Source organism: Giraffa tippelskirchi, chromosome 10 (assembly GCF_054371585.1).
Source record: "Giraffa tippelskirchi isolate mGirTip1 chromosome 10, T2T-mGirTip1v1.2.pri, whole genome shotgun sequence".
Lineage (NCBI taxonomy): Eukaryota > Metazoa > Chordata > Mammalia > Artiodactyla > Giraffidae > Giraffa > Giraffa tippelskirchi.
The window spans coordinates 146,856,704-147,000,882 of record NC_137284.1 but is presented as its reverse complement, the minus strand read 5'-3'; the positions used below and the strand labels follow the sequence as shown (position 1 = coordinate 147,000,882).

Here is a 144,179-nt window from a genome sequence, read left to right as displayed (position 1 = left end):
TTCTATTACCAGGAAAAGCATGAATAGGTGCTAGGCAGTAAAATATGTAGCCATCCACTAGAATGTTATTCTTCCCCCATAGTTAAAGAGTTTCTGGAAGATAGCAAATCTGGGTTTATTTCCTGTATTCCAGAGACCTGGATAGCATCAACCCTTCAAATAAATATTTCCTGAATTATTTTGAATTTTTAATATGATTTAGTCTCTGAGGACTTTATCCACTATAAAAACTGAGACCCAGTTCCTGAACCAAGATGTAAAATCATAGCCCATCGAGACATTGCTCTTGGTTGATGTTGTTATTTTCTGGCTGCATAGCTTGCAAGATCTTAGTTCCCCAACCAGGGTTGGGACCCAGGGTCATGACAGTGAAAGCCCCGAGTCTTAACCATTGGACTGCCAGGGAATTCCAGAGATACTGCTCTTTGTAAAGCCCTATCTAGGTAGACCAGTTTGCCATCTGTTGTGAGCTCTTTCTGAAAAACTTCCACGAAGGGGAACTGGGAAAAAAGGCTCATGTTTGGGTCCACGTGGCAGGAAAGAAAAACGGTGCATGAAACTGAGGAACAAAGAAATACATCTCCATTTGCCCACTGTGTCCCAGCACACAGACACAAATCACAATATATCTGCAGGGATAGAGTATTGTTACTCTCAAGTGCCCAGGAGCCCTGGTGGAGAAAATAAGATTTTGAGCTTAGGCACATGTCACCCCAGGGTTTAGGCCTGCAGGGTTGTACCTTAAACACCCGCAGAGGGGCCTTGTATCCCAAACACCAGAAGGGCCAGTACCCAGAGGGTGAAGTCAGACAGCCCTTTAGCCAGATGAAGCTGGACTTGGTAACCACACTGTGGAGTTTAATTTGCTGACCTAGATGTAGTTTGCAGCCCACAAAACCTCACACCACAGCAAAGCTTTTCTTGTGCTGAGACAGCTGGCAGAGTACGGTGTTGCAATGACTCAGTTCTCAGTAAAGGGACTGAAGACATTAGGGGCAGAGCTAGAGTCCTAAGACCACAGTCCCAAGAGACCTTCTTGTTGATTCCAGGTTGAGAGAAGAGGAACCTTCTGTTTGTGGGCACTCGTGTTTCATCAGAAGGGACGAGGCTGGGGCTGTGGGGCTGGGCTGTGTGTACCCAGTCCACACATGATGGTCAGACAATTATACTCACACTGATCATTCAGCCTTAACCACACAGGCCAAAAGCATTTTTGGAAAGTGGGTCTTCCAACTCCGTGAATCAAGTCACATTTCTACTTGCCTTCCATTTTGAAATCGGGACTAGTTTACATGAGGAAGCTGACATCAATAAAACTGGAGTTGAAAACTATGGGTTCTGAGGACTTCCCATTAAACAGCAGATTGAACATGTGTATAAACTTCAACCTCCACCCTAAGCCCCACTAAAATATGAGTAAAGAGACTTAAAAAAAAAAAAAAAAAAAGGCACGCATCCATTGGGCTTCCCTGATGGCTCAGTGGGTAAAGAATCTGCCTGCAGTGTAGGAGATGCAGGTTCACTCCCTGGATCAGGAAGATCCCCTGGAGGAGGAAATGGCAACCCACTCCAGTACGCTTGCCTGGGAAATCCAATGGACAGAAGAGTCTGGGAGGCTACAGTCCAAAGGGTCACAAAGAGTTGGACACGACCAAGCACGAGCACAATCTTAAAAACAAAAACCAAATATATCTGTAGCAGAGATAAGAGTAGAAAGAAGGATCAGGAAAAAATTCTACCTGAAGCCTGTTGATGTTCTAGAGAAATACATTTACTTCAGAGATATTTCCCTACTGTGAGACACATATCTAATAAAAGATTGTTAGATATTGTTACATTGATCAGTGATGGAGATTCTCACCATTTTTATGTAATGTGTCTACATGCTGTGTTGGTTGATTTAACTTTACATAATTTATGTCCTCAAAAGAATACATCTTAGAGTATATTGGTAGAAAGGTAGCAAGGGATGTAAGTATATCCATGTGAGTTTATAATATCAACTAGTACTTTTCAATCCTAGCAATAATGTTCATCCTCTACCTTCTCCCTAGATCCTACAATTATTGACATTTCAAGAATTTTTTTTTTTCTTTTCTCTCTCTGTCTCTCTCTTTGGCTATAAAATTTTCTGCTGAGACATCTGAAAGTAAATTTCAGACATCTTGACGGTTTATTCTCATTGTGGGTGGAATTATGTTCCCCTCAAGGAGAAGTCCTAACCCCTGGTACCAGTGAATGTGACCTTATTATAAGCAGGGTCTTTGCAGAGGTAATCAGGTTAAGATGAGAGAATATTGGGTTAGGGTGGGCCCTAAACCCAATAACTGATGTCCTTATAAGGAGAGAGAGATTGAAGTCCCAGAGAAATGCACAGGGAAGGACAAGTGACCACAAAGGCAGAGATGGAGTTAGTGCTGTCATAAGCCAAGGAACACCTCAGATTGCCAGCAAACACCAGATGCTAGGAAGAAGCAAGGAAAAATCATCTCCTGGTGCCTTCAGACACAGCATGGTCCAGCTGATACCTGGTTTGAGACCTCTAGCCTCCAGAACTGAAAGAGGATACATTTCTGTTGTTGTAAACCACCTAGCTTGTGATAGTTTGTTATAGAAGTTTTAGAAAATTAATACAACCTCTAAACACAGGAATTCCCAAAAGCCACGTATTTCATAGGAGTAAGAACATTCTCTTCTTATCAATGCCACTACCACACCTAAGAAAATTAAGACACATTCTATAATTTCCAATTCACAATCAAAAGGATCCAATTGCCCTCAAAATAACTTTTGCAGACTTTCTTTTTTGGTCAGGATCCAACCAAGGTATCTTATATTCATTTGATTGTTATGTCTCTCTAATTTCTTTCATTCTATAGTAATCTACCTTTTTTTTTTTTTTTAAAAAAAAAAGAAAGACATTAATTTTTCAAGTATCCAGGTGATAGAGAAAAAATTACTCTCAAACTATAAAGAAGAATTTTTGCACAATTATTGCAACAAGGGAGAGAGAAGGAGTTCAGCTCTGAATACCGCAAGGTTAGGTAGGTGGGGATATATGGCCAAAAGGCAGGTGAGGCAGTCAGTGTATGGAAATGGAGACAAGATGGGGACTGGGGGATCTTGCTAAACTGGCTTAACAGGATTCTCACTAAAGAGCTTAGACCTGATCATGGGTAGAAGAGGAGGAACTTGATCAGGTATTAAAGGAGATCAGATAGCCGGGTGGAGGGATGATGTAGTAGCACGTCTCTGGTGGCTTGACTGGTGAAGAACCCACCTACAAATACAGGAGACCCAAGAGATGCGGGTTTGATCCTGGGTCAGGAAGATTCCCTGGAGAAGGAAATAGCAACCCGCTCTAGTATTCTTGCCTGGAAAATTCCATGGACAGAGGAGCCCATGGGGTCACAGAGTCGGACACCACGGAGCACGTATGCACCACCATTACCACCTGCAGAGACTGGGTGGGGTAGGCCCAAGGCAGGGTGGAGGCCTTGATGAAAGAGGGTTCAGGGCAACCTCACGAAAGTCTGGTTAAAGAGAGAGCCTTTGTCATAGCTTAATTGTCTTATACTGTGTTCCACACTGTGAATTTGTCTTTCTGATTTCTCTTGGTATAATTTAACTGTTTCTCTATCCCCATATTTTCTGTAAACTGGAGTGTAGGTCATGAGGCTTGATTAGAAGTATGTTCATCACTTCAACAGGAATAATTCATAGGTGGTATTGTGTATTTTGGATTATATCATATCAGAAGGTGCATAATTGTTGCACTATTAGTGCTCAGTTTGATTGCTTAGTTAAGATGGTGACTACCAGATCTTTCCAGTGTAAAGAGAAGTTTTCCATTTGTAAGTAATTTGTAAGTCGTCTGTGGGTGTTACTTTAACCCAATGTAAATATTTTACTCTTTCACCCAGTAGTTCCATTGATGATCTTTGCTTAGATCACTTATTTTATTGCAGGGTGCAAAATAGTGATTTCCAATTCTATCATTCCTTCCAGTTTTATTGACCGATATTTTGCTTCCTTTCTCTTTTGTTTTGATTATCACAGTGATCATGTGGGTTTTGTTTTATTCATTGTGCTACCAATTGTAGTCATTATTTATTTTGATGCTCCAGTTTTCTCAAATTTGGCTAGTAAGGATCCTTTTCAGCTAGCTCCTATGTCTTTTTGAATACTTCTTTGTTTTCTGGCACAATTGGATGCCCTAGGCTCACTTTCCCTGCCTGAGATTTGGGATTGGCTCTTTGTTCAAGGGACAGAAAACATGGTCATCCTCCTCAATTACCTATAAGTAAGATGTCACTTTCCTTACCACTTAAAATAAGCTTAATACTAGCTAATTGTTTATTATTACTGTGTGCCAGGTACTCTTCAAGTGTTTTCCATGCATTATGTCATTTAATTCACATACGAATTCTTTGTGGTAAATACTTTTACGTATCCCCATTTTACAGATGAGGAAATCAGGGTGTGAAGTAAAGCAAATTGCACAGGGCCATTCAGCTAGCAAGTGGAGGAGTTAAAATCAGAACTCAGATCATTCTGACTCCAAAATCAAGCTTGGAACTCCCATGATATATTGCCAATTTTGCTACAAAAAGAGAAACTACTTTAAAAGAGCTGAACTTCATAATATAGATAATAACACAAAACAAAAGCCCCATGCTTTAAAATATAGCTATTACACAAAATGTAAAGAAAGAAATCCTTGAGAAATTTGGTAACGTTTCCATTCATTCCAAAATGCCAATAATCACCATTTAGGATAACCTGGGTGAGAACTGGAATGTGATTGGCAGCTCAACAAGAAGCCTTATCACAGAGTGAACTGGAGCAGGGACTGTGGACCAAGTCATTGTTAAAGCCTTCCAAGCTTCTCCCAGTTGCAACATTTTTCTGTTTCTGGGGTGGTCTGTTTAGTGCTTCAGCTGTCCAGGTTAAAGAGAGGGATAGCTAGAGGCTGGAGGGAGATCTGTTGTGATTATGTAACTGTGTCCTGGTTCTCAATGTCCTAGGTGCCAGGAAAGATAGGGGGGACTTGCCCAGTAAAGGGCTGTGATGCCTGGAAGAAGGGGCCCCTTTTTCTAATCTGTACAAAGGTGCCCTGTCGGCTGTAGAGGCTCTAGCCAAGTAAAGTCCTCCCAGCTTGAAACTGACTGTTTTGGGTTCAAGGGCGAGTGACTCCCTATTATCTCGTAATGAGAGAAAACTTTCTGCTCCCAACAGGAATTTCCAGTTAGAGTTATTAGCTTAGGTATAACCCAAAATTTAAATGTAATTATATTTCTCTTAGAGCTGAGGTTGCTCCTAGCAACCTGCCAGTTGCCTTCCCAGGAGGAAGGGCTCCAGCCTCTTACTCTTTTCCTTCTTTTCCACCTTGACCTCAGCATCCAGTTAAGCCTGTGTTTAGTGAGGAGCCTTAACCCAGACACCAAGTCTCCAGCCTGTCTGTCTCCATGCCCTCCCTCCCTGGGTCTTTGCCCCGGGGCAGGGAGAGGTACCCCAGTACTGAGGGCAGTGGTGTGGGATATTGTAGGGAGTGATAGGTGGGGGGCCCATTAAGATAAAGAAGAAGAATAAACAGAAGCAGATGTGCCTTTTGCCCAGGTCCCCAGCCAACTGATAAGAGCTAGGCTCCAGAGTTGGGCCTGGCCTCCTGGGAGCTGGGAGCTGGGACAGGCCGCTCCATTCTCATCTCTCCATTGGATCCTGTTTCCCTTCCTGGGGGAACGGGCCAGAGGGGCTTTCCCTCCATTGGAATGCAAGCTAGATATATTCACAATCTATTACCAATGCCACTGACTCCTTTAGATTGAAAAGATGCGTCCAGACACCATTCTCCTGTGAACTATGACAGTGGAGACTGTGCACACACACATGTACACACACACCTCACACACACACCTCACACACACACCCACTCTCACACCCATCTAGGCTAAGATTAAGAAGCCTCAAGCTGTCCCCAATCCCCAGAATGATGGTCCCCCAAAGCTATGGGGCCCTCTCCATGGGATGTGCTTCACTACAGGGCTCTGGGCCTGGGGGAGAATGAATGAATGGGGAAACCTTTGGAAACCCTCCTGGCCCTAAAATTCTCTGGCTCTCAGAGCTGTTTAAGGCTGCCCACCCCCAATCCAGAAAGGGTCAAGCCAATTGAAACTCTGCACCTTTAAGGGTGTGGGTTTGCACTGGGGTTGGGGCTGGCCACAGTCTGCACACCCCTTCCCTGGGACACCCTGTTCCACCCAGCCACCAGCATATCGCAGTGTTTTCCTCTGAAAAGAAAAAAATTATCATGGACCCTGAACAGATTTAAAACTTTGAATTTTAATATTACCCCAAAATGTACACATTTCAACCTCAGTATAAACTCCATATGTGCATAAGTTGTCCATAATCATAAAATTCAAGCTGGAAGGAAGGGAGATGCCAGGGTCTCACCCACCCACTCCACCTTTGGGGTGTCTCCTGTAGGGGCTTCAGTTTCTTCAGACAGACCCAGTGTGACCCACTGTGTTTCCAGCTTCTACTGGGTGATCCCTGGGCTCAGGTCTCACTGCCCCCATTCCCGTCCCTCCAGCCTGGGGGAGGTGGCAGCCTCCTGCCGTTGTTCATCCCTGGGTCCCCACACCCTCTTCTCCGTGGACTCCTGGTTTTTCCCTCCTGGCAGGCTGGAGGCGGAGAGGCAGCATGTCACAGAGGTGTGTTAGGTGGGTGTCTCCAAAACCTACGCTAAGAGGGGGACTTGCAGGCTGAGCGTTTCCTGGGGACTGTTCCCAACAGGAGCAGTGAGGGCAGCGGGACTGGGCAGAAGGTGTCGAAGTGCAGCAGAGATGCCATAAAAGCCCCTCCATCCCAGAGTCATCCCAAACTGGGGCTGGGCTTGTGACCCCACCCCACCCCTGCAGGAGTGAGCTGGCCTGGGGACTGTCCCTGTTGGCCAGTGGACATGGCAGCTCCCTTCAGGCGAGGTCTTTCCTGGGAAGGGACCAGCTGGGAGCTGCCCTCAGTCCCGAAGGGGAACCTGGGCAGTGGCCACAGCGTCCACCTCCTGTTCAAAGCCCAGCTCTGCAACTTCTAGTTATGTGACCATGACCAGTTTCCTTATCCTTGTTCAGTCAGCATTTCCTAATCTGTGATGAGGGAAACTAGGAGACCTTGTTCCTGCAGTGGGAGAGCCTCCGCCCGTGTCCCCCCTCCCCCCGACTCCTGGGGGCTCAGTGACCTCGCTCTCCTCCCTGGCTTTTCCAGCTCGGGACAGAATGAGGAAACAACCAAGGTCCTCTGGCAGCCTGGCCTCCTGGTTCCCGCTCCGCCTCTTCCCAGGGTTCGTGTCGAGGGGCAGGGGAGTCAGAGTTCTGGATCCGGTGTTCCTGCCCCCAGTGGTGTGTCAGGCTCTGGTCCCTGGAGCCCCACAGGAAGGGTGGGGTGGGTGAACCGGGGCAGAATCCTGTGCCCCATCCCCAAATTCCACCTGCATTCTCAATAGTAGAAAAGATGGAGAGAAAGACATCGAGGAAACTGGGGGTATGTGGAAGAGTACAGTGGCACCTCAGACTTCTTTAGGGACCCCTGCTGCATATGGGGACTCGATGTGAATTAGGAAAGGTCCCTCCTCTGGGGGGATACAGCCCCATGAGTGCTCAGCATAGTGAACAGTGCCTTTGTGCAAACTAGAAGAATGCCCCTGGTCCTCTCTGTGCACTCAAGGGGCAGTGCACAACCTGCCCAACCTGACGGGGCGACGCTGTAGGAAGGTTTCTGTTGATGCTATGGACTCCTGGCCCGGCCTCTGCCCTGCCAGTTTGCTCGGCCCACACCACACTATATAGCCTTGGGCTCTGCACATTTTGTGTGGTTGATGGCCTTAGGATGGACAGTCAGGTTATACATATTTATGTGCCACAGAGCCTATCTTCCCAACATCGAACATCTCTCTCTGCCTTAGATGTTGCTTTCTGTGATGACATCCATAGATTCATTGAGCCCTGAAACTGCAAGGGACCCAGAGATTACTAATCACTGCTGACTGACAAGGCCAGCAAGCCTGTTCCCTCAGGGACAGACCCCAGACACAGAAGCACGCCAACTCACAGCCTTTGCCCAGCCCCCGTCCCCACCCCACCCCGAGCTGCTTCTATACACTTGTCCTGCCTGTCTCCTCTGCTCTGTTTAGAGCCCACATCCAGTGACTCATGTCCTTGGACATGGACCACAGCACCCTCTCCATAAGACAAGTCGGTTGGGCTGAACAGAAGTCAGAAGCTGGATGAGTTCTGGGGATTTAGGTGGGTTTATTCAATCCAGAACCCAGTGTGGACAATTATGGCTTTTCTTGAAAAAAAAAAAAAAAGGTTACAATGGGTCTGCATTCCTTCTGGGTAGCACCTGACTGGAGCTGAGTGGTGTCATCCCAGCAGATATGCAGGAATGGCCTGAACCCCAGTATAGTGAGGTTTGTGTATTTCAGAGTATTTGTGTATTTGTGTATTCCAGAGTCAGCCAGCCAGAGTTTCAATCTTGGAACATTTATTACCTATGAGACCTTGGAAAAGTTATTTCTCTGTGCCTTCGTTTTCCCGTCTGTCAAACAGTGTTAGTTGCTTAGTCGTGTCTGACTCTTTGTGACCCCATGGACTGTAGCTCTCCAGGCTTCTCTGTCCATGGGATTTTCCAGGCAAGAATACCAGAGTGGGTTGCCATTCCCTTCTCCAGGGGATCTTCCTGACCCAGGGATCGAATCCAGGTCTCCCACATTGCAGGCAGATTCTTTACCATCTGAGCCACCAGGGAAGATGATGATAATGGGATCCATCTTACAGGGTTGTTAGAAGGATGAAGTCATTACCTGCTTATAACAGCACATAGTACATAGTATTTGTTGTACAGGAGGAGAAGGGGGCAACAGAGGATGAGATGGTTGGATGGCGTCAGCATCTCAATGGACATGAGTTTGAATAAACTCCGGGAGACAGTGAAGGTCAGGGAAGCCTGGTGTGCTGCAGTCCATGGGGTCACAAAGAATCTGAGTGACTGAACAATAACAACATAGTATTTGTTAGCTATCATTAATGACAACAGGTGTGTTCCCATTGGGCAGAGTAGACATTAATGTAAGGTTTCCACAAATGTTTTATCACCTCAGTGACCCCTGGATTCTCGGCAATAGATTGTAGCTGAGTAAGGAAATCCAAGCAGGAAAAGTCTTATATGAGATGCCCTCTCTTCAGCAAAGCAGTCCTCTGGACTGCCCAAGGTGTGTGGTAAGCAGCCTGGGCTCTGGGTCTTGCCCAACTCAGAACTCTGGGTCCGCCAAGGACATGCTAGGAAGGACTGTGAACAACCAGGTTTCCTTCTCGTCTGGGACCTCCAAGAGCGTATCTTGGAGACATATCTCAAGGCATCCTCATTCCTCTTCCTAAGACATTACAGTCTGTCAACAACAAAATCTTCCACAGCATACTGGGTATTTTAATTTCAGTCTGACTCTTGCTTGGGGTAATAAGTTCCATGAACTTACCACCCACCAAGTGAAGTCTGATTTTCTATTATTCCGAAACCACATTCCCTCTAGCTTTAAGCAGAGCCCCCTGGTTATAGTTCGGGATTGGGTGAATGAGTTCATGACCACTGACCAAAATGTTCATGATCAAACATATTATTTCTTCTTAGCCTTTATCTTTCCAGATAGAAGAACCCTCAGTGTATCACTCTGTATATTTTCGGCAGCTCCCTTATTCCCTTGGCAACTTTGGTTGGTCCTTTTTCTCGTTGCCTACTGTCTTTCCTGAGGCACAGAAATCACGTAGGATGGAAATCCCTCTTCAGCCACAATTCCCCCACTGCTGCATTCTATTATACTTGGATACACTTCCAAGAACCAAATGAGAATTTTGGTTTGACACATAAAAATTGCAGATATTTGATTGAAGAAAACTGGAAAAAGAGGGGATTGGGAGTGGGTGAAAGAAAGAATAAAAGTAGGCAGAGCACCAGCAGAGGGTTTGGCCATTGAATAACAGGTGAGATCTTTTTTGTGGGAACAATAAAAGGTGAGATCTTAGACGTGCAAGTTGCGTCTTACCCAAGGATGCCCTCCAAGGGCTTAGGTGGGGGCTACAGCCCAGTCCTCACCCACTTACCATGGTCCTGGGTGCTGGGCTGCACCAGCCGGAAGAAACCCCTTGATCTGTGTAAAGACAAAGTAGCCATTAGTAGCCCTGCCCATTCCTGCATTGGTCAGTATGGGAGCAGCTGTGTCCCCTACAGGGAGGGCAGAAAAACCCAGGTCAGAGCTAGGTCCTAGGTCCTGACATGCTCCACCAGAAACTTTTCTTCATAATCTATCCAGGGACCACTTAATGAGCATCTGCTGTGTGCCCAGCACTATTTTTAGGTGTTGAGAAGACAAACATGGTTCCTGCTCACACAGAGTGTATGCTGTAGTCAGGGGAAGCCAATTAACAAAGTAAATTTAGACACCACAAGCATTATAATAGTCTAGTTCAGGGATTGGTAAACTATGACCCTTGGGCAAATCTAGCCTATTTTTGTAAGGTCCATCAGCTGAGAACAATTTTTATATCTTTAAGAGATTATAAAACAAAATAAACCCTTAGGAAATACAAAGCCTAAAGACCTACTCTTCGGCCCTTTACAAAGTTTGCCCAGCCCTAGGTGGTAGGGTGGTCTAAAGCAGCCGCCCCCCAATCATTTTGGCAACAGGGACTGATTTTGTGGATCACAATTTTTCCACAGACTGGGGTGGCATTGTTTCAGGATGATTCAAGCACATTACATTTATACTGCAGTTTATTATTATATCAGTTCCACCTCAGATCATCAGGCATTAGGTCCTGGAGGCTGGAGACAGTTGGCCTAGAGAACACTGCTGGAGACCTCTATAGCACCCATCAGCATCTCCCCAGTAGATGACAGCCTAGAGATCTGGGTGGGAGAGGGCCTTATCTGCCTAAGCCTAATCTGGGTCCTTTCAGCAGTGACTGGTTTAGGGATACGCTGATCAGTACATGGGAGTCTCTTAGATTAATCAATGGGATAGGTAAAGTCTAGGAATTTCCTTTGAGTGTTGGAGGATAAGAAACTTTCTTTCTGCATGAGGTGGGATAGATGTGAGGCCAGGAATTGCTGCAGCCATTTTGCTAGCATGAGGACAGAGCTGACCCACTCAAGAGGAGAGCACCCAAAGAATCATAGAGACACAGATCCAGGGCCCTGACTGGAGCCTGATCAGCTGCTGGACTTTGTGGGTCCACAAGCCACTATATTCTGTTCAATGTTTAAGCCAATCTGACTTTCTTGTTTCTTTTGACCAACAACATTCTAACTGGTATTGATGCACAAGGAAAAAAAGGAGGTGATGTTTGAGCTGAGACATGAATGACTGTAAAGATCTGGAGGGAAATCCGTTTCAAACAGAGGAAGAAGCAAATGCCAATGTGCAGAAGTGGGCATGAGCCAGGCACAAGTGAAAAGCAGGACAGTCAGTGAGTCCTGGGAAGCCCTCATGATATCTGATGAGGCAGAGAAGCAGGCTGGGTCTTGATGACCAGGAAAGGATCTTAGATATTGCTTTAAATGCAACAGGAAGCCGTTGTTTAATTTTTAAATTTGATTTTTATTTACATACAGCAGTAGAATGCACAAAGCTTAGGGCACGATTTGTGCCTAAGCTCACACACATACACATACATCTCCATCACCCTGATCAAGAATGTTTTTAGCCCCCACAGGTCATATATGGAATTTCAAATTTTCCAGTAGCCACATTAAAACAAGTAAAAACAGAAACCCACGTGTAATTAATTATAACGTACTTGATTTACCCCCAACAGATATAATACTGTTTTAATATGTAATCAGTGTTAAAGGTGTTACTGAGCTATCCATTTTCTTCTGGCTAAGTCTTTGAAATCCAGTGTGCATTTTACATGGACAGCACATCTCAGTTTGAACCAGCCATATTTCAAGGGCTCAATAGCCATACATGACTGGTGGCTACTGTATTGAACAGTGCTTGTCTAGAGGGTAAGCATGATAAAGAACTAAAGCAAACAGAGTCCATTGATCAGAATAGAAGTTATGTAAGATGTGAAGCACTGACCTTATCTCTCTTTAGAGTACCTACTTCTGCTTCATTGACCACACTAAAGCCTTTGTGTGGATCACAACAAACTGGAAAATTCTTAAAGAGGTGGGAATACCAGATCACCTGACCTGCCTCCTGAGAAACTCGTGTGCAGGTCAAGAAGCAACAGTTAGAACAGGACATGGAACAATGGACTGGTTCCAAATTGGGAAAGGAGTACATCAAGGCTGTATATTGTCACCCTGCTTATTTACTTATATGCAGAGTACATCATGCGAAATGCCGGGCTGGATAAAGCACAAGCTGGAATCAAGATTGCAGGGAGAAATAACAGTAACATCAGATATGCAGATGACACCACCCTTATGGCAGAAAGTGAAGAAGAACTAAAAAGTCTCTTGATGAAGGTGAAAGAGGAGAGTGAAAAAGCTGGCTTAAAACTCAACATTCAAAAAACTAAGATCATGGCATCCGGTCCCATCACTTCATGGCAAATAGATGGGGAAACAATGGAAACAGTGAGAGACTTTATTTTCTTGAGCTCCAAAACCACTGCAGATGGTGACTACAGCCATGAAATTAAAAGACGCTTGCTCCTTGGAAGAAAAGCTATGACCAACCTAGACAGTATATTAAAAAGCAGAGACATGACTTTGCCAACAAAGGTCTGAAGAGTCAAAGGTATGGTTTTTCCAGTAGTCATATATGGATGTGAGAGTTGGACCATAAAGAAGGCTGAGCGCCGAAGAATTGATGTTTTTGAACTGTGGTGTTGGAGAAGACTCTTGAGAGTCTCTTGGACTGCAAGGAGATCCAACCAGTCGATCCTAAAGGAAATCAACCCTGAGTAATCATTGAAGGACTGATGCTGAAGCTCCAATTCTTTGGCCACCTGATGCAAAGAACTGCTGCTGCTGCTGCTGCTGCTAAGTCGCTGACTCACTGGAAAAGACCCTGATGCTGGGAAAGATTGAAGGCAGGAGGAAAAGGGGACAACAGAGGATGAGATGGATGGCATCACTGACTCAATGGATATGAGTTTGAGCAAACTCTGGGAGATGGTAAAGGACAGGGAAGCCTGGTGTGCTGCAGTCCATGGGGTCACAGTCAGACGCAACTGAGCGACTGAACAACAACTTTTAGTTAAAGTAGGGTACCACCCATTCTCAGTTCCCTAGCCCTACACTCCTGTGAAGTCTTAGATTACTCAACATAGTATTTTCTTTCTTTGAGGAGTTTTAGTTCCCCTTTAGGCTCTCTAATGAATGGAGTTGTCATTCTGCACATCCTTAGGCGGTATCAACATATGAATGACAGGTTCCTTATCTAACCAGTCACCTGCCAGTTTCACCCTTGGGTTATCTCAGACTTTCCTGATGAAAGTCTTTCTACATCTGTGGGTTCCCAACTTGGTTTGTCATCTGAATCACTTCAGAGTATTTAAAAGAAGACAAAACAAATAACACAACTAGGACCTCCTGAATCACAATCCAGAGTTGTGTTCAGTGATGTGCATTAGAAAAAAATGATCAGCAGGGACTTCCCTGGCGGTCCAGTGGTTAAGACTCTTGAGCTTCCACTGCAGGGAATCTCGAGTTCCATCCCTGGTCAGAGAACTAAGATCCCCAGGTGAGTCTTGGAACAATAATATAATAATAATAAAATCTCAGATGACTGTTATGGGCATTCAGCCTCTGGCACTATCGATTTTGCTGACCAGGCCAGAGACTTCGTCTGTAGCAGAGACACAGCAAGTTCCAGAGTGATAAATCCTCTGGGAGCAAAATTCCTTTTAATAATGCCATTGTGGGACTTCCCTGGAGTCCAGTGGTTAAGACTCTGCTCTCCCAATGCAGAGTGCAGGTTCAATCCCTGCTCGGGGAACTAAGATCCCACATGCTTTACAGCCCAAAACAAAAAACAGACCTCAAGGTCACTGTGGCCAGGTAAGGGGTGGGGCGTTTTCATTTCCTCAGTGCTGGAGTGATGACGGTGGCTGTGCGGGAGGCCTCACCGGTCCCCTTGAGTATAGCCTATATTAGGCAGGCAAAGCCTAGCCCAAGGAGCAGGAAGCAGCATCTTCAGTTGTGGTCCAATAGGAGAGAAGAAAGAGAGGGCCTCAGGTCTTCCATTGGCCCGAGGGATGTAGGTGAGGAGGAAATCCACCGTTGCTAACCCATCCTCATTCTTCTCATTCTGCTTTTCCCTATGGTATTGACTTTCCTGGTGGTGAGTCCATGGACACTCCTCTTCACACCCAGGTGTATAACAGCATTGCTAAGCTGCGTTTCAAAGGGCAATTTGAAAGGGCAATGACTAAGGCTTAAAAAAAAAAAATTAACCCAGCCCTTCTGGATTTCATTTTAATTGTTGGGTGTGCCCTGGGCACCAGGATCATAAAGCAGAACTGGTTTCCTTCCTTTGATAAATTTAAAGAGCCCCAGATTTGCAGCCTGGACACCTGAGTTCTAGTCCCAACGCTAACAGCTGTGTCACTTTGGGTATATGATTTAATTGATCTGGAGCCCCACTTCTCTCCCTAGTAAAATATGAATAATAATACCCGTCTCTTAGGTTATAATGATTGCCGAATAAGATCACGCTTGTGAGAGCAAGTTGGAAGCTGTAAAGCACTACACAAACACAAGATGCTAACGTTTATAGGAGGAGAAACAACGCGGGACGTAGAAGAGCCGGAGAAACGCTTCGGCAGCTTCCGCGACGCTCAGGACAGGAAGCGCGTTTCCGTCCCTCGGCCCCCCTCCCTTTGTTCCTTTGCCCCCTCTACCCGCCACGGCGCGTGCCTTACAAACAGCAGGCGCTCTCAGCCGAATGACTGAGTAAATGAACTCGCTCTGGGTATTTCGGTCCTTGAGACACACCGATCCTGGACTTCTGGGAAAGCAGCCTCCGAGAAAAAGCGGTTGTCCGGGTCTCCATCGGTGTTTCCAGTGGCAATGCCTCATCAGGCGGCACGTTTCCATTGGCTGGGGAGCCCCCTGCGCGTGTTTTTCATTGGCTGACTGCGGCTGGGATGAGGAGAGACAGCTCCTCTGAGGTTCACCGCCGAGAACCACTCAGGGCCGCTTGCGCCTTCACCGCCCCCTCCCGCCCCGCCCCGGTCTCCATCGATCCCTGGGAGCGCGCTCCTCCTCCGCGCTCTCAGTCTGTCCCAGGCCGCAATTCTAGTCCTACACCCGCCATCTCCAGCCTCTGCTCAAGTCGCCTCCTTTGGGAAACGTTTCCCAGGAAAACCCAGCCACCACCGGCCCCTCAGAAGACGTCTTTCTGGTCATCTACTCGGAGGCGGAGCATCACTCTCAGCGCCACGCGAGCTGTGCCTTTGTCACTTTCTCAGGCCCGCACCCGGCGGCGTTAAAACGCTTAGGCTTCTTCCCGACGCTTCCCTTTCCCGGGGAAGTGAAGAATGCTGGGGCGTAAATGTCCTGGGCCCCAGTGCACAACCGAATAAAGTGGAACATTCCTTTCATCACTTACAGAAAGTATTTTCACTCGGCAGGAATAGCATCTCCAGCTCCTCAGAGCAAGCTTATTTTAACACCGCCTAGCTAGAGAACACGGGTGAGCTGGGGGCGCTTTCTAGCGGCTTCCCCTTCTCCACCCCCCCCCACGCACTTCCCATCAGCCTGCATTGTTCCCCGAGAGGCGAATCCCGCAGCCCGGCCGGCGCGCCCGGGCAGCCCCAGCGCCCGGGATCAGCGGCTGCGGTTCAGGACGCCCCTGGGCGAGCGGCGCGGAGAGCTTGGCGGGGGCGCGGGCGGGGCCGATGCTGCCAATCACCGCGCGGCGCACGTGCGGCACGTCTGCGCATCCGGCCCCCGCCCGGCGCCGGCTCGGCTGGGGGTGCGGGGGTGGGGGGGCGCCCTCGGGGGGCGTGCGGGGGTCTGGGGAGGCGAGCGCGCGGGGGGCGGGGCTGCGTAGGGGTGTCGGGGATGGGAGCGTGCGGGGCGGAAGGTTTCTCAGGGGTCTGGAAGGTGCTGGCAGGCGTGGCAGTGATGGGGTGTGAAGGCGCTAGGGGCGGGGGTGGTGAAAGGGGAAGCTTCTGAGTTTGGGGGGGCCGGGAGAGTACAGGCACGCCAAATGAGTCTATCGGGGCACCCTGGGGCGCACACGAGGGTCCTCCGCCGCTCGCCCACCCACCCCCCCAACTCCCCGTGCCGCCCCTCGGCCTCCCCCCTCCCCTAGCTGTAATATACAAGGGAGCGCCGGGAAACTCCCGCGTTGTCCTCAGTCTGCCTGTCGCTAGAATCTGGGCCACAGACAGGTGAAGGGTGTGATGACCCGTGCATCTTTCTTGCGGTAGCTTACCCAAGGGCCAGAGGGCAGGGAGGCGGGGCTGCAAATGCTGGACACAGGGCCGGAGAAGGCAGATCGTTTTAGGCGCCTCCTTCACCATCGGACTCATACCCCAGTCCCGGTCTAAAAAGGAGTGTTTTACTTCTGGGTGTGATTTTTAAACACAGAAGCATACAGTATATACAACGGAAGTCCAGGAATCAGAGCTGTCGGTGTGGACTTGACAGCGGCCAGAAAAGAAGACGGGGCACCGCCGTCACGGCCCACTCTGCGATGGGGCTTTCTGTCTGCAGGAAACTTAGGAAGGCGAGGGACCAAGATCCTCAGACAGAGTGGCATCTTCATTCTCTGGTGTCCTCTTTGGGTCCCAGGGAGGTCTGAGTTGGATGCGAGAGGCAGCTGGTTGGATGGAGCTGTACCTCGCTGTGAGGCCCCTGAGGTGTATTGCTGTTTACCGTCCTTGTAAGACTCTAACAGCTTCCGGGAGAGGAGCTCCCTTTGAAGTGGGGGCCGCATTTCGGCTCTTCTGAGTTCGTGTTGTCTCCTTTGATGTGGGGTGACGCCAGGCTTAGCAGAGACTGGCTACCGGGATCAAGAGATCAAACAGCGCTCCAAGTTCACCTCCACCAGGACAGACGTCTTGAGGGCCGGTTGACATACTCTGGAAAGGATCTCACAGTTTTTCCTTTTCCCGTTGTTTTTTAACTAACGCAGTACATATTTTTCAAATGTATCGTTCAGTTCTCTATGTCTGTGAAATTGCAGTGGAAAATCTTGGGCTAAAGTGCTCTACCTACATGGCTTCATTTAATTCTCATAACAAAGCTATTACATGGGTCTTATCCTCTCTTTATAGAGAGAACTTGAAGGCCTAGGGCCAGGCAGCTGTGGGAATGAGCCCTCCTTCCTGAGCACCTCCTCACTAAAAGTTAATTGGGTGAATCAAACGAATCAAACCTCACAAAACGACAGTGCCTGGGCCACAGTCTGCCCATGATGAAAGGTTAGCTGTTCTTTTCATCACTGTTATTATTACAAAGAAGAAGCATAAGGCTTTCCTCTATTGCGTTGGCAAGTTCTAAAGGAATTGTAGGCAGCAGACCTGGGTGAATTCTTTTATTAATTAAACTCTTTTTGAGGGGGGCTGTGTAGCATGTGGGATCTTAGTTCCCTGACCAGAAACTGGACCCACACCCTCGGTACTGGAAGCGCAGAGTCCCAGCCACAGGACCACCAGGGAAGTCCCTTATTTTTTAAACTTTTTGTTTTGTATTAGGGTATAGCCAATCGTGGTAGTTTGCTGTGAACAGCGACAGGACTCAGCCATACATATATAAGTATCCGTTCTTCCCGAAACCCCCATCCCATCCAGGCTGACACATAACATTGAGTTCCTTGTGCTATACAATAGGTCCTTATTGGTTATCCATTTTGAATATAGCAGTGTGTACATGACCTTCCCAAACTCCCTAACTATCCCTTCCCCTTGGCAACCATAAGTTCCTTGTCTGTCTCTTTTTGTTTTGTAAGTTCATTTGTATCATTTCTTTTTAGAGTCCATGTATAAGGAATGTCATACGATATTTCTCTTTCTCTGTCTGACTTACTTCACTCAATATGACACTCTCTAGGTCCTGAATGAATTCTTTTAAAACTTTAGAGGTTGGCTGTTTTCTACTTTGAGGCATCTCCGAATGGCTCTAGCAGTGGAATTCTTGACCAAAATGCTCCAAGACAACCTATGCAGCATGTTTTCCCAGACTTGATCTGTCCTTCCTTCCCCATGGGAGAAAGTTCTCACAAACACATGGTCCAGCGCTCATCGGGGTGCTTCTAGGCCTGAGGGTGTCAAATGATATGGGTAATGTAACTTGAGTTGGTCTTAAAATTTCGTAGAGCAAATCAACATTATTTACTGGATCATTTACTTTTTAAGAAGTGTTTACTCAGCCATATAAAAGGGATGAATGTGACTCAGTTGAACTGAGATGGATAAACCTAGAGCCTGTTATACAGAGTGAAGTACGTCAGAAAGAGAAAAACAAATATCGTGTATTAATGCATATATATGGAATCTAGAAAACACGATACTGATGTACCTATTGGCAGGGCAGGAATAGAAACACAGATGTAGAGAACAGACTTGTGGACACAGTGGAGGACGGTGACAGTAGGACAAATTGAGAGAGCCACATTGACGTATATATACTGCTATGTGTAAAATAGATAGCTAGTGGGAAGCTGCCCCATAACACAGGGAGCCCAACCCAGTGCTCTGTGACACCTACAGTGGTGGGATAGGGAGGGATGGGAGGCAGGCTCAAGAGAGAGGGGAGCTTATATATATACATATAAGCTTCCCTGGTGGAGAAGGAAATGGCAACCCACTCCAGTATTCTTGCCTGGAGAATCCCAGGGACGGAGGAGCCTGGTGGGCTGCCATCTATGGGGTCGCACAGAGTTGGACACGACTGAAGCGACTTAGCAGCAGCAAGCTTCCCTGGTGGCACTAGTGGTAAAAGAACCCACCTGCCAATGCAGGAGACGTAAGAGATACGAGTTCGATTCCTGGGTTGGGAAGATCCCCTGGAGGAGGGAACGGTGACCCACTCCAGTATTCTTGCCTGGAGAATCCCATGGACAGAGGAGCCTGGCAGGCTACAGTCCACGGGCTCACAAAGAGTCAGACATGACTTGGTGACTGAGCATGCACGCCCTGGACTAGTGAGTGGATGGTAAGGACTCCTGCTCATGACTGTCCAGCTCAGACACATGGGGATGGGAGCATTCGTTCTTTTGTGCTGCGGATTGAGTTTACAAGTTCTTGCTGTGGGAAACTAGGGGCCTCCTGGGCTGAGTCCAGGTGAGGGGAAAAGGAGCTGGCTGAATCAGAGGGAAGGGGAGGAAGGTACAGTTGGTGGCTGAGCAGGGGCGGCTGACGGAAATGACATGGTGGGACGACATAGAGATTGCTGTTCCGTTAGCAGGAGGCAAGAGTGCTTTTCCGAAGTGTGTACTCAGGGAGCAGAGAGGAGGGATGGGCCCTCGCCGAACTGAATCAGGAGCAGCAGGTGGCGAGCCTGAAGCCTAAAAGGTCATGTGCCTGCACCGTGGCCAATTTGTGTCAGAGCATAGCAATGACATCTCCCAGTTCCACCACAGTGTCATGGGTTGAGTTGTGTCCCCCCTTCATATATTGAGGTCCTGGCCTCCACCGCCTCAGAATGTGACCTTATTTGGAAATAGGTTCATAGCTGGTGTAATTTGCTCATTTAGAATGAAGTGGAAATTCCCTGGCAGTCCAGTGGTTAGGACTCCGCGCTCTCACGGTTGAGGGCCTGGTTTCGACCCTTGATCGGGGAACTAAGATCCCACAAGCCAGGTGGCGTGGCCAAAAACAAAACCTTATGAAAAGGGGAGATTGGGACACAGATATGCACACAGGGGCTTCCCTGGTGGCTCAGACGGTGAAGAATCTGTCTGCAATGTGGGAGACCTGAGTTTGATCCCTGGGTCAGGAAGAGCCTCTGGAGAAGGAAATGGCTACCCACTCCAGTATTCTTGCCTGGAAAATCCCATGGACTTCCATGGCCATGGGATCGCAAAGAGACACGACTGAGCAATTAACACAGACACACACATATGCACACAGGGAATGAACATGTGCACACATGCCTTGTGAACATGAAGGCAGAGATGGGGGTGATGTGTCTACAAGTCAAGAAAGGCAAAGGGTCACCAGTAAATCATGAGAACTACGAGAGAGGCCCAGAGGAGATTCTCACTCACAGCCTCAGAAGGCATTACCCCTGCCAACACATTGATCTCAGCCTCTGCCGCCAGCAGTGTGAGATAATAAATGTCTGTTGGTTAAGTGCTTGGTTGCTGCAGCCTGGTAAGTAATACACATGGCCACGTAGCTGATGATTTCTCGGGTAGAGCAGAGCCCTGAGGTTTTTGAAATCCTGCTTTGTGTTAATAGAAGCTGAGAGGATCTGTTTTATATAAAATTATCTCCCCTCTCTCTTTCTCTAACAGAATGATACATGGACATAGTTTAAAAAATGAAATGAGGGACTTCCTTGGTGGTCCAGCAGTTAAAGACTCCACACTCCCTGTGCAGGGGGCATGGGCTTGATCCCTGGTTAGGGAACTAAGATCCTGCATGCTGCACAGTGCAGTCAGGACAAAAAAAAAAGTGAAAGGAATAAATATATTAAAATTGTGATGAAAAACAGCCATCACTCTCATCCATTGCCCCCCGACTCTCTCCAGAGACAGCCAATCCCAATAGCCTTTATCCTGATGTTTAACTCTATTGTTCTAAATAATATGCTTCTGTTACTATTGCTTGATTTTTCACTTTTGGATACTACCTGGTTACTTCTAACTGTGGTAGCCAAGGAGTCACCTGCCCCCACATCACGCTTGATGAAATGATTAGTTTTCATGTTATTAGGACCAGACAAGTGCTATGGGCCTCTGAGCCAGGCAGTGCTGTAGGCCATCCCCGGTTCACCTGCAACCCTTGTCTTCCCCTGGAGTGGTAGCTGCTTTGCATTTTCATTTGCCTGATTTTCTCTGAAACTCCTTATTCCCCACGTGCTCTCCCATCTCTGCCACACCACTGTCACCATTTCTCTCCAGGTACCACCCCCTCCTGCCTCGTCCTTCACTTTTTTCTCAGGTGATGATCTGTGGCCTCCTACCTCAGTGTGATCAGGTGGCTTTGGCCGCAGGGCAGCCCAAGTGCTGAGAGGGAGGAGGCATTGCCTTTTAAAAGCGGTTGGCAGTTTTCTGGCTTTTTGAAGTGGATGTTTCAATTCGGCTCTGGGGCAGAGTTTCTATTTCCTGAAGGCCACCTGATGGGCAGGTGCGTCTTGTTGTCCTAGGGGAAGCTGGCAAGATGCCATTTATGTCACCCGAGTGCAGAGGTTCACAGGTCCAGTTTGAGCCTGTTAATCATTCACCAAGCTGAGCCAGGTCTGAGTCTGGGGGGTGCAAATGACTGAGATTTCTGAACTCATTCCTGTGGAAATTGGTATTTTTCTTAATTGGTTTGTTTTGAGGGGGAAGAGGTATTTGCTGAAAGTTGCTTGTAGGAGTGAATGCATTTTCTCCACCTGTGAATGGAATCAGCACTGCTGGGTCATCAGGGTGTGAGGCTCTGGGGCGTGCCAGCACCCCCGCCCCCACAAGCCTGGAGCCAAATAAGCTCCCCAACATTAGCCCTGGTGGCCCCAAGGCTCCTACTGCATATCTGTGTCCCAATCTCCCCTTTTCATAAGGTTTTGTTTTTGGCTGCGCCACCTGGCTTGTGGGATCTTAGCTCCCCGATCAAGGGTTTAGGGGCTGTGGACCTCAGCCAGAGAAGCCAGGGCAGAGGAGGGGCATGTTAATGACAGGGACCAATTGGGGGACCCTTTTCAAGGCTCCCTGAAAGACCCAGAGGAGACTTTGCAGGGGTGGGGCTGAGAGCCTGCATTCAGATTCATTTGGGGCCTCGGAATCATCATGACTTGGAGTCCCAATCTAAAAACTGCCTGATTTCTACTCTAGGCTGCTGAAAACTGGGGTTGAAAGTGGAAGTGGCTCAGTCGGTTCCAACTTCTTGTGACCCCATGGCCTATACAGTCCATGGAATTCTCCAGGCCAGAATACTGGAGTGGGTAGCCATTCCCTCCTCCAGGGGATCTTCCCAACCCAGGGATCAAACCCAGGTCTCCCGCATTGCAGGCAGATTCTTTACCAACTGAGCCACAAGGAATGATGCTGTATTGGTGGGGTATTTTTTACCCCTATTTTATGGATAGAAAATCAGAGTCTTGAAGAGGCTTATATCCTTCAGTGATAGAGAGGGAACTGGACCCCAAGTCCAGTGCTTTTCTACTTTCATTGAATATGAAATTCAAGTCACAGGAAGATTACAGGGGACATAACAGCCCCACTGAACATGTTACAGGTCCGAGGGACAAAGGTATCACATGAGTCTGAGCAAACTCTGAGAGATAGTGAAGGATAAGGAAGCCTGGTATGCTACAGTCCATGGGATCACAAAGAGTTGGACATGACTTAGTGACTGAACAACAACAACAAATCACATTTTAAGGGGTACAAGAATAAACTCGAGCATTCCCTAGATTGAAATAAGCTTCATGAAAACAGATCAGGTCGGTCCTTTTCAACATTGTATCCCAGTGCCTAGCAAGATCTGACACAAAGTGGGTGCACCATCATTTATTTACTGGATATCGTTGTCGTTCAGCTGCTAAGTCATATCCGACTCTTTGTGGCCCCATGAACTGCAACACGCCAGGCTTCCTTGTTCTTCATCATCTCCCAGAGTTTGCTCCAACTCGTGTCCATTTATTGGATAAATGAATGAATTGGGGAGATGATGAAAGACCTGGAAGCCAAGTCATTTAGGAAGTAGCTGAAGGAGCTGAAAGTATGTAGGCAGGAGAAATGTCTTCATGTCTGAAAAGCCCCCATGTGAGAGAGGGATCAGGCTGATTCGTGTAAGTCCAGAGCAAGGCAGAGACAGCCCAGGGGCAGGACAAGAGCCTGTGGGCAAAATTAGAGTGAGAGCAATCTTGGCTCAAAATAACAAAAAACTTTGCAACAGTGAAAACTGTCAAAAACAAAAATGGAAGGCTTTGGAATGACTGTCGGCTCTGGCATTTTGTAAAAGCAAAGGCTATGCTGTGGGAAAGATTGGGAGCCGTAGTACTTAGACTGAGTCTATAGAGAAAGCAACTCAGCCAGCAGGTGCTGGAGAAACCAGGCCCCCCCACTCGCTCCTGGGAGACCAGGCTGCTGTGAACTTCTGGGGCCCTTCTGTGCACCCTCAGAAGGAACAGAGGACCTTTGAGCCCTGTGAGCCTGTCTTACTGCTGGGGCGCAGAGATGCAACCTCAGCCATGTCAGTGATGCTTGAGCACAGCACAGAGGGCAGATAAGAGGAAGAAAGCTCTGAAGATCACCGACTGGCTGACCTGCCATGTGGGGAATTTGGGGGGAAGGTGTCCCAGCCCGGGTTGGGGCCGGCTATGGAAGGAGAAGTGAAGACATTAAGCACGTCTCTAAAGGAACCACGGGACTTGTTGCCTGACTGAATGTGGTGGGGAAAGGATGGGAGGCTGAAAATAATTCTGAATGTGAAACTCAAGACTGGTGGTTGTACATTCAGGGAAAACATTGGGAAGGAGAGACAGTTTCTGATCCAGGTAGGCTGTCAGTGAGATGCTGGGAGTGAGATGCTTTAAGATGAGCCTAGAGCCTGGGTGAGACGGTGGAGCTGTGAACCCGATGCAATATCAGAAACTCAGTAGAAATTGAGAAGGTGAGGTCTTGTGGACAGAACTGTTCCGAGGGGAAGAGTTGAAGAAAGGGAATGAAACCCAAAGAGGGTGCACGAGAGCCACGTTGTCCCAGAATTCAGGGTCCCTGGCTTTTGGGTATATTCCCAATTTACTATAATAGTTTTCCCTTTGATATTTTCTTACACATGAGAACTATTCCATTCTGACCTCACAAGGCTGGTCATTTCCAGAGGTGGTGCACCTGTGCCATTCCACGTTCTCCTGGCCTGATGCTCCTTGGTATTTAGAGCCTGAGAGGAGGACTGGCTGGCAGGTTACAGGCAGACCTCAGAGATGTTGAAGGTTCCGTTACAGACCTCTGCAAAAAAAGCAAATTTCATAATAAGGCGACTCACATGAATGTTTTGGCTTCCCAGTGTGTATAAAAGTTTTGCTTACGCTATCCTGTACTTGGTTAAGTGTGCAATAGCAAGATATGCATCCCTTAATTTAAAATATTTTGTTGCTAAAAAGATACTACCAATCACCTCAGCCTTCAGTGAGTCATAATCTTTTTGCAATAGTAACATCAAAGATGACAGAACACCATGAAAAACAAAATAATAATGAAAACGTTTGAAATATTGTGCAAATTACCAAAATGTGACACCAAGATACAGAGTAGCAAATGCTGTTGAAATAAATGGTACCAGTAGACCGGCTCCATGCAGTGTGGCCACAAACCTTCATATTTTTTTTTTTTTAATACAGTCTCTGGGAAGCACAATAAAACAAAGTGCACTAAAACGAGACATGCCTCTCATTTATTTTGCAAAGAGATTCCAAGGAACAAGAGAGAGGACTGGGGAAGTGAAACAGGAAGGGGAAAGGCCCATCCTATTGGCTTTGGGTAACTGGACTTTGGTGGCTCAGTGGTAAAGAATCTACCTGCTAATACAGGAGACACAGGAGACAGGGGTTCAATCCCTGGGTTGGGAAGATTCCCTGGAGAAGGAAATGGCTACCTACTCAGTATTCTTGCCTGGGAAATCCATGGAGAGAGGAGCCTGGCGTGCTGCAGTCCATGGGGTCACAAAGAGTCAGACATGACTGAGTGACTAAACAACAACAACAAATTGGAGCTTAAGCTCCCTGGGGGCTGCATAGCCCACACCTAAGCGTTGTTCTCTCAAGGGGAGGGGGAGGAGGATGTTCACTGGTTCTTGCTTCCTGGGAGTCAGCCATTGTCCCATGGTGAGTGGGTTCCTGCAGGCTACCAATGACACGCAATAGCAGAGAGACCCTGGGCCAGAAAGCAAGAGATTCCGGGCACAGCCGAGACAAGGCATTGTAGATGACCCTCCCATGCAGCTGGTTGCCAAAGCAAGAGCTGGAGCAGAAAGAGGGTGTGAGGCACAATGTCCCATCCATGCAGGTGTTCAGCATCACTAGGGGGACTTCCCTCATCAGCGCTAACAGCACTAGGAGGAAGAGTTCTCCCTAGGTTCTCCACCTGTGGTTCCCACCATAGTGCTCAGCACCACGGGTGAGGTAATCTCTCACCTGCTCCTTGACCACTTCCATTGTGGCTAATCTCTTTCCATTGGCACGTACTACCCTTCTCTTGGCTTCTCTGACAGCTCAATTGGTAAAGAATCCGCCTGCAATGCAGGAGACCCCAGTTCAATTCCTGGGTTGGGAAGATCCCCTGGAGAAGGGAAAGGCTACCCACTCCAGTATTCTGGTCTATAGAATTCCATAGATGTCTATGGGGTTGCAAAGAGGTGGACAGGACTGAGTGACTTTCACTTTCACCCTTCTCTTGCAGTTTTTATAATCGAGATGATTGCAAATGTCAGGATTCACCTTGATCAAAATATGACGTTCCTTTTGCCTCATTTCATAAGTATGGGAATCAATACAGTGCTTTCCATCCCTGTTAGCTGCCCCAACAGCTCAGCTAAGGCACTAACCAGTGCCCGTGTGTCTTCACACTGACAGGTGTTTCATTCAGGGAAAACATTGGGAAGGAGAGACCGTTTCTGATCCAGTGATGCAACACTTCACTCCTAGGACTGAGGTCAGAGCTCCAGAGATGTTGTAGTGCTTGCATGATTGTGGAACAGCTAAGTTCAGACAGAGCTGTGTTTCCTAAGTTGTGTCTCATCTGTGGAAAGTAGGTGGAAATTTCCTACATTCTGGTCTCTTCCGGCCAGACTGAATTTGTGCTTGAACGGAAAATTTTACTGAAGTTTTCAGGATCCCATTCTAGCTATTTCTGTCACTGTTGGATTCTAATCTCCTTATACTTATTCTTTTTGCCTCACTCATGGCTACTAAGTGTATTAATATTTTTACTGAGTTTCTGTGGACAAGGATAAGTAGTCTCTTTTCATGACTTCTTGCAATTTTCACTGACCCCTGTTTGGGTTTCTTAATCACACAAGCTCAGGGGTTTTCTGAGGTTAAGGGAATACAGCAGCTTGAAGGCTCAGGAAGTGGTTGGGCTTTGGGAGTTCTGGAAATAGAGCCCAGTTGTAGACTTACACATTCTTGATGAGCCTATATTGGTGACTTAGATGACCTGGTACTCCAAGGACTGAGTAATGCAGCTAGGCTGGCTTTCTGCCTCAGGAAACACAGCACACAGGGGCTTTGAGAGTGAATGGGAGGTTGCTGGTCATACTTCCCAGGCCATAGAGTTGAGAATTATCCTTAGGGCCTAGAGAAAGCTGTTGAACTTGCTCCTGATTTGTATCAATTATTTCAGATTAAGCTGCAACAACAGCAACTTAACCAAGATATAGTAAATAGCTTTTCTAGTTGCTTTATGTCAGCTTCACCCTCTTAAGGGACCCAAGCTCTTTCCAGGACTGTCTGCTCTCCCTAGACAGGGTGATCCATCCTCATGGTCCAAATTGACTGCTGGAGCTCCAGCCATCACATCTGACTTCCAAGCAGCAGGACAAAGAAACTTTCTGGAAGAACCATACTATGCTTTTGCTTACAACTCATTGGCTAGAATGTAATGGCCAAATGAAGTTGAAGGAAGACTGGGAAAAGTAATCCTTTAGCAGGGTATGATGATACTCAGAATAAATTTGGAGTTCTGTTATCCTAAAGGGAAGAAGAAACATTGCTGTTGGGTTGGGCAGGAAGCTAGAAGCCTGTATCAGAGAAAGCTGGATTTAGAAGCTGTAAAATTAACAGCTTATTCCCATTTAGAATTCATTTCTTTGTGTGACCATAGGCAGATCATTTTACTTCTTCGAGCTTTAGTATCTTCATAAAAAAAGTGAGACTTTATGATCAATAGTTGAGGTTGTTAAATGGTTCCATGAAGTCCTGGGGTTTCTTGGAATTGCCTCAGAGGTGAACGGGAGGTACCAGCTGAGGAAGGAGAGGAGCCTGTGAACGTCTCTCTTATCGGCTTTGTTATGTTACCATGGAGCTCAGCAGCTCTAAGTCTCCATGGCCTAGGGGGAGACACTTAGAAGTAATAGTGCAGAGTTTCTGGGTTTCAAGAGGAGCAAACTGGACAGCTTATGTAGGCTCAAATTTCTTTGGTTCTGGATACAGAGAGACGCATTTCTGTAATTCTGAAAAACCAGGGAGGCTTTAGAAGAAAAGCTTGGCCATACTTGTATGAATCTGTAGGTAATAAGACATAATTTTTTTGACTCAGGGACTTAGGGTGTATTTCCTAAGGGCTAGAGTGAAGAGAGAATGGTCTTCAGAATAAGATCCAGGCTTAATTTCTTCAGCTGCCATTTGCTGCTTATTCTCAATCTCTCTGAGTCTCAGTTTGCTCATCTATAAAATGGGGTTAATAATGCCTGCTGTGAGAATTAAATGTAATCAAGTATGTAATCATTAGTAGGCTGAGAACATTCAGTTGAAAAAGAAAGTAAAAGTGTTAGTCGCTCAGTCCTGTCTGACTCTTTTCAACCACAGAACATTCAGTTAGTTTAATGTTACCCTTTCCTAAGAGGGTCCCCGCCACTTAGGGGGCTAAGGTAGAGTAGAAAGGCCTAGTCTTATGGATTCTGCCAATGAGTTCCAATTAGCTCAAGATAAAAATGATGACACTGGGGCTTTGAAACATCACTTTGAGCGCTGTCTGGGTCAAGCCCCTATCCCATAGGGTTTGTGTAGTGCCCTAGAACCAAACAAACTGAAAGTGAAAGTGTTAGTTGCTCAGTCATGTCTGACTCTTTGCAACCCCATGGACTGTAGCCCACAAGGTTCCTCTGTCCCTGGAATTCTCCAGGCAAGAATACTGGAGTGGGTAGCCATTTCCTCCTTCAGGGGATCTTCCCAACCCAGGGATTGAAACCGGGTCTCTGCATGCAGGCAGATTCTTTACTGCCTGAGCCATTAGGGAAGCCCAGGCCAGTTGGCCAGTTCAGTCGCTCAGTTGTGTCTGACTCTTTGCAACCCCACGGACTGCAGCAAGCCAGGCCTCCCTGTCCATCACCAACCCCCAGAGTTTACTCAAACTCATGTCCATTGAGTCGGTGATGCCATCCAACCATCTCATCCTCTCTTGACCCCTTCTCCTCCCGCCTTCAATCTTTCCTAGCATCAGGGTCTTTTCCAATGAGTCAGTTCTTCACATCAGGTGGCCAAAGTGTTGGAGTTTCAGCTTCAGCATCAGTCCTTCCAATGAATATTCAGGACTGGTTTCCTTTAGGATGGACTGGTTGGATCTCCTTGCAGTCCAAGGGACTCTCAAGAGTCTTCTCCAACACCACAGTTCAAAAGCATCAATTCTTCGGTGCTCAGCTTTCTTTATAGTCCAACTCTCACAACTGTACATGACGGCTGGAAAAACCGTAACTTTGACTAGATGGACCTTTGTTGTCAAAATCATGTCTCTGCTTTTTAATATGCTAAGTTGGTCATGACTTTTCTTCCAAGGAGCAAGCGTCTTTTAATTTCATGGCTGCAGTCACCATCTGCAGTGATTTTGGAGCCCCAAAATAAAGTCTCTCACTGTTTCCACTGTTTCCCCATCTATTTGCCGTGAAGTGATGGGACCAGATGCCATGATGTTAGTTTTCTGAATGTTGAGTTTTAAGCCAACTTTTTCACTCTCCTCTTTCACTTTCATCAAGAGGCCCTTTAGTTCTTCTTTGCTATCTGCCATAAGGGTGGTGTCATCTGCATATCTGAGGTTATTGATATTTCTCCCGGCAATCTTGATTCCAGCTTGTGCTTCATCCAGTCCAGCGTTTCTCGTGATGTACTCTGCATATAAGTTAAATAAGCAGGGTGACAATATACAACTTTGACATACTCCTTTCCTGATATGGAACCTGTCTGTTGTTCCATATCTAGTTCTAACTGTTGCTTCTTGACCTTCATACAGATTTCTCAGGGGGCAGGTCAGGTGGTTTGGTATTCCCATCTCTTTAAGAATTTTTTACAATTTGTTGTGACCTACGCAGTCAAAGGCTTTGGCATAGTCAATAAAGCAAAAGTAGATGTTTTTCCGGAACTCTGTTGCTTTTTCAATGATCCAACAGTTGTTGGCAATTTGATCTCTGGTTCCTCTGCCTTTTCTAAATCCAGTTTGAACATCTGGAAGTTCACGGTTCATGTATTGTTGAAGCCTGGCTTGGGGAATTTTGAGCATTATTTTGCTAGAGTGTGAGATGAGTGCAATTGTGTGGTAGTTTGAGCATTCTTTGGCATTGCCTTTCTTAGGGATTGGAATGAAAACTGACCCTTTCCAGTCCTGTGGCCACTGCTGAATTTTCCAAATTTGCTGGCATATTGAGTGCAGCACTTTCACAGCATCATCTTTTAGGATTTGAAATAACTCAACTGGAATTCCATTGCCTCTGTAACTTTGTTTGTCGTGATGCTTCCTAAGGCTCACTTGCTTCGCATTCCAGGATGTCTGGCTCTAGGTAAGTGATCTCACCGTTGTGATTATCTGGGTCATGAAGATCTTTTTTGTATAGTTCTTCTGTGTATCCTTGCCACCTCTTCTTCATATCTTCTGCTTCTGTTAAGTCCATACCATTTCCGTCCTTTATTGTGCTCATCTTTGCATGAAAAGTTCTCTTGGTATCTCTAATTTTCTTGAGGAGATCTCTATTCTTTCCCATTCTGTTGTTTTCCTCTATTTCTTTGCATTGATCACTGAGGAAGGCTTTCTTATCTCTCCTTGCTATTCTTTGGAACTCTGCATTCAAATGGGTATATCATTCCTTTTCCCCTTTGCCTTTCACTTCTCTTCTTTTCATAGCTATTTGTAAGGCCTCCTCAGACAACCATTTTGCCTTTTTGCTTCTCTTTTTCTTGGGGATGGTCATGACGCTGCCTCTTGTACAATGTTACAAACCTCTGTCCATAGTTCTTCAGGTACTCTATCAGATCTAATCCCTTGAATCTATTTGTTACTTCCACTATATAATTGTAAAGCATTTTATTTAGGTCATACCTGAATGGTCTAGTGGTTTTCCCTACTTTCTTCAATTTAAGTCTGAATTTAGCAATAAGGAGTTCATGATCTGAGCCACAATCAGCTCCCGGTCTTGTTTTTGCTGACAGTATAGAGCTTCTCCATCTTTGGCTGCAAAGAAAATAATCAATCTGATTTCAGTATTGACCATCTCGTGATGTGCATGTATAGAGTCTTCTCTTGTGTTGTTGAAAGAGGGTGTTTGCTACTACCAATGCTTTCTCTTGGCAAAACTCTATTAGCCTTTGCCCTGCTTCATTCTGTACTTCAAGGCCAAATTTGCCTGTTACTCCAGGTATTTCTTGACTTCCTACTTTTGCATTCCCTTCCCCTATAATGAAAGGACATTTTTCTTGGGTGTTAGTTCTAAAAGGTCTTGTAGGTCTTCATAGAACTGTTCATCTTCAGGATCTTCAGCATTACTGGTCAGGGCATAGACTTGGATTACTGTGATATTGAATGTTTTGCCTTGGAATCGAACTGAGATCATTCTGTCATGTTTGCACCCAAATACTGCATTTCAGACTCTTTTGTTTAGTATGATGGCTATTCCATTTCTTCTAAGGGATTCTTGCCCACAGTAGTAGATATAATGGTCTTCTGAGTTAAATTCACCCATTCCAGTCCATTTTAGTTCACTGATTCCTAAAATGTTGATGTTAACTCTTACCATTTCCTGTTTGACCACTTCCAATTTGCCTTGATTCATGGACCTAACATTCCAGGTTCCTATGCAGTATTGCTCTTTGCAGTATCGGACTTGACTTCCATCACCAATCATATCCACAACTGGGTATTGTTTTTGCTTTGGCTCTGTCTCTCCATTCTTTCTGGAGTTATTTCTCCACTGATCACCAGTAGCATATTGGGCACCTCCTGACCTGGGAAGTTCATCTTTCAGTGTCCTATCTTTTTGCCTTTCCATACTCTTCATGGGGTTCTCAGGGCAAGAATACTGAAGTGGTTTGCCATTCCCTTCTCCAGTGGACCACATTTTGGCAGAACTCTCCACCATGACCCGTCTGTCTTGGGTGGCCCTACACAGCATGGCTCATAGTTTCGTTGAGTTAGACAAGGCTGAATCAACTAAATCCCATTGCTATTATTTACTTTCTCCTCTACATCTTCCATCTTTCCCTCTTGACTGATTTCTGCCCCACTCATCATCAATTAATTATTCTGAAGTTGTTCCCATGTTGAAACAAACCAAAAGCCTTTCCACCTCCCACTACCCTTGTCTTTCCTCCTTTCACAGCCAAGAACCTTGGACAAGCTGTCTACACTGGCTGCCCCTCTTTCCTCCCCATCTGTGCTCTCCTAGCTCCCTGTGATGTATTTATGCCACATCTGTCCATGGAATCTGTTCCTGCCAAGGTCCCAGACAGCCCCAATAACCAATTTCCCTTCTTCTGTGGCCCTGAGTATCTCTAATTCTTTTCGCTCCTTGAGCTTACTTATTTTGGCTTCTTTACTTACTTTCTTTCTTTTTTTTTTGCTGCACTACAAGGTTTGTGGGATCCTAGTTCCTCAGGCAGGAATTTAACCGAGGGCCACAGCAGTGAGTGGGTAGAGTCCTAACCACTGGACAACCAGGGAAGTCCTGGTTACCCTTTACTCTAACAAAGGAAAATCGGCGTGTAGGTGTAAGTAACAGGCATATGTACAATGTGACCCCCCGCTGTTTCTGAGGATCATCCCACCTCAGAGGGGATGTGGTACCTGTATGTTTTTCCATTCAGTTCAGTTCAGTCACTCAGTCACGTCCGACTCTTTGCAACCCCATGGACTGCAGCATTCCAGGCCTCCCTGTCCATCACCAACTCTTAGAGTCTACCCACACTCATGTCCATTGAGTCAGTGATGCTATCTAACCACCTCATCCTCTTTCGTCCTCCCCTTCTCCTCCCGCCTTCAATCTTTCCCAGCATCAGGGTCTTTTCAAATGAGTCGTTTCTTTGCATCAGATGGCCAGAGTATTGGAGTTTCAGCTTCAACATCAGTCCTTACAATGAACACTCAGGACTGATCTCCTTTAGGATGGACTGGTTGGATGTCCTTGCAGTCCAAGGGATGCTCAAGAGTCTTCTCCAACACCACAGTTCAAAAGCATCAATTCTTCGGTGCTCAGCTTTCTTCATAGTCCAACTCTCACATCCATACATGACTACTGGACAAACCATAGCCTTGACTAGATGGACCTTTGTTGTACGTTTTTAGACTCTTGCAATTTTTCTCTCTACTGTTCCCGTCCCCCTTCCCGTAGCTGTCTCAGTCCTGCTCCTGAGGGCTGCCCCAGTTCTCTCTGATTTACGTGATCCCCCAGATAAGAACACATCCCCTCTGTCTTTATACCCAAAGACACACCACTCACTCAGTGCCACTGGGTGAAGAGGCATTTATTCAAGTTTATAGATGCTTCTAGGGAATTACTACACAGGTGAGAAAGCAGAGAGCACGGAGCACCCTTCCCAGGGACCTGCCGGCCACTGGCCCTGTGGAATCTCTTCCCAGCACCTCTCTTCTTGGCCACTCTCTCTTGCTTTGTGGCTACAGCCTCCTTGCTCCCCACCTGGAATCTCCTCCCAGATTTTAGCTTCTTTTAGTCGAAAGGCCCACCCCAGTGTTCTGTCTCTGGGGTCACCAAAGGCCCATGAAAATAACTCTTAGTCTTTACTCTGGGCAATTTCAGTTCCGTGTTGACTCGATGTTCCCTTTTTGGCGAGGGTGAGGGTGGGTGCCTGGGAGTGAGCCCCCCTGGACTTACCCAGCAGGCCCGGATTCACCCTTCCACCCCGGGGGCTCCACCGTTAGCCACATGAAACACTGGCAGATATTCAGAAAGAAGAGGCCAACTTTTCTTTCATGGAGTCAGTGGTTTCAAAGAATATTCTAGGCTTCCCTCCCCACCATTAGCACCTGTGGAAGGAGAATGGAGATGTTTCCTAGAGCAAACTCTTGGGGTTGTGGTTTGTTTGTCTTGTTTGTCTCCCCCTTACATTTCGTGACCTGTCTGCCGAGCTGACCCTTCAGACCACAAGTTCCTGCTCAATATCCTGACACTCTCATCCCGGGGCTGCCATCACCTTACTGTCTTGTATTTTCTTGCTTCCTCTGTGCCTATTCTTTCTTGTCTCCTCCCAGGGCACCTCTTCCTCTGCTGTTTTCTTTGCTTTTTGAAATTTTTATTTATTTTTTGGCCACTGCACAACATGTAGGATCTTAGTTCCTTGACCAGTGATTGAACCTGTGCCCCTGCAGTGGAATCTCAGATTGTTAACCACTGGACCACCAGAGAAGCCCCTAAAAAACTTTTATTTAAAAATACTTTCATGACATCCACCCCAAACTGTCACAACATTGTTAATCAGTTATACTCCAATATAAAATAAAGCTTCTTACTTTTAAAGTTAAAAAAAAAGAAAATACTTTCAGACTTACCAAGAGCTGTTGCATAGCAATGTAAATATACTTGGCACTTTGAACTGTGCACTTGAAAAGTGGTTAAGATGGTAAGTTTACTGTTATGTATTTCTTTATCACAATTAAAAAAAATAAAAAAGAATGCTGTTTGAAGTCTTGGGCTTCCCAGGTTGCTCAGTGGTAAAGAATCTGTCTGCCAAGGCAGGAGACACTAGTTTGATTCCTGGATTGAGAAGATCCCCCGGAGAAGGAAATGGCAACTCACTCCACTATTCTTGCCTGGGAAATCCCATGGACAGAGGAGCCTGGCAGGCTACAGTCCATGGGGTTGAAAAAACATCGGACACAACTAAGCGACTAACATTTGAAGTCTTGGTTACATTGCAAAGGAAAGGCAGGGGTAGAAATGAGAGTTGAAATTTTTGGAGGAACAACTCACAAGCCAGTTTCGACACTACTTAGTAAATGTCGAGCCTTTAATACACACCTCAAAATAATTTGGGATTTACAGAAAAGTTGAAAACAATGCCACAAAGAATTCCAGAATACCTGTACCCAGGTTCCCCAAATGTTACTAGCTAACATTTTATCACATTTGCTTTATCCTTATCTGTTTACTTATCTCTCTACCTATCATCTATCTATCTATGTTACTTTTTTCCTGAACTATAGAGAGTAAGCTACAGAGATAATTCTCCTTTAGCTCCAAATACTTCTATTGGTTTTTCCTAAAAAGGGCTTTCTCTTACACAGTACAGTGACAAAAGTCAGATCAAAATTTTAAAACCCCTGATTTAGTACTAATGTCTATATTGACTATAAACTTTATCTCAAATTTTGCTAATTATCACAGAGCAATTGTATCAGTTGTATCTTGTATTTCCTGATACAGGATCTAATCTAGGATCATACATTAAATTCTTTAGTTGTTAATGTTTGTGACTTAGTCCCCTTTAATCTGGAACAGTTCCTTAGCCTTTCCGTGTCTTTCATAATCTTGAAATTTTTTAAGACCACAGGCCAGTTATTTTGCCCTGTCTTAGTTAAATCTTTAGGTCTTTGAAATATCTCGTTTCTGGGGTTCCTCCTGGATGTCCTAGGCCACTGAGAGCTGTACACCAAGAACTGGCCACCCTGCCCCTAGGAACCATGTCTGTGAGTCACCAGAGTCTTGATTACTTTCCTAGCTAAATAAGAATGCTAGAATGTCCTTCGATATGGAGTTGTCCAATGTTCCCTCATGATTAGACTCAGATTATGAATTTTGGGCAGGAATGTCACAGGAGTGATGTTTCCTTCTCAGTGATTCATACCGGGAGGCCCGTGATGTCTGTCTGCCCCATTAGTGGCGATGTTCATTTTGATCATTGGGTGACGGTGGTATCTGGCAGGTGTCTTCATTGTAAAGTTACTTTTGTTAGTAACGTCAATGTTTTTACATTGTAAAGTTACATTTTGGTGATAATAAAAGTGTCCTGTACGGAAGACACTTTGAGACTATGTTTCTTTTTCAATAATATTTTTCTTCATCATTTTGTTTTACTTACTTTTGGCCATACAGCATGTTGGGTCTTATAAGATTCCCAGCCAAGGATTGAACGCATGTTCCTTGCAGTGGAAGCCTGGAGTCTTAACCGTTGGACCTCCAGGGAAGTCCCAGGATTATAAAAATTCCTACGTCTTCATGCTCCCTCGTCAGCCTTCGGCTCTTTTCACTCGGCAGTGTGCGTGGCTTCAGCTACTCTGGGTGCGCCTCTCTCAGACCTCTGTCTTTGGCCGAGATGGCTCCTGCAGACACAACTCCCTCACCCGTGGCCACCTTAGAGTCAGCACTGCTCTTCCTGTCCAGGGCCTTGTCTCTCATTCCTCCTCTGTCCCTTGATGACAATTTATGGCACCACCACGCTCCCATCGTCCATCATCCTGGCCTCCAGACCCCTCCCCTTCCCCTCACACTTCACGCCCAGTCAGCCACTAAGTCCCATTGATCTTACATTCCCAGTCCTTTTTACTACTCCCTTGGTGCAAGCTGTTATCATCACATGCTTGGAATCCTGCCACGGTCGCCCCTTCCTGCCCAGGACCTGCCTTCCCTCTCACTCGTTCTCCATCAGGTGGCTGAGCAAGCTTCCCAGAGTATAGCCCTTGGTCATGAAGAGCAAAGCAGGTGCAGTGGGTACCACTCAGACCCCCCGATGGCTCCCCATTGCCCTCAGGATGCCAACCAACTCCTCTGTGGTTGGGCCCTGCCTCTTCCTCCAAACTGCCCCAGTCACGTTGACCTTTTCAGTTTCCCTGAGGCTTTTCTCATGTGAGATCTGCCATTCCCACTTGAACCCATTCACCAGCTCTTGTTGCCTTTCAGGATGCAGCTTAGACTCCACATCGCTCACTGAGGAAGACAGTCCCTGCACCCCTGGGCATGAATTAGATGCCTTCCTAGTGTTCCCCTAGTACCTTGAACTTGCTCCATCCCACTGTGACACTGATCACATTGTTGAAGTGATCTACAACACTGATTAGATCTGCTTGGATACCTTCCAATGGGCTGGGAACTCCCCTGGTCTGGGAAGCATGTCTCACCATTCCTTGTTGGGCAACATGCACATTACCTGGCTCCAAAGCACGTGCTCTGTAAACATTTGTTGCCTGTTTGAATAGATGAATGAGCCGAGGGGCGAGTGAAGGCAAGACTCTGACACGGCCCTAGGGTGTTGTTGATCTAGGAATGTAACCAAGTCTCTGGTGAGTTAGTTTCTAGGGACAGGGGGACCAGTTCTTGGGGTCCAGCTCTCACAGGTTTAGGGCATCCAGGGGGAACACCAGAAACAGGAAGAGATATTTCAGAGACCTAAAGATTTAATTAAGGCAGAACCCTCATCAGATATGCACAGTGCCTGTGATCCAGCAGGACTGGGTTTCCAAGTTGTACGTGACTTCAAAGCAACAGGTTTCCAAGGCCCAGGTGACTCAGATAGGGTTGGGCTCCAGAGTTCAGAAAGGGAAAGTGCCAGGTAAGAAAGCAATGAGCAAGCTTCCTGCCCAGGTGGCCAACCACATGGCCAAAACCCTCCATTGACTTGGCAGCCAGTTCAACCTTTAGTTTCCTAGGGAACTGAGGGCCAGTCTGTAGGACAGCTTGGCAGGGAGCTGGGGGACGGTTTTCGAGAGCCAGATGGCCAGACTCTGGGTGTTGTCAATGTCCCAGGGTGGGTGGCTGAGGGTCTTCGGGTTAGGACTCAGCACTAGGGCTGGGAGGGTCTGAAAAAGGCTAGAAACTCACAGGGACCACACAGGTGAGGGGCATGGGAACAGGTAAGATCTGGAGATGTCCGTCACAGTTGGCAGTTAGGGGCGTGCCGAGCCAGAGACTGGTAGGCAGGCGAGGCCCCATGTCCTGAAGTCAAGGTAAGAAAGTGACTTAGAGACGTGGGAGTGACCACATGGTTGGTATCTGGGTCCAAAATATTATTTGCCCCATGAAAGAAGGAAGTTCTCTCTCTTTTTCTCTGCTGTAATCTGCACTGCTTAGAACACAGCCTGAAATGAAAGAGTCACACCATCACATTGAGAGCCAGCTATGGCTCTTGAAGGTCAGGGCTGATGGTGGCCCTTTCAATCCCGGGAGACAGAGCAGTCTAATGAGAGAACTGACCAAACATTTTTTAAAAGTTTATTTACTAGAATTAATACCTACATGATGCACTGATGGTAAAAAGTCATGAGGAATAAACGTGTAAACAGTCATGGTCCTGCTTCCCAGGTGGCGCTAGTGGTAAAGAACCCCTGCCGGTGCAGGAGACATAAGAGATGTGGGTTCGATCCCTGGGTGGGGAAGATTCCCCTGGAGGAGGACATGACAACCCACTCCAGTATTCTTGTCTGGAGAATCCCATGGACAGAGGAGATTGGCAGACTACAGTCCATAGCGTCGCAAAGAGTCGGACACGACTGAAGCGGCTTAGGTCCCCAGCACCTCAGACACCTAGCCCAGGTATTAGAGGGTGAGGTTGTTCTGTCAGGGATGCCCCATTGCTAAGAGGGGACCTTGGAGGTGGGAGGCGGCTTCAGTGGGAAGCTGAGGGGCCAGGAGCGAAACTCTCGACCTGACTTGTCCTGAGAAGGCAGGAAATGACTAAAACTGAACCCAATCACCAGATAGTTTCTATCTGGATCTTACTCAGTGCGTATGTAGATTAAATGAGTTCCGAGATTAAATGAGTTCCGAGCATGCGCACTGGCAGTCTGAGGCAGACTGAGTTGCATAACAGAGAGGGGAAACCGTTTGTCATGTGTGGTTGGCGATGGGCGCAAAATACTCCATCTGTTGGAGTTTTTCCCCACTGGCAGCAAGAACTGGGAGGTAGGCACATCTGCACAGAGAACCAAGGGGCTGACAGATAAGAGGAAAGGCCTGTACTGCTTACAGGCAAGAACGTGAGCTAGCAGGGCAGGGAGGGAACCCCTGCCTCCAGTAAGGAGGGACTCTGGACTCACAGGCTCCTGGGAGCTCTGGAAAAGAAGCCTCTGACATACAGGGGATGGGGCAGCTCAGGTCAGGACAAGGAGACTCGTTAGAGAACTGAGCAGACTAGAGCCAGGTCTCGGAGAAGGCTGCATAAAAAGGTGGAAGAAATGGTAGAATCTGCTCCAGCCCAGCTGGTAGCCCATTCTCTGTAACATAAGTGACCCTCTTAATGCTTTTCAAGGCCAGGCATCACTACCATCATCTTCATCTTCCTCCCCTTCATCATCAAAGTACCATTTATTGAGGGCTTCCATTTTGTTCAGTTACGTCACTTAATTTGCGCAAAAGTGCTGAGACGGGAACTCCTTGAGGAAACTGAGGCTCAGAGAGGTTCAACTACCTGCCAGAGGTGACTGTTACTAGGTCCTTACCTAGTGGGTGGCAGAGCCAGACTTTGCATCAAGGTCTGATGGATGCAAAACTCTGTAAGGTAGCTCAGAAGCTGGGAGCATGGACTGTGGAAACAGACTTGCTAGTTGTGTGGCCATGGGCAACTCCATGACTCAGTTTGCTTGTCTGTAAATGGGAATGATGGTGGTACTACAACTACTTCACAAGATGCTACTGTAGAACAGGGGACAAACTAGAAAATATAAACAACGGATAATATTTTAGAACAAAAAGTTCTGCAATATTTGGGACACACTTATACTAAAAATTACTCTTTGCTTTGTCTAAAATTCTAATGGAACCGAACATCCTGTATTTTATCTGGCCACCCTATGGAAGAGGGCACCCAGGCAGACTTGACCCTTTGTGCAGCTTGGGATTCTCGACTTTAGTGGACCTGAGTCCTCCCTGGTCTCCCAGCCTCCTGGTTTCTGGTCCTTCACTTTCATGCCTCCAACTCTCTCCCCTCCTGTCCTCCTGGCCTCAGGGCCTTTTCTTCCTTCCAGCTTCTTCTGGGGCATCTTCCTCCGTCTTCCTGTATCTTCTTCTTGCTGATACAAGCCAGTCCATCTGCTGCTCATTCAGGTGAGTGACTCCTGTCTCTCTTAACTGGGCTCCACGAACCTGTCAGACAAAGCTCTGTCTTTTGTGTTCAGCACTCGTACAGGTTTCAGTAAATTCTTGCTTCATGAGCAGTTACAGAAATGGAAGCAGCTTCTTCAGGGAGCCACTTCTGTTTTCCTAGAACAGCTGGGGTTGTGCAGGCAGACTAAACCAGAAAGTCTTGGTGTCTCTGGAGGACCTCAGTTGGCCCCCCTCCCTCTGGTCTGCAGCCCCGTTTCACTTCTCCTTCCCACAGAGGGGCGTGGCTTGGGCAGAAGTTTGTTTTTTTCTCCACCAAGGAAGTGGCAGCCAGGGCACCTCCCTTCCACTGCGGTAAGGAAACACAGCCCAGCCCAGGGACCCTTAGAACACAGTAGGAGGGGGGGTGCCCTCACAGATGCTCGTCCACCTTTGTCGCACCTCGTCTCAGGTGGCATCGGGCCTGCCTGGCTCCTTCCCCTGTTCCCCAGCCAGAGTGAGTCCTTGGATGGACACCTTGCCCTTGATACTCTGCCCTTCCATGCTTGCCCTTGTCTTCCCCAGCCAGGTGTGGCCCTTGGAGGCTGCATCACTAAAGCCAAGCTCCCAAAGAGTGGGCCTGAGTCACAGGAGGGCATGTTAGAACACTTGTAGCTGGCCCCACCTTTCGGATTCAGAGGTCCGGGCTGTGAGAATTTGCATGTCTATCAAGTTCCCAGGTGATGCTGAGGCTGGACCCAGGGCTGTGCTCTGGGACCCACTGTGTGTACTAAAGTTTCTGGGTCAGTAGGAGGTTGAGCTTCTGAGAGGCGCTCTTGACTTTTGGCTTCCTGACCAGAAGATGAGGGATCCCGAGCTAGGATGACAGTCTTCTGCAGACAAGTTTTTCATGGCTGGTGTCTCTGTAGCATGAAGGACTGAGTTTGGTTATGGCAGAACCACCTGGTAATCCTGTCTGGGGACGCCTTCAGGAACCATGGCGTGGTGATCGAGGGGATGCTTAGAACTGGAAAGGCAGGACTTTCCCACAACGTGTTTATCACCCAGCGTAGACACAAAATGAGAAGTAGGGGTAATGATTAGTCACTTTTAATGTAATCACATCACTCAGTAGTGGGTTCTGAGGGTGCTGCTGGGAGCAGGTGGTCTCCACTCTTGAGTTGAGTCCCTGCCAGGAGTTGGTCTCCTTGTTCAAGATTACCTCCTTCCTCCAGGGACAGGCCACATCCTTTGACTGGTCAGTGCTGGGGTATGGCCCCCTTACCTCGATTCTGGACACTCTGAGGGGTTATCCCAGCTCCAGAGCTCCCTGTGGGGGAGTGAGCCTTTCTCATGACCCCCTCACAGCTCAGCTCCTCCCTCTGCCTGAGTCTGCAACCTTCACTCCTTGCCCATCATTAAACCTGAGGGCCTTTCCAGTAAACCTCCTGTATGCCAGTGTGTGTCCCAGAGTCTGTGTGCCTGGGAACCTGAGACATCTGTTGTTGTTATTCGGTCAGTAAGTCATGTCCAACTTTTTGTGACCCCGAGGACTACAACACACCAGGCTTCTTTGTCCTTCATTGTCTCCCAGAGTTTACTCAAACTCGTGTCCATTGAGTCAGTGATGAATCCAAACATCTCATCCTCTGTTGCCCCCTTCTCCTCCCACCTTCAATCCTTCCCAGCATCAAGGTCTTCTCCAACGAGTCGGCTCTTTGCATCAGGTGACCAAAGTATTGGAGCTTCGGCTTCAGCATCAGTCCTTCCAATGAACATTCAGGGTTGATTTCCTTTAGGATTGACTGGTTTGATCTCCTTGCAGTCCAGGGGACTCTCAAGGGTCTTCTCCAGCACCAAAGTTCAGAAGCATCAGTTCTTCAGTGCTCAGCCTTCCTCATGGTCCAGTTCTCACATTCATACATGACTACTGAGAAAACCATATTTATCTCTAAATCTGGGGAAGGTAGACCAGAGGATGAACACTTCTAGAAGCCAGAGGAGGGCTCTGTCTGTAGGACCTGGTGTTCATATGAAGAAGATGGGGCAGTGATGGGGTCTGGAAGAATTTTCCTGCCCTCTGCACTGTCTCCTTGCTCCCGAGACCCTGGAAGCCTGAGATTTGTAGCTTGCTCCTCTCCTGGGACTTTAACTCAGTCCATCTGCTCATTCCCCTTCCATCCAGACTCTGGTTCCTTTCTCATTCTTTCTTGTACTAAGTCCTAAGATATTACTACAGAGAAGATACTCATCTGTCAGTCATGATCTTTTATCACCATAAAAGCCACTTGGGTAGACACCATCTTCAGGAAGAGATGTCTGGAAGGAAACCAACACTGAAACTATGCAGGGACTCTTTGAGGGGGTCCCCTGATAAGGTGCTGTGAGCATTTACAAAACACAAAGAAGCTCATGAAACATGAGGTGCCCAAAGGACTTCAAGATATAAGGATTGCTGTCCTTGATAAGAATGACTTCTGGGCTTCCGTGGTGGCTCCATGGTGAAGAATCCACCTGCCAATGCAGAAGACATGGGTTCAATCCCTGGTCTGGGAAGATCACACATGCCACGGAGCAACTAAGCCTGTATACCACAACTACTGAGCTTGTGCTCTAAGAGTCAAGGAGCCGCAACTACTGAGCCCATGTGCTCTGCAACAAGAGAAGCCACCACAATGAGTAGCCCCCACTTGCTGCAAGTAGAGAAAAGCCCTCACAGCAATGAAGACCCAGAACAGCCAAACATAAATAAATAAAGAAACAAAATTATTTTTTTTTAAAAAAGGAATGACTTCTGGGTTGAACTAGGGAAGCTCTGCAAAGGCAGTCAGGAGGACTAGCCTCTGGGCTTGCAGTAGGCTTTGAACAGACACCAAATGAGTAAGGAAATGTAGGCTGGGTTGATCTCTCTGTCAGATATCTCTTCCCAAGAAACACTGATGATGTCAGCTAATTTAAAAAATATATATTTATTTTAACTAACTCATTTATTTGGCTGTGCTGGGTCTTAGTTGTGGCACTCAGGATCTTTGATCTTTGTTGGGCCATGTGGGCTCTTTAGTTGGGGCAGGCGAACTCTTAGTTGCAGCTCATGGGATCTAGCTCCGAGACCAAGGATTGAATCTAGACCTCCTGCATTAGGAGTAGGGAGTCGTAGCCACTGGTCCACCAGGAAAGTTCCAATGTCAGCTAATTTTGAGACTCTAAAAAGTCCTACCATGCTTCCGTGAGACCTTTGCACGTAGTGGCTCCCAAAGATTCCAGAGACCCCCACCCCCACTGAGTCCTACAGCATGTGAAAGAGGAAGTCCATTTGGAAAGTGTAGCTGAAAAGGAGTCCTCAACTGCTTCTCCCCAAAGCTTTCCTAACCCTCCCACCCAGGAGCAGGCTCAGCCTCCTCTCCCCTTGGACGGCACCATCCCCCAGGGCGTCTTTTGAACACCAGGCTCTTCTCCTGTAACTCTGCACTGCATTTACTCCTGGACAAATTTCTCCTCCCCGGCCTGTGAGCTCCAGAGGGACAGGGGTCATGCCTGTATTTATATCCATGACCACCGTGCCTGGCACACTAGATGGGGGGCGGGAGCCTTAATATTTATTGAGTGAACCAACAAATGACATACGTTTCTTCCAGAAATAATCTAGCGTGGGAAAGATAGGGAAATTCATTGTGTGTGTGTGTGTGTGTGTGTGTGTTAGTCACAGTCATGTCTGAATCTTTGCCACTACATGGACTGTAGCCTGCCAGGCTCCTCTGTTCATGGAATCCTCCAGGCAAGAATACTGGAGTGGGTTGCCATGCCCTTCTCCAGGGGATCTTCCTGACCCCAGGGATCAAACCCAGGTCTCCTGCATTGCAGGTAAATTCTTTACCATTTGAACTAGCTGGGAATGGATGAAACTTTATTCTTCCAAAATCCTTGAAAGTGATAAAAAGGAAACAAAGAGAAAAGCTGACAATGTTAGTGGCAGCACACAAAACAAGACTGATTAGAAAACTAGGGGAGAAAAAACAAGATGTTCTCTATGAATCTGGGTTCGTTTTATTCTCAGCTCCTTTTCTGGAAACCAGGGCTTTCTGTATCTTTTTGACACAGTGGAGGACACTGAATACAGAGAACATAATGACTTTCTTTGTTTTACGACAAGGCTGACCCCTACCCCCCACCTCCAACACCCAGTTCTTAGATTTTGTCTGATTCTCATAAAACAGGCAAAAACTGACAAGTCAGTTTCCTTTGACATTAGTTTCGTTCACAACAAGAATTCAAAACATATACCAAGAAAGTCAACTGATAAATTTACAGCTAATTCTTAGGTAAGCTATGCTCTTACAGTTGCTATATAAAGCATTTGATGAGAAGTTATGGGCTTCCCTGATGGCTCAGTGCTAAAGAATCCACCTCCAGTGCAGGAGACCCAAGTTCAACCCCTAGGTTGGGAAGATCCCCTGGAGAAGGAAATGACAACCCATTCCAGTATTCTTGCCTAGAGAATTTCATGGATGGAGGAGCCTGGTGGGCTATATACACAGCACATTTTAATGTTCCCAAATATCAAAGTGATTACAGTCTTCAAAAGGGTATTTGTGTATCTTTCCCATTAAATGTATTTCTCTTTCACTAAGTGTCCCTATTTCCTTTTTATTCCTCAGAGACATTTGTTTCATCATGTCTTCAGGTTTTTGTAGCCATCTACCACTCTCCCTCAAATAGGACTTCCTTGGTAGTCCAGTGGTTAAGAATCCGTCTGCTGATGAAGGGCACGTGGGTCTGATACCTGTCTGGGAAAATTCCACATACTGTGGGGCAACCGAGCCCTCGTGCTTCAACCACTGAGCCTGCACACCCTAGAGCCCATGCTCTGTGATGTGATAAGCTACCACAGCTAGAGAGTATTCCTCGCTCGCTGCAACTAGAGAAAGCCCGAGCAGCAATGAAGACCTAGCGCAGCCAAATAATAATAATAAATAAAGGAATATGGAAGGAGAAAGTTCTGGAAAATAAAAGACTAACTGTTCAGATTTACCGAGATTTGCTATGTCCCAGGGTCTTTCTAAACACGTTATACTCCTACCTCATTGAATCTTTACAACAACCTCATGAGGCAGGTTCTGTTAACTCAGCCCGACCATGCACGTGGGAGTTTCGCCCAAGATCACGCTGGTATTTGTTGATGGGGCTGGAGTGCGAACTCTGGTGGGTGATGCTCTGAGCCTGTGCTCTCAGCTACCATAACATCCTGCCTGCTTTCTGTGACCAAGATGAGGAACAGGGGAAATGGAGGCTCTTGCTTCAGCCCAGTTAATGAGAACGGATATATGATTACCGTGCGTGGAGAATGTTTTTCCCGGGTGCTACTGAGCTTGTCTGAGCTGATGCTTCTTGGCTGTCTCCACCTTCAGGGTCACCAGTATTTAACACAGAGAAAAAGATTCTTTATCTGGTTCTCGCCCTCTCTCCCTCTACTCTGTTGCTGTCTACTTCAAGGCTTTCTTTTGGATTCTCATCAAAAGAGAATCTCTTCCACTGATGCTTAGTAGACACTTGAACTTCCTTCTCCCCTCCCCAGCCTCCCTGTTGCTCCCAGACAGAGAAACCACTGAAAACAACTGAAAGGTCAGAGGTCAATGACAGGAGTCAAAGGATGCTGGCCCGGCCCCCTTAACAATGGTTGAGGGTCAGACAAATGAAAACAGAAGGGTGATAAAAACTTCTGCGTCTGTGGACCAATTAATTAGACCCCGTGTCCCTGGGGAGTGAGTGCAGGACACCCCAGGTCCGGTGTGGGCAGTGCTAATGAAACACTGCTAAGGTGAAGCCTTCACGGAGAGACTGAGCTTTCCAGAAAAACACACGGCTTTTCAGAAACCTATTTTATTCATGTATTCCTTTCATGATTCCAACCAATATTCGTCATCTGCCTGGTGTGAGCAGGGCACAAGGAGGAGGTGGTGGTGGCAGTTTAGTCAGTCACTCAGTCATGTCTGACTCTTTGCGATGGATGCCATGGACTGTAGCCCGCCAGGCTCCTCTCTCCATGGAATCCTCCAGGAAAGAATGCTGGAGTGGGTTGCCATTTCCTTCTCTTGGGGAATCTTCTCAACCCAGGGATTGAACCTGGGTCTCCTGCATTGTAGGTGGTCTCTTTACCGACTGAGCCGCCAGGGAATCCCCAAGGAGGAGGGGGTGAGGGCATGCTATCCGTGAAGTCAGGAAACTTCAGGCGACCTGTTCTCCACCAGGGTGTAGAGGGTGTCACCTCAGCAGGACTGAGCACATGTGACCTCTCAGGTCTATTCTGTGCTCATTTTACCCACCGTTCAGTGTTTCAGGCTAGACTCCCTGGCACACACAAGACACCTTTTCTACTTTCCTTTCCTGGAGTGAGGGTATTTTGTTCTGGAAAGAGAGGCTTTCAGGCCTGCCAACCTAGGGCAACTCACACCTCAAAAGCCAAACAGGTTTGGGCTCTATATTCAAACTCTTGTCCAAACTCTTTTAATTTTCTTGGCCACACTCTGTGACATGCGGGATCTTAGTTCCCTGGCCAGGGATCGAACCTGTGTCCCCTACAGTGGGAGCTGGGAGTGTTAAGCACTGGACCCCCAGGAAAGCCCCTAGGCTGTGGCTTCTGAATCTAGAAAAAGAGAAAGTCTGGGAGAGGGAGTTCAGAGGGTGGATGAGGTGTGGCCTCCTTCTGCCCTGGGCTGTGAGGGTCTCTAGCAAGCCTTTTGCATCCTTCATCCAGGATATGTCGTTTTCTCCCTGGGGACTGTTTGTTGAGTCCAAATAACTGCTGGCTGGATTCCTGGCCATGCTCCGCCCGTTCAGCGAACGCTCTGTGTTGTTCTCATGGCAGAGGGTGATTTCTGGTCTTCGGGTAACCAGGGGTGCAAGGAAAGTCATGTTTGAAGCTGGAAAAAATTCCTCACTCCAAAATTTTCCTTGGGACACAGTATTTAAACTTCTGTCACTGACGAGACTTTGCTCCTCATTTTCCTGAATGACTCAAATGTTTGCTTCAGACAATGGCAGAGTGTATCTTGCTTGAATCATTGGATTTCTGTTATTTTTGTAAGATGTGGGTGGGCAATATGACTCAGTATTTTTCCAAGAGATGTAAAAATTATATTGCCTATTTTGGATCATTTCGTGCTGAGATCTGAAACCTTTTTCTTGAATTTCAAATCTTGGAGCTTGGGAAATTTTTGTTTTCGTTTTTCTTCTCGATCATTTCAGATCTTTCCCAGAAAAAATGTTAAAGAAAAATGACTTTAAATTACTGAGCCATAGTTCTAAGTTGTGAAATATATTTTGAATTATAATCTATCCTACATTTGAAAAATAAAAAATTTGCTGAATCTAGGAGTGTGTTTGCCATCTTGGTTGTAAAAAAAAATTGGTGAATGTGGGGTGAGTAGTGTTTTGAAGATCATCTAATTCAAAACCTTATCTGTGGACTTCCTGGTGATCCAGTGGTTGAGAGTCCACCTGCCAACGCAGGAAACATGGGTTTGATCCCTGGTCTGGGAAGATTCTACATGCCATGGGGCAACAAAGCCTCTGCAATAATTACTGAGCCCATGATCTAGAGCCCGTGAGCTGCCACTACAGAAATCTGCCCACCCTAGAGCCCAGACTTCACAAGTGAAGCCACCAGCAATGGGAAGACCATGCAACTGCAACTAGAGTGTAGCCCGTACTCATTGCAACTAGAGAAAGCCCATGCCTAGCAATGAAGACCCAGCACAACCATAAATAAATGAAACCTTATGTGGGTATTTCTTTTTGATAGCTGAGTTCTCTTTGAATGCATTAGGTGATGGAGAGCTCTTTGGGTACCAGGCAGTACCACTTCTGCACAGTACTTTCATGCAAAACTAAAACCTGCCTCCCTATAGCTTCCAAACCCTAGTTCTGATTCCTATTCTTTATGGATCCCTATTGAATCATTCTGTAACAGTGTGATAGTTTTTAAAACACTTACTGCTGTATTTTCCTTCTTGATAAGTCAAGTCCTTTAGTGGTCTTTTCACTGTCAATGTTAATGGTAGGATAAGAGTCTGAGGCTTAGTGTCTCCAGGGAGGATAGTGTTATATGATGAATTGTGACCCCCCTACCCACCACCAATTCAGCTGTTGAGGTACTAACCCCCAGTACCTCAGAATGTGACTGTATCTAAAGATAATATCTTCAGAGATGATGAAGTTAAGGTGAGGTCTTTGGAGTGGGCCCTGATCTGATCTTACTGGTGTCCTCAGAAGAAGAGGAAAATTTGGACAGCAGGAACATGAGAGCACAGAGGGACAGCATAAGGATGGTGGTCTCCAAGCCAAGGAAAGAGGCCACAGGAGGAAGCAATCCTGCCAACACCTTGATCTTGGACTTTTGGCTTCCAGAACCACGAGAAAATGATTTCTATTGTTTACAGTTCCCAGTCAATGGCATTTTGTTGCAGCGCTCCTAGCAAATTAATGTAGATTTGGCAACTAAGAATAAGAAAGCCATGCCAGTAGGGCAGGGACATTCAGATAGGAAGACTGGAGGGGAACACGAAGTCCTTCCAGAATATGTGCAGGAGAGCAGAGCGTGGAGAATGTGTGTGGCCCCAGGGCTCTCGCTGTCCCCACACCCCACTTGCCTCCAGCCCTAGAGTCCACCCTAGGGGGAGCTACTGAAACATCTCCAAAGTACTGGAGCAGAGGCAAATTTACCATGAAGCTAATGAAGCTTACGTTCCAGGGCCCCTAACTTGTTGGAGCTTCTTCCAACGTCTAAGGAGGTGCCCTAGCAGAGTATTCACATAATCTTGCTTTTAAAAATGGGCAAGGAACTTCCCTGGTGGTCCAGTGTTTAAGAATCCATCTTGCCCTTGATTGAGGGAAGGGGACATGGGTTTGATCCCTTCCCACATGTCGAGGAGCAACTAAGCCTGTATGTGGCAACTAAGACCCGATGCAGCTGAATAAATAAATAAATAAGTAAATATTTACACTTATTCTCCTGTTGAGAGTAGCTACAGCTAAGGAAAATTTGAGTTGGAGTTTCATTTTGTTGTTTTTGTGGAACATATTTGTGTACGTTGTAGTCACGTCTGTGTACTGTTATTTGATGGCTAGCTGTCCTGGGGTAGGAATGGCTACCAGGTTGCAGTGCGCTAGTGAATGTTTAGCAGTGGATTTGTGGTGTTTGCTGATTTCCAAAGCAAAGACATCACTTTGTTGGAAAAAGTCCGTCTAGTCAAAGCTATGGACTTTCCAGTGGTCATGTATGGATGTGAGAGTTGGACCATAAAGAAGGTTGAGCACCAAAAAATTGATGCTTTCGAACTGTGGTGCTGGAGAAGACTCTTGAGGGTCCCTTGGACTGCAAGGAGATCAGTCAGTCCTAAAGGAAATCAGTCCTGAATATTCATTGGAAGGACTGATGCTGAAGCTGCAGTTCCAATACTTTGGCCACATGATGCAAAGAGCCAGTTCATTGGAAAAGACCCTGATGCTGGGAAAGATGGACGGCAAAAGGAGAAGGAGGAGGCAGAGGATGAGATGGTTGGATGGCATCACTGACTTGATGGACATGAGTGTGAGCAAGCTCCAGGAGTTGGTGAAGGACAGAAAAGCCTGGCCTGTTGCAGTCCATGGGGTCTCAAAGAGTCGGACATGACTAAGCGAATGAACAACTATAGCAACATATTGTAAATACTCCCACCGGCGCACATTTCAAGCTGTCAATGTAACATCACTGTAAGCAGAGCTGGAAAGAGGACACACCATTATATAGTATTCACATATGATAGACTCAATAGATGTAAACAACCTTAACAGCATAGTAGTGGTAAAATGTAGTGAGATAATTGGGAGATGATGAGTTTTGAGTATTTATTATATTTTAGTTATTATTCATCTATTTAACTTTTAATAATGTCTCTGTTCAACGATAGATTCCCCAAATTTCTGAAAACCTGACAATGGACTCCTGTGAGCCAGAAGGAGCCAGCTTCATCACTGGGCTGTGAATCAGGATATGTCTACTGCCCACTTTGTAGATTCACCCTGTTTTATGTCAGGAATTTTCTATGAAACTTGTGAATAAGGGAGGAGAAACTAGGTTTTTAAATATTTGGAACCAGAAGCTAGACCGGAAAATTCTTTCAGTCATCAGGTATATAAATTTGTACACAGATGGTTTGGTTCTCATCAATGCCTAGTTGAAATGATAGCTCTTGCCTGTCAAGAATATGACTGATAATGCAGTTTATACAATTATAAATGCTCCATAGAGTTAAAAGGAAATTTTGATGGTTCTTAGCCCTATCCCCTTTCTTCTCTCATATCCTCCCCAATAACACTCCCTTTTGCTTTTTCTACCCCAGCCACTCTGGCCTCCTTGCTGTTCCTGGAATTTACAGGGTAAATTCCTGCTCGTGAGCCTGTACACTAGCTCTTTTGCCTGGAATACTTGTCCCAGGTAGCCAGACTACCAGTCCTTCATCACTATCGTGTCTGAGTCATTTAGCCACTTTCTCATGAGGCCTTCCCTCAGTCTGAAACTACCAGCCATCAGCCCTCGCACTCAGTTATCCCCTTGGCCTTTCCTTTGTTCAGTTGCTGAGTCGCGTCTGACTCTGCGACCCTGTGGACGGTAGCATGCCAGGCTCCCCTGTCTGCCAATATCTCCCAGGGTTTGCTCAGATTCATGCCACTGAGTCGGTGACACAGTCTAACCATCTCATCCTCTGCTGCCCTCTTCTCCTTTTGTCATCAATCTTTCCCAACAGCAGGGTCTTTTCCAGTGAGTTGGCTCTTCGAGTCATGTGGCCAAAGTATTGGTGCTTCAGCTTCAGCATCAGTCCTTCCAATGAATATTCAGGGTTGATTTCCCTCAGGATTGATTGGTTTGATCTCCTTGCAGTCCAAGGAACTTTCAAGAGTCTGATCTACTAGTCTAGTAATCAGGAAAGAAAGTAAAATTTAGATCATAATGGCTCCTGCTCATCTCTATCTCCCTCGTTTCCTTTTTTGCTTAACTGATTTGTAATTTTAGAAATAATGCATGCACATAACAAAATTAGAATGATACAAAAAAGTATAAAATAAAAGTATAAGATGGAAAATAAACTTCACATTCCCTTCCCCAAACTGCTCTCTCAGACTCACTCCTCAGAAGCCACCATTGTCAAGATTTTCTGCTTTACATTTTATGGTAGTTATGATACAAACTGAAATAATTTGTTTATGACTATTTCTTGATTTATCAATGTAGAAAGTATCTACTAATTCCCTGCTATGCAAATAGAGAATTTAACACATCTATAATGCTGCCTACTCTCCCTAACCAGTTTTATTAGATATGTTATTTCAGTTCTTTACATCTTCTATGGGATATCTTATAATCTCACATAAAATACTAAAGCCTTTTTTTCTGGGTTTACCAAATTCAAGCAGATCCTATTGAAACTCTGCTGACAGATGAAGAAATTTGCACATTTCCTTTCATTTCCTTTCTTTTCTCATCTGCCTCTCATTTCTTTATTAGACATTTTTTTTACATTATCAAGATTTAAAATATTTACATTCTGTTCTGTAGCAATAAGTCAAGTTTTCCATGTTTTATATGTTTTGACTATAGATTAGTTCTAAAAATAAAAATCATTACAAAAAAGCCATGACAGTATTATAATTATTTAAATTTTATTCAGAGATTTCCCTGGTGGTCCAGGGGTTGGGAATCCACCTGCCGGTTCAGGGGACACAGGTTCCATCCTGGTCTGGGAAGATCCAGCATGCCGTGGAGCAACTAAGCCTGAGCACCACAACTACTGAGCCCATGCTCCAGAACCCGTGAGACGCAACAGGAGAAACCACCACCATGGGAAGCCCTTGCGCTGCAACTAGAGAAAAGCCCCTGCTCGCCACAACTAGAGAAAAACCCGCACAGCAATGAAGACCCAGCATAGCCAAAAATAAATAAATAAATGTTATTCACCATTGAACCAACAGTGATTAGCTCTGTAGCAAAAGAATGTGATCCAATGTTATTAAATTTTTGAAGCCTAAAGAAAAATCACTGATGCATCAGTGCCTAATGTATCTCCTGTTTTTTTAATCTTCTTTTACTTCTAGGTCATTGTCAGCTACCATTGCTTCTGATTTTTTAAGTCACTCTATTTCTTGGAGTCCTTGATTTATTTTTCTGGAAGTTCTGGGGTTTTGTTTTTTTTGTTTGTTTTTGAAAACCACTCAGATGCTTTTTCTTTTTTATACAGGGTAAGTGTCAATTTTTATAAATTCTGACAAGTCCAGAAACATCAGTTTGCACTTCTACTTAATTGAGAGTTTGGTTGAGTATAGAATTTTAGGTTCAAAGTCTTTGCTTCTCTGAGCTTGGAAGCAGGGCTGCCTTCACTCCAAGGAAGAGAGCGGCATGAAATACAACAAGCCTTGGTAGCTGAGAATGACCTGGAAATAACTGAAGTACCGATTAAAGAGGCCTTATATTTAGAAGGGCCCTTGTTTGGCTTAAGTCTCTCCTGTCCCATCTCGAAAATCTTGTATCTATTTATTTTTGGCTGCACTGGGTCTTCGTTGCTGTGCAGGCTTTTCTCTAGCTTTGGTGAGCAGCAGCTACTCTCTAGTTGTGGTGCACAAGCTTCTTATTGCAGTGAATTCTTGTTTTGCAGAGCACAGGCTTCCGAAGCTGGGATTCCCGGGCTCTAGGGCCCAGGCTCAGTAGTTGGTGGCACATGGGCTTAGTTGCTCTGAGGCATGTGGGATCTTCTGCAACTGGGAACTGAACCCGTGTCTCTTGAATTGGCGGGTGGATTCTTTACCACTGAGCCACCAGAGAAGCCCCCAGGATCTTGAAATTCTTAATAATTTTTTTGTGGAGTCCCACATTTTCATTTTCCCTGGGCCCTGCGAATTATGAAGCCCTCTTCGGAAAACAGCCAAGCATCTAGCCATGTGGACAAGTCTGAAGTCAGACTAATTCTTTTTTTTTTTTTTTTCAATTGAAGGATAATTGCTTTACAGAATTGTGTTGTTTTCTGTCAAACCTCAACATGAATCAGCCATAGGTATACAGATAGCCCCTCCCTTTTGAACCTCCCTCCCATCTCACACCACATCCCACCCCTCTAGGTTGATACAGAGCCTCTGAGTTTCATGGGACATACAGCAAATTCCCGTTGGCTACAGACTAATTCTTATTCCTTGGCAGATAATATGCTTTATCTTTCTGGAAACTTTCAATATGCATAAATAAATAAATGTTTTAACCTGAATTTTATTCTGGATTTTCACCAAGATGCACCTTTCTTTGGGTCTCATTATAACTGCTCTGCTTCGGCATTTACTGGGTCCTTTCCATCTGAAATCATTCATTCTTAAGGGTAGGGTATTTTCTCCTCATTGTTTCTCTGATTTCTCTGCCCCCTCTTTGTTTCCTTTCTTGCAGAACTTCCATTTAATAAATATTGGACTTTCTTCATCTTCTATGACTCAATTTCTCTCACATACCTTCTATTTGCTTGCCTTTCTGCATGATGTTTTGGGAGATGTCCTTAGGCTTATCTTCCAGATCACTAATTTGGCCTTTAACTTTGTTCATTCATCATTTCACTCATTCACTTTTTTTCTGTTACTCTAGTAGTCATATTTTTCAGGTTCCTCAAACTCTGTGAGGAACTCTGGAGGAGCCAAGAAGGCTCCTTTTTTGTAGCAGCTTGCTCTTGTTTCTTGAAATTCGCTCTCAACTTTCTCTGCGGCTACTCATTAGAATTAAGAGAAGATGTGTTTCTCTTATGTTCCTGAATTATGCTTCTTCTAGTGAGCTGTTTCTTTGTGTGCTTTTTTCCCACATTAGTCCTTCTCTTTTATGCTGCAGATTTTCCTCACGTGCCTTTTTGTCCTTCACACGTATAATACACATTTCTGTTTATTAGTCTGAGTTGGTTTGGGCTTTTTCTGCAGTCTATCCACATGGTTCTTTCCTCAATAGGAGCCCTGATTGTGTATTTTAGGTAGATGGGTGAGGAGTGTTTACAGGCATTCAGATCAGGTCTGTGAACAGCAGGCCAGCAGGTTGGGGAAGTTCTCAGTTATCAAAGGAAGAAGGGCTTTATTCTGGGAAAATGGCTGCTTAGTGTATTTCTATCCTTATCGCCCACTCCGTCTCTTCCCTTTTTTTTCCTGGTGTCTGTTATGGAGGCCTGGGGTTACCTTAAGCTCGGCTGCGTTTCTCTCCCGTCCCTCAGCACCCTGATTAGGGGCTCTGTAGGCACACTGCCCCGCTTTCTTTAGAGAGCAGTTCTAGCTTCCCTCTTAGCTCAGTGGTTCTCAGTGTTGTCCCAGACCAGCAGCAGCCTAGGGATCACCTGGGAAGCTGTTACAAATGCAAATTCTCTGCCCCACCCTAGACCTACTGAGACTCTGGGGGTGGGGCTCAGCAATCTGGGTTTTAACAGGCCTGAAAACATGCCCAGGAATCTGACAACTGGACCATCAAAAAGGCTGAGCACCGAAGAATTGATGTTTTTGAACAGTGGTGTTGGACAAGACTTTTGAGAATCCCTTGGACTGCAAGAATATCAAGCCAGTCAATCCTAAAGGAAATATTCAACCTTGAATATTCCTTGGAAGGACTGATGTTGAAGCTGAAGCTCCAATACTTTGGCCACCTGATGCGAAGAGCCTGGAAAAGACCCTGATTCTGGGAAAGATTGAAGACGATAGGAGAAGGGGATGACAGAGGATGAGATGGTTGGATGGCATCACTGATTCAATGGACATGAGTTTGAGTAAACTCTGGGAGTTGGTGATGGACAGGGAAGCCTGGAGTGCTGCAGTTCATGGGGTCACAAAGAGTCGGACACAACTGAGCGACTGAACAGCAACAACAAATCTGACAATGGTTATTGGCCTAAGGCAACTTAGGCAACTTATGCCAAAGGCAACTTATGCCACCAGCAACTCTGTTTCTGAGGAGAAGAGGGGAAGATACACCTATTCCAGGAGGTTCAAGGGTTCTTTAATGAGTTACCCTGATGATTGTCCCATAGTTTACTCTTTGTCTTTAAATGTATTGACTGGAGCTTGAAGCTTCTCTAAAGCTTTCTTGGGAAGATCCACAATTGCTTTTGGTGTGGTTCCTTTCTCTTTTTCAATCAATCCAATCCCATCTGGTTTTAAAATGCTCGCAGTTTTTTCATAATGATATAAGGATATAAGTAATAATTAATCAAATAGTATGGAATTACAGTGAAAGTAGTCCTTTGCTATCACGGCTACACTTTGGCTACCCCAACCCTGCCACACTCTGTCCCCATGCCTCCCAGACCCATTCTCTACTGGCAAGTACTTTGAATGCTTTTATCCACTTTTCTGTTATTTCACTTCATATTTCTAAATAAAATACCTATATGGCTATTTCTCAATTTTGGATATTGCCTAATGACTTCCTATTATTGTTATTGAGGATTTAACTCTTTCAATCCAACCCCTCTTCTAAACTTTCCATTGTCTAAGTGCAGTTATATTACCTCAAAACAAAAACAACCAATAGCTGGAGTTTAAATAGGGTTCACTGTAGAACTCCAAAGTGTACTCCAATTGTTTCCTTTCTCTTACAACTTTAGTGTATCCTAAAATTAAAATCAACTAATTTTTAAATTTGCTTATTTTTCTAAATACTTATTAATTCTCCTTCCCCCGCTACCCCGTGCTCCAATATCTGGAGAAGGAAATAGCAACCCACTCCAGTATTCTTGCTTGAAGAATCTCAGATAGAGGAGCCTGGTGGGCTACAGTCCGTAGGGTTGCAAAGAGTTGGACACAACTGAAGTGACTTAGCACACATACTCCAATATATCTGTCATCAGTTTTGTTTTTCTTTTATGTTAACAAGATCATTCGAAGCAATCTATCAGTTTCATTATTTTTTGGTGCCTGAAGACCTTTCTCTTGTCCTCCTCCTGTTCTGCCGTCCTCTCTCATCTGACAGATTGCTCTCTAGGCCTTCTGCTCAGTTATAACCCTGGGATTTCCCTTTACCATTCTCCTGGGTTGCATGAATCCTAGCAGGAAGTACTTAAGCACCTCAGCAGCAAGTCATCTTCTTTGAATTGTATTTCTAATTCCCGGCCTCTGTCCTAGTCTCTGTGACAGGTCATTCTTTTGATATATCCAAGACCACATAGGCCTAGCGCCTAACTTTTTTCCTGCCAGTCTCTTTGCCCAGGGAAGGCCACCAGACTCCTAAACTCCAGTCCTAAGACAGGAACCCTCATAGCTGCTGACACACTTCCTTGATGCCAATGGGTACTTTTGATTCCTTAGTTTATTATCCTTTGGATTCCATATTATTGGGCCATCTTTGGCACACAGAGGAGACTGTGAAGTCATATGGACCTGGAGTCATATCTCACCTGGTCCTCTTGCTAGCTGCATAGCCTGAGCAAGTTGTCTTATTTTCTACATCAGAAAAGTCCAAGGATCAAAATACTACTCTCATTAAGATATATATGTGTGTGTGTGTGTATGTGTGCACACATGCTAAGTTGCTTCAGTTGTGTCCAACTCTTTGCAACCCTATGGACTGTAGCTCTCCAGGCTCCTCTGTCCATGGTATTCTCCAGGCAAGAATACTGGAGTGGGTTGCCATCATATCTTAATACACACACACACACACACACACATACATATGATAATGTACACTAAGAATCTAGAATAGTTTCTGCACATATATATTGGGTTGGCTAAAAAGTTTGTTTGGCTGTAAATAAAAGGCACATTTTTCATTTTCACCAAGAACTTTATTGAACAACCTATTTACTAACAGAATGAACCTTTTTCGGCCAACCTGATACCTCTAGATTCCATTTTCTACCACCTTGTCTCTAGTCCTATCGCCAACAGCCTTCTTTGCGCTGTCATCTGGTTTTACTGTTTCCGGTGGATGTACTGGTCATTTGTGCATTTTCACCTGGATTTCTCTAGGATCACCTGCCTCTGCCTCTCCCATCCTTTGATACTTCCCTTTCGCTCACTCAAGAAGCTAAGTCTAGTATCAAATAGAGAATATTTCTAGTCTTCCCAATGCTGCTACAAATAAGTAGGTCAAATCCATACTTAGTCTCACATACCATCTTTTTTTGGCAGAGACTATTTTCTAGCTCAAAAGACATCTGATAAGAGATGAAAATTACATAGATGTTGAGAATTTTGCTTTATCATCTGTCAATACTACGCCATCCGCCTCTACCATTATGCCTACACCTTCCTTGTTCTTTTCCCTACTCTAAATATAGATCCAAGAGTCCTTTTAGTTGTCCCACATTTATTTTGGCAAGCCCCAGCTCATCCTAGGCTTTGGTCTTCCTCACACCTTTTATTCAAATCTGTGCTGCAATTTTGTATTTGTTTTTGACTGAATGTTCTTTTCACCAAGTTCTTTGAAAATCTTGGATTAAAAGGGCTGCCTGTGTACTACATGATTAACTCTTAGCTCACTATTTTATTAATCTTGTACATTATAAGTTTCTTAAAAGCAGGAACCATTTATACATTTCTTTCATTTTCTTCATGGCATCTAATATACTGCCTTACATGAAACAGGCCTCAGTAAAATCTTATTCACCCAACTTATTTTTGTTTCTACATGTTAAAGTAATCCTTTTTAGTGTTTTTGTTAAAATCATCTTTAAAGCAATTTTTTCTCAAACATATGAGACTGTAAGCTTCTTTCCCATAACTGGCCCTGAATATTAAGGCTGACTATACATGAATTACTATTTTTAAGTGCTTAAGCAAAAGATAGCTGGGAATTCTAAACCCTATCTCTAATACTACAGTATTTTATAGTTTCTGTGCAATTAGAAAACAAAACTAAAACTTCAAAGCACTTGTTTTTAAAAATTGGAGGATAATTACTTTACAGTGATGTGTTAGTTTCTGCTGTACAACAACGTGAATATGTATACATATATCCCTCCCTCTTAAGCCTTCCTCCCACTCCCCCTTTTTGTTTTAATGTTAATTTCTTAATTAGTACTTACAAAAGAATAAATCTGTGATGCAATACAATGAAGAGGCAGGACTCACAATTTAATTAAATCTATAGACGTAATAGGTTGTAAATTACGTTGTAAGTTATTCTTGTAAATTATCCATAGGTACATCATGAGAAATGCTGGGCTGGAAGAAACACAAGCTGGAATCAAGATTGCCGAGAGAAATATCAGTAACCTCAGATATGCAGATGACACCACCCTTATGGCAGAAAGTGGAGAAGAACTAAAGAGCCTCTTGATAAAAGTGAAAGAGGAGAGTGAAAAAGTTGGCTTAAAGCTCAACGTTCAGAAACCTAAGATCATGGCATCTGGTCCCATAACTTTGTGGCATAGATGGGGAAACAGTGGAAACAGTGTCAGACTTTATTTTTGGGGGCTCCAAAATCACTGCTGATGGTGATTGCAGCCATGAAATTAAAAGACACTTACTCCTTGGAAGGAAAGTTATGACCAACCTAGACAGCATATTAAAAAGCAGAGACATTACTTTGTCAACAAAGGTCCGTCTAGTCAAGGCTATGGTTTTTCCAGTGGCCGTGTATGGATGTGAGAGTTGGACGGTGAAGAAAGCTGAGCGCCGAAGAACTGATGCTTTTGAACTGTGGTGTTGGAGAAGACTCTTGAGAGTCCCTTGGACTGCAAGGAGATCCAACCAGTCCGTCCTAAATGAGATCAGTCCTGGGTGTTCATTGGAAGGACTGATGTTGAAGCTGAAACTCCAATACTTTGGCCACCTCATGCGAAGAGCTGACTCATTGGAAAAGACCCTAATGCTGGGAAGGATTGGGGGCAGGAGGAGAAGGGGATGACAGAGGATGAGATGGTTGGATGGCATCACTGACTCGATGGACATGGGTTTGGGCAAACTCCGGGAGATGGTGATGGACAGGGAGGCCTGGTGTGCTGCGATTCATGGGGTCGCAAAGAGTTGGACACGACTGAGCGACTGAACTCAACTGAACTGAAAAGGTTTGTAAGTCATGAGGAACTCGAAGATGATGAACAATATCCAAACATTACATATAGATTAATGTTGCAGTTTTCAGGTCACAGAAAGTATTACTTGTCATTTGGGTTCAATTTGAAAGAGATTCTTTGTGTTTTAAAAACATTTGTTTACTGATCATTAGGAATGACTGCTGATTGCCATAAATCAGGAACAAGGAGCACTCACCCCTGAAATAAGAATGCAAACAAAATTTATTAAGAATTTGTCCATAATTTTCTCTTTTTATTTGGCTGTGCCCTGTGGCATGAGGGATCTTAGTTCCCCAACCAGGGATCAAACCCACGCCCTCTGCATTGGGACTGTGGAATCTTAACCACTGGACCACCAGGGAAGTCCCAATAACTTGTCCACAATTTTTATTACAGTGTTTAGCAAATTTTTCTTAAATATACAGTACAGCTGAATACACCACCTCGAGTACTTATAAATTCTGTTGTTACACATAAGATTTTTCCGCTGGCACTCATTCAGTCCCCTTTAATGATAGATACCCCAGATTCATTACTAGTAAGTACTACTTTGATTATTTGGTTTGCTTCTTATAACCTGAAACCCATAAACCAATGTATAAATCCCACCTCTTCTAGAGGTAGGAGTACAACTTCTTTATACTGCTTGGAGAGTAAATTTGTTTTACTATTTCATAAACAGAGATGGTGAAGGAAATATAATTTTTCAATACTTTTCTGTCCTTTCAGACTAAACATCCCCCGATTAACCCCATCAGATTAGATGTCCTTCCTATGTGTGGCCAGAGCTCTCTGTGTTTGTCTTCTATAGTGTGTTAAGTTACAATTTTATATTTACTTGTTTGTCCCGTTCACGGTGAGAGCACATTGTGCACAGGTGATGTGTCTTTTGTTTCTGTATTCTTAGCGACTACCAGCTGCATGGAGCAGACGCTCAATAATGAATTAATGTATGAAGAGGTAGATGGATGCATAAAGACTTTAAATTTTTGCCAACCCTTCAGGCTAATGACAGGTACATATGCATACAGACACAGACATGCAAAATTTTCCAGACTAAATCATTATTAATAAGATGTTGCTTACCCCACCAGGTGTATCTTCTCCAACTGCACTGAAGTATGCCAGAACTCAGAATGGAAAACCATGATCTAATGCCCTGCATAGGTCTTTTAGTAAGTGGATTGGTATTTGAAACATGGGGACTATGTCGGTAACATCCCCAAGAGTTTTTTGATGGGTCAAAACAATGACAAATCCAAAGCATTGTGATTATGGGCTAACTCTAAGCTCTAGGCCCCTGAAAGAAGAGTTTTAAATTTACAGAAAAATTGAGATGATAGCAGTTTCCAAGTTTCCCCTGTTATTAACATCCTCCACTTGTCCGATACATTTGCCACAATTAACAAACTGACATTGATGCATTATAATTGACTAAAGCTCATGGTTTATTCATATTTCCTTAATTTTAACCTAACATCCTTTTTCTTTTCCAGAATCCCATCTAGGATACTACATTACACTTGCTTTTATTTTTTAATTTTTTGGTGGAAAGGAAAGTTTGATTTATTTTGGATGCCGGCATTTGAGGGTGGGGAGAGAGGGAGGGCAGACTCCTGTCCAAAGGCTGACTCCCCCCACTGACAATCAGTGGGCAAGAGAGTTGTAGACTGAGGGAGGGGGGTACATACAGAAATAGAACATTCAGCTGTGACAGTCATCTTGAAATTGGTCATGTGGTGGTGTGATCAGCATCATCTGTATCATTTTAAGAACAGTTAAACTTCAGTCCAGGGTGGGTTTGTTCCCATTTCTTTGAGACCAGTTCTCAGAACTGTGGCAGCTTCTGTCATGGCTACAGTCTGGTCATCACATAGTTAACTTCGCTGCCTGGTGAGGATTTCAGTGTCTCTAAGACAGTTCACAGGATACAGCTTAGAATATTATCTATAGCCCTTGAAAAGGAACTAAAGTTCCTTAACTATGCCTAATGGCTAAACTCTTATTATTTAGCCTTGTTGGACTGTTTCCCTTTGTTTCTGCATTTTCTTGCTTCTCTGATTAAACTTATTCTTTTTCTTTATTGGAATATAGTTGCTTTATACTGCTGTATTAGTTTCTGCTATCCAGCAAAGTGAATCAGCTATACTTAAACATATAATCCCGTCTTTTTTGGATTTCCTTCCCACTTAGGTCACCACGGAGCATGGAAACTCTTATTATTTAGCCTTGTTGGACTGTTTCCCTTTGTTTCTGCATTTTCTTGCTTCTCTGATTAAACTTATTCTTTTTCTTTATTGGAATATAGTTGCTTTATACTGCTGTATTAGTTTCTGCTATCCAGCAAAGTGAATCAGCTATACTTAAACATATAATCCCATCTTTTTTGGATTTCCTTCCCACTTAGGTCACCACGGAGCATGGAGCTCCCTGTGCTATACTATAGGTTCTCATCAGTTCTCATCTCATCATTAGTTCTCAAGAGTTCTCATCTATTTTATATTTAGTATCGATAGTATATATATGTCAATCCCAATCTTCCAATTCATCCTGTCCCGGTTGGTAGGATACTACATGACATTTAATTGTCATGTTTCCTTAGGCTCTTCTTAACTGTGACATATTCTCAGGTTTTTCCTGTTTTTCATGACCCTGACAGTTTTAGGGAGTACTGGTCAGGTACATTGTAGAATGCCCCTCTAATGGAATTTGTCGGATTTTTTTCCCATGGTTAGACTGGGGCACAGTTGGAGCTTTTTGTAAGGAGATACAGTCCAAAACAGTGGTTATCAACAGTTTGCTGCATCTTCGCTGTCCACATGTGGGGCACACGCCCACGAGTAACATCATCTCTCATCACACAAGGGATGGAGTGGTAGGAGCACCAGGAGCATTTAGGAAACTTTTTTGTAAAAGATGCCCCTCCCTATTCCTGTTTAGAAGGGTCAAATTTTCCCTCTTATTTCATAACCCTTTGGTTTGTAAAGCTTAAACAAAAAAATAGTCCCATAGCACTTTGATCTCTGAAAGACAGGTGTAACTCTAGGAAGTATTATCCACCACAAAAATATTATTTAATTTCTGAAAAGACTCAGGAAAGGTTATATTTTTAAACTTATGAAGACTTATAAAAATACAGATATGTTGTAAGGCTAGTACCATGAACATTCATACACATGTCATTACCTAGATTCAACAATTGTTAATATTATCAGATTTGCTTCATTCATCTCCATCTTGCTTTTCTTTTTCTTTTTTCTTTGCTCACCCTTTCAAAGCAAGTGCTGACATCATAATGCTTTACTTTTAGAGCCTTAGCTTTGTTGTTGTTGTTCAATTGCTAAGTCTGACTCTCTTCAACTCTGTGGACTGTAGCATGCCAGGCTTCCTAGTCCTTCACCATCTCCTGGAGTTTGCTTAAACTCACATCCACTGAGTGGGTGATGCTATCCAACCATCTCATCCTCTGCCATCCCTTCTCCTTTTGCCTTCAATCCTTCCCAGCATCAGAGTCTTTTCCAATGAGTCAGCTCTTCCACATCAGGTGGCCAAAGTATTGGAACTTCAGCATCAGTCCTTCCAATGAATATTCAGGGTTGATTTCCTTTAGGATGGACTGGTTTGATCTCCTTTTAGTCCAAAGGACTCTCAAGAGTCTTCTTCAGCATCACGGTTCGAAAGCATCAATACCTTAGCATGTGTCTCCTAAAAATAAGGGCATTCTATATAAAACCACAATATTGTTCACACCAAAGAAAATGAATGTTTATTTAATGTTATCTACAGGTTGTATTGGAGAGGGCAATGGTTGTATTAAGATATCACCAAATATCCACAACTATATTGTCTAGACTTTTTTCAATCATGATTAAAGTTCATAAATTACAGTTCTTTTCTTCTTTTAATTGAACTATAGTTGATTTACCTTGTTGTATATTTTCAGGGGTACAGCAAAGTGATTCATTTTTTCTGATGATTCTGCTTTTTCTTCAAGTATGGATAGTGTTTTGGAAACAAGCTCCTTCTTTTTCTGAATCTCTAAGAAGAGTAAATATCCTCTAGGGAAAAAAATGTATAGGCCTGAAGGGCACACCAGTAATATGGAAATTAAATTTTTCGTATAGAAAGGAACATGGAAGAATCAGAGGCTGGAGAAGGTGGGTTTTGAAGAAAAAGGGAGAGTACTGAGGAAGGGACTAACAGACATGGTCATGGAGATAGACCAGTATCGGCAGTAGAGGGAAGCAAAGTTGTCAGGCTGGAGCAAACATTTCTTTTCAGAGAAATGAGGGTTTACAGATAAGTGAAGTATTAAAAAAATCCACAGATGACTTACACTTGATATAAAACTTAAGTAAGATGTATGGTAGTTACTAAAGTGAAAGTCACTCAGTCGTGTCCAACTCTTTGTGACCCCATGAATTATATAGTTCATGGTATTCTCCAGGCCAAAGTACTGGAGTGGGTAGCCTTTCCCTTCTCCAGGGGATCTTTCACAACCCAGGGATTGAACCCCGATCTCCCACATTGAGGGCAGATTCTTTACCAGCTGAGCCACAAGGGAAGCCTAAGAATACTGGAGTGGGTAGCCTATCCCTTCTCTAGTGGATCTTGTTGACCCAGGAAACAAACCAGGGTCTCCTGCATTGCAGGTGGATTATTTACCAACTGAGCTATCAGGAAAGCTCATGGTAGTTACTAGAGGACCTGCAAAGGAGAAAGGCTGAGGGAGTCCCACGTCATTGCCAATCAATGCTGGCATGGAGCTGGGTGTCTCTCAAGATATTTTCTTTCTGAAATTCTCTTCCCCCTTGTTTTTGGGATAATACTTTCCTAATCTTCCCTCCTAAATTTCTAGCTGCTCTTCAGTCCTACTATTATTAATGAAAAAATAAAATAATTACATATAATTATTGTTTAATCGCTAAGTCGTGTCTGAGTCTTTGTGACCCTATGGACTGTAGCCCATCAAGCTCCTCTGTTCATGGGATTTTTTTAGGCAAGAAAGCTGGAGTGGGTTGCCATTTCCTTCTCCAGGGGATCTTCCTGACCCAGGGATCGAACCTGAGTCTCCAGCCTTGGCAGGCAGATTCTTTACCACTGAGCCACACTCATAACTAACAGCTATATGGGTTAGTATGTACCAGGAACTGTGACCTGCATTTTGTTATCTAATTTAATGCACTGAACTGTGTGAAGTAGATATTCTTATCACGCCTTGAAGTAAGAAAACTAAAACCCAATAGTTAGTTGCCACAGAGATAGGAGACTGTGGAATTCAAGCACGTGCTCTTAATTATTAGGCATGGAGCTTGTCACTAAAATTTCAGCATCATTCAGAGTTCCAGCCTTCATCCCTTTCTTTTCAGGGTCTGATCTTTGTGTTCAAATTTCTCTAACCTTTCCTTACAGATCTATATGCCTTATAGTATTTATATTCTTGCTGATTTTTTTGGTGTACCTTTGAAACTAGCTGCATTTCCAACTGGAGACTCACCTAAGTAGACTAGGTGAAAACACACAGAAGTGATGCTAATTTCCTCACTGGATCCTCTCAGGTGCGGGTGTCTGATTTGTCCCATTACTGATGTCCGCTGAAAGTCTGACAAGGTGGTGCTTGTCAGACTTCTTCACTATCAAGTTCCTTTAATTATCTTTGTAGTTAGTAAGAGTTTTGTGAGTAGATACTTTGAAATTATGTAAATATTCCAATCATTTTCAAACTTTCAATTTATGTTGATTTACATCTGTATGGTTTCCTGTGCTATTCAACGGGTTTTAACACATTTTTTTTGTCCCAGATTTGGGGCACAAATTGCCCTGTGTCCTTTTGACATGCCCCATAATTCTTGAACATATCCTTGTTTTCTGGCACAACTAGGGACTCCAGTCTCTTGTTTTACTTCTCTCCTCCAGTCCTGGAATCAGCCATCTGGCCAAGAAGAAAAATGAAGTGGAGGATAGTATTTAGAAACCAAGATCTGGGCTAGATGCCCTCATCATTTTGTTGTGTCCCAGACTCTCTTGGTGGACAGAGTATGCATGGACTTATATACCTATATTTATTTCTATAAATAGAAAGATTGATACCTCCATTACCAGTTCACTACTACAGGTTTCATTTTAGTTTTCTTTCCATATTTCTAACTCTCTTTCTCAACAGTGAGAAATTAGCTCCCATTTTCCTTAATATATTTATGTATCAATCCTCTTGTATATAACCTATCTCTAATCATCACTGCTGCCTCCTCCTCTGCTTGGCTACCCTCTTACTCCATCCATGCTGGCATCCCAAGGCCAGGTGGTTCCTCTAGCACCAAGAACACCTCCATACCAGGCCACCTCCCTGTCTGAATGCCCTTCTCATCAGGACTCCAACATGACAGCTTCCACTGCCTCCCCTTCTGTGACAACACACATCCTCTACAGTGTACTTTTAAAAATACATGGTTTCTTTTGCTTGAGATTAAGTCTCTGTGAGGTAGTTAAGATATTATTATCCATAATTTTTCTTCGAAGAGATCTTCAAAATCTAATTCAAAAGAAACAGAGTGACCTGCTCAAAGTCACACAGCTTCGACAAAACAGGATTTGAATGTAAGCCTACCCCAATCCAAGATGCCTCTAAACTTATGCCGAAATTACAGTAACTTTTCTTTTTTCACTAGTGGAAATAGGTTTAGAACTCATTCACTCTGTGGTCAACTTTGACTTCCAGGTGTTTCTTTTCATGCAAAATATGAGACAAGCAATGGTGTGGTAGAAAAAGGACTGGTTGCGGAATCAAGAAACTTAAAAACTTGAGTTCAAGCCCAGATCTGAGACTTTAAGCAAGTTAATTGCTTCCCTCAATTATAAAAAAGGTTAGACTAGGTACCAGTACGGAGAAGGCAATGGCACCCCACTCCAGTACTCTTGCCTGGGAAATCCCATGGATGGAGGAGCCTGGTAGGCTACGGTCCATGGGGTCGCTAGAGTCCGACACGACTGAGCGACTTCACTTTCACTTTTCCCTTTCATGCAATGGAGAAGGAAATGGCAACCCACTCCAGCGTTCTTGCCTGGAGAATCCCGGGGACGGCGGAGCCTGATGGGCTGCCGTCTATAGGGTCGCACAGAGTCGGACACGACAGAAGCGACTTAGCAGCAGCAGCAGCAGGTACCAGTGATTCTCTGCCCTGGGCTGAGTGAGATGGCAGCTACAGGGTTTTTTTTTTAATCAATGATAGACATGCCTTCGAAATGTAGCTGTGAACATCTGTTCCCATAATTTCTATATATATATATAATATATACACATATACATATAATTTTTATTGAAGTATAGCTAATTTACAATGTTCCATAATTCTTAACATCCCTTCCAACTCGCCTAATTATGATACCAAGGCAATCCATTTCTATTGGATGTGTTAGCTGTTTTTATTATCAATCTCATTCTTAATTCAAAAATATTTATTAGTGGCCTATTATCTGCCAAGTCCCCTATTACCGTTTTTCTAATAGTCCCTTTCCGACGTGTCATTGTCACTTAGAATTTTATTCCTGTTTTCCAAACTTGGAACTCATCTAAGTGTTCGCATCTAAGTCGTGTTATTTATAAGCACGCCAGACTCCTCTCCGGTCCTTTCTCCACCCACCACATTTCAAGAGTGGTTCCTCTGGGCTCCCAGACATTAATGAATTCCTCTTGGGAACAACCTCCTTCACCTACCAGGGGCTCCACCAACATGACATTTCTGGCTGGGCGGTGGGAATTCGGGTGGGACGTTTTTGGAAGTTTGAATGACTCCCCAGCACACTCCTGCCCCTCGGCAGGACTTAAGCAGATCGCTGTGCTGTTAACCCTCGGCTCGGACCCGCGGAGGTTAATTGATTTAAGATACTCCTGGGGTCGGGAGGTGGCCCCGGCGGGGCTCTAATTTCCTCGGGTCCAGGGTCCAGGGCACAGACGTAGCGCTCCGCCTTCCACTGCGCAGGAACTTCCCCGGCCTCCGCGGTCACTCAGAAATGCCGGAGCCGGCCGTTCGCACGCACCCGCCGCCCTCCTCCCGGGGCCGCGCGCCGCCGCGCGTGTCCTCAGGGAGCCTCTGCTTCCCTCCGCCTCCCCCGCTCCGCGTACCCTTCAGCGCGTCTCCCTCCGCCCGGCCGACGCGAGCGGAGCGGGGCGCGAGCGCCGGGCGGCAGAACGACGTGCGCGACACGCGCGGCCCCGCGCGGAGCGCCGGAAGGAGCCGGGCTCGGTCCCCGCGCGGCGTGCGCGCGCCGCCGCCCGCCGCCCGCCCCCTCCGGGCCCGGCTGCGGCCTCGCGCGCGCGCACTGAGGCGCCGCCGCCGCCGCCGCCGCCGCCGCCGCCGCCGCCGCCGCCGCCGCTCCGCCGCGGCTGCTGCTCCGGCTGCTGCAGGAGGCGGCGCTGGCTGGCGGCTGCGCTCGCTCCAGTCTGCAAGCGGAGCAGCGAGCGAGCGTGTGTGTGTTTTTTAAAGATGGCCGGAGCGGCGGCGGCGGTGGCCGCGGGAGCAGCAGCTGGAGCCGCCGCGGCAGCCGTGTCGGTGGCGGCTCCGGGCCGGGCCTCGGCAGCCCCGCCGCCCCCGCCGGTGTACTGTGTGTGCCGGCAGCCGTACGACGTGAACCGCTTCATGATCGAGTGCGATATCTGCAAGGACTGGTTCCACGGCAGGTAAATAAACCCCCTCCAGCCCCGCCGCCGCCGCCGCCGCCGGCCACCGGCTAACCGCCGCCGTCGCCGCGCCGGCCGCCGCGCCGCACCGAGCGCCGAGGGGCCCGGGTGCCGAGCCCCCCGGCCCGGGCAGCGGGGCGCGCGGGGCCCCGGGCTCGCCGGGCGCCCGGCGGGCTTAGAGGGGGCTGGTGGGATCGCCCGGCCGGCCGAAGAGTCGCCACAACAAACGGGAACAAAGGGGACCGGCCGAGAAGTTGGCAGGGGGGGTACCGGGGCGAGGGGACGCGGCCGGGGCAGGCGCCAGCGGAGGCGGCGGGCAGAGCGCCGGCCCGGCCCGGCCCGCCGCGCCCGCAGCCCGGCCGCCGCCCCGCCCGGCCGGGGCTCCCGGCCCGGAGTCGCCACCCGGCCGGCCGCCCTGCCCGACCGGCCGCCGCTCCTTCCTTCCGGGCGGCGAGCGGTCGGCCCCGGCCCGGGGGTCTCCAGAAATTAGCCACCTCGCCTCCGCCGCCCGCCCGCCCTCGGGTCGCGGTCGCGCCCCCTTCCCCGGGCTTTTTATCAAACTTCCTCGGCCGCGGGGCGCTGGGACGGGGGCGTCGGCAGCGCCGGCCCGGCGGGGCTCCAGCGGAGTAAACAGAGCAACAGATGAGGAGGCACTTGCGGGGACTCGAGAGAGATGCCAGTGGGAAGTTCGGGCCGGGGGTCCCGGGCTGGGCGGCGGGGCGGCTCGGGTCTCGGCCCCCAGCCGCCGGAGCGGCTCAGCCCGTCCCGGCGGGGGTGGAGCGGATGGAGTGGGCAGCGGGGCCCGAAGGGACAGCCTCGCGCCCCCAGCCCCCCGCGGTCGCCCCCGCGCCGCGGCTCAAACTTTGTTACAAAGAGTGAAACGTCCCCAATCGCCCGAGGGGCCGGCGCCCGGGGGCCGGCGCCCGGGGGGCCGGCGCCCGGGGGCCTGTGGCGGGCGAACTTTGGCCGACCGGTGGGGACTTCGGGGCGGGTGGCGGGGGCGGCGAGCGTCGCCCTCTGCCTCGGCCGCCGCCTGTGTCTCGGGTTTGACGTTTGTGAGAGCTCGGGCCGCCCCCGCCGCTGAGCCGCCGACTCGTGTGTTTTGTAATCAAAGTGTGAGGCTAATAAAGGGCGGCGCCACAGCCTCTTGACTCCGGCGTGGGAGGGATTCGCAGGCATTTAAACAAAGAAACTAGTTGAGGTTGGGCTCCCCAAGTCCTTATTTGGGTGTTGTGGCAAGGCCTGCGGTCACTTTTAGGTGAAGCAGGTTTCCCGAGCCCCGTTTCGGGGTGTTTCTGGGCGAGAGTACGCTCGCGGGTAATAGCAGATATGGTGACTGTGATTGTAGGAAGTGTCCTTTGATTGACAGCAGGACATTTAAATACAGCCTCCGCTCCCCCCCCTCCCCAATTTTGCAGAAACACTACACGACCAGGCCAGATGTCTTAGTCTCCCTCTACTGGCCCTAGGAGAGAAAACCAGTTCACTTACAGCGTTCCTGTCAGTGTTGAGCGCTAGGTACAGTTAGTTTTACTTAATTTTCAAGTACAGCTAGTTTTACTTGATCCATTTTCAGGTTTCCTAATTCTAACAGCAACAACAGAAGGAGAGAAAACCCAACAAATTGTCAACGTAAAAGTAAGACAGGGTCCTTGCTTTGTGTAGCAGATTCTCTCTTCACAGTCTGGTATATGCTGGGAGTGTTATTACAGCCGTGCTGCTTGTAATTAAAAACAAATTCTCTAAAGTTCTTTTTCGTTACTTGGAACCGATGCTTTTCCTATATTTTGGTTGTACGTAAAACTGAAATAGGAAGATACAAGTCTTGCCAGTTCTATCTCTATATCCTCTTTTCCCATCATACGCAACCAGAATAGAGATGATTCAGAAATCTAGGTTCCATGCAGAATAAATCCCAAATCCCTGGTGATTATGCAAATACTTATTTTTTCAAAGAACTGTTTTAGCTGCATAAGAAATTTATCCCATTGTACAATGTAGAGGTTTGATAGGTTAATAAATTTTAGACTGGAATTTTATTTATCTTAATTCAGGTAACACTATAACCGTGAAAAGCTGCAGGTAGTTTATGAGGACTCTTACTAATACATTTAAGTATTAAATTTGTAAACAGAAAAGGTTGAAGGGACAACAGAGGGCGTGTTTGAAGGAGTGTGGGCTGCTTTGTCACATGAATTTGTGTGACTTTGTATCTGTGGAGGTGACTTTGAAAAATGTTTTTTTGAACCCAGGGCTTTTTTGACCAGCGGTCCTTGAGAACTTAATGTGATTCAGATGTCAAAAGTTAGAAAATTTAGTGCTACATAATGCCCTATGGTGCAAAAGCAGTATCTCATTAGCAAGTTTAACTCAATGAAATATTGGTAATTTGGGGTCCATATGTTTTCTTGTAATCAATATTTACTCTGTTTATTGTACCACAAGTGAATGGTTTATTGAACACAGCAAAATGTTCTTATGTAGTAATTATTAAACAGATGTCATTTGCTTATGTGAGAATTGGCCCCTAAAATACCATGGTGTATCTTTAATCCTGGAGAAGGAAATGGCAACCCACTCCAGTAGTCTTGCCTGGAGAATCCCATGGACAGAGGAGCCTCGTGGGCTACAGTCCATGGGGTCGCAAGAGTGGAACACGACTGAGCAACTAAGCTTACCTATCTTTAATCCCCATGCTCGACTTTCCTTTGGTTTCCAGGGATGGTCCATCTGCAGAAGAGAAAGAAAGCATAGGAGAATGGATACAGAGGGTTATCTCTACCTGGATAACTTCTTGATACTTTTATTTTTTCAAGTAGAAAAAATTTTTTAATCTCAAGGAGTCAACAAATTTTGGTATAAATTTGGGTTTACTCTGTCTGGAGTTCCTGGCATCTGGAAATCCAAAAAGATTTTGCCCTAAATTATCCTGACTGGGAAGACCTTCCTTGAGGCTTTTTAGTCAGGCATGAGGTCAGATGGAACCAGCTTCCTCCAAGTTTGAGGCTTTTGAACTTTGATTGCATCCTTAGTGTTTAGGAATTCCTGTTCCTCAAGTCTACCTAAGCCTTTTCTGTAAGTAAGAGGGAAAAAGAATATGGGTCCAGGGAGAAGAGTATGGGTCCAGAGTACAACCAATAATTGATACCCTGGGGGTGGTGAGCTGAGAAATTAACAGGACTTTCTTTCCTGGGCAGGTTCCTTCCAACCTGGAGATGGAGTTCTTCTCTGAGTCCTTAGTGGAAGTAAGACAGTGGAGAACTTTCTTGACAATGCCCTTCCCCCTAGTCTCTAGGCTAGATGTCTTTTCATAGTGCTTTTATATCATCCTATGCAGAATTGCATCATTGCCCTAATGCAGTTGAATTATAATGTCTTTTCTCTCCCTATTATAATGTAAATACCTTTATTTACTAGTCTTGTTAGTCACACATTCATTTTAACATTTAAGTTGTAAGTATGTACTTTTAAAAATAAAACTGGGAATTTATTTTATGCATTCTACTGTTTGCTATCATTTGTCAATGTTTACTTTTTCCTCTATCTTTAATGTTCTTGAAAAACATTTTAAGTGGCTGCACAGAGATTAATTTCATGGAAGTACAATGCATTGAGAAATCATTCCCCTCTTGTTAGTTTTTTACTTTGTTTACAACTTCTTGTATTTCCTGATGATGGATGGTTGACAACCTTCTAAACAAACCAGTTGTGAACATTTCTAATCATTTCCTTAGAATAAATCAAATGACTTAACACATGTAAAACACTTAGAAGACGATCTGGGCCATGTAAATACTCAATAAGAAATTTCCTTGAAGTAGCATAATTAGTCACAGGGCATAGATATTTTTAGGCTTCTTGTGCTTATTGCCAGATTGTCTTCCAGAAAGGTTATTTCAGTTTACACTCTCACCCACTGCCCACTTTTCCTGGATTCTCACTAAGGTATTATTATTATTAACCATTACCACCCCCTCCCCCAAAAAGTCCTCAAACAAAAAATGTTGCATTCTGAAGATAATTGAATATTTCCACCAAATGACATACCCATGAACCCAGAAAACCATTCATGGCAGCACTGTTCCTATTATCCCCAAATGGGAACAGCTTAAATATCATCAATACTTGATTATATAAATTGTGGCATACTCATAAAATGGAACGCTACTTAGCCTTAAAGAAGGACTGTATTCCTGATGTGTGCAATGACATGGGTGGATCCCATGGATATAAAGTTGAACAAAGGAAGACAGGCATGAAAGCATATGCTGTTTGATTCTACTTCTGTGAAGTTCAAGTGCAGGCATAGTTGGGTGATAGAAGTCAGACTGGTACTTACCTCTCCAGGGGTGTTTCCTGAGAGGAGGTGGAAGGGAGCTTCTGAGGTGCAGGAAATGTTCCATATCTTGGTCATGGGTGTATACAGGTGGAAAAGTTCACTGATCTGCATATGCATTGAAGATTTTTTAAAACTTTTTTATTACACTTCAAATATTAAAATGAAAAGTATAAAAAAATAAAAATTTGCCACTTTGCATCTAATTCTCATTGTAACCTTGCTGGCCAACATCTGATGGATCATCGAAAAAGCAAGAGAGTACCAGAAAAACATCTATTTCTGCTTTATTGACTATGCCAAAGCCTTTGACTGTGTGGATCACAATAAACTGTGGAAAATACTGAAAGGGATGGGAATACCAGACCACCTGACCTGCCTCTTGAGAAACCTGTATGCAGGTCAGGAAGCAACAGTTAGAACTGGACATGGAACAACAGACTGGTTCCAAATAGGAAAAGGAGTACGTTAAGGCTGTATATTGTCACCCTGCTTAATTAACTTATATGCAGAGTACATCATGAGAAACGCTGGGCTGGAGGAAGCACAAGCTGGAATCAAGATTGCTGGGAGAAATATCAATAACCTCAGATATGCAGATGACACCACTCTTATGGCAGAAAGTGAAGAAGAACTAAAGAGCCTCTTGATGAAAGTGAAAGTGGAGAGTGAAGAAGTTGGCTTAAAGCTCAACATTCAGAAAACTAAGATCATGGCATCCGGTCCCATCACTTCGTGGCAGATAGATGGGGAAACAGTGGAAACAGTGTCAGACTTTATTTCTGGGGGCTCCAAAATCACTGCAGATGGTGATTGCAGCCATGAAATTGAAAGACGCTTACTCCTTGGAAGAAAAGTTATGACCAACCTAGACAGCATATTAAAAAGCAGAGACATTACTTTGCCAACAAAGGTCCATCTAGTCAAGGCTATGGTTTTTCCAGTGGTCATGTATGGATGTGAGAGTTGGACTATAAAGAAAGCTGAGCGCCGAAGAATTGATGCTTTTGAACTGTGGTGTTGGAGAAGACTCTTGAGAGTCCCTTGGACTGCAAGGAGATCCAACCAGTCTGTCCTAAAGGAGATCAGTCCTGGGTGTTCATTGGAAGGACTGATGTTGAAGCTGAAACTCCAATACTTTGGCCACCTGATGTGAAGAACTGACTCATTGGAAAACACCCTGATGCTGGGAAAGATTGAGGGCAGGAGGAGAAGGGGACGACAGAGGATGAGCTGGCTGGATGGCATCATTGACTCGATGGACATGGGTTTGGGTGGACTCAGGGAGTTGGTGATAGACAGGGAGGCCTGGCGTGCTGTGGTTCATGGGGTCGCAAAGAGTCAGACACGACTGAGCGACTGACCTGAACTGAACCTTGCTGGATAAATGTTGTTACTATCTCCATTTTACAGATGAGGCATCTGAGGGTTGAGAGGTCAGTAACTATCCCAGGGCTGCAAAGCTATAAGGTCATAGAGTGAGGCCTATTTACAGAAATACATCTGTAAACATCTTCCTTATTTTTCTTTATTACAATTATTTTCAGTGGCGTAAATAGCCAACATGTAGTATTTTGTAGTTTTATTTCATTTCTTGCTCCTGACACAAGGGATTGCCTCTTCGGTTTTATCAAGTATGCTGTTGGCTTTGGCCCAATTTGCAGTATGCCTGGCGCTGTTCTTGGTGCTAGAAATATAGTGGTGAGTAAAGCAAAGTCCTTGGTCTCCTGTAACATATTCTATGGAAATGGCAACCTGCTCCAATATTCCAGCCTGGGAAATCCCATGAACAGAGGAACCTGGTGGGCTACAGTCCATGGGGTTGCAGAGAGTCAGATACAACTGAGCACACACACACAGGGGTGGTGGGGGGTGGGCTAGATGAACAGATGCACATGACAAAAGAGTGTGTAGTGCCGTGGAGAAAAACTGAGTTAGAAGAGAAAGGACTGGGGGCAGTATAAGTCTGCGTTCATATGGTGTGATTATAGAAGGTTTTGAGAAAGACATTGGAATGGGAAAAAATTTTGGATTTCACTCAGAGCGAATAGTCAAATATTTTGAGTGGAGGAATAAACCATTTGACTTAACCTTTAAAAGATTCACTCTAGCTGCTACATGGAGAAAAGACTGGAGAGGGGAGGTAAAGGTGGCAGGCAGACGGTGGTGAGAAAGCCGTTGTGATGATCCAGGTGAGAGATGATTTAGAATGTTTGAGTGGGTTTTCGGTAATTCATATTAATTTTTATTCCTGAAGTTTGAATGAATGAAGAGCCTGGTTTGTGGGGATAGAAGCATGTTACCAAGAATAATGCCGTTGGATAGGAGTTTCCCAGCTACTCACTGTGGAGCCCTGGGAACTGACTCGAACACTTAAACTGAATGCTTCACCAGCGCTAGGCGCTGTTCTAACTGCGTTAGCTCTGTTAACTAACTCAGCTAATTCTCACTGTAACCTTGCTGGGTAAGTGGTGGTGTTATCTCCATTTTACAGATGAGGAGTCTGAGGGTTGAGAGGTCAGTAACTTTCCCAGGGTTGCAGAGTTAGAAGGTCATAGAGCGAGGTCTGAACTCCGCCTCTGGCCTGGGGTGGCGGGTCTGCTGGGGTGATGGCGTAGGTGAACAGATGTGACAGGGTTCCACAGAAATACATCCGTAAACATCTTCCTTATTTTTCTTTATTACAATTAATTTCTGTGGCATAAATAGGTTTAAAATAATCATAACTGCCTTGGGAACAGAGTATAAACTAGTTACTTGGAAAATTTTGTAATTAACTGTTTCATCCTTCTTATAATGGACTTCTTATTGGAGTGTATTTTGATTTTTCTTAATGTCAAGGTTGGGAATTATTTTAAAAATTGGTTTTATATACATTTCTGCTTAATGATCAAGTCTTTTAGTATTATAAACATACTACGTGAATATGTATCATCTCCCTGTAAGAGACAAAAAGTCTATTTATTGAATTTCTCAACATCTTTTTTTTGATGTGACGGTTTATCGTAGGAGAATATATGAGTATTTTTATCATATATTTCACTACAATAGTAGTTTTGCATACATGCTCAGTGTTGCTTTTTGAACAAAAATATGTTGTGAAATGGAGTCATAGAATGCTTAGTGACACTAACATATAGTTCTCCCATCAAGCTTTAAAAAATTTTTAACTGTTAGTTTGGGGGCAGATTTCAGCTTAGTTTGCTCTCATATCTCGTGTTCTTAGGCATGAAATTGAGTTTACTGATCACCAAGGGGAAGAATGCCTTTGTATTTGATGATCTGATGTGGTGGAGCTCAAGAGTAAGAATAGAACAGGTGTAAAGGAATTTGATTATAAAGCGAGCTTTGGTTGGTTTGAGCGGTTGAAACACCACAATGATTTGCACAGCTTTTGAGCAGTAGGTCGGTGCTGACGTTGCAGCTGCTTCTGAGTGTCTAATTCTTTTTGGAAGTTACATTTTATTGTTCTAGTGATTGCTTACTTACTTTTCTATTAATATTAATTACAGTGTGAGTTAGTGGTAACTTCTGTGATTTTTGCATGTGTTTGTGTGAGCCCTGGTTCCTTTTATTGGAGAATGTTTGTTAGAAACCGAGGTTTGGCACTTGGTGGACTCATTACTTCTAGGCCTTCTCAGTGGACAGAGCTAGTAAATACTCTAGTCACACACATGCACATACATATGTGTGTTTGCGTCTGTCTATTTGTATTGACTGTAAAATTTTATAATACCTTTGATTCTAAGGTATCTGTGATCTAACATCACAGAGTTCATTTTAACCTTCCCCTTTCCTTACTTATAACTTTGTTGACTAACAGAGATGCAGCTCTCATTATCTACAATATATAATTTACTTATTTCTTCAATCCTAGTGTATACATATGGAGAGGGAACTGGCAACCCACTCCAGTATTCTTTCCTAGAGAATCCTGTGGAAGAGGAGCCTGGTGGGCTGCTGTCCATAGGGTCTCACAGAGTTGGACACGACTGAAGCGACTTAGCACGCATGCATGCATGCATTGGAGAAGGAAATGGCAACCCACTCCAGTATTCTTGCCTGGAGAATCCCAGGGACAGAGGAGCCTGGTGGGCTGCTGTCTCTGGGGTCACACAGAGTCGGATATGACTGAAGTGACTTAGCAGCAGCAGCAGTGTATACATAAAGTACGTAAAATAGTTCTCAAATTGCCAACCTATACACTTCTGAGAAACGCAATTTGCTAAGTAGATTCTAGTATCTGTGTAGTTTTTGTCTTTTTTTGTCTTTAGCTTTGTAGCCTTATATCTAGGCAAAAGACTGTTTTCCAAAGTTACCTTAGTTCTTTTCTTTTACTTTAGTGTGTTATTTATTTGTAACATAATTAGGTTTACTTGTGGGGCTTCCCTGGTGGCTCAGCTGGTGAAGAATCCGCCTGCAATGCGGGAGACCTGGGTTTGATCCCTGGGTTGGGAAGGTCCCCTGGAGAAGGGAAAGGCTGCCCACTCCAGTATTCTGGCCTGGAGAATTCCATGGACTGTATAGTCCATGGGGTCGCAAAGAGTCGGACATGACTGAGCTGAGCGACTTTCACTTAGGTTTATTTGTTACTGTTTATATTGCATTCTGTATTCCTCCTCTGTCCTGGTTGGTTTGTATTTTGAGAATGTGAAACATGGCTGTGGTTCTAAGAAGCCAGAAGTTATTTGAAAAGGTATACTCAGAAGTGTCAGTGCCCCCTTCACTCCTCCTGCCCCTCCCCTTCCCCATCTCCCCTGTCCCCATGAATAATCAGTCTCTTTCGGTGTGAAGTCTTTTGTTTGTTTTCTCACAAAACAAGCAGATCCATGTGTATTTTCTCACAACTGCTTTTTTTTTTATACAAAGTGTATCATACAATCAATACTCTTTGCTTTTTTTTTTTTTTTTTTACTTTGACACTGTATACTGGAAATCACTCATGTCAGTTTGTGGAGCTCTTCTTTATTCTTTTTAACAGCTGTATGGTACTCCTTTGTGTGCATATACCCTGATCTATTTATCCATTTTCTTGTGTATGGGCATCTAGGTTGTTTTTATGATTATAGTAATGAGTAACCTTGTGCATATGTATTTTCGTTTTAATGGAAGTATATCTCCAGGTTAGATTGCTAGAAGTAGGATTACTTGGTCAAAAATGAGTGCCTTGTTTTGTCAGGCTCACCAGATTCCTCTCCTGAATGGTTGGACTGGTTTTCGTTCCCACCATCAGTGTAGGAGAGTTCCACTTTCTCCACATTCTTGGCATCAGGACCTGTTGTCATATTTTTAATCTTTGCCAACATAAGAGGTGAAAAATGGTATCAATGTTTTGATTTGCATGTCTCTAATTATGAATGAATTTGAACAATTTTTCATGGGACTCGGGGCCATTTTATTTTTCCTTTTTTTTTTTTTTAAGGATCATCTGTTTAGATCGCCAGTCCAGGTTCGATGCATGAGACAGGGCACTCAGGGCTGGTGCACTGGGATGACCCAGAGGGATGGGATGGGGAGGGAGGAGGGAGGGGGGTTCAGGATGGGGAACACATGTACACCCGTGGCTGATTCATATCAATGTATGGCAAAACCACTACAATATTGTAATTAGCCTCCAACTAAAATAAATAAATTTAAAAAAAAGAAAAAAAATGAATCATCTGTTTATATATTCTGAGAGCCCCAAGCATGGTTAATGGAAACTAGTTGAATGTTAAGATTGTTTCAATGGGTTGGTTTGTCATTCAGTTGAATGTTGCTGGCCACCACGATGGTCTTGGCTTTGATTTTAATTTATGTGTGTGTGTGTGTTTTTAAGGAAATTTCAGACATAAACAGAAATAAACAGAACAGTATAATGGGCTCCCAGATACCATCACTCCACTTTAGTAATGAACGATTCATTCATGACCAGTCTTGTTTCATTTAACCCTGCCCTCATTTCCCTTGCACTTGGTGTTATTTTTAAGTGAACTTGGGGTGTATCATTATATCTGTGACTATTTTAGCACGTATCTCTCTTAAGATAAGACCTCTTCTAAGAAAAACTACAATAAATGGTAAATCTTGGTAATATATTAATAGTTCGCGTCGAGGTCCAAGTAAGGTCCACACAGTTGATTAGTTGTATCGTTGGTTCTCAGCTGGATGGGATGCTGCCTCCCCAGGGACACGAGGCAGTGTTTGGAAACGTTTGTTATTTTGGCAGGGGGTGGGGGAGGGTTGTTCCTGGTGCATCATAGGAGGAGGGCAGATATGCTGCTGAACATCACACACAGAGCAGCCCCGTAAGGAAAAGTTATCCAGTCCTAAATGTCAGTAGTCCTGCTGTTGGAAAACTCTGATCTGTTGGTTTTGCTCATGTTTCTCTTTTTTCCTTTACAATTTATTTCTTGCAGAAAGTGGTTGTTTATCCACTTTCTCAGTTTTGCATTTTACATCCCTGCAGTGTCTCTCAACATGTTCCTCTCTTCCCTGTAAATTGATCTTAATCCAATTTCGGGTATTTTTCCCCCCCAAGAGTATTTTATGAATGGGTGGTATAGTCTTCTATCAGGAGGCAAGAAACCTCTGGTTGTTTCTATTTTAGTTATGTTTGCTGCCATTGGTCAATGCCAGTATCTATTCATTTGTTCGTTAGCAGTTGCAAAATGATATTTTAATTATAAATTTTCTCCATTTATTAGCTGAAGTATTTTTATAAAGAGATAACATCCCTTTGTCTACTCCTTTGGTTACCTAGTGGTACTGTTTATATAGGAAAGGAAGATTTAAATGCTTGATTCTTTCCCTTAATCACTAGTTTTGAAATTAATTGGCTCATTAGCATCTTCTATTGGTTATTAAAGGAAAAAATTCAATATATAATATTTATTACTTTTAAGCAATGTGAAGTAAAATGGTGAAGCTTAAAAAATGCCTGTATCTTCTTTGACCACATAAATTATAACTAAAAAACAAAAAAACCTCCAAAATCTGGTAAACAATTCAAGCAATATAGAAAGATAAAAAAATGAAAAGTGAAACTGTCTTGTCTCCTTCCTACAGCCCTCTTTCCCCAGTGGGAAATGCCATTAACAATTTTGAATTTCTATTCAGATGGAAGGGGTCATATGGTATACATGGTTTTGTACCTTGTTCTTTTTAGTTTTTTAAAATATTCCAGTGGTCTAGGAGGGCTTTTCACATTAGCATATACAGATATCTCATGCTTTTAAATGGCTGCATAGAATTCCATTCTGTGGATTTACCATAATTTACCTGGTTCTCTGTTGATGAATTCTTCAGCTGTTTTCTCTTTTTTTTTTTTCTTAGTACTTAACAGTGCTGCGATGTATATGTATATATTTTTGTATTTATCTTTATTCTTGATAAGCATTTAGGTACATTCTTAAATTCCTAGCATTATATATTCTGAAATTGTTTTTAGCTATGAAAGTGAAAGTTGATCAGTTGTGTCCGACTCTTTGTGACCCCATGGACTATGCAATCCATGGAATTCTCTAGGCCAGAATACTGGAGTGGGTAGCCTATCCCTTCTCCAGGGGATCTTCCCAACCCAGGAACAGAATTGGGGTCTTCTGCATTACAGGCAGATTCTTTACCAGCTGAGCGACCAAGGAAGCCCACTTTTTTTTTAGCTGTAACCCTATTTAAAATTTATTTTCTAAAAAGACTGTTGATCAAAGACAGAAAGGGTAAGGAGCACTTGTAGTGAAATATAAGTTTGATAAGCTTAAACATACTATGCAAATGTAAGATACTTCTTTATCAGGGCTGTAAGTTGCTTTCATCTGATAATTCTAATACATCAAAAAATCATTGTTAGAGGAAATAGAATGACATATCCAATTTTTATTTTATGCGTATGGGGAAGTAAAACTTTCAGAATGCTTTGTGGAGAAGTGTTAAACTTCTCGTCATTTGTAAAGTGGAAGCGTTTTCCTTGAGGTCAAAACACAGGATTTCAAACATAATGTCGACTTCTATTTATCAGTAATCATAACAGTCTGATATCTTGTACAATAAATTACGAAACTGCAGAAGCTGGGGAAAGCTATACCATTGTAGATAATTTGGTGGTTTTGTATGCACAAAAGCTGTTCACAGATGAGTGGTCCTGTTTGACAAAGAAATTGGAACATAGTCCACTGTGGTCCTTTTGATTTATGATACTTAAATATTAATAAATACAAAAAAGAAAATAAAGTGGCCCTGGACATCTCTCTGGAAGTCCTGGAGATATTTACACTGCCCAGGAATCTCTGTGACAAGTATGGAACAAAGGCATCTTCTGAAGCAGAGACTTTCTGGATGGTTCCCATCGATGACTTGAGAAGCTTTCTGTGGTAGCCGACCGCATGGGCACCTTCTCTCCAGAGCCTGGGCTTGTGGGTTCCCGGGACTTTCCTCTTCTCTGTGACCTCCCTCAGAGCCTCATGGGTCACACATGCTGCGCCATAGACATGTGGTCAGTCTTTCTCACGTCAGTGCTTCATGAAGGAACCTTGGCATACAAGCTATCTGCAGATTAGAGGAATTGTAGCTTTTTTACTTAATTTAACTTGTCACAGGTCTGACTCATATTCCTATTACATTCTTCCTATTTTAAGGCTGGCTTTCTGTGTGTCTGGTTCTTGAAGTCACTTTCCTTTTTTTTGCTGGCCTGTCCTTATTTTCTGCATATCAGAGGATCAGCATTTCCTTAGGTGCCATGGTTACAGGGAGAGCAGAGTCCCTTCTATTTGATTCAGGGACTTCTCTCCTCATGCCCACTTTTCCAGCCATCCGGATGCCAAGTAGTCTGCACTGGGCTCTGCTTCCCTTATTTTCCTCTTCTCTGCTCTCCCCTTGTGGGAGGAGAGCTCTGATTCCCTGCCCTGAGCTTGGGTTCTCATTCCTTGAATCCCTTGTTGGAAATGATTATCCGTTGGAAGCTCCACAGTCTTTCATGCACCCTTCTCCCCCAGGATAGCCTCGTGGGGGCTGCCTGCCCCTTCAGGAGTGTCACCCTCCGGCCCTCTCCACTCACCCCCTGCCAGTTGCACGGTGCTTTGTTTTTAGCCTTGTCCTGGCCACAGGGCCGCTGCACGATTCATTCACTGGTATCGGTGCTTTGAGAGGTTCTCTGTTTCTTTGGACAGGACAGAGGAAGACTGTGGTACAAGTTTCTTAGAACTTAAGGATCAAGTGATGTTAAGATATGCATGATTTTTTGTCTTTCTTCACCACATCAGTGATTTTTGGTTTCATTACCACTGTCGCATTTCAAGCTTTCATTGACCACCATCATGGTTTCTACCACATCTGCATAGCACTTGTACTGTTTACTTAATATTTTTCCTTAAAACCACTTTAAACGGATTTTGGTTTTTTAAATTTAATTTTGTCCTAAACAGTGGTATCTGTTAAATCCTGTGTTTGCAGTGCTTACTACATATTTTAGTATTTGTGAGAAAAGATATATTTATTGAGATAAGGAGGCATTATCATCTAAAATGTTTATGTGTAAGATTGTCAGAAGGGTGATGGTGATTGCTGAAAGGATAATACAGACACAGGTAAAGGATACAGGTTTCGCTAATGGAAGTAAAGGATTGAAGAATTTAACCAAATGAGAATGGCTCCGTAAAGCGGAAGTCTGCAGAATTTGTCCCATTGGCAGGACAAGCTAACCTGGTCTTCAGTTCTCATACTCATGTCCTGTTGCCAATGACAGTGCCCTCCAGGAACTGGATCCCATCAAGTTCAAGTTCTCACGGTGTGGACCGTGCTGGGGTCCTCTGGGTTCCTCTCTGTTTTAATGGTGACCTTGCCTGCCCAGCAGTGTGAGTAACTACTCACAGCCTCAGCACATTCCTCAGTATTTATGGCAAGATTGAATGACTTGTAGATCAGCTGCTCAGGCAGGCCATCTTTCTAGCAGACTTCAAGCCTGCTTGAAATCTATTCATTCAGGTATGCATAATGGTACACTTCAGTAGACCTTGAAGTGGATTAATAAAATGTGGCTAAAGGGTTTGTACACACCCACAGAAAGAAGGGATCCTTAAATGATGAAAAGTAGTTTATCTGTTTTGTCAAAATAGTATATATTCTTCAAATAAGTGACATTTCCCCCTTCAGACATTTTTTATTCTAGTCAGGTTTTGAAGTGTCAGTGCTACACATCTCACATTCAACCATTTGTATGTGAGCCAAAGTTTGCTTTAGTTGGAGAGATCTATTTTCAGAAATAGGAAATTTTCTGGAAATGTAATTTCAGAAAGAAAAGGAAATACTAAGTCATTGGAGATTATCTGTAGGTGTATTCATTGTAGAAGATCCCATCTCCTTTCCCTGATTCAAGGACTTGACCCCAGCAGTTACCCCCTTCCCCAGTATCATTTTTCCCCCTCATTAGTGTGCAAATAATATTTTACTTCATTAAAAAAATTATTGATCTGACATTCATCCTTCAGTTGCAACCTCATTTCTTTTCTCCCTTTATAGTAAAATTCGCCAGAAGAATTGTCTATATTTGCTGCCTCCAGTTGTGGTTTTTCTTCCCATCTCTCTCTTAACCTAGTTGAGGTCCCTTCTCTCTGAACCTACTCCAATGGGACTTTCATCTTTGCTACTCCATTGGAGCAGTTCTTATCAAAGTTATCAATGAGTTTCACCTTCCTTGGCTTCTAGAAGATCCCTATACTGATAGTTCTCCTGCCTCACTCTTACTTCCTTCTCCTCATCCTCAGTCCTCATCCCAGTTCCTTCTTATCTCCCCAGTCTTTTGTCACTGGAGCACCACAGGGTTCATTCCTCAGTAGTTCTCTTTTTCTGACATTTATCTGGTCTCACCAGTTCAGCTTTCATATGTGTGTGGGTGATCCCTAAATTTTTATCACCTTTGTAGACCTCTTCCCTGAGCTCTCGTCTTAAACAATGTAATTGCCAACTCAGTATCTCTCCTTGGATGAACAGTAAGCACCCAATCCTCTAGTGTATCTGAAGCCAGACTCCAGATCTGGCTTCCCAGTCAGCCCTACTCTTTCCACAGTCCCCTTCATCTCAGTTAATGGCAGTTCCTTTGGGCCAGAATCTTTGGAGTCATCCTTGCTTCTTCTCTGGAGAAGGGAATGGCAGCCCACTCCAGTCTTCTTGCCTGGAGAATCTCATGGACAGAGGAGGCTGGCTACAGTCCAAGGGGTCGCAGAGTCAGACTTGACTGAGCGACTAACACTTTCACTTTTCTTCTCGCGTAATCTGCACTAAATTTTCAGCAAAATCCTGTTGGCTCACCTTCAGAATCTCACCGCTTCTCATCATTTCACCTCCCTCTCCTATATAAATTGAGATTATTGCAGTAGCCTTCTAACTAGTCCTCCTCCTGCCAACACAGAAACCAGAGTAGTACTTTTAAAATGTCAGATCCTATGACTCTTCTGCTGGAATCCCACTCAGAGCGGAAGCCTTTCTGTGGCCTGTAAGACCCAGCAGATTGTCCCCAACTGTCTGTCTGGCATCGTCCCCTGCCACTGCTCCTTTGGGCTGTACCAGCCTCATTTCTGTCTATCTCCTTCCAGTAAAATGTAAGCTTCAAGAGTGTAGACACTTGGTTTGTTGATTTTATCATTGCTGTGTTTCCAGCGTCCTGAGAGTGCTTTGAATGAGTGAATAGTTGAGCCATAGAAGGCATTTGGGTTCATTTTACACTGTGTCTTCATCGCTTGATGGATGGAAAGCAGATAGTGTCAAGTGCCTGTTTTACCCATGTACCACACTGTGGCATACAAACGAGTAAACTAATACGGCTTGTACCTCCACCTGCAAAAATCCCTCTTCATTTTATTTTTGCCTCTTGCTGTCCCTGCATGATCTAATCTCTTCTGCCTTATCCTAGCTTTCTTTGTTTTCCTTCCTCATTCTCAGAGTAGCCCCTGCCCCTGCTTTCCTTAGTGTTTACCCTCCCTCTAGCCATCCCCCCCCACCCCGGCCCTCACCACAGATATGTAAGTATAGCACAACACTTTCTTCTTCAGCAGGAAAAAAAAATCTCTGGAAATTCCCTGGTCATCACCATAATGTCTTTTCTTCATTCAAAAATAGTTCCTGAAGTGCTACTTTCTCTGTGGAACTTCTCTTAAAATAGCTAAAATATTTTAATCCCTTTTGTCTAAAAGATGATTGCCCTCCTTCCGTCTGCTCCCCATTTCATTCTTCTGCATCATGTCCTGTCTCACAAGGGATTCATGGTAGCGGGCCCAGAGTTGAGGCTGTTCTCAGAGGTGGGACAGAACAGATCTTTACAACCCATCAGCTTTATGTGTGTCTCTGGAACTGGTAGGAATGGTTATTTCTCCTTCTGGAGTGTTGCTGAGTTCCCACATGCACAAATCAGTTTTGGATTTCCTCATCAAGTTGGACAACTTTGTCCTTAATCTTTGTTCATAAATTAAGTATTAAATATTGCTTATTAATTGGTAACATTATTAATATTATTTACTTAGTCTATACCTATTTACATATAATAACTTTTTCATATGTATTTTTGTGTGTATGTAGCATATGCCTTTATTTATTTTAAAAATTAACTATTTTAATTGGAGGATAATTACAATATTGTGTTGGTTTTTTGCTATACATTGACATGAATCAGCCATGGGTGTACGTGTGTCCCCCCATCCTGAACCCCCTCCCACCTCCCTCCCCACCCCATCCCTCTGGGTTGTTCCAGAGTACTGGCTTTGAGTGCCCTGCTTCATGCATCGAACTTGCACTGGTCACCTATTTTACATATGGTTATGTACATGTTTCAATGCTGTTCTCTCAAATCATCCCCCCCTTGCCTTCTCCCACATAGTCCTAAAGTCTGTTTTTTACATCTGTGCATCTTTTGCTGCCTTGCATATAGGATTGTCATTACTATCTTTCTAAATTCCATATATACATGTTAATATACAGTATTTGTGTTTCTCTTTCTGACTGACTTCACTCTGTATAATAGGCTCCAGTTTCATCCACCTCATCAGAACTGACTCAAATGTGTTCCTTTTTATAGCCAAGTAATATTCCATTGTATATATGTACCACAACTTCTTTATCCATTCGTCTGACGATGGATGTCTAGGTTGCTTCCATGTCCTGGCTATTGTAAACAGTGCTGCAGTGAACATTGGGGTACCCGTGTCCCTTTCAGTTCTGGTTTCCTCAGTGTGTATGCCCAGCAGTGGGATTGCTGGGTCATATGGCAGTTCTATTACGTTTTTTTAAGAAATCTGCACACTGTTCTCCATAGTGGCTGTACCAGTTTGCATTCCACCAACAGTGTAGGAGTTTCCTTTCCTCCACACCCATTATATGCGTTTTATGTATATGCTTGTTCATTATTCGTCACAGAGAGAATGGAGAAATAATGGGCAGAAGGATGAAGAACATAGTGAATGTTAAGATGAGCATGTGCATAGGTACAAAGAGTAAACAAATTCAGTATTGCTGCACATTAGTTTGGCTCAACTGCAGTCCACCCAGGTAGCAGGCTGTCCTGAACCCCACCCATCTCCCCTGGCTTCTGTGTTTCCATATCTCTCTCTCCCAGAGTTTGGGAGATAGTGAAGGACAGGGAAGCCTGGTGTGCTGCAGTCCATGGGGTTGCAAAGAGTCAGACACAACTGAGCAACTGAATAACATCATCATCTCTATCTTTGTCTCTGTCCCTATGTCTGGAACACCTTCTTGTTGAAAGCACTTGAGAATTGACCTGAGGGCTTTTTCTGGCTCCAGGTGCTCAGCAGCTTACCATTTGAAGCAGGCTGGGAATTCTAGGCAGTTGATGCCTCTGGATAGCCCTCAACCTTTGTTGGTTGGGAGACAGTGGATAAATATCTTAGCTTCCTCTTCCACTGTTGGGACCACCTGAAGCCCCTTCTGCATGGATTCATCTTCCAGGTGTGCCCAAAGGGGTAAATGCTCCTGCAGGTGCCCACTGTGGCCTCCTCCCCTTCCCCGTCCCCCTTTTCCATTCACCTGCCAGTGCTTCCAGAGGTGACCTGCCCTATGGACACCCCACTCAGATTTGTGTGTCAAGATCTGCTTCTAGGACACTCCAACCTCAATGGGTTGAAAATTGTTAATTGAGCAGTGATCGATCATAAATAAATGGTCAAAAGATAATTGGATTCAAAAGTAGAGTTTGGATTCCACTTATTAATAGCATGACAATCTATTATATACATTATATAATAATATACATTATTATGCCTGTATAATAAGAGTGTTTTCATTTACTTATGTCTATGTGCAGATGCTTTGGGACCATGACTACCAAGTAGAATGTAAAAGTTGCTTGCTTACTTCACTGAATAGTTTTCTGGTCCTACTACCTTAGAAAGATGCCTTGACTTGGAGTTTCTGTGTGATATGATTTTAATTTGAAACTTTTAGTTTATTTCTCCCTTCCTTTATTCCTTTTGAATCCCTACTTTTTAAAATGCTAGAAACATCTCATAGTAATAGGTAACCTTTAACCTGCCAACAAAGGTCCGTCTGGTCAAGGCTATGGTTTTTCCAGTATTCATGTATGGATGTGAGAGTTGGGCGGTGAAGAAAGCTGAGCGCCGAAGAATTGATGCTTTTGAACTGTGGTGTTGGAGAAGACTCTTGAGAGTCCCTTGGACTGCAAGAAAATCCAACCAGTCCATCCTAAAGGAGATCAGTCCTGGGTGTTCATTGGAAGGACTGATGTTGAAGCTGAAACTCCAACAGTTTGGCCACCTCATGCGAAGAGTTGACTCATTGGAAAAGACCCTGATGCTGGGAAGGATTGGGGGCAGGAGAAGAAGGGGACGACAGAGGATGAGATGGCTGGATGGCATCACCGACTCGATGGACACGGGTTTGGGTAGACTCCGGGAGTTGGTGATGGACAGGGAGGCCTGACGGGCTGCGATTCATGGGGTCGCAAAGAGTCGGACATGACTGTCGAGCAACTGAACTGAACTGAACCTGAGAACAACTGCAATAAAGTGTTAACATTTTACAGATTAAGTAGCATATAAAAAACTAGCAATGGCATTGCCATCTTTGGGAAATGTTATAGACTACTTAAATAAGAGTTCCCCCAAGGCTCTACTTGTGAAATGTGGCTGAGTATCCTCAGAAAAGTTACTTAGGAGTTAAAATTCTGTATGTGTCGACTATTCTTAGAAGGATTTTAGCAATATACTGTGCTTTTCTTGATAGAATACTGTACCACTTAATTTTAATGTCTAAACATCATGGACCTAAGTTATTCTCTGTGCTCTGTGAGCTAATGGCATGTGTTGTACAGTTTGTGCACTAAATTGCCCCAGGTCAGGTGGGCATTCATTTAGCAGTTTTTCATCTCCTTCCTTTAGCAGTTTTTCATCTCCTTCCTTGATACATGTTTTTCCTGCTACCTCTTATCTTCTTTAACTGATCCCCATTGCTGCTTCTGATTTTGTTTTCTTACCTAGAGAAAAACTTAAAGATTTCAATGGGGAATTCAGTAAGAGGTCTTCTTAAATTGCCCACTCTCATTCTGATACATTGGTGACAGCTGGATGGACCTAGCCAGGAATGGAGTCAAGCAATGCAAAAGGACTTTGCAGATATCACTTAAACAGGCTTGGCAGGCGGGGTTATCATTTTTGAGATCAGAGAGCTCACAATGCTGGATGGTAGCTTTGAATTCTTAACCCTAGGAAAGAAGCTCTGTGGAGAAGGGTGGTCCTGGCTTATAGGTAATTTTGCCCAGAAGAAAATCAGACGCCTGGCATAGCGATATGGTGTATCTTGCTGCTTATTTTGTATTTTGATAAAATTGTCAGCTCTTTAAGGTAAGGGTACAGTTTTTAGGCTTGAGCCTAGGAAGTGCCCTATCAATATTTGTTAATTACATCGTGATGGGGTCACAAAGAGTCTGACACAACTGAGCGACTGAGCACACACACAATTACGTTGTGATAAGGGAAATATGAGACAGACATCTCGATAAGTTTCTTTTAAGGTTAAAAGGATAGTTTTAGGGACTTCCCTGGCTGTCCAGTGGTTTAGACTCCCAAGTTTCCACTGCAGGGGTCATGGGTTCAAGGATCCCTGATCGGGAACTAGGATCTCCTGTGTGGTGCTGTGCCCACTCTCTCAGTCGTGTCTGACTCTTTACGACCACAGACGGTAGCCTGCCAGGCTCCTCTGTCCATGGGATTCTCCAGGCAAGAGTACTGGAGTGGGTTGCCAGGCCCTCCTCCAGGGGATCTTCCCAACCTAGGGATCGAACCTAGGTCCTCCCACATTGCAGGTGGATTCTTTAGCCTCTGAGCCACTACGGAAGCCCTGGATCCCCAGTGCAAAAAAAGAGAGAGTATCAAAAGTTTTAGTGTGTTATTAGTTATTGACTTTTCTTGCTCATATGTTTTCCAATACTGTATGCTATAAATGATTGGTAATGCTGTCGCTAATTTGGTATCCTGTGTTAAGGGAGTGGTTTTACTAAATATTTAATATACCAGTACTTTGTACCAATTGTAAAAATTTTAAATTAAAAAAAAATTGTAAATTTAAACTATGACAATTGTAATTATAAAACATTAAATTTGTAGTAAATATTCACAGCTGGTGGGTCTGAACATTAACTTCTATAACACATTCCTAAGGTGGGAGATAATAGCACCATCTTGATCCCCACCTGGGAAATGCAATGTGCACATCAACTGGTTGAATTCTCCAAGGCGTTTTGCTGGTGAACAAAGTGATTTGATCTCAGCCCAGCACCTCCCTAGTCTTATTTGACTGTGGAATCTTTATGTGTGTAACCTTAACTCCCATGGGACAGTTTCAGAAATACTGTTTTAGAGAATGCTGTATAGGCAGTCGGTACTTTGTGTGGATCTGATTTGCACAGATTTCAGTCTCCATGCAAAGGAAAACTGTTTCTCTGGTTATAGCACTTCTGACACCAAATGTATGGGTTTTCTACACTCAATTCTCTGTAGACACCAACTGGGTGTCCTACAATTTAATTCAACTCCAACAGTAATTACCTAGAGTTAGAGTAGACCCCACAGGTTACCCATGAAACGTTCCATATTTTTGGGTCTTCTCTGGTGGCTCAGTGGTAAAGAATCTGCCTGCCAATGCAGGAGACATGGATGAGTTTGATCCTTGGGTCGGTAAGGTCCAGTGGAGAAGAAAATGGCAACCCACTCCAGTATTCTTGCCTGGACAATCCCACGGACAGAGCAGCATGGTAGGCTACAGTCCATGGGGTTGCAAAGATTCGGACGTGACTTAACAACTATATAACATCACCACCATAGGTTAAGGGCTCTGTCCAACTAATTTGTCCCTCCTGCTTCAGACACCAATCACAAATAGTGAATTCATGGGTTACATCCATTTCTGTCTGACTTGGCTGCAAATTGGGGATTTCCATGACTTCCTCTTTAGGTTTGATAATTTGCTCTAATGGCCCACAGAACCCAGGGAAACACTTTCTTTTGCACTATCCTTTATATAATTAAAAAGGATATTGTAAAGGTTATAAATGAATAACCAGATGAAGAGGTACATAGGGCAAGGTCCTAAGAGTCCCACATACTCCTGTCCCTTTGGAGTTGGGGATATGCCACTCTTCTGGCCCCTGAATGCATTCACCAACCCTGAAGCACTCCAAACCCTCTGGGTAGGGTTTTTATAGAAGCTTCACTACGTAGACATGATAGATTAAATCATTGGCCATTGGTGATTTTGTTGTTGTTGTTAATTTCCAACTTCTCTCCCTTCCTTGAAGGTTGGACATGGGATGAAAGCTCTAAATCTCTAACCACACAGTTGATTCCGGGGGCAACTTGACCATCGTAAAGCTATCCATGGGCCCTTCCAGAGTCACCGTATTAGCATAAACTCAAGTGTGGTGGAGAGGGGCTTGTTATGAATAACAAAAGACGCTCCTCTGTCACTCAGGAACTTTACAAAGGTTTTAGGTACTATTGTGCGAGGAACCAGGAAGGAAGACCAAGTATATATTTCTCCTTACATCACTGTATCACCATGGTTTAGTTAAATACCAGTCCCCCAATAACACAATTCAAATTTTGGCCACCATGATATATTAACTGTGCAAATGAAGTACAGAGTTTGCTGCTAGCTCTTCAGTTTGCAAGTCAGCAAGTCAGTATGTCAGTGACAGATGGGCATCTATCCTTCAGGAAAGGGTGCTGTGCTGCATCCTGCTTTCCCACCGATAAACCCTGCATCTTACCCATCTTCTCATACAAAGCTGGGTGATCAGAAGAGGGAAGTGGTCAATCAAGACGAAAGTCCAGCAAAGAACAAAAACTGATGTTTCTGGAAGTGAAATTTAAATTGAACATAAATGAAATAGTAAAATGAGTAGCTGATGGTAAGAGTGTTGACATTGCTGCCACTTGAGAGACGCTTGATGTGCAGCCAGAAGCTCTTAGTGAAGGTACACTTAACAGCATCATATTTTAAATTACAGTGTACTAAATAAATGTTTTACTAATTTTTCATTTCTCTATACATTACAATTAACAGAGTTTTAAATGTTTTCACAAACATTTTTGAAGCTCAGAGGACAGTTGTGATTTTCCCAACGGTTACTAAGATAGCTTTGTGTGGTTTCAACTTGTGTGAGTATTTTTATGGTCCCACACTACCCATGCAAAGCAAGGACTGCCTGGATTTTTCTTGTTATTTGCCAATCATCTATCATCTGACCTCTAGTGGAAATAAAGAAAAATTACAAAATGAACTTTGAGGAACTTATAATAATACATTTTCTTCAGAATGTATCTAATAGGTAAAAATCCATGCATATTACACACTTTACACTTTGCCCTTACTGTGTGTTTTGAAACAGTATGGTGCACTGTTTGCTGCTTACTTTTCTGGACAGCTCAGCACTACCCATTTTGCTTTTATTGAGTACTTCTGATTTGTAATTTTGTTGAAGTTCTTTGAAATCTTCCTGTAGGGATATTTGTTAAGCATTATGTCAAAGTTTCTATGATCCAAACATCTGCCTTAACTCATCCTTCATTGAGAGTGAAAAAGCCTGCTAAGGGTGTTGAGTAGACCTCTCAGAAACCTTAGTTTCTATTGCAACAGGAAGTTCTCTAAGATGAATCCTTTCTCTTGGCTTGGCTCGTCATGTAATCTGTTCCCTTAGGTTTGGGCACTGAAGACTGTTCACAAGAGGAGAAAGGTTACTAGGGCACTAGATCTGCTTGAGTTGATTCCTGTCCTTTGTAGCTGACTCATCACTGAAGTGTCCTCAGTGTAAAAGTTTATGACTTGCTATTGTATTTTATCCCAGGGTGTGATTTCTTAGCCCTGTATACATTAAATCTTCTGTAGATGTTATTAGACCCTAGAAAATATAGCTTTCCTTCCCATACTCACAGTGGACAATAGAACTGTGAGCTGGGCTATTGGTTCATCTTTTAAAAATCTGTTTCAACCTATAATCTATTTAGTCTATGTATTCTTCTAGTAGATAAGCCCACTTGGAAAATTAAGATAGGGACACTTAGAAGCTATAAGAAAGAAGAACAGAGTAAATGGACATAATATATAAATCTGTAATGAACAGAGATCCTTTTTTGCACAATAAGGTTATAAATACCTATGACTAAATTTGAACATTCAATAATACTACATTCTTTTTCATTAACAAAAAGTATGGACATTTCAAAATAAGATCTTGAAAGAAAAAGTCATCCGTTATTTATTTTTTCCCCGTCACATCCATTTTCTACCCCTTTATATCTGCAGAATTCACATTTAATTTAAGTATGGTAGAATATTAGCCAGGACAATAGCCCAAACTAATGCCTCTCTAATGTGCTTGGAATTTCTGCTTTTTGTCAATCAGTAAATATTCTTTGAGCATCTACTGTATAGTCAGCTTTAGGTAGATCAGAGGAGAATAGGAAATTCTAAGTTATTAGTGAAGTGAAGTGAAAGTGGCTCAGTTGTGTCCGACTCTTTGTGACCCCATGGACTATACAGTCCATGGGATTCTCCAGGCCAGAATACTGAGTGGGTAGCCTTTCCCTTCTCCAGGGATGCTTCCCAACCCAAGGATAGAACCCAGGTCTCCCGCATTGCAGGAGGATTCTTTACCAGCTGAGCCACAAGGGAAGCAACTATTACTCATATCTTTAAGAAATGTGAAGTCTAATTGGAGTAACAAAGTTTTCACAGGAAGCAACTGTGAATAAGGCATTGCCCTGGCCTCTCTGCTAGGGCTTTAGATCAATAGTTCCCTAACTGCCATTTCTCTACTGAGCAAAAGAATTGCCTGGGGAGCTTGTTAAAAATGAAGATTATTAGGTGCCACCCATTAACTTTTCCCTGTAGATCTAAGGTGGGGCTCAAGAATGTATTTTTTTCTTTTAAGAAAAAATAAACAGCTCTTTTCACCGAAGATCCTGATGTCATCATGACTGCCACCCCTCCCGGTGTTACCTGTACTGTAAGAACAAGCTCTATTCAAAGTCTGGCTTGGGTCGAGGTGTGTCTCTGATGCTAAGATCCGCATCTTTGACCTGGGGCAGAAGAAACCAAAGGAAGCTGGGTTCCCATTCTGTGGCCACACAGTGTCAGATGCGTAGGAGCCACTTTCCTCTGAAGCCCTGGAGGCTGCCCGTATTTGTGCCGACAGTACATGGTGAAAAGCAGTGGCAAAGATGGCTTTCACATCCAAATGTGGCTCCACCCCTTCCATGTTATCCACGTGAAGAACAAGACGCTGTGCTGTGTTGGAGCTAATGGGATCCAGACAGGTATGCACAGTGGCCAGGATCCACATTGTCCAAGTGTCCATCACAGTGTCCATCCGCACCAAGCTGCAGAACAAGGAGCGTGTGATTAAGGCCCTCCGTAGGACCAAGTTCAAGTTCCCTGGCTGCCAGAAGATCCACATCTCCAAGAAGTGGAGATTTATTAAGTTTAATGCCAATGAATTTGAAAACATGATAGAAAAGCAGCCCATCCAGGGTGGCTGTGGAGTCAGATACATCCCTGATCATGTTCCCCTGGACAAATGATGGGCCCTGCACTCATGAGAGCCTGGCACTGTCCTCTCCTTATGCATGCCCACCAATATATCCTACTTTGCTATTAAAGCAAAACAAAAATAATAATTAAAAAAAAAACCATGGTAAAAAGATGTAGAAAGTTGCATGGTGAAAGCAATTGTCCCTCCCCTCCATTCTGTATCCATTCAGTTTTCTTTTTCTTACACGTTTTTTTGCAGATGGTTCCACACATTGTACTCTGCATTTGCAGGCATGCAGGCATTTGTGGGTGGGGGCGTACTCTTTTGCACCTGGCTTTTGTTGCTTTCCAGCATGTCCTGGAGATCTTTCCATATCCCTTCTTGCAGATCTGCCTCATTCTTTTGAAAGGCTGCCTCACACAGCCTGTAAAAGCTCCACAGGAGATTCTAATTCATAGCCAGGTTTGGAGCCCACAGATAGACTGAGTGTTAAATGGGTTTAGAAAAAGTTTTCTTAGATGTTAACTCCGTAAGTCTTGTGGTTTCTCAGCAAGGAACTGGACTCCGCAAACGTTTCTTGTACTTCTAGATTCAAGTTGCTTTAGGACAGATTTTTGTAAGCTTTTTACTTTAGTTATTGGGATGTGAGAGTTGGACTATAAAGAAAGCTGAGTGCTAAAGAATTGATGCTTTTGAACTGTAGTGTTGGAGAAGACTCTTGAGAGTCCCTTGGACTGCAAGGAGATCCAACCAGTCCATCCTAAAGGAGATCAGTCCTGAATGTTCATTGGAAGGACTGATGCTGAAGCTGAAACTGAAATACTTTGGCCACCTGATGTGAAGAACTGACTCATTTGAAAAGACCCTGATACTGGGAAGGATTGAAGGTGGGAGGAGAAGGGGACGACAGAGGATGAAATGGTTGGATGGCATCACTGACTCGATGAACATGAGTTTGAGTAAACTCCGGGAGTTGGTGATGGACAGGGAGGCCCAGCGTGCTACAGTCCATGGGGTTGCAAAGAGACATGACTGAGCGACTGAACTAAACTGAGAAATCATCAGTCAGAAATACACAAAGGCATTTATGAAATCAAGATTGTTTTTAATCCTATAGCTACAGACACAAAGTTTAAATTTCTTATTAAATTAATTATTAAAACATACACGGAGGCAGTAATGTACATACTGATGGCATAGTTCTTAATTCTTTCCTTTATTAACTTAAGGACATTTCTAAGCCATCCTTTATATAATTGTTTCTGTTTATCCTTTATCATCATGACAAGTTTTTTCTCCCCCAAGATGATTTACAAAGTTCTTACTAAATTCTCAAATAATGTTCATTCGGGGATGGCATTTATTTGCTCTTTCACTGGTTATAAATACAAGTATAGTCTATCTCCGTGAAATAGCAAATCTGCTGGGCACTCTTTGCGTTATAGCTTTCCTTAGTCACTACAGACACACCCTACACATAGCCGGACAAGCTGAAAGTAGATTGCTAAAGAGTAGAACAGCATAGTAAGTCCCATAAATAGGAACAGTTTCCATTCCAAGAGTGGGTTCGTAAGTACAGTTTGTTTGCAAGTCCGATAAAGTTAGCCTAGGTACCCAGCTAACACAGTTGGCTACATAGCACTGTACTGTAATATGTTTATAATACTTTTCATGCAAATAATACATAAAAACTAAACACAAAAAATGAACATTTTTAATCTTACAGTACCTTGAAAAGTATAGTAGTACTTTTCTTTCAGTTGGTAAAGAATCCGCCTGCAAAACAGGAGACCCCGTTTCGATTTCTGGGTCGGAAAAATCCATTGGAGACGATATAGGCTACCACTCCAGTATTCTTGGGCTTCCCTTGTGGCTCAGCTGGTAAAGAATCCACCCGCAATGCCGGAGACGTCGGTTCTATCCCTGGGTTGGGAAGGTCCCCTGGAGGAGGGAACAGCTGTCCACTCCAGTATTCTGTCCTGGAGAATTCCATGGACTGTATAGTCCATCAGATCACAAAAAGTCGGACACGACTGCACCACTTTCACAAAGATCCTTTAAACCATTTACCATTTATATCACCTCCTCTATGTACTCAGGTGTCAGGCAGTGACAAGCAGGACAAGCGTGTTTTCTGCGCTCTAGAGGTAAATAGTGTAACGTAAATTATATTTGATGTGCATGTTTCACACATTCATCTGGAACAAGTTTTATTAGAAGCATACCAACAGGATTTTCAGCTTTTTGAAGGGTGTGTTTTGTATCAGTGAGCTCATCTCTTGGTTCTTCAGTCCCTCTTATTTTCCCGTCATGTTCTTTGTTCAATTCCTTTTTTTAAAAAAATAATTTACTTATTTGACTGCACCAGGTCTTAATTGCAGCACATGGGATCTAGTTCCCTGACCAGGGATCAAACCCCAGCGCACTGCTTTGGGAGCATGAAGTCTTAGCCACTGGACCACCAAGAAATCCCTGTTCAATTCCTTTTTATATTGTCTTCATCCCTTACCCTTGGTAACCTGCATGTTCTTAGTCAGCTGGTTGGAAATAACTCAGGAAGCCGTTAGGACAATTTTGGAAGGATGAGCCGGCTGTTAGAGGTAGGAAGAGTGTCACATTTTTTCTGAGATTATTATGAACTGAAAGAATTTGGTTCAGTATGCACTTCATTCAAAATCCTTGTTAAATATAGATAAGCACATAATATGCCAGTAAATAGCTTTGATGCGTCAAAAATAAAATCTTCAATGTCATGCTCAACTTGTACAGAAAAGCACTTAATTTTATGAACACAGTTTATATGTCAGCAAGAGAATAATAGAAGTTGGGTTTTTCTGAACCAAAGATTTAATTAAAAATTACTGGTTTGATTTTCAGTGAAAATATTTCATACATGCAAATTACAAATTTTTGCTTTAGCTGATACCTGATAATAAAGTATCTTAGGGTTAAAACATTGCATAATACGTAATTTAGATGTGAAAATGGCTGTTGGCATTCTAGTATAGTTTTAGCAGGAATGTCAACCTATTAAGCCAATATCAATAAGCAAAGTAAGGTTTTTGGACCTGAAAAACAGTACAACAGTTTCATTCTAAGCATTCTGTGTTTATTAACTTGATTTATTTGCTTAACTTTGAGGGAGATACTGTCATCTCCATCCTTACAGTGTAGACAAAGAACAGACAAAGTTACCCAAAGTCATACATAGTCATCCATAGCCCAGGATTTTAACATAGGTAGACTGACTCCAGAAAACTCAACCATCAAAAAGTAATTAAAAATTGAAAAAGAATTGTCTTCTTTTTCCCTTTAAGAATGGCCATTTGAGTGTCTAATGTGTACTCTGAAGAGGCATCACTGAAGGAAAAAATATTAAGCCTAATCATAAGGCCAAGTTTTCTGTATGGGCTCAGACCTCATAGGTAATAAGCCCAGAGCTGTATGAGCTGTGATTGGTACCTAATAGAAGCATAATAATGTTAATGGTGACTATTTATTACTTAATGTATTTACTGTACCATTGCTTATTATATGCTAAGCCATATGCATTACATATTTACCTGCATTGTCCTGTTTAGTCCTAGGGGAAGTCCTGCTCAGAGGAATTTAAAAAGTTGCTGAAAGTCAAAACTACTAGAGCTAGAAATCAAATCGGTTTTCCTGATTCCAAAGTCTACGCATCCCACTCAAGCCAATTGACCCCTATTTTTTTGGTGGCTTGAAACTGGACTGGGTAGTCTTTGCCTGGCTTATAGCTGTCCCAAGGCCTCAGCTAACTCCCAAGTTATATGAAAGGAAATATGAAGAGCAGGTTATAAACATCCCTCTCTATTCCTGGAGTTAATTCATCTCAAAGGCCACTCCCCAGCCCCTTTGGTGATGCTACTGTGAGGTTTGGGGGCTTGCACAATGGATGACCCAGTCCTTTATGGAGAAGTTGTAAAAATTACTTTTGGGTAGAAGGGTGAACTTTTGAAACACAGGTGAAAACTTACAATGAAGCAAAATTTTAAATGACTGAATTTCATTACTGCATCCTTCTACCATCTAAGGAAAGATGAGAAATCTACTAATTCATACATTGAAAGATCGTTTCCCTCCCACCCCCCTTTTTTTACAGACTGTGTTGCCTTTAGTTCCTATACCAAATTCTAACTGGACATTTTTTTTTTTTTTAACTTGCTTGTAACTTTGCCACAATGGATCGATTTTCAAATAAGTTTTCAGCACAATTAATAATCATCAAAAATTTACTGGGATCATCATGTTGAGAGGACACTATAAGTGATCCAGGAGAAGTCTGAGCTCAAGTCAGGAAGTAAGGTGTGTAAAACAGCTCAGTATTAGACATCCACGAGAGGAAATGTGTGTGAATAAAGTGTTGCAGAACTTTCTGTGGGGTGGTCCAGTGAAGTTTTACCAAGCAGAGTACTGTTAGAGTGCTTGGTGAGAAATGGGGAGAGGATTTGAAGCAAGAGGAATATCTAATGAAGTCTGCTGGCAGGAAGATCTTAAAAAATTTGGCCTCCAACTCTTCTAACATTGAGAGGAGGGAATATAAATGGGAGCATTATCCAGGAGGAAAAAAAAGAATGTTTGGCAGATCCCAGGGAATCCTGGTTAGTCATTAATTCAATTCTGTTCTTGTCAAGTTTCACAAAAAAAAAAAAAAAAAGCCAGCTAAGCAACAATTTCACAAGGTTAAGACAATAGAAAGTGCTAAAGTTGTCACTGTCCCACTTACCAAAAGGCACTGAGACTGTTCTGTAGATGGAAGCTAGTCAGCAAAGGTCAGATTGTCACCCCCACAGGAAGGCACCTCCCTCCACACACACACTCACAGTAGTCTAAGAAACATTTAACATTTTGCCATTAGGAAAAAAAATGGAGCAATTTGTATATGAAGGAAAGTTTTGTAAGAGAAATGGAGTGAGAGACTAAAGGAGATTTGAAAGTTATTCTTAGAAAGTTTGCTTTCGGAGTTCTGCATTTTATGTGTCCTACTGCATTTGCTCTTAACATATCTGTTAAAGCTCTAGGGACTTAGAAAAGTGAAAGTGTTAGTCGCTCAGTCATGTCTGACTTCTTTGCAACCCCATGGACTGTATGTAGCCTGCCAGTCTCCTCTGTCCATGGAATTTTCCAGGCAAGAATACAATGTGGGTAGCCATTCCTTTCTCCAGGGGATCTTCCCGACCCAGGAACCCTGGTCTCCTGCATTGCAGGCAGATTCTTTACTGTCTGAGCCACCAGGGAAACCTTAGTGACTGTAGAATTCTTTTAACGGGGGTTGAGGGGTGGGAGAAGTTGTTATCCTTCCTTCTGAGACAGCAAACTGAAACGTATGTAGTTCTTTTTAGATCTACTTAAAGACCTGCAATAACTTTCTTGGTTTAGGGATATTTAATTTTTATGTTTAATCTGATTTTTTTAAACAAATTTATTAATTTATTTGGGAAGTCCCGAGACTACTTTCATGTTATTTGCTTAGGAGTTTTATAAGAATCCTTTAGTAAGTATTAGTAATATGGATTTAGTAAGTATCCTTGTGTTAATTTTCTAAGGAATTTTGTTTGCATTTTAATCAGAAGTAAATGTTTTATCAAATACTTGTCCTGCTCCTTTTTAAACGGTCATGTGGGTTTTTCTTTTAATCTGTTTAATGTGACAAATTTCACAGATGAAGTTTTTTTAGTGTTAAAACCACCTTGCATTCCTGAGATAGACCAAACTCGATATTTCCAAATGAAAGTGGCTTATAATTTTTCTTTCTTGTATCATCTTTTCTAAGTTTTAATACCGAGGTCATGTTATCATAAAATGAGTTAAGAAGTAAGTCCTTTTTTTCTACTTGCTGGTGCAAATTTATAATATTGGAATTATTTATTCCCTTAATACTTATTAGATTTCTTGTGAACCTTTCTGGGCCTGGGATTTTTTTTTGGGGGGGAGATAATTTTTAATGTTATAAGTAACAATTTTAGGACTATGCAAATATTTTTTCTTTGTGACCCAGGTTTGCCTCTCTTATATTTTCTAATCTTTTAGCATAAAATCATTCATAATACCCTCTTTTACATTTAGTATCTGTAGAATCTATAGTTTTCTCCCTCTTTTCATTCCTACCATTGGTTATTTATGTTTTATCTCATTTTTCATAAGCTTGCCAGAGGTTTGACAATTTTATAAGTCTTTTCAAAGAATCAATTTTTGGCTACAGTGCTCTATTGTATGTTTGTTTTCTGTGTCATCAATTCTGCTCTTTTAGTTTTCCTTCTGTCTGTGTGTTTAAGGTTTATTTTGCTGTTCTTTTTTTACTATTTGAAGTAGATTTTATTACTTCATTAATTTTAACCTCTTTTTCCTGTAATACATATATTTAAAGTTGTATATTTCTGTTTACAAGTTCTGCATTTGGCAAATTTTGTTATGTAGCATTTTCATTACTGTTCAGCTCAAAATAATTTTTAAAGTTTTGTTATGATTTATCTTTTTACTTGGCTTATTTATAATATTATTTCTTAATTTCTAAGCACATGAAGATTTTCTAGTTACCTTTTTTGTCATTGCTTTCTCTCTTAATTGAACTGTGGCCAGAGAATTTTTGATTTCACACCTGCAAAACTGACTGTGGCCCAGTGTGTGGTTGCTTGTTAAGAATGGTCCATGTGTGCTTGAGAGGAAGGGTGTGTTCTATGGATGTTGGGTGTAGGGTTCTATAAATGTTCATTAGGTCATGTTTTTTTTAATTCTGCAGTTCAAACCTTGTATGTTTCATAGATTGTGCTTTGCTTATGTATTCTATCAGAGATATTGCTCTACTTTTCTTGGCTTTTCCATTTTTCTTGCATATCAGACCTGTCTGTGACCATCTTCCTTCTGCCAGAAGTACATCCATTGGTGTTTTCTTTACTGTGGGTTGGCTGGGGGTGAACTCTGTTTTGGTTGTACAGCTTCTTTCCTCCTCCCTCCTTCTTGAAACACATTTTAACTGCATATTGAATGCTCAGTTAATAGATATTTTAGGTTAGCAGTTTCTTTAAGCACATGTAAGGTATTCTGCTGCTGCTGCTGCTAAGTCACTTCAGTCGTGTCCGACTCTGTGCGACCCCATAGACGGCAGCCCACCAGGCTCCCCCGTCCCTGGGGTTCTCCAGGCAAGAACACTGGAGTGGGTTGCCATTTCCTTCTCCAATGCAAGAAAGTGAAAAGTAAAAGTGACGTCTCTAATGTGTTCCAAATTTCATTATTTCTTTGAGAAGTCTCTCATCCTTGCACGTAATCTGTGTTTTTTTTCTTCTTATGGCTTTGAAATTTTCCAACATCTGTTTTCTGCAGATTTACTGTGATGTGAGTTGATTTTTTATTCATCCTGCTTGGGATGTGTTGGGTTTCTTAAATCTGGAGATCAGTGTCTTTCATTATTTCTGCAGATTTGTAGCTGTTAGCTTATGATATTGCTTCTGCCCCTGTTCTATTTTACCTTCTGAGGCTCTGGTTAAATGTATGTTACTTTTTCATTTTATCCTTCGTGGTTCTCAGTATTTTCTGTCATCTTATTCTCTTTGCTGCATTCTGAATAATGTGACCACCATCCATTTCACTGATTTTCTCTTCCACTGTAACACCCCAAATTCTGTGTTAGTACTGTCTTGGCTCTTTTTCAGGTACTAGTTGTGGTTGTGTTTTTGTTCTGAAACCTTTGGGAAATACAAACGTGTAAAATTTTACCCTAATAAATTACTTAGAAAGTAAGCAAAACTGCTGTGGTCTTTCATTGATGAACTACTCTTATGTTCAAGATGTCACTATATAGTTTTTCAAGTTCCTAGTTCCCTCAATCTTTATTTAAATGCTACTGCTGTATACTCCATGAAATAGAGTATTCCAAATATAATGCCTCAGACTAATTTAACTGATTAATTAGAGGTGTGAGACCTAATGCAGAATTGTTAGGACTCAGTGCTCTCACCATGTCAGTGATGTTTCCCAAATTTGCTAGCCACCCTGGCTGATAACGACCATAGCTTACAGTTAGGTGGAGTTTTAATCTACCCAGGAAAGGGAGGCAGAGAGAAGAGACCGGAGAGAGAGAGAGGGTTTGTGAGCTCTCTGGTGTTGCTTCTTAAAAGGACAGTAATCCTGTTGGATTAAGGCCCGCTCCTTATGACCTCACTAACCCCTTATTACTTCCTTAGAGCCCCTATCTCCAAACATAGTCACACCAGGGTTTACAGCTTCAGCATGTGAATTTTGGAAGGACACAAACACATTGAGTCCATAGCAGGTAGTATTTACATAATGGTTGAGGGTCTTACGGTTTATGTTATAATTATTTATAACATTATAAATAAAATATATATTTATAATATAAAATATAGTTATTATGTTATGAATATGTTATACTTCTGATGTCTCTACTGCTGCTAATGGTGATTCACTGCCCGTGTATTTGGGTATATTCTCCCCCACAATTATTCAGCAAATATGCAGAGAAAGGGGGCTTCCCTGGTAGCTCAGCTGGTAAAGAATCTGCTTGCAATGCAGGAGACTCCAGTTCGATTCCTAGGTGAGGAAGATCCACTGGAGAAGGGATCAGCTACCCACTCCAGTATTCTTGGGTTTCCCTGGTGGCTCAGCTGGTTAAGAATCTGCCTGCACTGCAGGAGACCTGGGTTTAATCCCTGGGTTGGGAAGATCCCCTGGAGAAGGGAAAGGCTACCCACTCCAGTATGCAGAAGTGAAGTGAAGTGAAGTTGCTCAGTCGTGTCCGACTCTTTGCGACCCCATGGACTGTAGGCTACCAGCCTCCTCCGTCCATGGGATTTTCCAGGCAAGAGTACTGGAGTGGGTTGCCATTTCTCCAGTATGCAGAGAAGAGAATAAAATTTATTCTTACATGTGTTTCTGTACTCTTCAAAATGTGTTGGTGAGATTGTTGTGCATTTCTTTTGTGTGTGTGTGTGCATTTCTTAGCTAAATTCTAACCGATCTATTATAGTTAAGTAAAGATTTTTACCTTATTTTCATATTGACCTTACATTTCTTTACCTTAGCTGTGTTGGAGTAGAAGAACATCATGCCATTGACATTGACCTGTATCACTGTCCCAACTGTGCACTTCTACATGGTTCCTCCTTGAGTAAGTACTAGAAGCTTAAATCAAAGTTGGAGTTTAGAACTTAATATATACATGACAATACTTAATGATACTCTGACTAGTTATATTATACCCACCAAGAACTATAAGAAAGATTTTTCTGAAGATATTGAGAGTACAGTTTTTGTTTGAATTGCTAACTTATTTAACAAGTCAAAGCATTAAGTGAAAAAAACACTATTGTTCTTAATTGCCAGTGCAAAGCTCCAAACTCAAAATACATATATTTCAAAACTTTCAACTTGAGAAGTGAAATAAAATAAACTTTTTCTGTTTCTGGCTGTTTTTATCTCTAAATGTTTTTTTTAAAAGGATTGTAACTAGACTTACTGTGGTGATCATTCTGAAATGTATAGAAATACTGAATCACTTTGTTGTGTACTAGAAACTAACACAGTGTTGTTGGCCATTTATGTTTCAAAGACAAAGGCTCATAAAAAAAGAGAACAGATTTGTGGTCACCAGAGGCAGGGGTGGGGGGTGGCGGGTGAGGGGCAGGATTTGATGAAGGTGATCAAAAAGTACAAACTTCCAGCTATAAGATAAATAAGTACTAGGGCTGTACAACATGTAAATATGATGCAGCACTGCTGTATGTTCTTTGTGACAGTTGTTAAGAAAGTGGATCCTAAGAATTCTCATTACAGGAAAATTTTTTTTTTATTTTATTTTGTGTCTACATGAGATGATGGATAGTCATTAAACTTACTGTGGTCATCATGAAATGATGTATGTCAGTCAGACCGTTATGTTGTACAACTTAAACTTATTCATTGCTATATGTCAATTATATCCCAATAAAACTGAAAGAAGAAGAAAAAGTCAGTACTATTTGGGACAGTGTATAGGATAAGACTTTAATGCACACGTACAGTACACTTGGAGGAAAAAATTAGGGTACGGACATGCCAAGATGTTACTTCTGTTGTCCGAATTAGGTCCTGCTGTTGAGTATGGCCTAGAGTCCTGTCCAGCTGTCCTCTGTGATGGAAGCAACCTTCCCACAGTCCCTGTCCTGTCCCAAGGACAGAGGCCAGACCGAGTCTCTGCCCACACTGTCCTTTCTGAGGGGCGCGGGCATGGGCAGGGAAGCTCACATGTCTTCTGGAGAGCACCAGCAACACATAGGAAAGGAGATGGACCAGTCAGAATCAGAATCAGCGACCAGTCAGAATCAGTCTCTCAGTCGTGTCCTACTCTGTGACCCCATGGACTGTTGGACGCCAGGCTTCCCTGTCCTTCACTGTCTTCTGGAGCCTGCTCAAACTCATGTCCGTTGAGTCGACGATGCCTTCCAACCATCTCATCCTCTGTCATTCCCTTTGTTGTTAGCCTTTTACAGATGCTTCAGAATATATCGGAATATTAGTTATCATACAAATGTGAGAGTAGAGAAGCGATTTTTAAAAGGCTTTGGAATATATTGTAACTATTTCTTTCCTTAAAAGTTCAGATTGCATCCTAGCATTTTTGTGTTTGTAAAACTAAAGGAGAAAACTGTAGACTTAATCATTTTAGAACTAACTTTTCCCGAACATACGTTGTACACACTTGGGTCAGGCGTGGGTAACATAGACAATCTCTTTTTTTGAATTCAGTTTTTTTCCGTAGTACTTTTTAAAAATAGAAATTGTGTTCTCTGGTTATCTCTCTCTCTCTCTCTCTCTCTTTAGTCGCTAAGTCGTGTCCAACTCTTGTGACCCCATGGACTGTAGCCTGCCAGGCTCCTCTGTCCATGGGATTCTCCAGGCAAGAATGCTGGAGTGGGTTGCCATTTCCTTCTCCAGGGGATCTTCCCGACCCAGGAATCAAACCCCAGTCTCCTGCATTGCAGGCAGATTCTTTACCGACTAGGCTATGAGGGAAGCCCTCTCTGGTTATGGGCAAGTGATTTTTCAAAAGCGACTCAGTAGCAACTGACTGCTTATCTGTTTTGTTAGAAATATTAATAATTTACCTAGTTTCTAAGAGATTTAACAATTTAAGCTATATAAATGTATTGAAATTTTTTTTTTTGTAAAATACAGATTATCCTTTTTGTTAGTTCTGCAGTGTCAAACTTGAGGTTAGCAAATTGGTTGAATTGTTACATGTATAATTGACTAATTTATTGTCACAAATTAAAGAAAGATATTTATATATCTATTTGGCTGCATTGGTCTTAGTTGCGGCCTGCATGCTCTCTTTGTGGCGCGTAGGCTCAGTAATTGCAGCTCAGGCTCTCTAGTTGTGGCACATGGGCTTGGTTGCCCCACACATGTGGGATCTTGGTTCCCCAACCAGAGATCGCACCCATGTTCCCTGTATTGGAAGGCAGATTCTTAACCACTGGACCACCAGGGAAGTCCCATAAATGTTTATAAAGTTTCATATTTTGTGTAGCACTGAAGTATGTAGTATATAACTTGAAGTAATCATTGACCAAGTGTAATTCTTGGAGGAAATAAATAATACTGGCTTGTTATATCAAGAAGAGAAACAGAACTGAAATGTAAGTTTCAATTTAGAATTTAAGTAAATAACCCCCAAATGAAATAATTTGAATTTAATTTCTATGAAATGTTATATGGGTTACTATAAATCAGAATAATGTAGTATTTAAAACACTGCTCCATGTAATGCACTCTGTTTTTTTTCCTGTGTGATTTAATTTTTTTAAAAGCTTGTCATGCTCACTAAATTGATTTCACTATCCACAATGGATCATGAAGCTACACTTTGAATAACAATGCTTCAGAGGGGAGCTTGATTGTTACCTGCCCCTTCATATTCTTCTCATCCTTGAATAACATAAGATCAGGCATGGGTTGTCTTCTGGGCAAAAAGTCCGACTCTTAAGTACCCATAAGAAAAATGCCGCAGATCCAGCAATCTGTTTTATCCCGGTTTAAGGTTCCATTTCCCCACCCCTCACCCTCACGCCTAGTTTGGGTAATCCCTTTTGGACATTTTCTCTCTGCTCTTAAGCCTCTCTTACTTGCTACTAAAGATTTCCTGTTTCTTTCAGAGGTCCCCAGGAATCCTTACTACAGATTCCATTTAGACAGTAAAATATTCGTTAATATGGTGAATTTAGACTTTACTGTCTTAATGGGAATTAAGAACTCTGTTCAAGGCCCAGCCTCAAAAAACCCAGCCCAATGCTTAAACACAGATTTTCAGTGCTTCTCAAGCACATGCAATCCAAATGCAAAATTTTCTCTCCTTTCCTTATGACCACTATTAAAATATCCTTTTGCTGGCCTCCTTCCTTTAAGAAATTCAGTCAGCTCTTGGAGTGGCTGATTTGATGTGTTGAGGATGTTGGTCCAACAGGACAGTGTAGCTTTCTATTAACATCCTGCAAGTCAACACATTTAAAAGGAAAGAAAAGTAATGGGCAGCTTATATTGGTTGCCCCAGACACTGTGCTGAGAAGTACTGTTAATAGATTTATGTTATCTCCTTTGATATTTGTAACATCTTGATGTGAGAAAAATGATCTTACTAAGTCTTTGATGTAGCTATTTGGCAGAGCTGGAGTTTGAACCCGTAGCTGTCCAAACCCAATCTGTTTTAATTCTAATCTGTTATGCCAAAATGAAAATTAAAGCAGTGTAACATCATTATTAACTTTCAAATGGGCAGTTTGTTCTTTTTCTCTTTTTCTTTTTTCCCTTCCTCTCTCTTTCCCACTGTTGACCTAAGGCTTTCCAATATGTTGCTCATATATATTGGTGAGAATGGGTTACCTACCACTTTTCTGGAGGCAGTTTTGTAGTATGTAGCCAGAAATAGATTTATGTATGTAAATATTAATTTCGTCTTTGTTTAAAGATGCATCTTCATTTACATCTTAAAATTCTAGGCTGCCTTTAAATTGTTTTTGAACATTTAATAAGGAGAAAATGCCCATGATAGTAAAGATAAGCATAAACATTATGCTCCCAGCTGAGAATAAAATAGGGTTATTTATCTGTGTATATGTAAGCAAAAAGCCTGGAATGAAATGCCTTTGAATCATATACCTTTGATTTTTTGTTTGTTTGCTTGTTTTGTTTTTTTGACTGTTTAGCGACGCTTGCGGGATCTTAGTTCCCCAACCAGGGACCGAATTAGGGCCCCCAGCAGTGAAAGCAGAGTCCTAACCACTGGATTGCCAGGGAATTACCTAGAAGTGAGTTTAAGTGAGGAAAACACACACACACACACACACGAAGGATGCCTTAATGGTATTTTCTAGGAAGGTTGCTTAATGATTGTCAGTTTTTTTCCCATGAGGTTTTTTAAAAAATGGGATTTACTCTCTTCCATGTTGAGGATCTGACTGCCATAAATTACTTGGGAATCTTGTTCGAGACTTAGATACGAAGGAACCTGATTTCTACCCCCTGTTGATTATTTAAGTGTGGCTTCTCCTTGTCTATATGAGGATCCAGCAGTATTTTATTATTATGATCTTTGTAAGGTGAAGGGTTTGAAATAACTTAGACTCATAGAGTTGTCACCCCTGCCAAGGTTTTACTATGAAAATGTTCAAATATACAGGAAAAGTTGAAAGAATATTACCTCTAAACCCACCATCTAGATTCCACTATCAACATTTCATGTTACTTGTTTATCTCATATCTGTCCATTAACTATCCCACTGTATGCTGCCCATCTTATTTTTTGATTCAATCTAAGTAAATTACAGACATCAATCCATTTCCCGGGCTTTCCTGGTGGCTCAGACAGGAAAGAATCCACCTGCAATGAGGGAGACCTGGGTTCAATCCCTGGATTGGGAAGATTCCCCTGGAGAAGGGAATGCCTACCCACTCCAGTACTCTGACCTGGAGAATTCCATGGACTGTAGAGACCATGGGCTCTCAAAAGAGTCAGACATAACTGAACGACTTTCACTCACTCACATACGTTTCCCACAATTATGGAAGTTTTAGGCTTAAAAGTGATTTTCAAAAAAAAAAAAGATGTCAAACTGAAATCTTACCTTGATGCCACACAAAAGATGTGCAGGTGGTTCTACCCTGATGAAAAGAGGAATGAATGAGGTCCAGAGCTCCTACCTCAGTCTCTTCTCTATCTTTCCTTTATTAAGGGTTCCACAGCACAGTCTGAAAAATAGAACTCACTCCCTTCATTTTCACATCGAGGACACTGCACCTAGACATGTTGCAGAGTGAGTTGGGTCTTCCCAGGTGGCACTGGTGGTAAAGAATCTGCCTGCCAGTGCGGGGGATGCAGGTTCAGCCCCTGAGTCGAGAAGATGCCCTAGTGGAGGATATGGCATCTCACTCCAGTGTTCTTGCCTGGAATATTCCATGGACAGAGGAGCCTTAGTGGGCTACAGTTCATAGGGTCGCAAAAGAATCAGACACAAGTAAGTGGCTGAGCATGCACACACATGCGCAGAGTAAGCTGTGACTAAACTAGGAGGCAAGGCCAAGTGTCCTGATTTTGGTTGCTGGGCCTGCTCAAGTTTTAGCCTCCCAGAGCTAGAGACTCACAGGATCTGAGTGTTAGAATGAACCCTACGGTATTTATTCTGTCACCTCACTTGTCCTCCTTATATTATGATGCTGTTCCTGTGTCAGTGTAACCATGCTTATTTTGGGAATAAATCTTGACATAAAAGAGAAGTGACTGTGCTGTTAAAATAGATTTCTGATGTGAGATCAAAGGCCCTGTCCTGAGAGGCTGATTTGGATGATTTATAAAAATCATGTTATGACCTAATGTTCTAGTGACAGTCAAGATTTTAAATAGTAGTGAGGTTTATAGTATGTATAAATATAGGTATTATAAAAGGCTCAATCTGCTAATTTGAATTCCTTGATTTAATTTTAAAATAACTTTTGAAGTAAAAAGATTTAAGGAACTTCCTTGGTGGTCCACTGGTTAAAATTCCGAGGTTCCATTGCAGGGAGTGAGGGTTCGAGTCCTGGTTGGGGAATTAATATCCTGCATGCTGTGAGGCGTGGCCAAAATAATAATAATAATAATAATTGTAGTAGTAGAAGGATTTTTAAAACCCCACAGTTAACTGCCTATAGTTGCAGCATTGCATACAGTAAATTTTACTTCTTCAGCCTTAGAAATACATTTAAAAATGTGAGTAATATTGTACTTAACAATTGTTTCTGATTATGTAGACTATAATGATGGAAAGTACGTGGTACCACCAGTTACAGAGATGTTTTCTTCTTTTAATCTTCTCAAAATCCAGTGAAAAAGAGGAGGAACTGGCACAGGCATGACTACACAGAAATTGATGATGGTTCCAAACCAGTGCAGGCTGGAACTAGAACTTTTGTGAAGGAACTACGTTCTCGAGTCTTCCCAAGGTATGGAAACCTGTTATGACCAAAGAACATTTAAGAATGTTACCTAATAAGGTGACATTATCTAAAGTAGCATTTTCAAGCTTCAGGTTGCAAGCCATTACTGTTCTCAGCCAAATTTTACTTGTCGAAAATAAGATAGAAGAGAAAATTTCGGTGCATTGCAAGTAATAGGAATAAATAAACATAGCTTCGTGGAAGTTTTGTTATATGTAAGTGTTCTGGATTACTGTGTAAAAATGTGTTTCTTAACTGTAGGTCTCAGTCTAAGAAGTTTGAAACACACTGATCTGAGGCACTTAGTCCCATGCTTGGTTCCTTATGTTGTTCTCCTGCTGCTTCTCTCTGCCTCACCTACTCTTATTTTCATGCTGTTTTTCCCTTGTGTTGTTTTCCTATCTGTCTCCACCCTACTTCTGCCAGAAGTCCTCACAACCATTGCTCAGCCTCTGGTGGCCGCAAGGCTAGGGTTTTTTTTTATTTTTATTCTTTTAAGATAATGTATTTGAGTTATGTGGCTCAAGAGAAGAGCGTCAAAAGCATTATGCAGCATTTAACCATGCTAATTTAGATCATTTCCTACTCACTGCCTGACATCTATTTAAAGTGATAATGCTTAATAGGCTTTTTACATGGGATCATATCCGGGCTTGTTAAAAAGGGGAAGTACAATTTAAATTTCAATCACAATATCACCTGCAGCCTATTATGGAATTATTTCAGATCCTTTAAGTGTAAAACCCTTGCTCTTTCTTTGTAACCTTTAGGATTCCTGGCCATTCCCCTCCCTTAGACACAAGCATAAATGATAAGCGGCTTCTGTTGGCTCCCACAGGTAACAGAGAAAAAAATATGAAACACAGTGATTTCCACGTGCTTTTTGTGATATTAAAGACCCTTTTCTCAAATATTCTCTTTTATCAGTATCAAAGTCATTGGAGAAATGTCTATTTTCATTGATTGATTTGGAGCCCAAGTTTTCAGCCAGTGTCTCTTGGCTGGCTTCAGAGAGGCTTATGAGTTCCCTAAAACTGTGTGAACTATTTATTGTTGATGTGTGAATGTGAATTTTTCAGGGAGAGAGGCCATGGCTTTCATTTTTTTAAATAGGTTTGTAACCCAAAAGAGTAGTGTCAGAAATCCTGGCCCAGTGATTCCTGTGGCTTCTCTGCCAAAGTGTTAAACACAAATGAGTTAAATATAGATTACAGAGATCGTCACAAATGTCCACACTGTACTTACCATTAATTAAAGGTCTTGGTTTTATTTTGTTTAACTCCATAAACCTCCACGGGCAGAGTGACAATAATTAACTAAATCACACATATTCAATGGGATTGGCATCAGTTCAGTTCAGTTCAGTCGCTCAGTCGTGTCTGACTCTTTGCGACCCCATGAACCGCAGCACGCCAGGCCGCCCTGTCCATCATCACCTCCTGGGGTCCACCCAAACCCATGTCCATTGAGTCGGCAATGCCATCCAACCATCTCATCCTCTGTCGCCCCCTTCTCCTTCTGCCCTCAATCTTTCCTAGCATCAGGGTCTTTTCCAATGAGTCAGCTCTTCGCACGAGGTGGCCAAAGTATTGGAGTTTCAGCTTCAACATCAGTCCTTCCAATGAACACCCAGGGCTGATCTCCTTTAGGATGGACTGGTTGAATCTCCTTGCAGTCCAAGGGACTCTCAAGAGTCTTCTCTAACCCCACAATTCAAAAGCATCAATTCTTTGGCGCTCAGCTTTCTTTATAGTCCAACTCTCACATCCATACATGACCACTGGAAAACCATAGCCTTGACTAGACAGACCTTTGTTGGCAAAGTAATGTCTCTGCTTTTTAATATGCTGTCTAGGTTGGTCATAACTTTCCTTCCAAGAAGTAAGCATCTGTTAATTTCATGGCTGCAGTCACCATCTGCAATGATTTTGGAGCCCAGATTAGCATAGAAATGTGTAAAATAAAGTGATTGGGTTATCTTCTTCACCCTTATTTTAAGACTTAAAATTTTTTCAGATCATTTTTTTACGTAAATGATAATTTTTAAAAACAATTATGTGTACAGATGTGTGATATATATACACTTCTAATTTTAAAAGACAAAATGGGGTTATGTTATACATATGTTGTGCAACTTGCTTTTTTTTACTGTTACATTTGATAGATACCCTTCCATATATATACACAAAGTTATCTCACTCTTTAACTGCTATGTAGTGTGCAATAGCATGTGTGTGTGTGTACCATATATATGTACCATAGTTTACTTAACCATCCCACTATGGTATAGGGTCTAGTTTTCTTTCTCTTGTAAGTAATGATGTACCTGTATTTTTAAGCACTTGAACCTATATATTTTTGATCACTTTGGAGTAGTAAAACACCAAACATTTAAGATGAAGGAGTACAAGAGATTTAAGATTCTCCCTTTGATTGGGTTTAAGAAATTGTTAAATTCTCAGAGGCTGAGGAAGAAGGAACACTTGGGAATATTTATGGGGAAAATAAAAGGCAACACAGAACTCAGTGACTCAGGTAAAGAAGCCCCAAGCCTTCTACTTACATGACTGTCCAAGAAAAGTCTGTCTGGATATTTTAAGGCCTTAAACTGACCTGCTGTTCCTGAGAAGGTGGGATGATCTGAGCTCAGTAATTCAGAGACCTAGTTTCTCCTGTTATCTCCTTGACAGCTAGGCTACAGATGACATCAAGACAGCTAAGATCTGATTGTAAAAAAGGAAACTGTTGTGTTTAACCTATGATGCAAATGTTGCCCTTAACTTTCAATGTACAGCAGCTACAATTCTGTGAGCATTTGGAATATAAAATGGAGAATATCTCCATTTTTAGAGATCTCTGATTTATGGTTAGGGAACAGTCAACAAACTGGAAAATTCTTAAAGAGATGGAAATACCAGACCACCTTACCTGCCTCCTGAGAAATCTGTATGCAGGTCAAGAAGCAACAGTTAGAACCAGACATGGAAAAACGGATGGTCCCAAATTGGGAAAGGAGTGCGCCAAGACACACTGTTGTCACCCTGCTTATTTAACTTTGATGCAGAGTACATCATGTGAAATGTCGGGCTGGATGAAGCACAAGATAGAATCAAGACTGCCAGGAGAAATTATCAATAGCTTCACATATGCAGATGACAGCACCCTTATGGCAGAAAACGAAGAGGAACTAAAAAGCCTTTTGATGAAAGTGAAAGAGGAGAGTGAAAAAGCTGGCTTAAAACTCAACATTCAGAAAACTAAAATCATGGCATCCGGTCCCATCACTTCATGGCATAGATGGGGAAACAGTGGAAACAATGAGAGACTTTATTTTCTTGAGCTCCAAAATCACTGCAGATGGTGACTGCAGCCATGAAATTAAAAGACACTTGCTCCGTGGAAGAAAAACTATGACCAACCTAGACAGCATATTAAAAAACGGAGACATTACTTTGCCAACAAAGGTCCATCTAGTCAAAGCTATGGTTTTTCCAGTAGTCATGAATGGATGTGAGAGCTGGACCATAAAGAAGGCTGAGTGCCAAAGAATTGATGCTTTTGAACTGTTGGTATTGGAGAAGACTCTTGAGAGTCCCTTGGACAGCATGGAGATCAAATCAGTCAATCCTAAAGGAGATCAATCCTGAATATTCATTGGAAAGACTGATGTTGAAGCTGAAGCTCCAGTACTTTGGCCACTTGATGCAAAGAACTGACTCATTGGAAAAGACCCTGATGCTGGGAAAGACTGAAGGCAGGAAGAGAAGGGGAACGACAGAGGATGAGATGTTTGGATGGCATCGCTGACTCAATGGACATGAGTTTGAGCAAGCTCCAGGAGTTGGTGATGGACAGGGAAGCCTGGCGTGCTGCAGTTCATGGAGTAGCAACGAGTCGGACACGACTGAGTGTCTGAACTGAACTAAACTGAGGGGACAGTGAAAAGGGACAGACAAACCTCACTTGAGTGTAATTACTAGAACAGGTTAGTCATTAAAGAATGCAGCCAGAAGTTCAGCAACCCGTTTTTAGTGGCTTAAGGTGACTAACGTATTAAAACTTATTAAATACTGAGGATAATGATCTTTTAAATCAGGAATTCTCAACTGGGGCATTTGGACCTTGTCTCAATGAGTAGGGACTATGCATGCTAGGCATCCTCCAGTCTGCAGGAAGACATGAATTGTTCTATGTCCCAGGAGACTTTATGATGTCTAATAAATATTTGTGTAGAATTTTATAGCCAGATAAAATATGATTTGTTTTTACTTATCCTAACCAGCTCTTATTGTATTGTACCCCCTCCCTTTTGCTCTTCTGGTTTTCTATGCAGCATGTGTTGAGTTACTTCTAATCTTGTTACTTCTTTTAAATCCAACCATTCATTACGACTGATTGTAGGCATCCCATTATTCTGTTATTCTGTTAGGGAAGCCTGGCATGCTGCAGTCCATGGGGTAGCAAAGAGTAGGACATGACTTAGTGAACTGAACTGTTATTCTGTTATCTTTTCTAGTGTTATTTGCTTGAATATTTACATATTGAAATCCATATTTTGCTATAATTTGTTTTTTCTCTTGTTATAGTTAAGGCATTTTATGTAATTCACATATATTTTTCCAATTGTATATAGGATACTAAAAGGAGCTTTATAAAAAATTAGTTATAAAAAGGAAAATTAGGTATGAGATAGGTTGAGAACCACTGATACAGGTAATAATATAGCATATGAATTAATCCATTACCAGATTTTTTTTAGCTTAACTTATCAGCAAAGATGACAGTTTACTCTTATGTTTTCTTTAGTGCCGATGAAATCATTGTAAAGATGCATGGCAGCCAGCTGACACAAAGATACCTGGAGAAACACGGATTTGAAGTCCCTATAATGGTCCCCAAATTAGATGATCTAGGACTCAGGCTCCCTCCACCAACTTTTTCTGTTATGGATGTGGAACGTTATGTAGGTACGAACTTGATTCCTTTAATTGCTTGGGAAAACACGGTAAAAATGAAGTTGATATTACCCTAAAATACTAAAAATTGAATGAAGAGATGTTAGTTTAGTTCAGTTTCTGGGTCAGGAAAAGTGAAATGTAATGTTATGTACTTGGAAAACTTTTTTCTCGCAGACCTACTTCCAGAAAGACAGAAGAAGCATTCTGTACAGCCTCATCCTGTTGCTTTATTTGTTTTTTGCCATCAAATTTCCTGATACTTGCTAGGAAAAATTATTACAGGAAAAATTATTACAGAGGGGTAGCTACAGATATGAAAAAGAAGTCTTTGGGGAAACTGGGTGAGTTCTAGACCTTGGTAGCAGCATTCAGGTGCAAGATTTCTGGATCCTGCTTTAGTAACCTCCTGCTGCCTAGAAAAGAGAAGCTTTTTTTCAAACCTAGTTTTACTTTAATGACTTGATGATACTGCCATTTAACGATGTCTGGACTTAATGTTTTATATTGAGTCCCAGAAAGGTGTAAGAAACAAGGTAGAAGACCCTTTATCTGTTGCATTATTGTGGACATTTTCAGTCACTTCTTTCATTCTCATCAGGGTATTGAGAGAGAAAGCTGACTCTATGTAGATCTCATTCCTTGTTAGCAAAGTACATAAAGATTATTTGAGGATTAGATCTCAAGTCTATCTTGACTCAAACTGTCTACTCTTTCCAGTATGTTATCTTCTGAGCATGAAGTAATCTGAGAATTTGTCCCTTTATCAATCCATTGATTGACGTTGCCAATTGTTTCACTGAGGAAATCCAGTTAAATTATCTGACTTCACATTCAGCTTAGTTTTGAACTATTTGATAAATTAGAAGATGAGGCTGAGGTTTCACATAAACCTGTTTGTGTAGATAACATTGTAAAATAAATGGCTAGTGTAATAAAAGTGTAGATAAAATGTTCACACTACTTGATAGCTAACTTTTTTAATACTGCAGAATACTTCAGTTAACAGAATTGTTTTGCCTCCGAAATATAATATAGTCTATTTGACTTTCTTAGCTTGTTTAAAGTTACATTCAGTTAAGAAACTGGCACTTATTTGTTTCCTGTTTCAGATTAAGTATTGCTGTATTTTGAATTTCACCTTATCCTGTAAGACATTGTCAAACTAACTCATTTTTAGGGTGATTCAGTGTTGTGCATGCAGTACCTCATGGTTTTATAGGAAAATTGTAAACTAATCCCAATTCAAAACTCATTTCACAGACAATGATATGAACTGATTTTTGCTTCATTTTTTTCTTGAGGCAGAATATTAGGAGAGAGTACACTACCAGGCAAGGAGAAATTGTCTGTCCTGGTTAATCTGTTCACTAATTCCTCAGTGACTGATTGGTTTCTCAAAATGATGGACTCAGAATCTTAAGTGTTAAAGAAGTAAAAGGGAAAATTCTGTATCCACATTTTGTGTAGAATTATTATTATAAATATTGATTACCAGGAATTAACAGCCAGAACATGTGGCACAGTTTTTACCTACCAGTGTAATATGCATTTTTGTCATAAGCTGCACAAGAAATCATTGTTGTATGGAAAGCTTTGTAAACACATAAATTTTTATACTCAGTGTTAATTATGCAGCTCTGTCTTAATTGCTTTATTCTTTCAAAAATTGTTCCTTTGTTCAGAAGTTCCAGTTGGACTTAAAGTAAGGATATAGGAAGAGTCTTTGTCTAAGCTGTGTAGTTCTTACAGATGGCTTAATTATCATGTGCAGTAAATACGATTTTTAAAATATTTTTGTTTTGGGCATCTATTGATGAAACTCTTAAGCACAATAATAAGACTGTAATTTTTCTCTGCAGGTGGTGACAAAGTGATAGATGTCATTGATGTGGCAAGGCAAGCAGACAGCAAAATGACACTTCACAATTATGTGAAATACTTCACGAATCCCAACAGACCAAAAGTGTTAAATGTGATCAGCCTTGAATTTTCAGATACAAAGTGAGTAGTTCTGGGTGTTTTGGTGTAGCCTTATGAGTGTTAGCTAAATGTAGTTAAATGATGAATTTATTTTAGTAAGAAACATAATTGTGACTCCTAAAATGGTCCAGAGATGCAACTATGTTGTTGTACATTTTGCTTCGGCATGCTCAAACTTTTAAGTATTCTTGTTAGCCTTGAGTTCCAGCTAATTTCTTGGTTGGGGTTGAGATGGGAGATGCAGTTTTAAGAAATTTTAATTTGCATGATGTGGGTGTGTGTGTTTGTGTGTGTCTGTTTTTTTTTAAAGGATGTCTGAATTGGTGGAGGTTCCTGATATAGCCAGAAAACTTTCCTGGGTGGAAAATTATTGGCCAGATGATTCGGTCTTTCCCAAGCCGTTTGTTCAGAAATACTGCTTAATGGGAGTTCAAGACAGCTACACAGATTTCCACATTGATTTTGGTGGGACTTCAGTTTGGTACCATGTCCTCTGGGTAAGCTTGGCATATTTCTTTGTTCACTTAACCACAAAAACATACAGTCTTCTTCCCTCTAGTCAATTACCAGTCAATCCATGAATCAGATACCTGAAAAGGAGCAAAATTATAGTAATAATTGCTTCTGATCTTAAGGTCAGGCTAAAGACAGCTAGTTGGATAAGTCAGGAATGCCCATAAAATTATGAATTCTCCTTGAGAGCATATATTCACCTTGCTTTATCTAGAACTGTAACAGTAGCCATTCAGCACATGGGGCTAAATTTAAATAATGAAACATAATGTAAAATTCAGTTCGTCATTTGTGCTAACCACATTTCAAGTGCTCAGTAGCCACTTAGGGCTCTACATCTGCTGTATTGGGTAGCACAGATAGGAAGCATTTCCATCTTCACAGAACGGTGACAGTCTTGAGCCAGATCTTCGTCTAAACCACGTGCCTGTGCATCAGCAACGCTCTGGACTCTGTTTGATGCTGTGCCTTGAGCTCCTCTTCCTTTGCTTCATGAGAAAGCAGAGGGTCAGTTCACTAAAGAAAGTCTGTTCACAAGTCTTTAAAAACAGCTGTAGTGTTACAGGTCTTAGGAGGAAGGGCAAAGTTTGCAGAGATGACTCTCTGTGACCTGGGGCCTGTTAACATGTATTTACTTCTATACCTTGAACATGAGATCAGTAGGATGCTTGTGTCCTTCACCCTTCTCTTCTGCAACTGTCTCTCCTCACAACTTTACTGACCCCTTGTCGTATTGGGAGGGGGAGCCTTAGTACCTGTGAAGATGATTATTAAAGGCAGTAGCTATTGATCAGGCATGTGAAATATGTCTTTCTGAGCCTAAGAAATCTGATAATTATCTAATGTAATTTAGAACATTGTATTGGGAAATTGCATCAATATAGGCCACCCTGAGTATGGCATTTCCTTTTTCAAAAATAGTGTGATTACTTCCTCCTAGGGCGAGAAGGTTTTTTATTTGATAAAGCCAACAGATGACAATTTGGCCCTCTATGAATCTTGGAGTTCATCTGTGACCCAGAGTGAAGTTTTCTTTGGAGATAAGGTGGATAAATGCTACAAATGTGTGGTAAAGCAGGGACATACCTTATTTGTTCCTACAGGTAAGGTTTTAATCCCATTCCCGCTCCCCATAGTGATTGCTCACCACAGAGTCAGCTTTTGATTGGAACCTCTGAGTTTAACATGTTTGGAAAGTAGCTCTGCATAGCCTGAGAGATGATTCTTATGTTGAACTTTTCACGTCTTTGTCCCTTAGAGGGTTTCTCTTGTAGTCCGACTTGTTTTGGCATTGTGTTTTATGTCATTTGCCTTCATTTTTATTTTGAAAAATTTGCATACCTTAATACACATCCTTTAATAGTGTAAAATTCAGTGGTTTTTAATAGATTAACAGAGCTGTGCAACCCTCTCCCTATCTAATTCCAGAACATTTCATCACCTCAAAAAGAAACCCCGTACCCAGTTAGCAGCCACTCCCCATTTCCCCTCCTCTCAGCCCCTAGTAACCTCTAATTTTCTTTTGTCTCTGGATTTGCCTGTTTTGGACATTTCATATATAATAGGTGACTTTTGTATCCAGCTTCTTTTAGTTAGCATCATGTTTACTAGACTTATCCATGTTGTATCTCTTATCAGTGTTTCATTGCTTTTTATGGCCAAATAATATTCCATTGCATGGATGTATCACATTTCGTTTATCCCCTCATCAGTTGATGGACATTGGGTTGGTTCCACTTTTTGGCTGTTGTGAATAGTGCTGCTTTGAACATTTGTGTGATAGTTTTTGTGTGGAGGTTTGTTTTCATTTCCCTTGGGTATATACCTAGTGGTGGAATTGCTGGGTCATATGGTTTAATGATGTTTAACTTTTTGAGGAACTGCCAAACTGTTTTCCTAATGGCTGCACCATTTTACATTCCTGCCAACAATGTACAGTTATTTCAATTTCTCCACATCTTCACCAACACTGTGCTTATCTTTATTTTTGACATTCTAGTAGGTGTGAAGTACTAGTATCTCATTGTGGTTTTAATTTGTGTTTCCTTAATGAGTAACGGTGCTAAGCATTTTTCATATTGGCTATTTGTATGTCGTCTTTGGAGAAATGTCTGTTAAGTCCTTTGCCCATTTTTAAGTTGGGCTGTCTTTTTATTGTTGAGTTGTAAGAATTCTTTATATATTCTGAACAGACCCTTTTCAGATATATAATTTGCAGTATTTTCTCTCATTCTGTGGGTTGTCTTTTCACTTTCTTGATAATGTCCTTTGCACAAAATTTTAAAATTTTGATGAAATTCCCTTCAGTTTTTAACTGGTCAGCTCTATGCTGATGTTGAAGGCCAAGTCTGCTGTAGAAATCTGGGCTGCTGTCCTGGGATAATTAGGAGGCAAAGAGTATGTTCTAAGGGAGCCTAGGAAGGGAATGAGTATCAGCCTTAGTTATAGGCTCAAGTGTAGGCATCAGGTATATCATTTTGAGAGGTGACTGAGTGCAGGGTATGGATTCTGCAGGCCAGTGGTTCTGAGAGTTGTGTTCTTCTGATTTGGGTGACCTTAATGGCTGCAGAGTTTGCAAGGATCTGTTACAGGCTCTGCTTTCTTACTTTGGCTCTGGAGTATATAATAAGTATGTGTTGAATAAATGAATGAGTAAATGCCTAGAACTACCAGAATTTATAAATCTAGGTACATATCAATATTACCACTGTGAATGGGCTAAGCCCCACCTTTTTAAGATCCCCAAAGCTCCCTTTTGTAATAAATATTTTCTAATATCCGTTTTAAAATCTTAAACTCAAATTTATCTTCAGTATAACCTCCAACACCAATAATTTCCTCCCCCCAATGGATGTAATAACCTAATTAGATTATAAAGAAATTAAAAGTAATTGATAATAAAATACTGTTTTGCAATGTCCCTGCTCAGGCACAGCAGCATTGGAAGGCAGGGTGATGCACAGGCCAGCTCAGCAGTACAGGTGTGTGACGGGTAGCTCAGAGTCTATAGCGTTGGTGTGGATTAACGGTTCTCAAACTACACGGACCCTCAGAGTCACCTGGAAGGCTTATTAAAATACAGAGCATGTGTGCATGCTCAGTCCTGTCCAACTCTTTGCGACCGTGTGGACCGTAGCCCACTAGGCTCCTTTGGCCGTGGGATTCTCCAGACAAGAATACTGGAGTGGGTTGCCAGACCCTTCTCCAGGGGATCTTCTCACCCCTGGGATCAAATCCGAATCTCTTGCATCTCCTGCTTTGGGAGGTGGGTTCTTTACCACTAGCGCCACCTGGGAAGCCCAAAACACAGAGCGCTGGGCCTTAACCCAGTGGTTCTGATTCAGCAGCTCTGGGGTGGGCCTGAAAATTCGCATTTCTAATAAGTTCGCAGCTGAGGCTGATGCTGCCGGTCTGGGGACCACATTTGAAGAACCACTGCTATAGATAGTGTGGGTTTTTTTATTTTTCCCCAAGGTATTTGGCAACTGATAAATTTCCTTCAGTGTACAGGCTACCTAGTTGTGTTCCTAGAAAATTGTGCCAAAACTGCAAAAGATGCTCTGTTTCATATTAATAGAGCCGTCATTTCTGGGCTCAGTCAATGACAGATTCTGTACCCATCTGAATGCCCAGCAGATATTTGGAAGTCCTGGCTAATGCAGGACAGTCTCTTGCTGTGTGGCACTATCCTGCCTGTGGCAGCCTGGCTCCCACTCGCAGGGTGACAGTGGTGCTTCCTGATCCTTGTGACAGCCCCACCCACCCCGCCCCGAACTCTCCAAATCACACTCTACTGGCAGCGCTTCCTCCACTGAGAACCACTGATCTACAGAATTGGAAGCCAACGCAGACTTCAAATTTGTGATTTCAGGTCAAGACTTTGTGCCTTTGAGCACACAAATGGCCACCACTTGAAATCCAGTCTTCTTGGCCTTTTTTAGATACTGTATCATAGAACAATGAAGAATCTAATTATGAAAAGTATAAAGAAAATGGAATCCGTCTATTTTAACAGTCAATTTTTCCATGCAAATGTATGTGAATATATTTATTTACATTTGTATAATGTCTTTATGTTTGGTCTACAAGACCTTTCTTTCAAAAGTTAGACATCATCTCTTAGAAATGAGCCTCGCTTTGGAAACATGTTGGCTTTATGGGAAGATGTCATTCTGATTGCCAACATTTATATTTGTAGGACCATAACCCTGCCTAATGAAATGCGAGGGATCTGCCTTTTCTTTCTTAGAGGCAGATCCTGGGTGGAGTCCCACCGATCCTCCTCTGCTTGGTCCCTACGGGCACTCATTTCAGGGTGACACTAGGAAGGCCAAGGGCTCAGCCAGTTCCAGTGAAAACGTGCTTGCCTCACTCTAACCAGATTTGACTTGTCTCAGAGTAAAATCTTTAACATAAAGTTAGATGTGTTTTTAAACTAAAAAATGAAAACAGTAACAACTACCAAAACCTCCTTCTGTCCTGCACCATAATTTTGTCTAATTGGGTCAGTGCATTAATCTGAGAGATCATAATAGACATTAGCTCCTCTGGCACTGAAGTATGAAGTAAACTGATTTTTTGTGTGTTTCTTAAAACAGGTAGATATCACATTTGTGTTGTTTAAATATTGAAAAGTTACTGACATTTCCTTTTAACCGTTTCAGGGTGGATTCATGCTGTGCTCACTTCTCAGGACTGTATGGCTTTTGGGGGGAACTTTCTGCACAACCTTAACATTGGCATGCAGCTCAGGTTTGTGTTATCAGCACTTGAAGATCTTTTCGTCCTTTCTGGAATAGGACTTAAAAGTTAAAAATAAATAATTTCAGCAACATATTTGATTGTGATCTCATGCAGATAGGCCCTGAGAAATTATTAGAAACTTTTAACAAAAACATTGTCTTAAAATTTTGACAGGAGGACACCTTGATGAATCTAAAACAAAAAGAACCATTTATTCAAGTTGAGACTAAATATCTCCCCACATTTCAGAATTTTATAGAGATGGATAGGTGCTCCTTTGGCTCTTTTTATAGTGAGAGAATTGAACTAAATCAGGTCAGACTCAGGTGTAACATATGGGGCTGGGACAGAACAGTTCAAAGTTAGGAAGCGCCTGTTTTAATTTTGCTGTGGTAAAGGATTACCATCTATTTCCCCTTCTGCATGACAACCTGACTTTAGGGCAAAAACTTCCCCTGGTAGCCTAATAAGAGAAGAATGTTATTAGGCAACATTGCTTATGGTAAAATGATTCCTCATTGATAAACTGCACAAGGACTGGGAGAACTGGAAATACCTGGTAGGGAGCCATGTCTTTTGACTTTCCTGACTTGTAAGTTGGCATGCCCATGGGGAACCCTGGAAGCTATGCATCAGTGGAGTTATTACAAGAGATTCTGGCTCTTGTGGGGCACGAAGCTTTAAGCCAAACTCCCACACTTGCCAAGTGAATCTTGTTTATACCTGAGCTGTCCCTGGGGAAAGCAGAAAACTCACCCTATGGTTTCCGTCTTCTCACCTTGACCCCTCCCAAGTGTGGTCCTGAGCTGGAATGCTTAGTGGGACCTAAAGAAAACTTGGCAAGTGGATGCTGGAGTGCTGTCCAACACAGGGAGCTGGTTTCTAAACACGTTGTATTTATTACAGTGGAACCCTCGTAAAGTTCCTTCCGTTAAAACTAGGCTACAGATCCCTAGGAGTGATCTTTTTGAAGCCCAGTGTAAATTCTTCAGTATAGTATCAGATCTGATAAGGGCATGCCTGAGTCAGATCACGACTCAGTCCTACCCATGTGTGTGGTGTTGAGCAATGTGTAGGGCCCCGTTGGTCTTCTGTGTCATGGGCTGCCTTATTTCAGTTAAGTTGGTTGCCTCCATTTAACTTTGAAATGCTAATGTTGAATTTCTTCAACTTTTATTTATTTAGGTGTTATGAGATGGAAAAAAGACTTAAAACACCAGATCTTTTCAAATTCCCTTTCTTTGAAGCCATATGTTGGTTTGTAGCCAAAAACTTGCTGGAAACCCTTAAAGGTAATAATCCGAACATTGTGTTTCATGTGATGCATGATATTTGTAAATTTACTTAAAGTCACTGATAGGTCCTTTTAAAAATATGATGGCTATTGTCCCTATTTGGTTTTTTAAATCCATGATTTCCCCCTATTCAGAACCTTTTTAACAAATTAGAAGATCTCTAGTCCATAGTCGTAAAAATACATGAACTGCTGCATTGGAACCACACAGGTAATACTGAAAAGTGTTCCTTTCCCCTGGAACTCTAGTCACCTGCACAGATTATCAGGCACGTAAAAGTGCATCCCTAGCAAAAAATGCAGTTGAAGCCAAGGGACTGTTACTTAATATTTGTCCCCCCCAAAAAAAAAAAATTTGTCCCCGAGCATTTGCTTTAAAAAAATTCGAGGGAATAATTCTTTAGTCCTGAGAGAATCAGGTGGTGCCTGTGCTGTTACTGTTATGACCATTATGTGGCCAATATAAGGTACCAGTTAGTGCAAACCAGCTAGTGTCAGGCTGTGCATCTGTGCCTGAAGAAAAATGGTTTTGAGTGGTGGGTGGGTGGGTAGGGGAATATCCCTTTAAAGGTGAAAGCTACATTTTTATGTGGCTTTTCAGATTTTAGTGTTTTATTATTGGTTTAATGATTTTTGAGCAGTCAAGTTGGAGACTCAGTGTCACTTCTAACTTTTATCTATTTTTGCTTTACACTTGTGCCCATGAGAATACAGTCGATCTAGTTTTTGTGTTGTCTTACATTTCTAGTCAGTTTGCAAATTATGCTACTATTATAATTAACTTCCAGAAGAAGAGATATATACAGATTAAACAGCAAAGTCTATTCTAAACATTGAGGGTGTTCTCATTTAAAAGTTGCACAAGAAGAAAAGGTACAATGAAAAGAAGCAAATCAATGACTCTTTTCCCAGGATAGCGTGCACAGAATTAAATGATAGAACTCATTCATGGTTTCTTTCCTTAAAAGGGGTGAGGGGGGCTCACTTTTTTGGGAGGAACAAGTAGTAAGAACCCTGTCTCACACCTCGTAGCGCTGTGTGGAGGCGGATGTCTTGAGAGTGGTGCTGCTGTATAAGATGGAGGTACTAGTATTTAGTGTAGTTCTGTTTCTTTTTCTTTCTCATCTTGTCAGTTGATTGCTTCTTATTTCACTTTTTTCCCTCTCTATTAACTTGTTTGATATTTGGTGGTTACTCAAAACCTAAAGTTAATCACTTTGCCACAGAACCTAACTCCTTTCCCCCTTAACTTCATTCCCACAGAACTGAGAGAAGATGGTTTCCAGCCTCAGACTTACCTAGTACAGGGAGTGAAAGCGCTGCATACTGCTTTAAAATTATGGATGAAAAAAGAAGTAAGTAGTTGTCTTTGGTGAAATAACTTAATTTTTATATGGCAAGGTCAGGAAAGTGAAAAGTGTGAAATTGTTAGTCTCTCAGTCCTGTCCATGACTCTTTGCAACCCCATGGACTGTAACCCCTCCAGGCTCCTCTGTCCATGGAATCCTCCAGGCAAGAATAGTGGATTGGGTAGCCTTTCCCTTCTCCAGGGGATCTTCCCAACCCAGGAATTGAACCTGGGTCTGCTGCGCCGCAGGCAAATTCTTTACCATCTGAGCCATCAGGGAAACTGTTAATTTTTATATGGCAAGGTCAGGAAAACAGAGCCCTTATGCTGTTTTGTCGATGAGTGGGAGTGGTAGAAGGAATAGGAATCATGCTTTAACTGAGAAGTACAACCTGTGTTTTATTAGTATATACAGATGTGCTGGTTTTTGTTTTTATTTATGAGAATGAAGTACCTAGGTATTTCTTTAATCTTGAAAAGAAAGTAAATTTGAGACTATCTGGGATATTGACTAAGAAATTAACATGTAGATATAGAATAATAATATATAACTTTGTGCTCACATAGTGTGCTAACCACTGTGTTTAGTCTTTATATCCATAAATGCATTTACTAACTCATTTACTCTTCAGAGCAGCTAAATGAGTTTGGGGTGCTGTTGTTGTCCCCATTTTATATATGGAGAAGTTGAGGTTCAGAGTTTAAGTGCTTGCTCAAGACAACTGGTAGAGCTAAGAAGAAAGCTCGGTCTCTGTGTTTGCAAAGCCTATGCTGTTATCCTTCTACTGGTCTTATGTAAGAACAAAGGAAAAGAGAGATCTGGGTTCAAGCAGGAGCTTTCCATTTTCCCTGAACTGTGGTCTAGTTTGCATGTGAATCCTACCACCTCTAAGAGGTCATCTCAGATCTCTCCATTTGGAATTCATAGGTCCTTTCCTTATACGTCCATAGCATCTCTCTTGTGCCAGTGGACTTTAAAGTAATGGGTCCATTTCCTAGTGTCTACATTTATGAGCTCTTAAAAAACAGGGACTTTCTCATCTTTATTTCCTTCCTGGAACTTTACACAAATGCTTTAATAAGTGATAAATATTTTATCTGATGAAAATACATTTCCGTACTAATTTCTCAAATGTCCACTTGAAATAAGAATCTTGCTCTTAAAAGATGCTTGCTGTGTGCTTGTGCTCAGTCGTGTCTGACTCTTTGTGACCCCATGGATTGTAGCCCACCAGGCTCCTCTCTCCATGGAATATTCCAGGCAAGAATACTGGACTAGGTTGCCATTTCCTACTCCAGGGGATCTTCTCAACCCAGGGATTAAACCTGTGTCACCTGCATCGACTGGCGGATTCTTTACCACTGAGGCACCTAAAAGATACTGGGAAAGTGTTAGTCTGTCAGTCGAGTCCGACTCTTCGCGACCCCACGGACTGTAGCCTGCCAGGCTTCTCTGTCTGTAGGATTGTCCAGGCAGCCATACTGGAGTAGGTTGCTATTCCCTTCTCTGGGGGATCTTCCCCATCCAGGGATTGAACCTGGGTCTCCTGCATTGCCTGCGGATTCTTTACCCTCTGAGGGTAATAGATTACCCTCCCAATAATTTTATGCTTCCTTTCTTTTTTCTTTTTTATCATTGCTGTATACCTATTAGAGCAGGGGCACTGTGGAAGCATATAGGAAAATAAAAATCAGCGTCAAAGATGTCATCATCTAAATGACAAGTAAAGGCAAAAACAGATTACAAAAGTATATCGTATATAACAAGATAAAAACAAAGGGTATCTTGCAAAAACTGTGTAATTCCTTTCCTTCTGAAAGCTTTAGACAAGTTGTTCTCAAGCTTGTGTGTTTATCAAAATTGCCTTTACAAATTTTTAGAAATAACTTTTTTCCCTGAGAGATTTTGGTATAATAGATCTGTAGTAGGATGTGAACCTCTGTCTTTAACAAACTTATGGGTGATTTTGATGCACAGTGAGGACAGAGGAGCCTGGCGTGCTGCAGTCAATGGGGTTGAAAAGAGTTGGACACGACTGAGCAGCTGAACAACAACAAAATTCATCAATAATAGATACTGTTAATTCACTACATCTGAAGTACACTTTTAAAAACATGATGTTTGTAGTTAATTGTTAACCCTGCTCTAAATTGAGAGGCAGCTTACTAGCCTAGTGGTTCAGGATGTGGACTCCAGAGTCAGAGGCTTGGATTCAAGTCTTAGCTGTGCTGCTAATAAAGCTCGAACCTGTGCTTCTATTCCCTCTACAATGAGAGTACTAGTAGAACCTCCGTCCAGTGTTGTTGAAATGATTTATGAGTTAACATTTGTAAAGTACTCAACTGTATCTTGCCTGGCACATTTGCTGTTGTTCAGTCGCTCAGTTATTTTTTTTTGTTGTTATTTAATTTATTGTTGCTCAGCCTGGCACATAGTTCACACTTAGTGTTACTGTTATTATTAGTTTGTTTTAACAAATTATGCTAAAACCAAGGAGAGGATATAAATCGGAAGTAGCAATTAGTATGTTAAGGGCATCTAAAAGGTCAAATGTTCTTAGATTTGTTGTTGTTTAGTCACTATGTTGTGTTCAGTGCAACCCCATGGACTGTAGCCCACCAGGCTCCTCTGTCCATGGGATTTCCCTGGCAAGAAAACTGGAGTGGGTTGCCATTTCCTTCTCCAGGGGATCTTCCTGATCTGAGGATTGAACCTGCATCTCCTGCATTGCAGGTGCATTCTTTACCACTGAGCCACCTGGGAAGCTTGTTCTTAGATAAACAAATTAATATTTGGAATTAGACATAATAAAAATGATAGCAGTTTGCACTTCAGTAGATATGGTAACTTGCCAATTAATTCCTCTTGCTTATTGATGGAATCTTTTTCCTATTTTTCTTTTGAAAAGCGAAAAAAGATTTTATGAACTAGACTTACCATGAGAAGCTAGGATTATTTTAGTGCCTGTGTTTCCCCTTACAAATCCTTTTGTATTATGAATTAAATTTAAGGCTTAATTAGTTTCTTTACTGATTATAGTAGTATTTAGAATTACAGTAGGCTTTGAGGTGTAGAGTCCATATTGAGCAAAATTCACAGTAAGACAAGTCCATGTTTAACTCAAGATAAAAGGATTTCATAAGTAATAAGGATCTCCTTAGAAGATATGAAACCAGCTCCATGAGTTCTGAGACCTGTCTTGTTGGTATTTGACTTTGTCTATAAAATCTAGAGAACCTAAAAATTGATTAGTTTTTACATCTTAAAATGTAAATAACTTTGGTTGTCTTATCTTTATTAATCCAAATACAGCTTGTATCTGAACATGCCTTTGAAATTCCAGACAATGTTCGACCTGGACATCTTATTAAAGAACTTTCTAAAGTAATTCGAGCAATAGAGGTAAGAGTAGAAACTATCATCTAAATGCTTGGTTCCTATCTACTTTGAGAAGCAGTTGGATCTACCACCACACTACAAACATGGGAAAGCCTCGACATTCTTAGAAGAACTAGAATGAGCTGTATCTTGAAAGGAGTCTCAGGGTTTCAAAGCCCTACAGAGAAATCTGGAGTGTTGTATCATAATGAAGTAATAAGGATGTAGTTACTGGGTCATTTCAGGTTCTTCAGGTTACCCCAAAAATGAAAAAATACAGAATAAACAAAACTTTCAGATCTCATTCATTTCTGCAACGCAGAGATGAATACATGTTAAGATGTGTAAGATGAGTAAGAACTGGTGAAGGTGGACTGGAAAGAGGGTTGATATGAGTAGGGTGGGGCAAGGAGACCCACTCAACTGAAAATATTATGACAACTGGGTTAGGTATATGCCCTTTGATAAAAGCCCATGAAATCTGAGATTAGGTATTTTATTAATTAGAAGATACTCTAGGTGTTAAAGATAGGGGATTTTAATTAAAGTAATTCTTCAGGAAGGTGGTTCTATTAGTGTCTAGCTTGAACTGAAAGGAAATTAGATGGAGGAATGGATGCTGATAATTTAATGGCTCAGATCAGGGCTGTATTTGGGAAACAAAAAAGAAGTATTAAAATGTTGGGTTTAATATCCTTGGATATAATATTTCATATAATTCTCAATATGTTCAGATATAGTAGGAAATTATTTTCTGTTTTTGAAGAGCTGAATATAAATGAATTTTTTAAGTCAACAGTCGTATGTTTAATCTTAATATATGTAAATGTGTAAATATATAAATATCATATATAACAACAACAACCAAAACTAAGAATACACTCAATAAGAAAGTGTAGGTCTGTATGAAAAAACTATAAATCTTTACTAAGAGAAATAAAACTCTAGTTTAATAAATGGGAGTGTCGTTTCTAAAATATGTCAATTTCAAATTAGTATTACAAATTGAAAATGGTAAAATATTCCTGGAAGAATAATTGGACAAAAATAGTCACCAAAGTGTTTTGTTTTTTTTTCATTGGAGGGTAGGGAGTACAGAAGGCAGCAAAATGGCCGTAGAAAAATGTACAAAGACAATATAAACAGGAATTTCACTAAAGAAGAGATGAAAATGGCCAATTCAATAAAAGTATGAAAAATATTCTCAATATGTGAAAAAGTATTCAACCACATATTGCCACATAATTTGTGATTTTAAATGATGATTTATCACATTGGCAAAGGTAAAATTCTATATTTTTGCTCTGCTAATAGAAAGTATAAATTAGTTTATGATTTCTAACTGGCATGTACCTTGACTAAGCATTACTTTAATAAAGTAAATAAGACAATTCCAGTTAAACTTGATTTATGGCCATACCTGCTTACCATTATCATCTCTTGGAACCAAAATGATAGTAGAAGAATGAAAACAGTATCTATCCCTAAGTATTAGGTCAATAAATTATGCTGTATCTCTACAGTAGTATATGACACAGCCTGTAAAATGATGTTGAAAATCAGGGAAATATGTTCACAGTATTTTATGTGGGAGAGAGAAGGGGAAAAGATCTCAGCAGAGCTGTTCACGTTTTATAATTTGTTGGGTTTTGTTTGTATGATTAAAGGGAATGCTTTTTGTTTTCTAAAATATTTTTATAGATGATTATTTAGTCATTTATGTTTGTGGCCTTATCATAAAAATACCCCAAATTTTGTTCTTAAAGGAGGAAAACGGCAAACCAGTTAAATCTCAGGGAATCCCTTCTGTGTGTCCAGTTTCACGGTCCTCAAGTGAAGCAGCTTCCCCATACCATTCCCGAAGAAGGATGCGGAAACTTCGAGACCACAACGTCCGAACTCCTTCCAACCTCGACATCCTGGAGCTCCACACGAGGGAGGTGCTCAGAAGACTGGAGATGTGTCCCTGGGAAGAGGCAAGCTTCTGTTCCGTGGTCACATAAGAGACTCAGTCGTTTCTGAAAGGCCTTCAGAAGGATGATAGAAAGAGAACAGGCTGGCCATTCTTGTTGTCTGATCTTTGCTTAGCACCCTAGGGGTCAGCAGCACTTCTGCTCATGATGGGGACATGCTTGCTTCAGTGTAGAAGTAGGACGAACAGGTCCCATTGGTTTGCTGACATGTATGTCGAGTGTTTACTGAGTGCCAGGTGCTCTTCTAGGCCCTGGGGAAGCGACCAGAGTGGGCAAAACCCAAGCCCCTGCCCTCGTGTAGCTTCCATCCTAGCTCAAGTTGGAAGGATCGAAGTCAGAGACAGGTATTAAAGTCGTATACTTTCAGATAAAAAGGTCATAAAGAGAGCAGTAGAATAAAGGGGCTGGGGTGGCTGGCTGCTTCTGCTGAGGAGGTCGGAGAACCTCTCAGGTGGGTGCATTTGACAGACACTTACATAGCAGAAGAAGTCAGGTGGATACACAGACTTGAGGAGTATTGAAGGCAGAGGAAAGTGCAGGCCCTGTAGGCCTTTCCCTGGCCCAGCAGCAGCAGCGTGCATCACCGTTAGGCTGGGAGACTTAAACTCAGTACAGTTTGAGAAATGCTGGCCTAACGGAGTAATGAGCTGAGTGTGGGGCCTTTATAAAACATGCTACTGACCTTTGGTGAGATCTGTGTCATCCGTGATTGTACATCTTAAGGAGAGGACAGTTTAAAATGAGTAAAGATAGCAGTATCTCTGAATTAACATATTTACAGAAGTTATATAGAAATTAAAGCTTCCTTAAATATTTTAAATTTTATATAATTATATTTATACTGTTTTAAGCTTTTGTTGTTCTAAACCTCCTTCAACCCATAGCCGTCTGGGAGAAGATCAGGTTATTATAAGAAGCTCTATGTATTATTAAAGAAAAATATTAAAGGAAATATTCTTTATGTTTTAAAAACCTGCTACTGTTGTGCCTTTATGTCACTCGGTGGCCTTTGTTCCTGGTGATAGCAGGGTGGTGATTGATCCATAAATTGCTGAGAGTACCTGGTGGGAAGACGAGAGATTAGGTCAGAGATAGGGGGGCTGGAAAGGACCCAGCAGTTAGGGAGAAACAAGGGAAACAGAATTCAAAATACGTGAAGGCAGTACTTCTCCAGTTTCTCAGCTTTCTGCAAGAGTGAAATGTCTGAATTCACGTGAGGCAGGTTTATGTTCTGCTTTGTAGAATGTGTTTTACTGTTCCTGGCCCTACAGAAAGATGAACCACATTCATTCTGCTTTTAGGAACCATTTAATTTCCATGCTGCAACACTGCAGATGCCCTCCCCTTGGAGGTTGCCCAGCATTCTTAGGATGCAGGGCAGTGGGGACGGGGGCAGGGGGAGGTGGTGGTATACTATCCTGTTCCTTTAGGTATATTTGAGGGTGGAGGTTAAGTAAGTTCTGTTTTTATACTTTAAGGACATCTTGAGCTCAAAACTGAATGGAAAGTTCAACAAACATCTCCAGCCATCTTCCACAGTACCTGAATGGAGAGCAAAAGATAATGACCTTCGATTACTGCTGACAAATGGAAGGATAATTAAGTACGTGAAGTAGATCAAAATAGCAGAGAGTTGAGTTTTCCGTGAATTCCTTCTGTTCATTTTATTCCGGGTCCAGACCATTGCACACCTGCCTGAAATATGGGGAAAGTGTCTCAATTCTCAGTTTTCTCTGCAAAGTAAGGAGGGTGTAATACTGTTTGGCTGCACAGTTGCACTATTTTCTGACTTGATTATTTTTCCCTCTATATACAGGGATGAGAGACAACCCTTCACAGATCAGAGTCTTTATACAGCAGATAGTGAAAATGAAGAGGATAAGAGAAGGACAAAAAAGGCAAAAGTGAAGATGGAAGCGAGTTCAGGAATAGAGGGAGTGGAGAATGAAGAGTCTCAAAAACCACTTAACAGTATGTTTGTTTTAATGGTCATTTTAAAGGTCTGTTCATTATTAATGTGCTAATAATATGTCAGGTAACTTGCTAATTTTAAAGTGCTTAAATTAGTAGTAGGATTAAAATTTCTTGTGTCCCTAATACTCTTGAGAAATCTGGAGCATTTCTGAGTCATCTCTCCATCAGAGAAATGCTGAATGTGACCTCCCAATGAGGGATTGCAGCCGGGGAAGGTGGTATTAGTGACAAGAATGTCATCGGCCAGTGACACCCTCATCTAATGACAGTTTTTACAAGAGTCACAGAAAAGCTCATGCATTTTATGGGCCTCTACTCCAAATTATGAAGCAGTTGCAAATGTAGTGTAATTTCCAAGATAATTTTAGCTAATATACATAGGGTTTTCAGAATTAGGAGACATATATAACTGACTGATATGAAGCTATTAGTAACCCAAGTATTATTTTATTTGATTGCATATTGACAAGAAGGCCTCTACTTGGTCATTAATTGGTTACCATCAATGCGATGAATAGTAACACTTCCTCCTCCTTGAGATCTTCTTAGAATGAAGTCTTCATTTTCTCAACTTTTTTCAGGGCATCCATATACCCTTCTATCTTAAAAAGTAGTTAAACATTTTAGTACTTGATAAGTGACTGTTCTAGATAATTAACATTATTTAATCCATGCCGAATACCTCAGTTCCTGCTATTTCCAGATAAGTTTGTTATTGCTGTAGTTGGTGACTCTACATTTGTTCACATGCCAGAGGAGAGGGAGCTGATCAATGGACTTCATCCAGCAGTTGCTGGCTGAAAGTGCTGTGGGGAAAGAGAGGCAAGGGTGAAGCCTGGTCTATAAGGTTGTTGAATTCACTGTCTACTTGAATGTGTCTTAGGCTCAGGAGAGTTTTTTTGTTTTGTTTTCTGTTGAGACAAATAAAGCACAACAGAAAGTGAAAAGCATCGTAGCTAATTTTAGTGTTGAGGTTTTTTCTGGGAAGAAATATTAAATAGTCAACCCACCCATGCAAGGATTGTAAACCATATTCGATAAATACCGCAGAAGTTTTAAGAATACACTTCAATCTGTATCTTGGTTAATTAGGGAAAAAGTCCTTGGGGGAAGAATGAAATGAAGACAGTGAAAGCAGTGAGAAAGGACAGAGCAGGCACAGTTGAGTAGGACAGGCTTTGGATGACACTTTGTTCCGATTCTGATGGCTTTTTTTCTCTGATCATTTTCCTTCTCAGGGTTTTTAACAAGTGTGAAATCAGAACTCAGGAATCGATCATCTGAATATTCTGATATTTCTGATTCAGAAGACTCTGGACCTGATTGCACTGCACTGGTATGCCTGGGACCCTGTAACTTAGAGTTATGTGATGGAAAGATGAACACCCACTTTCCTTTACGTGGGAGGAAAGTGGATGACAGCTTTCCCAAAGCCTGTCTGTCTGACCGTTGTGGCACAGAGCCTTCCCTGCAGTGGTAATTACACACACACCCCGTCATGTGACTGCTTACATCTGATCAACAAAGCTTCTGTCTGATTTTGGAAAGGGTAGCGGGAGATACAGCTCTCATGTTTCTCATATTTCCTCACAGGTTATATTTCATTTTGCCTTAAAGAAAGCCTGTACTGTGTGGGTTTTTTTTTAAACTAAGGAGTTATGTTACTGCAGTAACTAGAGATATCCACTTTTTCATATGAAACACAGAAATAATTCCATGATAATTAAGTTCTCACTTTCCCTTTAGATGGATAAAGTGTTTTGGGTTAGTTTGTACAGACGTTTTCCGATTTCTTATATAGATTTCCCTCCATTTAATTATCTCAGAAAAATAATTTTACCACTGAAGAGTCTGAAAGTTCAGGTGATGAAAAGAAACAAGAGATAACATCAAACTTTAAGGAAGAATCTAATGTGATGAGGAACTTCCTTCAAAAGAGCCAGAAGCCATCTCGAAGCGAAATTCCAGTTAAAAGGTAGCCATGCTGATGATGATGGTCTTATTACAGTGTGCTATAAATGATAGGAAAACATTTGTTATTTTTGTTTGTTTGTTTTGTTTGGGGGCTTTTGTTTTGTGTGTGTGTGTGTTTTGGTTTTAAATTTTACCAAGTATTTCCTTAGAGTGAAAAAGTTCTTGTCTTTTCTGCTGATCTGCCCTTAAGGGAATGTCCTACCTCGACGAGCACAGAGGAAGAAGCTATTCAGGGCATGCTGTCTATGGCAGGGTTGCACTATTCCACGTGTTTACAAAGGCAGATACAAAGCACAGACTGCGGTGGTGAAAGACCCTCTCTCCAGGACCCCAGCAGCTGCCACAGCAGTAACCATGAGGTCAGGCAGTTGTATCGCTGTGATAAGCCAGTGGAAAGTGGTAAGAAATGTAAATTGTAAGTCTCTGAAAAATAACGTAGAACCCTCACCTTAATAGCCCTGTAATCCTAGCTTGAGGTTAGAGATTATGAACAAGAAATGTTTATTAAACATCTTTAGTTGGAGATAGTGTTAGACATATTGGCAAAAATATATATATAATGTTGACAAACGTTAAATGCAAATAGAATAACTCAAAATGTAAATTAATGGATTAAGAGTTGTGCTCACTGACTGGCAAGACAGTATTGTTTCCCTTTTATAAGCTGATCAGAATGGAGGGAATGTGTGTGTCTTAACTGATGTGCTTGGTTTGAACAATGCACTCTTTTTCCCTTCATGGAAGGGAAGGCAGGTTTTCAGCTGTTTCTGCTTGAGGGTATTCTCTCCTGCTTGGAAAGGAGGCATTGGCAAAGAGAGGAGACTTGGTGGCGGTATCAGCAGTGCCACATAGTGGTTTCTTCTGTCTGCCTTTAGGGAGAAATTTTGTTTCCCTAAAAATCTGAGGAGGATTAGGGAAAAGATGGTACTACATTAAAACTGAAGTCTACTTAGGAATTATGTTCATTCCCCTCTAGCTGTGTCAACTATGTGCCAGGAGCTTGGCATTCATTTCACTTAATTCTCGAAACGACATGTTGGGTGAGTGTAATTGTAGCTTTAATAGGTAAAGGAAAAAAGATTTAGTGGAGTTAACTTGCCCAAACTTACATGGCTACTCGGTGACTGGAATTTGAACCCAAGACTAGATCACGTGACTTCAAAATCTTTGCTTATTGTATAAGAGGAAACTCAGGTTTAAAGAGGTTATATAACTGGCCTAAAGCTACATTGGTAATGAAAGTTCTCAAGTTCAAATCTGGATTTTTCTGTCTTTCCACTTACCATTCTGTCTTCCTATAATCTCTTTGGCCCCTTGAAAAGAAAGCTTCTCTGGAAATGCTGCCAGATTCAGGCAAACATATGCCTTTATTCTGTATGGGAAAATATACTATTTTTAGAGAAACTGTATTGCACTTGGTTTTACATCTACAACAGATGGCCACAGAATTTGATCTAGGTCCTCTAGCATCTGGCCCAAAACCTGCCATAGAAAGAAAGACAGTCTTTGAGAGAATTGAAAGAATTAACATGTTTAAAGTGCGAGCTGATGACTGTTTTGTTTTTGAGGAGACGAATGTGGTGAAAGTAAATGAATAAAGAGTTAGCATGCTCATTTTTTTAATAACATGTCAGCATAAATTTACTTTCAATTTTAAGCAGCAGGCTAACTTTGTTCTTTAAGATCCAGCTTGTGAGAAGATTTTTAATTAAAATTTCTCTTTAGGATATCATGTCAAGACTGAAGATCAAGAATTGAGGAGTTCTTCCTGGATTAAACAATTTGATACAACTTCCAGATTTAATCTTCAGGTATATTCAAGGTTTGAAATATTGAAAAAGGATTGCCATTAGCTCTGTTTTTGCTTTTGTTTTTAAAGCTGCAATCAATAATCAACCCCCAGATCTAGAAAGCTTAACAATTATCATTGAATGTACATTTGAACGCTGTCCATTTTTAGGGATTCTGATGTACTAACCAATGAAAGGCTTATGGATAGAATGTTATCTGAAAAAAGCAACTTATTTAAGAAAACAGTTAAAAACTCCTGGCTGCCAACACCTTTAGGTTATGTCTGGCTAGAATGAAACATGAAAGGAAAAAAAAAAGTACCACAATACTATAAGGATCCTTTTAATTTCTGCTTTTGTTTATCGAGCATTTTTAGATACCAGATTTCTTTGAGAATTTGACGACAGTTACAGGAAAATGTTTTCTTTCCAGAAAAATGTTCTCCATAAATATGACTTGTGCTTATACTTTCTCATGGTTTGTGCCCCACCCTCACCCCAGACCATTCATTAACTCCAGATTAAGAGTCCCTGCTCCAAGAGGAGACACTTGATGTCTTAGGATTCTCTGTGTATGAATGCTCATACCAAACAAAATGAACCCCCAAAATACCTTTTTTAAAAAAGCTTCACCAGTAGCACCAAAAAAGGAAGGCTGTATGACCTTTTTGCTGCAGACCTTGGAGAATGACAAGCAAAGAAAGAATCAAAATTCTTAGGTGGCACAGTGGAGTCCCCAAGCCTCCCCAACCCCAGCCGCTCTCTGAATAACAGAAATATGGGTGATTTTAATGGTCTTCATTTGGCTTACCTATATTTTCTAAATACTTGTCAATTACTTTTATAACAAGAGAAAGAACCAAGTTATTTTTTAAAGGCAAGTACAAGTTCTTTTAATGGGAGAATATGCTCCACAGACAAAGGTCAGGTAAGAAATTCGTTAACTATTAAGAATTCACTTATTAATGTATGATTTTATAGTGCCACACTGGTTATGAAATTTATAACTCAGTAGCATTATAGGATTTAGTATTAAAAGGTAAGCTGTTATTTAAATCTAGCTGTTGCTTTTATAATTGTCTTTGAAAATAAAGAAGTAGAAGACAAATGGTTAGCAAGATCACCTTAGAGAAAATCGAATTTCTGTGTCTTGTAATCTAGAGAGGTATTAGAAAAGTGTGTCAAATTGAAAAGCTGTTTCTTCATGCTCAAGTGTATTTGTAAGACTTTTAATGCTCAAGCATATTCATAAGACTGTTTTAAAGCAAATCTGTGTTTAATGCTGTTTTTAAAACTTACTTGACCATTACAGAATCAGAAATTCACTTTAATACACACACACAAACACACACTTAAAACTAGTTTCATGAAACATTACATCTACAGTATGCTCTTTTCGAGTTTATCTTTTCCTTTTCTCTTTTTAATTCTGGTTGGGACCCTCTCTGTTTTGATTTCAAGACCCACCAATCATTTATCTATCTATCTATCTATAATGTTTTCTTCTCGACTTGAAGATGTCTCAACTTAAGTTACGAGGCATCTTCAAAACCTGAATCCTTCAGAGCTACTAGGTTTTGGAATGAGATGACCATCAGGAGGGGTCATTTATGGCTACTGTATGTTAAGAAAACCCAAGTTCAGTAATCTATTTCTTCTCTCTCTTAAATTGTTAATACATTACTTATTTTAAAGAAACCCTAAAAATTTGGCCTTATTTCCTTCTTTCTTAGGATCTAAATAGAGGCCAGAAATGCATCAAAAAGGAAGTTTCATCAGAAATCAGTCAGAAAGTACAAAGTAGGAATTCTGTGGACAGCAGTGGCTCAAGCCTTCAGAATGCAAAGTATACGCAGAGTTCAAGCTTGATATCAGGGGCGTGCCAGCTAAGTAACGGCAGTATAAGCCCAGAAAGGCCTGTTGGTGAAACTTCCTTTTCAGTGCCCCTTCACCCCACCAAGAGAACTGCGTCAAATCCACCACCTATCAGCAACCAGGCAACAAAAGGTAATGGTATAGGTTAAGTTAAATAGACATGTCTCTGCACTCACGTTGCTCACAGGCTGCTGGGTCTGGACACTGCATTGATAGCAGGTGCTCAGATTACTATGGGGACAGAGAAGAAGGTATCTCAGTCAACCCTGAGGAGCAGGAGGGGTTTCCTGGAGGGGGAGGTAGATCCTGAAAAGGCTGTAATGGGTTAGCCATGCTGAGGTAGGGGAAGGGAGAGTGCAGACAGCACTGAAGGCAAAGGAGACAGCATGACCCACAGGACAAAGGGGAGAAACAGCACGGGGTGAGGTACGAAACAGTTGCATTGCTGAAGCACAGTTAGAGGCAGGATGGGTGAGAGCTGGTGCTGAAGAGATAGGCAGGGCTCAGAGCAGGAGAGAGTCTTATAAGTCTTAGGAAGGAAGTTGGCCCTTATCTCGTGGGGTAAGATGGAAGGGTTTTAAGCAGTGGACTTCCAGGCATGTGACTTGACTCCTTCAGGACAGCTAAAAGCCTTTGCTTGCCGTGTCACTCTGCTTTAAGTCTTCCAGGTGCTGTCAACTGTGATTTTCATTGTTACTTACACTGCTGTTGGTGTTCTGTATTTTGTAGGTAAACGTCCAAAAAAAGGAATGGCAACAGCCAAACAACGTCTCGGGAAGATCCTTAAACTGAACAGAAATGGCCACGCACGTTTCTTTGTGTGACGGAGCTGCGGCTGTGGCCACTATTCCCTTCGGAGACCGGTCTTGGGGTGCGGGAGCCTGGAGCTTCCATGCGCCCCACTGAAGCAGTTTGCATGTACAGTAGGGAACACTGCCTGAAGAACAAAATGAACCTGATGCTGCATTTTCACTGTGCCACACCCACTCAGCAATAACCATTTTGGACCTGGTGGGGAGAGGAAGAAGGAGGGTAGAACCTTAAAAAGAGACCTTGAACTGGAAAGGGTCTCTTGTCAGGGCTTGAATTTCATTTTGTTGTTGGTAGTGTTTTGATTTATTTTCAGTGATAGGGTAAAGAATTATCAGTAATTTATTTAACAGATTTTTTTTTTTAAAGTTAACAGCTTTTAAATTCTTTCTTTTTTAAAGCTATTTATTTGGAAGATTTCTGGAGAAATATCTCACTAATTTAGATTTAAGAATGTGAAGGTTTTTAAATTATTTTTGATAGTGTGTGTGTTACACGTGGGGAAGAGCCACGGTAACAGTAACTAGTCTGGACTCTTAAATTTGCTATTCAGGTTAAAGTCTTAAACAGGGATTTGATGCATTAATTATTTTAAATTAAGATGTATATGAAAATCATTTTATTTTATATATTTCATGTGTTTTTTATAAGCTATTAGCTTCGCTTTTGCTAACATCCAAGGTGCATACTGTTATCCAGGTCGATTACCTACGTCCCACCTTCCCTCTGCACTCCCCCTCATTTCGTGACGACACAAGACTTCTCTTTGCAGGGAAACACTTTCGTAGCCAGTGTGTAAGAACTACATTCAAGACCCCACATTTCTCATTTCGTTTGATGTTGCAGTTTTCTTCTAAATAGAAAAATAGGCTTCTTGCATTTTCACTTTTGCTGATGATATCTGGGTCCCAAAGAGTACAGCTTTAATATCTTTTCCCTACTTGTGGGAAAAGTATTATAAGTTTGGTTAAATTGTCATGTTTGTAGTTTTCCAAATACATTTGTAACTCCAGAGGGCCTTCTTCATACTGCTGGTGTTGGAGGGCAGGGCCAGCACCTGCTACAGAGGTTATATTTTATGATGCTTTTATTCTGTATACCTAATCTGTTGGAAAATATGAAATATGATTTGACTTAGAATATTCAAATCTGCATAATAAGCCGTAATATAATAAGACTATACTATATTAAGTTGTATAGAAGCAAGCATGTTGGAGTAGATGAATTGGGTGTGTATGTGTGTGTGTGTGTTTAGTTTTTTAATTTCTTAACCTTCTAAAGAGTTATTTAAGATGTAGATTTGGAGTAAAATGGGTGCTTTTTGCAGTTTCTTCCATCTGTCCTAACTTAACCAGTGCATAGTGCGGTTAAGTATCCGGTTGAGCTTTAAGGAATCATTTATCTCCTTTGTGCACAATTTTTACTAAATGCCAGTTTTCAGCTGCTTGCAATAGCTTATGTTTTCCTCTCCGCCTGTGACATAAAAACAAGTAATTTCTTGTTTCTTGGGGGATGGGGTGGAGATATTTCCAGTTCTGACAATAGAGCATTTTATAAGTTCCTACAAAAAATACAGGCAAATTGGATAAAATTTATTTTTATGGAAAAGAAATATGGCCATATTATGGATTTGTCTTTTTTTTTTTTCACTCAGCAAGGTAGCAGGACTTTCCCTTTTGTTTTAATTATCACTTGAAGAGCTAAGACGGAGAAGGCAATGGCACCCCACTCCAGTACTCTTGCCTGGAAAATCCCATGGACGGAGGAGCCTAGTAGGCTACAGTCCATGGGGTCGCTAAGAGTCGGACACGACTGAGCGACTTCACTTTCACTTTACCCTTTCATGCACTGGAGAAGGAAATGGCAACCCACTCCAGTATTCTTGCCTGGAGAATCCCAGGGATGGCGGAGCCTGGTGGGCTGCCGTCTATGGGGTCGCACAGAGTCGGACACGACTGAAGCGACTTAGCAGCAGCAGCAGCAGAAGAGCTAAGAAAAAAGAAGTCTATACCATTGTCTTTCATGGTTGCATTCAAATGTGTATTTTCAAAGAGAAATATTTCTTATTCTCTTTCCATTCTAATATTTCATGGACTATATATGATCTATCTTATGAATTAGCATTTTTGGTTTAAGTGACAGGACCACTGTCTGGGCTTATCTGGGTTTCAGAAAGAAGTTTTATGGAAGTACTAAATGTCTATAATAGGCTGACTTAAAATTCGGTCTACACTATGCCAAAACTGGGTAAGAAGTAGGTGCAGTCAGTCATTTGGTTGGTCATCAGATCTCAAGATATCAAAAATGTGGGTTTGCGTGATTCTCCCACCTTCCCCACACAATATAGTACTGTGATGTTTTGGTTTTCTGTAGATAAACTATTTTAGTGTTGTAGTACACATGTTTTGGTTTTAGTTTGGCAATGAGAATTATGATTTCTTTTTCTAGCTACATTATGATCTGGGTTCTTTTGTTGTCTTTACATTTTTCACAGCTCTAAGTTTTTTTAATTACCTGACTTTTTTTTTTTCTTTAGCCATAAAAATGAAAATAAATTAATTTATTTTTATGAATTAAAGTTGTGGCCAGTATCTGCCCTGTGTACTTAGGCCAATAAATACTAATTTTAAGTAGCCAGTATATGGAACTTCTAAGTGAAGGTACTGTGGATTCATTTTTGGCAGTGTTAGCCCATTAACTGGCTAAGTTGTAAAAACTTTCAGTAAGATGAAATAACCACTAAAATAGAGTACACATAAACGTTTTGTGAATTGGTAAAAATTCAGCCACTGAATCCAATGACCTCCATAGTTAAAGCTCTTATAAAATCACTGACTGTGCTGCATCCCTGTATCTCGTGGAAATGACTGAACTTTGAAGTGACTGCTGCCAGCATCTGGACTCAACTGTAATAAGCTTTCGTGTTTCCCTCAGTCTCATTTATAAATAATACCACCCTACAGACACTGCAACTTAGGAAGACAGCAGTGGTGGCATTTAGTTTGTTATAAGCAAATACAAATAATGACCAACAATTATCATTTAACATGTGCAATTTTAATTGTGGTAGCAGATAATCATTTTGCCTTTATTGATTCAAATAAGTGACTTATGTTAACCTGGGATCCACTGTACTGTAATTCATAATATCACATAATACTAAGCTCTCCAGTATTGATTAATGATGTAAACTCTACAAAGCTGGCAGTTCATAATAGTCCAATATCCTAGAAATACTTTGAACTTAATAAGCATCAGTTGATTTTTAAAGCATACAGAACTGAAAATTCTGACCAAAACCATCTTATAAACTCAGAAAACAAGCTCATCTGTATCACTACTTAAATACTCAGCACTGAATATTGCTCTATTTTTTAATCCAATTATTGCCTTTTTAATGAACTCTACTGTATTTATTCATATGAGATCAGATATTTATCATGCATCTACTATGTGCCCAGCACTACTTAGTACTGTGGGAGTGGGGGGATATCAAGTTGGAGTTGTGGTCTCTACTCTTGAAGGTATTCTTCTCTAGGAAATAATCAGTATTATTTTCACTTCTAAGCAAACTTAAACAAAAGAGGGCCCATTCATAGAAGAAACAAGACATAATTTTATTAGTTTCAGTGGAGATACACTCTGCAACTATAGAAGTAAAAAAAAAAATTTATTTTCAAACCTTAAAAGACATTTCAAATATTAATAATTTAATGTTCATAATCACAGGGGCATGTTATAGCATGAAAGGAGCAGAAGACCTGGGTGTTTGTCCAAGTTCTGCCCTTTATATTTCAGTTGTGTGACCTTGAATAAGTCATTTATTCTTTCTGAGTCTTAGTTTTCTCATTTGTAAATTTGGATCAGAACTCAGTTAAGACAAACATAGAAAAGTGTTACTTAATCTATTTACACTTCATACTTGCAGAGAATTTATGATAAATTACAACTGACAACGAATGCACATTTATGTGCATTTTTAAATGAAAACTGCTGTTACTCATAAAATTTGCTTCATATCAAATATATGCCCAAAGCATGCTACCTAAAAAAAACCCTGAAGAATCTCTAACAAGCTGCTGGATTAAACTCAGAATCAGTGCGTGAAGTGAAAGAAAAAGGAATGAGATAGTTTGTGGAGAAGGGTGAGAATGTTCATCCTCAAGTAATCATTAAGATGATTAGATGATTTAAAGTAATTAAAATTAGTTTTGAGTTCTTCTCAAAGAGTACTGCTTCACAGATTCTGTGTACTCTTCAAGGCATAGAATAAGGTAAAATAAACCATGGAATTAGGATGGTTTAGCAACTACTCATGGTAGTAGGGCAGGTAAATAAGGTGGAAGAATAATGGGGGATCAGCAAAGACAGCTCTGAGTTGGCCAACAATGGCTCATTGGGTAGAGAGAGAGAAACCACTGTAATGTAGGAAGGGAGTCTTGACTGGAAGCTTCAGAAGAAAAGATTCTGCTTTTTGCAAGAAATGCTCTCTAGTGATGTCAACTCCCCAAAGAGTTGATGAGTAACTGTATGGCCCAGTATACTGCTGCCGTAATAGCTATTGCAGTGTATAAGCATTTTATGATTTCATATTAAGAGATGAGGGCTTCATTATAAATTTGAAATTTTTTCAAAAATTCATTTTTCTCATTAGTTATTAAGCTAAATTGCTTCCTCCAAAAAGAGACGTTAAAGGTCATCAGTCATTTTCAGATGCCCCAGATTTTCATTTAAAACAGTTTGAGAAGGTTGAACATCAGATCTTTAGCTTAAGAAAAGAGACAAATGAAACCCAGAGAGGGCAGTGACCAGCTGGGGGCACAGTGGATACTAGGCCTCTGGTACTGTGCTCCCTGCGGCAGCCCCTCTTCTGTGACACTGCAGCCTTGGCTTGTCTGTGGTGGGTGATGTTGATACGCTTCCTGGAAGCCAGGGGGAAAGACAGAGGAAGTGACATACTCACTACATTGCTGTTGAACGTAATGTAATTTAAATGCTGTAGGCTTACTGAACAACCTTCCCTTATTTTTTTGTTTTTCAGTGAACGTCATGCCATAAGTCAAATATTTGATACCCCTTACCTAGAAATTTAAGTTAAGGACATTAAGAAGCAAATGCCTATTTCCAAAGCAATTAGCTTATCATGACTGTGGTTTTATTCTGTTATGGTATTTCTTTTCTTCTTCAGTGGGTAGAGGAAAGTTAATACTCAGTTACCTGCACTCGACTCCTTAGAGGCTCCCTCTCACCCTTCCTGTCCTTTTCTAGTGTCCTGAAGCTTTGTCTTAACAAGTGTAATATTGAATTTTTTTTGTTAAAGCCTTTTTGAAACTGTATTTAGTGATTCTTCCAACAAGTTTTATCTGCTCTGCACTATTTCACTAATAAACCTTGGCTACCACGTAGCCCAAGACCTCCAAGTAGTTTACCTATGCAAGACCTGTGACGTTCTGAATTCACTTTTATTTCAGAAGACACCCCTAAGTGGAACTTAATCATAAAGATAAACCTTGCCTCCACCCAGTTTTATTTTGGCCATTTCCTTTTCAAAGTGTCAGCTGTTTTCCCCCAAGATTTTTCACCAAAACAATGATCATAAGTGCTAGAATATATAATATTTTGCAGGAAAAAAATAACCCAGAAATACTCATATTTCTTTGGTAGATTTTGGTGGGTAACCACTACCAGCAGCAGGTGTAATATATAATTAAGGAGTTGATTCCTTGCCTAGAATCATTTCTTCCCTCTAAGATTCATAGGATTCACCTTTTATTTTTGCAAAGCATACATATAACTTCCACATTATAGTCAGGGACCTGAGGTGTCACTTGCTAAGTGAACCCCAAGGTTATTTTATCTTGCAAAAGAAACCTAAACCAAACTAAGGGCCTTACATTTATGGTTAGACTGAATCAAAAGCTATAACCTCAGTTTTTCCAAAAACAGCTTCTGACTGCAAAGCAAGTCATGCAGTTGTTAGGTATGAAATAGCACTGATCAGGAAATGCACATGCATCTTGGCAGACCGCGTTTCCTTCCGAAAAGACTTTTCTACTTTTAATATAAATTAAGCCATAACAGTTTCATGCTGTGGAAAGAGGGTGAAAAGGTTCATTTTAAGAGATTATATAATATGAATTTTCACATTTGCTGTGAAATGTCTAACTTTGCCAGTGCTTCAGCAGGTTTGTTTGATTTGGGGGGGCTGGGGAGGGAGGGTAGAGGGTGGTGACAGGGAGGGGTAGTCTTGGTTTTAGGGGGTTGAAATCTGTGAAATTTGAAAAGGGACAGTTGTGGGCTCTGGTATTTACTAGTTTTGTAGTGATGTTTTGCTAGCCTGACTGACTTTCCTGACCTGATTTTCATGCCCATGGTCCCAGGTGACTGGTAGCCTTTCTTGTTCGAGGTGTCTGCAGAGTAGTGTCTTGTTGTGTGTGTAGGCAGTCAGCGTGTGTGCACATGTGTGTCCTTTGAATACAGAAGCACACTGTGGCGGTGGAGTGGGGTGTGGCTGGGAAGTGGGATGCTGAAGCTTTAAGAGCATTTTTTTTTTCCGATTCATAACAGTATTTCCCATCTTTTGCCTGCAGGCAGGGAAAGTGTACAGTATTTATTTTGTTTCTGTTTTAAATTTGTAAGTTTTTAAGTAGTTTACATTGATTATTATAGAGAAGGACAAGTGACTTGTTTAAAGTTGTATTTGGTATTCCTACTTTTTAATTTCTGTATTTTAAAATATTGAAATTAAAATTGTATTACTTCTGTTTTGATTTTTTTTTTTAGCACTCGGTGTATTTTTTGCTCCTTTTGTTTGAAAGTATAAATGTTGAAAGTTGTATAAAATGTGTCTTTGAAAGAAAAAAATCTGAATTCTATATCCAATTCTGACTTTCTGTTCCCTTTTTCTGCTTATTGAATCTTGAGAGAATTATTTGAGAATGTGAAAAGCTATGTTTGAGAATGTGAAAAGCTATGTCAGACTTAGGCTCCTTTGCATTCTGAAGGTTTCAGTATGAAAAGTTTGAATGTCGTATTACCTTATTAGATGTGTTGTTGGGGAAGCAGTTGCTGAAACGGAGGAACACAGAGGGGTGACTGGCTGTGCTGTGGTCATGAGTGGGGGTGCTTCCTCACGGTCACTTAAGAGCACACACACACACACACCCCTCTCTTAGAGCACCTGCAGTATCACACAGACACACACACCCCTTAGAATGCGTGCACACAGACACGCATACCCCTCTTAGAGCACCCACAGTATCGCACACACACATGCACACCCCTCTTAGAGCACCTACAGTATCACACACACAGGCACACACCCCTTAGAATGCGTGCACACACACACACATACCCCTCTTAGAGCACCCACAGTATCACACACACACACACACACACACACACACCTTAGAATGCATGCACACACACACGCACCGCCCTCTTAGAGCACCCACAGTATCACACACACACACACACACACACACACACCCCTTAGAATGCGTGCACACACACACACACATACCCCTCTTAGAGCACCCACAGTATCACACACACACACACTCCTTAGAATGCGTGCACACACACACGTACCGCCCTCTTAGAGCACCCACAGTATCACCCACACACACACCTTAGAGCACCTGTGGTATCCCAGACGCTGCTCTACTTACAGGGTGGACAGACAGCAGACCTGTTCTCTTTCTCTGGAAGCTTCTGTGGCTGTGAAAGGCGAGGGAGAACATGGCACCTGGGGCCTGGCTGCCTCGTGAAGGTGGGAGTGGAAATGCAGCTTTACTGAGGAGAATGCAGTCCCTCTGGACAAGGTGCTCTGAGGACTCTGAGAGCCAGGCCTGGCAGGATCTGAGGGTGCCAGGAGAGAAGAGCAAGG

The 144,179-nt window shown here is 42.4% G+C and overlaps 1 protein-coding gene, 1 long non-coding RNA gene and 1 pseudogene across 3 annotated transcripts; all 3 read left to right on the top strand.

Annotated features, from left to right (window-relative positions):
- The first annotated feature begins 66,559 nt into the window (after positions 1-66,559).
- Positions 66,560-143,173, top strand: KDM7A (lysine demethylase 7A). The gene is made up of 20 exons (XM_081534284.1): positions 66,560-66,839; positions 101,257-101,342; positions 107,569-107,686; positions 112,487-112,647; positions 114,498-114,639; positions 114,929-115,115; positions 116,072-116,234; positions 119,796-119,883; positions 121,060-121,166; positions 122,432-122,523; positions 125,830-125,919; positions 127,662-127,871; positions 129,347-129,471; positions 129,685-129,839; positions 131,081-131,178; positions 131,669-131,817; positions 132,007-132,215; positions 133,542-133,627; positions 135,340-135,613; positions 136,211-143,173. The coding sequence occupies exons 1-20, from the start codon at positions 66,646-66,648 to the stop codon at positions 136,303-136,305; spliced, it is 2,829 nt and encodes a 942-aa protein (XP_081390410.1). The 5' UTR covers positions 66,560-66,645; the 3' UTR covers positions 136,306-143,173.
- LOC145523632 (uncharacterized) lies at positions 90,909-95,470 on the top strand. Its single transcript, XR_014066793.1, has 2 exons — positions 90,909-91,108; positions 94,076-95,470. It is a non-coding gene; the product is annotated as an uncharacterized LOC145523632 (long non-coding RNA).
- On the top strand, positions 91,639-92,354 carry LOC145523943 (large ribosomal subunit protein uL16-like; annotated as a pseudogene). The gene has a single exon (XR_014066973.1). The product of XR_014066973.1 is annotated as a large ribosomal subunit protein uL16-like (transcript).
- Positions 143,174-144,179: the final 1,006 nt, after the last annotated feature.

Excerpts from the sequence above, each read along its gene's own strand:
- KDM7A (XM_081534284.1), top strand. The coding sequence starts at position 66,646 with ATGGCCGGAGCGGCGGCGGCGGTGGCCGCGGGAGCAGCAGCTGGAGCC. Across the intron at positions 127,872-129,346 it reads AGATGTGTCCCTGGGAAGAG|GACATCTTGAGCTCAAAACT; the intron begins GCAAGCTTCTGT and ends TTATACTTTAAG. Across the intron at positions 133,628-135,339 it reads CTTCCAGATTTAATCTTCAG|GATCTAAATAGAGGCCAGAA; the intron begins GTATATTCAAGG and ends CTTCTTTCTTAG.